At 44.1% G+C, this 144,179-nt stretch overlaps 2 protein-coding genes across 6 annotated transcripts; one reads left to right on the top strand and one right to left on the bottom strand.

The window, feature by feature from the left end:
• The first annotated feature begins 29,529 nt into the window (after positions 1-29,529).
• PHLDB3 (pleckstrin homology like domain family B member 3) lies at positions 29,530-96,581 on the top strand. 4 transcript variants are annotated; one of them, XM_073655813.1, is made up of 16 exons: positions 29,530-29,569; positions 61,670-61,920; positions 69,777-69,908; positions 73,629-73,766; positions 74,008-74,136; positions 75,224-75,379; positions 75,495-75,605; positions 82,800-82,883; positions 83,211-83,252; positions 84,089-84,179; positions 85,511-85,700; positions 85,778-85,856; positions 92,252-92,380; positions 92,490-92,673; positions 92,776-92,861; positions 94,627-96,581. In XM_073655813.1, the coding sequence occupies exons 1-16, from the start codon at positions 29,545-29,547 to the stop codon at positions 94,759-94,761; spliced, it is 1,962 nt and encodes a 653-aa protein (XP_073511914.1). In that variant the 5' UTR covers positions 29,530-29,544; the 3' UTR covers positions 94,762-96,581. The 4 variants fall into 4 exon arrangements, with proteins under 4 accessions (XP_073511914.1, XP_073511917.1, XP_073511913.1 ...); XM_073655816.1 differs by lacking the exon at positions 29,530-29,569 and adding an exon at positions 41,493-41,704 and having other exon boundaries at positions 94,627-96,580; XM_073655812.1 differs by lacking the exon at positions 29,530-29,569 and adding an exon at positions 53,763-53,881.
• A 13,534-nt stretch (positions 96,582-110,115) lies between these two features.
• On the bottom strand, positions 110,116-128,904 carry LYPD3 (LY6/PLAUR domain containing 3). Of its 2 annotated transcripts, none has more exons than XM_073655810.1 (5): positions 128,700-128,904; positions 125,236-125,373; positions 113,828-113,998; positions 111,041-111,187; positions 110,116-110,686 (listed from the first exon to the last, which is right to left on the bottom strand). In XM_073655810.1, the coding sequence occupies exons 1-5, from the start codon at positions 128,776-128,778 to the stop codon at positions 110,268-110,270; spliced, it is 954 nt and encodes a 317-aa protein (XP_073511911.1). In that variant the 5' UTR covers positions 128,779-128,904; the 3' UTR covers positions 110,116-110,267. The 2 variants fall into 2 exon arrangements, with proteins under 2 accessions (XP_073511911.1, XP_073511912.1); XM_073655811.1 differs by lacking the exon at positions 128,700-128,904 and adding an exon at positions 127,544-127,696.
• Between the last annotated feature and the right edge of the window lie 15,275 nt (positions 128,905-144,179).

Here is a 144,179-nt window from a genome sequence, read left to right as displayed (position 1 = left end):
GACCAGGCAGGTCCTATGGCAGTCAGGACCCCATCGGAGTACTTCACCGGACCGCCAGTTCAATACGGGTTCATGTGTCTGGAGCCAAGGTAGACCTAGCAACAGGGAGTGAGAAAGTCCGGACAGCACATGGAATGAGATCTCCTCAGAGTGCAGCATTCCCACCTGCAGGGTTATGGGTTCGGTGACGAGCAGGATGGTCTCCGAGAGAAGTCTTCCATCCACGGAGGCGACTGACAATGGTTCAGCCAGGGACTTGGTGGGAATATGGTATCTCTCTACCAGAGACTGGGAGATGAGGTTTCCAGCAGCTCCAGAATCCAGATGGGCGAGTTCAAAGAGACGGTTTTCTCCCCAAGCAATAGAGACCGGTAAGGTCAGAGACGGAGAGGGCTTACTTTTGTCTAGGACGACCTCTCCGAGTGGTCCTAGACACTGGCGTTTCCCGGCTTTTCCGGGCAGGAACGGATGAAGTGCTTCATACTGCCACAATAGAAACAGCTTCCCTCGGCTCGGCGAGATTCTTGGCGAGAACCGACCATCTTGGTCTGGTCGACCTGCATAGGCTCAGGAGAGTGTAGCTGAGGAGAGACGGAGGGAGTGACGGGTTTCTGAAAAGTAGGAGCTAGACGTGGAAACCTCCTCTCACGGGTGACCTCTTTGGCACGCTCCTGGAACCGCAGGTCAATCCGGGTGGCAAGAGTTATTAGGTCATCGAGAGTGGTAGGAATATCCCGACCGGCAAGTTCATCTTTTATACGGCCGGACAGACCCTCCCAGAAGACGGAAACCAGAGCGTCATTATCCCAGGCCAGCCCCGAGGCAAGGGTACGGAACCGTATGGCATATTGGCCCACGGTGAGACTTCCCTGACGGAGGCGTAGCAGAGATGATGCGGATGAGGTCTTCCGTCCGGGTTCGTCGAAGACTTTCCGGAAAGCCGTGAGAAAGGCAGGCAAGTCGGACACCAGGGGGTCTCCTCTCTCCCATAGAGGATTTAGCCAGGCCAGGGCCTCTCCGGTGAGATGGGACATGATGAAGGCAATTTTGGCCCTGTCGGAGTTAAACTGGTGAGACAGGAGTTCAAAGTGCAGGGTGCACTGATTTATGAAGCCCCGAGCCTGGGCGGAGTCGCCTCCGAAACGAGGAGGTGCAGAAAGCCGGGGTCCGGGGTAGGATACCATGTTATTAGTGGGCAGTGGAGCTGCCGGATTGCGAGTCATGGCACTGGCGGTGGTTGCAGGCAGAGCAGTCAGAGTGTCCAGGCGAGAATTGACATTCCGCAGGTGACCCAGGATGGACTGCTGTTGGGACCTCTGATGGGACAGTTCATGACACAGGTTCGAGAGCGAGGGAGCTTGGGTGCCACCGGGTTCCATGGCCCGAGCAAACAGTAACGGGTCTGGGAGGCGGAACCTCTGAGCTACTATACAAGGGGGCGGTCCTTGTAAGGGAGCGGGTGGCGACCAGGGTAGACGGGCAGGCAGTCACAGCAGGTGACTGGGACAGTCTCTGAATGAACGGACAGGAGGTCACGGCAAGTGACCGGGGCAGTCTCTGGATGAACGGGCAGGAGGTCACGGCAAGTGACCGGGGCAGTCTCTGGGTAAAGGATTGGTACGACCTGTGGCGGCAGATGATAGACGTGAGCTCCCAGGTGAGCGGGCAGGAGTCTCTGGACAAGCGGGTGGTCACAGCACGTGACGGCAGAGGCTCCTGGTAGGCTAGCAGACAGGTAGCAGATGAGCGCTCCCAGGTGAGCGGGCAAGCTGGTCCTTAGACAGACTGACAGGAGTTGGAAGGCAGACCGTCGGACCTCAGGCAAGCAGGCAGGTAGAAGATGTGCGCTCCCAGGTGAGCGGGCAAGCTGGTCCTTAGACAGACTGACAGAAGTTGGAAGGCAGACCGTCGGACCTCAGGCTAGCAGGCAGGTAGCAGGATATCAGGCAGGAATTAGACAGCAGACTGGCAGGAATCTGGCAGGTATCTGGCAGGTAACTGGCAACGGGACCTGAGGGCTGAAGCAGAGTAGTGAACAGTGCTACAACATTGCTCGGGCACCTCCATTTTGGAGGAGGTGCCTTATATATGGGAGGTCCTCCGGCAATTGGCCGGGGACTCCTTAGGACGGCGCGCGCGGTCCCTTTAAGAGAGGGGGAGCGCGCGCGCGCGCCCTAAGCACACTGCCGGGGAAGGAGCGCGTGCCGGAAGCAGCGGGGAGAGCAGCGCTGGAGGACGCCGCGCCAGGAGCGGGGAGGTGAGAGGGACGGCGTCTCTGCCTAGAACGGGGCAGAGACGCCGATGCTACACATACTATAGTTAGTTTTGTGAAAAATTCTCTGAAGCGCTCAGTGTCTAGTTTCATTATTGCCATTAGTTATGCGCTCTTGTGATGACCTAGGTCGTTTCCCCCAGCCTGTATAACTAAGATGACCAGACCTCTTGCCTCTCTCCCTACATTGATTACCTCCATTAGTACCTGTGGCCATTGTAGGCCTCTAATACCTCTCCAGTTGAAATATGTGTTATGAAACTCTAATTTCCTCCCGCCTGGGCGGACTTTCGCCCTTTTTTCTGCCCAATATATATACGAGTGGCCTATCACCCACACTGTTGACTTAGCGTGACCTGTAAAACAAACAAACCACGTTAGGATAACAAGTCCGGTCTTATGTATCTCACCAAACATGTGGATCGCCATCTCCTTATCCTCTGAACTTCCGTTTCTGACATTCCTGCTCTTGCTGCTTCTGTGGCTGCGCCTATGTAGAATGAGTGTGTCCCATAATCTTTGGGGTGGTTCCCTGCCGATGTTAGGCATTTATTAAATATAGCTTGGAACTGGTATCTTGATAATGGCGTTCCATCAATGTGTGATAGGAAGAAATTACTTTGTGATCTGATGGTTATATATGTTTTTACTATTGTTACCCGACTCAGTGTACCGTTTGTGGGTTGTAGAAGTACCCAAGTGCCCCTGCCCTCTGGAACCATTTTCGATTTGCGTATGCGTAGACGTATTGCATTATTGGCTATGACTATGTCCTGGTGTAATAAGCCTCCACTGGTGGTAATTTTGGATTGAGGGACTAATTCGCTTATGCATAGCGCCCCGAAGAAGGCGATCGCAAATGCAGTAGACAGTAGTGTTGCTTCAAATTGTGTGTCATGTTAATGGAATGGTGTTAGGGATATGATGTGAGAAATCAGTTTTAGTGACACGGGACGGGACGTCTACACTCCTGACTTGGCTGACCCCTTTTCCACCCTTTTATGGATTGTCTGATGATGAATCTCTTTGTCACATCTTCCCAATTCAGTAGTTGGAAGTGAAATGCTACTCCGGTCAGACACCGCTGCGCTGACGCCCCTGATATGCCCCTCATCATTAACTGGTGGAGAAATTCTATGGTGACTTGTAATCTGGCTTGTTCACATTGGTCAACCCATCTGCCTGCTACTAGTCGTGTCCACTCTTCCCATGCCTTACCGTATGCTTACCACGTCGATAGGGCAACTGACGCTCTGATTAATGGCATCAACTATTCGCCACTAGATCCCATAGGGAGGATGGGCAACTGTTGCCCGATGGGTGGGCGTTGGGGAGGAGCTCTGTGAAAATCTGCCAATTGAATTGTGATAAAGCGTTAGCAGCAGCGTTAGACCCCTCAGCATCGTGGCTAGCGCGGACCCATACATTGTGTTTTAGGCACAGGAATGCTAGCCGGCGTAGTAGGCCTAGCACTGGGAGAGACGATGATGCCATCTTATTAATGAAGTGCGCTAGGCTGGTGTTTTTTGTTATGAAGCGCATATTTTTGTTAGCCAGGCGCGCGCCCCATATTTCTATTGCTACCACTATTAGGAAGAGTTCCAGGAGTGTCTGTTTTTTTGTCAGCACTTGTTCTGCCCAATACGGAGGCCATAAGCCTGTGCACCACTGGTTATTTAGTATCGCTGCATATCCGTACAGATGGGCTACTCCAATGAGTAACAGACACTGCTACAGGCCCAAAAGGTTTTACTTGGCTAGATGCAGTAAAAAATTGTTATTAAATACAAAGGTGGTGTAGATTGGTACAGATGGGCTACTCCAATGAGTAACAGACACTGCTACAGGCCCAAACGTATTTACTGGGCTAGATGCAGTAAAAAATTGTTATTAAATACAAAGGTGGTGTAGCTTGGTACAGATTGGCTACTACAATGAGTAACAGACACTGCTACAGGCCCAAAAGGTTTTACTTGGCTAGATGCAGTAAAAAATTGTTATTAAATACAAAGGTGGTGTAGCTTGGTACAGATGGGCTACTCCACTGACTACCAGACACTGCTACTATGCCCAAAAGTATTTAGTGGGCTAGATGCAGTAAAAAAATGTTAGTAAATACAAAGGTGGTGTAGCTTGGTACAGATGGGCTACTACAATGAGTAACAGACACTGCTACAGGCCCAAAAGGTTTTACTTGGCTAGATGCAGTAAAAAATTGTTATTAAATACAAAGGTGGTGTAGCTTGGTACAGATGGGCTACTCCACTGACTACCAGACACTGCTGCTATGCCCAAAAGTATTTACTGGGCTAGATGCAGTAAAATTTTTTTATTAGATACACAGGTGGTGTAGCTTGGTACAGATGGGCTACTCCAATGTGTAACAGACACTGCTACAGGCCCAAAAGGTTTTACTTGGCTAGGTGCAGTAAAAAATTGGTATTAGATACACAGGTGGTGTAGCTTGCAACACAGATAGGCTACTCCACTGACTAACACACACTGCTAGAGGCCCAAAATGATTGGCTTAGCTGGATTTAGCCAAATGCTGTGAAAAACAGTTGCACAGTACTGGCACAGACCTGCCTGGCAAAAAGTGCTAGGAACTGCTGTAACCTAGCCCTCAAAAGGGCTGCAATTACAACTAGTCCCTACTCCCTAAACCTATCTGTCTATTTAAGAGCAAATTCGCTTGCAATTCACACAGTTACAAAGTATAGTGCCCACAGTAGCAGCGGTGCCGTTTAACACTCAGCTGCAGCAGTGAGAAAATGGTGGCGACGGGGAAAATGGCTGGGTCTTATAGGGCAAGGACATGTGACATACACAGCCAATGACACATGCCCTTGCTTGTGAAAAAAAAAGCACTTCGCTCCGTGTGTGCGCTGCTGATAGGCTGACAGACTGCACCGCCCCACTGTAAATGCGGGAAAGAGAAAAAAAAAATGGAGATCGGCATTATTTCTGCAGAGATCCATCCCCTGCCCCTCCCCACACCCCGCTGTACACTCAAACTGTGTATTAACATTGATTAACAGTATTACTGTGAAAAAATCCAGTTACGATTTTGGTCCACGAACAGTTATCGAACATAACCTCGAACAGCCGTATTTTTTGCAAATCGTTCGGGTTCGTCTAACGGCTCGAACACCGCCCAAAACAGCTCGAATTTGAGATTGGCGAACAGTTCGAGTCGAACACCGCTCATCTCTAGTCATCACATTCCACTTTAATAAAGGCCCGGACGTGTTATGACGACACCACTTCCCGAAATGTGCAAGTCTGCTCTCGTGACCCAAATGTCTCCATTCTTGACTTCCTAGAAGGGACCCAGGTATATCTAAACTGTGCTCTGACCCAACAAGCAAAAAGAGGTCCTGTTCCAGGCCATCTTGAAGCCTCAGACCAATATGGACTCAATCTGGTCTCGATAAACAAGAATTTTCTCCTAGCTGACATGGTCTCCTGACATTCTTAAGGTTTCCATACATTAGACTAATGTTGGCTGAACCCAGGTTTGACTGACTATATAATGTGTATGGAGCGCCGGCCAACTGATCGCCGGGAAAGATGTCAAGTCGTAAATGTCCGATTTTGGACTGCCAATCGCATGGAGATCGGCCAACGCGTCAGTCGGCAGCTTTCTTATTGAAAACAAAGGCGCTTGACCGAGCAAGTGCTACTATGTATGGGCGAGTCGGTCGAGAGGGCTGTCAGTCTAAAAATCAGTGGAAACTTCGTTTGGCCGACAGCCATCTTATGCTTATGACTGGCTTTATTGTGGAAGTGAACAAAACAAGTCATGTGGGTATTATCAGTTTTACGCCATCTGCTCTACAGACTCCACTTCCCCAGCGCTGCACGTTGCTATGACTAGCCCAGGGGATGGGGGATGACTCGGTTACCCGGGCCTTTAGTCTTAAGGAGGTTGCGGTGGTCGGCTCCCGGGCCCGTACTCTGGGGTCTCTCTTTAAAAAGGCGTTGATAGATGTTAAGTTTATAAAAGTTCGTGACGCCACCTATGGTTTCTGATGATATTCACCAGCGCTGCGCAGTCCACTGAGGCCAGTGATAAGGCAGCTAGATGGTATGGCTCCCCACAGGTGGAGCTAGGCCTCAGGGCAGGGTACGGACGGGGTATGCAGGACGAAGAGACCCCGCCGGGTCAGAGCAAGAACAGGGACGGACACAATAGTCACTTCAGTACCTTTTACTGATGGAAATTCAGGCACTCCCCGGAGCACTCCCCGGTTTTGGGCCTCCTGCTTCTTGACTCTGCGTAGTAAGTTTTTGACCTGCCTGGAGCTAGGCCTAACTTTGTCTCTGTCCTGCGCTGGCTGACCTTGTGGTAGGGCCTTCTGTTGGATTACACGCTCCCGACTTACGGGGCCTATGTGTCTCCTGGCTCTGTTACGTATCAGCACTTTAGCGATCTTGGGACTTGTAGTTCTCCAGGGATTCCGGTTTATCTTACTGGGTCGTGGAGATCCCGGCAAGCTTTGGACCCGGTGCCCGGTAACTACTTCTTCGGGGTGAGCTAGTTAAGCTCCTCAGCCCCCTATGAACTAACTCTCTCTACTCTTTCGCCTTTGGCCTACTCGGACCCTCAATAGGCTACTCACACTAACGGCAGCGTGCCGCTCTTCACCGATCTTATGGCGCCGGCACACCTAAAGCTCACCTCACTGAGCTACACCGAGTCTTGATCTGGATAAGCTCCACTGCAGGATAGCAATTGCAGGAGCTAGAACAGGCTTTTGTCCTCTGAGGTAACTCTTCTCAGACTGCACTGGACTCACTGCTAAACCAGACTGAACTCTGACTTAGACTAACTGCTGCCTGGCTCCACCTTTCCTTTTATATCTCCCTAACGGGCTCCCTCTGGTGGTCTGAGGTGGAAGGTGGAGATGTGTGAATGGTTATGGGGGCCTCTTGTGGAGGAATCCTTCAATACACCCTTCTAGGGTTTGTGATACCAAGCACAGCTGGGCTTCACAGCTAGACCACACAACTTTTAGCTCGGAGAAGAAAGCAGGAAGGCGTTCCAGATCCAATCACATGAGGCTTTCAAGAACTGGAGGTGTTCTGCAGGGGCACAAGTCATTCCTACTGGTTTGGATGACTGGAATGGTGGAAGTAGAAGACTGTCTACCCATGTCCACCAGCTTGCGTGTCCACCTCAACACCTACAGTTCTTAAAACCAGAGGTTCCTTGGCTCATAATTCACTCTCTGAACTGCCCAAAAAACATAAGTGCGCAAGAATCCAAATAATTGGTTATGTGTACCTTAAAAGAAAAACAACAAAACTTACATATCAATTCAACACCTCCGAATGAACGTGCCAGGCGGAGCACCAGGAACCTATGTGCTCATGTGGCAGCCTCTATTCCTAAAGGAGGATCAACCTATGAAACCTCCAGACATCAATGAAGTAAGGACTAAAATTGGTATTGGGTAACGGGGAGCCCATCCTCTTGACTCAAAAGTGACTGGTCCTGATTACATAAACTTAGTAACTGGGGCAAAATGTTTTAGTGTGGAACAGGAGAATCGAAATACCTCGGCCTGGTTGATCATTCTTTGGCCTTGAGAAAAGAAGACTTCATGAGGACGATGTCGCTAATAAACAAACCCCCAGGTGTCTTAAAGGTCGGACCAGCTTGCCTATGCACAGAGCACCGGAAAACCAAAGGCTAAATGCCACTGAAATAAGGGCCGATTTATAAAGCAATGAACAAATAGCATGGAAGGACTTCAAACCTGGTCTTCTGAAGACTGGAGCAACCTGCCGCCCTGGTGCCAATGGCACAAACAAGTACCATTACTTGGCATAAAGTTTCCAATCATTCCAAGTCTTACAATACATCTGCCATGTTCTTGGAGTAACTTAGGACCTTATTATGGTGATAAACTAGTCTCCACTAGGTCCCACGTGAGGCGGCCCTGCAAACTGGTGTTGGGCATCAACTTCTGGGACTCTTGAAAATGACAATGTGAGAGAGCTAATCCATAACTAACTCCAAGAACATGCCAGGCCCTAAACTATAAAGTATTCTCAAGGTAACCCAAACTAAGGGACTAGAACTGAAGGGAAGAAGAAGACAATCTGTGAATGCACCAAACAACACTTGTTGTCCATCCGGAAACATATTGGGCCCCTCTAGATCTCAATGGCCACTGGAATGGAAAAAAATACAGATGAGTTTTGGCAAAAACACCAAACCTTCTACATATGAGGCTATTCCCCATGACACAACTGAGATCCTAGGGTCACACCAAGACAGAAGTGTTGATAAATAGTGAAATCTCCTGAATAGTCTCTTCTTGCCAAGTTGTCACGTACGTCCATTATTGCAGGGCTATACGGCAGCTTTGGCTGCGACAAATCACTGCTGCATCATAGTGAAATACAAGTGAATGAGGTCTCATTGCAATTCCCCGAGGGACCCGAGGCCGAGTCAAGCAAGTCACGAAAATCAGACGACGTTGGACTTCATGTGACTCCCTGGTTGCGGTCTCATTACCATCGTGGTCGCAATGAGACCCCATTCACTTGAATTAGCAAATTCTCCAATTTTTGTTATGTAAATAGAGGAAAATACCTACTATTAACCCCTTCTAAACTGTGTATTCTAGAATTAAATGATGAAATTCTTTCTGCTGCCACTAGATGGCGGCATAAGGCTTATTGAGTTCAATGGTAACTATGAATTCCTATGCAGTGAGTGCCCTCTAGTGGTGACTGCTGAGTACTTTATCGTGTAGCTCTAGGACTATACAATACTAAAGTGATGATTATTCATCGTAGAGCTCCAGGGATGTCCGTTTTTAGCTCACAACCAGATGTAAAAAAAATGCAATGTTCTCAACATTGTCCCATATGAAACTTTGTGACAAAGCCCTACAATCAGTCACAGCCGTATGTAATGGTTTCTATCAGCGCAGGGTGCAGGGCATCACCGAAATAAAAAGAAGTTCCGAAAATACTTTTAAAAAAAGTGGCAGCTGGAGGACTGATCAAACGCTCCATACATCTGCTGCTCATTAGTGGTAACTGCTAAGGAATGGACGGGCGACCTGCGGAGGACTTCGCTTATGTTCTGCACAGGCGGCAGGGATATTTTTAACTTGAAACATATTTCAGACCAATTACCTGCAAAACACATGTTAATCATTTAGGGCTGATATAACTGCGCATCTGGTGTCCCCGAGATGAGTATTTATACAGAATAAATGTAAGTAATATACATAGAAAAAAACTGAGCCACTATGAATATGCATTGCACTACTGATCCTGAGTAACATCCAGCATTATACTCCAGAGCTGCACTCACTATTCCGCTGGTGCAGTCACTGTGTACATACATTACATTACTGATCCTGAGTTACATCCTGTATTATACTCCAGAGCTGCACTCACTATTCTGCTGGTGCAGTCACTGTGTACATACATTACATTACTGATCCGGAGTTACATCCTGTATTATACTCCAGAGCTGCACTCACTATTCTGCTGGTGCAGTCACTGTGTACATACATTACATTACTGATCCTGAGTTACATCCTGTATTATACCCCAGAGCTGCACTCACTATTCTGCTGGTGCAGTCACTGTGTACATACATTACATTACTGATCCTGTACTGATCCTGAGTTACATCCTGTATTATACTCCAGAGCTGCACTCACTATTCTGCTGCTGCAGTCACTGTGTACATACATTACATTACTGATCCTGAGTTACATTCTGTATTATACTCCAGAGCTGCACTCTCTATTCTGCTGGTGCAGTCACTGTGTACATACATTACATTACTGATCCGGAGTTACATCCTGTATTATACTCCAGAGCTGCACTCACTATTCTGCTGGTGCAGTCACTGTGTACATACATTACATTACTGATCCTGAGTTACATCCTGTATTATACCCCAGAGCTGCACTCACTATTCTGCTGGTGCAGTCACTGTGTACATACATTACATTACTGATCCTGTACTGATCCTGAGTTACATCCTGTATTATACTCCAGAGCTGCACTCACTATTCTGCTGCTGCAGTCACTGTGTACATACATTACATTACTGATCCTGAGTTACATCCTGTATTATACCCCAGAGCTGCACTCACTATTCCGCTGGTGCAGTCACTGTGTACATACATTACATTACTGATCCTGTACTGATCCTGAGTTACATCCTGTATTATACTCCAGAGCTGCACTCACTATTCTGCTGGAGCAGTCACTGTGTACATACATTACATTACTGGTCCTGTACTGATCCTGAGTTACATCCTGTATTATACTCCAGAGCTGCACTCACTATTCTGCTGGTGGAGGCTCTGTGTACATACATTACATTACTGGTCCTGTACTGATCCTGAGTTACATCCTGTATTATACTCCAGAGCTGCACTCACTATTCTGCTGGTGCAGTCACTGTGTAGATACATTACATTACTGATCCTGAGTTACATCCTGTATAATACTGCAGAGCTGCACTCACTATTCTGCTGGTGGAGGCTCTGTGTACATACATTACATTACTGGTCCTGTACTGATCCTGAGTTACATCCTGTATTATACTCCAGAGCTGCACTCACTATTCTGCTGGTGCAGTCACTGTGTAGATACATTACATTACTGATCCTGAGTTACATCCTGTATAATACTGCAGAGCTGCACTCACTATTCTGCTGGTGGAGGCTCTGTGTACATACATTACATTACTGATCCTGAGTTACATCCTGTATTATACCCCAGAGCTGCACTCACTATTCCGCTGGTGCAGTCACTGTGTACATACATTACATTACTGATCCTGAGTTACATCCTGTATTATACTCCAGAGCTGCACTCACTATTCTGCTGGTGCAGTCACTGTGTAGATACATTACATTACTGATCCTGTACTGATCCTGAGTTACATCCTGTATTATACCCCAGAGCTGCACTCACTATTCCGCTGGTGCAGTCACTGTGTACATACATTACATTACTGATCCTGTACTGATCCTGAGTTACATCCTGTATTATACTCCAGAGCTGCACTCACTATTCTGCTGGTGCAGTCACTGTGTACATACATTACATTACTGATCCTGAGTTACATCCTGTATAATACTGCAGAGCTGCACTCACTATTCTGCTGGTGCAGTCACTGTGTACATACATTACATTACTGATCCTGTACTGATCCTGAGTTACATCCTGTATTATACCCCAGAGCTGCACTCACTATTCTGCTGGTGCAAGCACTGTGTACATACATTACATTACTGATCCTGTACTGATCCTGAGTTACATCCTGTATTATACTCCAGAGCTGCACTCACTATTCTGCTTGTGCAGTCAATGTGTACATACATTACATTACTGATCCTGAGTTACATCCTGTATTATACCCCAGAGCTGCACTCACTATTCTGCTGGTGCAGTCACTGTGTACATACATTACATTACTGATCCTGTACTGATTCTGAGTTACATTCTGTATTATACTCCAGAGCTGCACTCACTATTCTGCTTGTGCAGTCACTGTGTACATACATTACATTACTGATCCTGTACTGATCCTGAGTTACATCCTGTATTATACCCCAGAGCTGCACTCACTATTCTGCTGGAGCAGTCACTGTGTACATACATTACATTACTGATCCTGTACTGATTCTGAGTTACATCCTGTATTATACCCCAGAGCTGCACTCACTATTCTGCTTGTGCAGTCACTGTGTACATTCATTACATTACTGATCCTGTACTGATCCTGAGTTACATCCTGTATTATACCCCAGAGCTGCACTCACTATTCTGCTGGAGCAGTCACTGTGTACATACATTACATTACTGATCCTGTACTGATTTTGAGTTACATCCTGTATTATACTCCAGAGCTGCACTTACTATTCTGCTTGTGCAGTCACTGTGTGCATACATTACATTACTGATCCTGAGTTACATACTGTATTATACTCCAGAGCTGCACTCACTATTCTGCTGGTGCAGTCACTGTGTACATACATTACATTACTGATCCTGTACTGATCCTGAGTTACATCCTGTATTATACTCCAGAGCTGCACTCACTTTTCTGCTGGTGCAGTCACTGTGTACATACATTACATTACTGATCCTGAGTTACATCCTGTATTATACTCCAGAGCTGCACTCACTATTCTCCTGGTGCAGTCACTGTGTACATACATTACATTACTGATCCTGAGTTACATCCTGTATTATACCCCAGAGCTGCACTCACTATTCTGCTGGTGCAGTCACTGTGTACATACATTACATTACTGATCCTGTACTGATCCTGAGTCACCTCCTGTATTATACTCCAGAGCTGCACTCACTATTCTGCTGGAGGAGTCACTGTGTACATATATTACATTACTGATCCTGTACTGATCCTGAGTTACAACCTGTATTATACTCCAGAGCTGCACTCACTATTCTGCTGGTGCAGTCACTGTGTACATACATTACATTACTGATCCTGTACTGATCCTGAGTTACATCCTGTATTATACTCCAGAGCTGCACTCACTATTCTCCTGGTGCAGTCACTGTGTACATACATTACATTACTGATCCTGAGTTACATCCTGTATCATACTCCAGAGCTGCACTCACTATTCTGCTGGTGCAGTCACTGTGTACATACATTACATTACTGATCCTGAGTTACATCCTGTATTATACTCCAGAGCTGCACTCACTTTTCTGCTGGTGCAGTCACTGTGTACATACATTACATTACTGATCCTGAGTTACATCCTGTATCATACTCCAGAGCTGCACTCACTATTCTGCTGGTGCAGTCACTGTGTACATACATTACATTACTGATCCTGTACTGATCTTGAGTTACATCCTGTATTATACTCCAGAGCTGCACTCACTATTCTGCTGGTGCAGTCACTGTGTACATACATTATATTACTGATCCTGAGTTACCTCCTGTATTATACTCCAGAGCTGCACTCACTATTCTGCTGGTGCAGTCACTGTGTACATACATTACATTAATGATCCTGAGTTACATCCTGTATTATACTCCAGAGCTGCACTCACTATTCTGCTGGTGCAGTCACTTTGTACATACATTACATTACTGATCCTGTATTGATCCTGAGTTACATCCTGTATTATACTCCAGAGCTGCACTCACTATTCTGCTGGTGCAGTCACTGTGTACATACATTACATTACTGATCCTGAGTTACATCCTGTATTATACTCCAGAGCTGCACTCACTATTCTGCTGGTGCAGTCACTGTGTACATACATTACATTACTGATCCTGTGTTACATCCTGTATTATACTCCAGAGCTGCACTCACTATTCTGCTGATGCAGTCACTGTGTACATACATTACATTACTGATCCTGAGTTACATCCTGTATTATACTCCAGAGCTGCAATCACTATTCTGCTGGTGCAGTCACTGTGTACATACATTACATTACTGATCCTGAGTTACATCCTGTATTATACTCCAGAGCTGCACTCACTATTCTGCTGGTGCAGTCACTGTGTACATACATTACATTACTGATCCTGTACTGATCCTGAGTTACATCCTGTATTATACTCCAGAGCTGCACTCACTATTCTGCTGGTGCAGTCACTGTGTACATACATTACATTACTGATCCTGAGTTACATCCTGTATTATACTCCAGAGCTGCACTCACTATTCTGCTGGTGCAGTCACTGTGTACATACATTACATTACTAATCCTGTACTGATCCTGAGTTACATCCTGTATTATACTTCAGAGCTGCACTCACTATTCTGCTGGTGGAGTCACTGTGTACATACATTACATTACTGATCCTGTACTGATTCTGAGTTACATTCTGTATTATACTCCAGAGCTGCACTCACTATTCTGCTTGTGCAGTCACTGTGTACATACATTACATTACTGATCCTGTACTGATCCTGAGTTACATCCTGTATTATACCCCAGAGCTGCACTCACTATTCTGCTGGAGCAGTCATTGTGTACATACATTACATTACTGATCCTGTACTGATTCTGAGTTACATCCTGTATTATACCCCAGAGCTGCACTCACTATTCTGCTTGTGCAGTCACTGTGTACATACATTACATTACTGATCCTGTACTGATCCTGAGTTACATCCTGTATTATACCCCAGAGCTGCACTCACTATTCTGCTTGTGCAGTCACTGTGTGCATACATTACATTACTGATCCTGAGTTACATCCTGTATTATACTCCAGAGCTGCACTCACTATTCTGCTGGTGCAGTCACTGTGTACATACATTACATTACTGATCCTGTACTGATCCTGAGTCACCTCCTGTATTATACTCCAGAGCTGCACTCACTATTCTGCTGGAGGAGTCACTGTGTACATATATTACATTACTGATCCTGTACTGATCCTGAGTTACATCCTGTATTATACTCCAGAGCTGCACTCACTATTCTGCTGGTGCAGTCACTGTGTACATACATTACATTACTGATCCTGAGTTACAACCTGTATTATACTCCAGAGCTGCACTCACTATTCTGCTGGTGCAGTCACTGTGTACATACATTACATTACTGATCCTGTACTGATCTTGAGTTACATCCTGTATTATACTCCAGAGCTGCACTCACTATTCTGCTGGTGCAGTCACTGTGTACATACATTATATTACTGATCCTGAGTTACCTCCTGTATTATACTCCAGAGCTGCACTCACTATTCTGCTGGTGCAGTCACTGTGTACATACATTACATTACTGATCCTGAGTTACATCCTGTATTATACTCCAGAGCTGCACTCACTATTCTGCTGGTGCAGTCACTGTGTACATACATTACATTACTGATCCTGTATTGATCCTGAGTTACATCCTGCATTATACTCCAGAGCTGCACTCACTATTCTGCTGGTGCAGTCACTGTGTACATACATTACATTACTGATCCTGAGTTACATCCTGTATTATACTCCAGAGCTGCACTCAGTATTCTGCTGGTGGAGTCACTGTGTACATACATTACATTACTAATCCTGTACTGATCCTGAGTTACATCCTGTATTATACTCCAGAGCTGCACTCACTATTCTGCTGGTGGAGTCACTGTGTACATACATTACATTACTAATCCTGTACTGATCCTGAGTTACATCCTGTATTATACTCCAGAGCTGCACTCACTATTCTGCTGGTGGAGTCACTGTGTACATACATTACATTACTGATCCTGAGTTACATCCTGTATTATACTCCAGAGCTGCACTCACTATTCTGCTGGTGCAGTCACTTTGTACATACATTACATTACTGATCCTGTACTGATCCTGAGTTACATCCTGTATTACACTCCAGAGCTGTACTCCCTATTCTGCTGGTGGAGTCACTGTGTACATACATTACATTACTGATCCTGTACTGATCCTGAGTTACATCCTGTATTACACTCCAGAGCTGTACTCCCTATTCTGCTGGTGGAGTCACTTTGTACATACATTACATTACTGATCCTGAGTTACATCCTGTATTACACTCCAGAGCTGTACTCCCTATTCTGCTGGTGGAGTCACTGTGTACATACATTACATTACTGATCCTGAGTTACCTCCTACGTCCAAGTTGTAGTAATCTTAATCCTCCATCTTCTTCATAGTTGGAGGCAGCAGGAAGTTCTGGTGTTTATACATTACTGGTAATAAGCCGGAGACCTCCAGATGGGAGCGATTATCCGCTGCCTGCAGACATCTGCTTCCAGTTACCTGCCATGTCCCGGAGCTGCTGTTCTGGGTCAGAAACACTTCTCCGGCCTTTTAAGTTCTGGGTTGCGCTCTCTGAGGGGCTGCACATGGGAGATGTGTGTACGTCTCCTGTATACCGCTCTGCATCTGTTGTGTGCTGACCTAACTGCGCTTTGTGTATGTACATGAGGTGCCATGTGCTCCTCGCATACAATTGGCGCCACGGGTCAACAATGGAGGAACCGCCATGTCTAAGGTTAACTCACTTCTTCCGTAAGGTAAAGGCCTGGATTTCAGATCAGTATGCCCCATCCCCCACTAGGACATAACAGATTTGGCTCCACTTTCAGCCCTTTTATCCTTTTCCAAAATGCTGCACATCATTCTTAAATTAAAAGACCCTAAATTGTGCCATCTACGAGATTGGGTTCATAATATATGGGGTAGAACTGGCAATCTGATTGAGGGTGTCTTCTCATAGAGGTGGTCTTTTGGAGAGGTATGACATCAGAAGTTCCAAGCTTAAATATTAAACTTTGAGTGGACCCCCTGCTTGTTTTTTTAAGACCTTTCTTTATTAATAATTTTAGGAAACTGTTACGATACTGGCTTAGTACTGCTGGAAACCAGTGGCCGAAGGAGCATGAGAAGAACAGCAAACGGTAGTAAAAGTTCTTGTAGTTAGCAAAAGGAGTTGTAGAAAACAATCCGTAGATAGGTGAGAACAATCTAGGTAAGAATGTTCAGGAGCTGGAGACTGGAAACTAGGCTAACAGCTAGACACAATACTCAAGCAATGAGTGAGAGATCCATGCGGCTTTAAGTAGGCCCAGCAAATGGTAGTAGAAGTTCTTGTAATTAGCAAAATGTGTTATAGGGAACAATCCATAGACAGCTGAGAACAATCTAGGTAAGAATGTTCAGGAGCTTGGAGACTGGAAACTAGGCTAAGAGCTAGACACTATACTCAAGCAATGAGTGAGTGATCCATGCAGCTTTAAGTAGGCCCAAACAAGAAACAAGATGTATCCCACAGGTTCAGAATCTGCCATCTTATTAAAGGGCAATAGCAGAACACAACAGCAGCCTCTAGTGGTAAGGACTGGGATTGCAGCACAATAATTAAGGTGAACAATAGAAACCACTAGTGGTCAAACTGTAGAAGGACAACTGGAATTTTGACAGAAACATAATGCCGCCATATAGTGCCCAAGTAATACTACCGTTATACTGCAATTTAATCCTAATTTATCAATAACTGGTAAGTAATACTCGGTGGGTTTAGCATCTTCCTGGGGTAAGGGGGAGGAGAGGAGGCATTGCTTTTGCCCAGTTTGGCATCTCCTAAAAGCCACCCTGTACAATTCAAAATGAAGTAAAATGATTCATCCGCTATAAAGAAAAAGACATGGGATCGTTATTACCGCTCCAATATATCATTACACTGATAGTGGGTTATGCTTCTCACCTCCCATACCGTACTGGTCAGCTATTCACTGGGAAGAATACCGCCTAACCAGTAATACAAGGTCACATGATGATCCCGTCAGCCGCCATTACTGAGTCATGTATCGGCGTCTTATGTAATGCTGCCCATACCATGAATCAGGGCTGACAAAGCAGATGTTACGCCATAGTGTGCATTCAAGAGCGGTGGTCTACCCCACAGTGTAATACCACAGTTGTCCTGCGGTGGCCCCATTTGTCTAAAAGGAAAATCATTCCCATCATTGGGAATATTCTGCATCATTTCCTGACCCCAAAATTTTAACCCAGTATCATTTTACCTGATTCTACTACTAACAAATTATCGTTAAAGGGGTTGTCCACTTTTGGGGATATTTTTTTTCTTCTTACTTAAAAGTATGTATTTGTGGCTAAAAATTATTTTTGCAATTGAGGTTCATTAAAAAGTTTGCCTTTTGTAGCCTCTGAGCTGCAGAATGAGTAAACTGAGACTCTGTCAGTGAACTCTTGTTTTTTTTTTTTAAGCCCCTCTCAGTTGATTTATGACCACCGCGCACATCAAGGTTGAATGTCTATGAAAACAAAGAGCCTGAAAAAACCCCCGAAATGGTGCAAAATTTTTAATGAAATTGAATTGCAAAAACGTAAAGACAAAATTGTCCCCAGAGATGAGTAACCCTTAAAATGATTATTATCCAAATAACTGATCTTACCTAGTGGACTAAACTGTCCAGGATCCCCTGCTGGGGGCTCATTACCAGTCACCATCAGGAGGCCATGAAAGTGATATCTATCACAGTAGTGTGTGGACAGGACTAATCACAACCTGCACAGCCCCCCTTTATAATCAGCACATCCTCCAGTTTCAGTGATTTACAACAGGTCTGAGAATTTGGATAATTAGCACATTGGAGACACAATGGCCTCTCTGAGGAAAGGTTCACAAATTAAATCAGGAACACAAAGCTGCAAAAAAACAAGATCCTGCTCATCCTGAGCTACCAGTACAATAGGTACTGGGCTGGTAAATGCTTTACCATCCCAGCACCTATTGTACCGGTAGCTAAAGGTGGCCATACACATGCTAAGTGGATAAAAGTTATCTGAATCCACCGATTCCTCTGAGACTGGAAAATGATGGGATGTGTATGGGGGGCTTTCCGAGTCTCCCTCCAGCCTGTTGAATTTTGTTCTACGGGAAGTAAGAGGAGTCTGGCCGGGCCTTTCTCATAAAGAACACAGGGGCACTCAGCCTCGGTGTGCGGGAGATAGATGTTGGCCACTTCTGCCTATTTCGTGAGGATTGGCACCCCATCCCGAGGTATATTAGGCGTTTTGCTAACATTCATTTGACAGATGTTCTAAAAAAAAAGGGTTGGGCATGTTGAATTTCAATATGCCTAATCTTTTTGTTTTCAGGGAGGAGATAAGCAACAGCTAGGGGTGTCTGGTGTCTTCTTACTTGCCTCTCCCCGTTGAGATAATATGCGTGATTGGCTGGGAGGAATAGCTGTTAAGTCGACATATAAGGTGCATGGCCACCTTAAGAGACGGGCAAATTGGGGGAACGCCCCCGAGACGCGAACCTGTGAAAGATCTTTACTGACCCAGTCTAATATGAGCCTCCTCCCTTGTAGGTCATGGACAACTTTTATCAAAATGACGTATTATTTTGGCACTGTTATATGAGCACTGTGAGGCACTATTATATAGGCATTATTATGTAGGCACTATGCAGGCACTGTATGGCAGTATTATCTGGGTATATTCCATTTGGTGTAATTTCAGCACTCAAAAGTCACATTACCAAGACAGCAGAAGTCATCTTCTTCTCAAAAATAGTTCACCCCCCCCCATTCCTGTTTTGCTTTGAGACCCTCAACAACCTTCATCTAACATTATGGGATGTATAGGATGTAAGAGGTGTGAACCCACTATGCTACTTGACCACTTGATCAGAAAGCATGTTCGCTTTATTTAAAGGGAAGCTATCATCAAAAGATGACATATTGTTTAAATAAGATTTTTGTATTTTATATATATATATATATATATATATATATATATATATATATATATATATATATATATATAATTAAATAAAAAAAATAAATTTGAAAAAGAATATATAAACATAATAAATAACATAAATACATATAAAAATATACATATATAAAAAATAAAATAGATACATATAAAAAATAATATATACACATAAAAAATAACATATATACATAAAAAAAAAAAATAAATCTAGAAAATAATATATATATATATACATAAAAAAATCTAAAAAGTAATATATGCACACATAAAAAATAAATCTAAAAAATAATATACATACATAAAAAATAAAAATAAAGCTAAACAATAATACATATACATAAAAAAATAAAATAAATAAATCTAAAAAATAATATATGCATAAAAAATAAAATATAATAATATATATATGTATACATAAATATATATATAATACCGCCAAACCAGTAATTACAAGGTCACATGATGATCCCATCAGCTGCCATTACTGAGTCATGTATCGGCGTCTTATGTAATGCTGCCCATACCATGAATCAGGGCTGACAAGGCAGATGTTACGCCATAGTGTACATGCAAGAGCGATGGTCTACCCCACCGCGTAATACCACAGTTGTCCTGCGGTGGCCGCAATTGTCTAAAAGGAAAATCATTCCCATCATTGGGAATATTCTGCATCATTTCCTGACCCAAAGTTTTGACCCAGCATCATTTTACCTGATCCTACTACTAACAAATGATCGTTAAAGGGGTTGTCCACTTTTGGGGATATTTTTTTCTTCTTACTTGAATGTATGCATTTGGTGCTAACAATCATTTTTTCAATTGAGCTTCATTTAAAAAATTGCCTTTTGCAGCCTCTGCACTGCAGAATGAATAAACTGAGAAACTATCAGTGAGCTCCAGTTTTTTTAAGCCCCTCTCAGTTGATTTATGACCACCGCGCACAAGGTTGAATTTCTCCGAAAAAAAAGAGCCTGAAAAAAACAAAATGGTGCAAAATTTTTAATGAAACCGAATTGCCTAAAATGTAAAAACAAAATTGTTTCCAGAGGTGACTAACCCTTAAAATGATTATTATCCATATAACTGATCTTACCTAGTGGACTAAACTGTTCAGGATCCCCTGCTGGGGGCTCATTACCAGTCACCATCAGGAGGCCATGAAAGTGATATCTATCACAGTAGTGTGTGGACAGGACTAATCACAACCTGCACAGCCCCCCTTTATAATCAGCACATCCTCCAGTTTCAGTGATTTATGACCGGTCTGAGAATTTGGATAATTAGCACATTGGAGACACAATGGCCTCTCTGGGGAAAGGATCACAAATTAAATCATGAACACAAAGCTGCAAAAAACAAGATCCTGCTCATCCTGAGCTACCAGTACAATAGGTACTGGGCTGGTATATGCTTTACCATCCCAGTACTTATTGTACCGGTAGCTAAAGGTGGTCATACACATGCAAAGTAGATAAAAGTTATCTGAACCCACCGATTCCTCGGAGACTGGCCACCAGGGCTATTTTAGACAAATTTTTCCCATTGTTTCGGGAAGAGTTTTCAGCAGACTCTTTGTCGTCACAGGAAGGATAACCATAACAGGTATACACAATTGATAACACAGGATCCACTAATCACAATGTCACAGCTCCCCCTCCCTTCACAATGATTTTTTGCACATGCTCATTAGATGCTTTGATGCTAATGCATGTGTGCATTTTCTGAAACAAAAGGACATGTCTAACCCCCCCCCAGTGGCCAGTGTGAGAATTGCAAGATTTCATATTTTTTTTTTTTAATACAGATTTATTTCAAATTAAAAACAAATATTCTATAAAAACTTCGGAAACCACATTTTTTCCTCCATTTGTAACGGATCCAATTTTTTTTAAAATTCTGGTTCCACTACAAACAGATGACAACTGGACGTGTGAACAGAGCCCTGGAGTGGTGCAGAATGGCACAGATGTCTCATGTGGCCTCCTGCTGTACTGGATCTAAACATGTTTACGAGGTGTTGATCTCTAGATGAGCCCTATAATGGGCAGGAAGATTTTTGGTAATTAGTATTTGATGTGTGACCAGTCGGTAAACATCCTGTCCGCCCCCATCATCTTATGATCACAGAGCAGACGGTGACAGAGGAGGCCGCCTGGAGGCTGAGACAAGCTGTCAAAGGTCTCAACTCAACAAATTGCCGGTCTGAATAACACAGCCTAAGGAGGCGACAAGCGACGGCAAGCAAGATCTGAGCTAGGGCAACATGGGGCGCCAATGCTGGCCGGACGGGACAACCCCCCATTATTTCATTGTGTTCCACCCAAAAATACTGAAAAACTCCCAGTTCCCAATACTGACGCATTTCAATCCCTTTTGAGATTGTGAATGTGGCGCCGTTTTATTATTATTGTTCTGGTGGCACTGTTGATGGCCACTTGTTATAGGGGCTCTGACACAGGCTAGCCCTGTTCATGTGGCACTGATGATGGCCACTTCTGTTGTAGGGGCTCTGACATAGGCTGGCTTTGTTCTGGTGGCACTGTTACTGGCCACCACTATTATAAGGGCTCTGACACAAGCTGCCTCTGTTCCGGTGGCACTGTTGATGGCCTCCTTTGTTGATAGGGCTCTGACAGAGGCTGACTCTGTTCTGGCGGCACAGTTGTTGGCCTCTTCTCTTGTAGGGGCTCTGACACAGGCTGGCTCTGTTCCGGTGGCACTGTTGTTGGTCTCCTCTGTTGTAGGAGCTCTGACACAGGCTGGTTCTGTTCTTATGGCACTGTTGCTGGCCAGCTCTGTTGTTGGGGCTCTGACACAGGCTGACTCTGTTCTGGTGGCACTGTTGATGGCCACTTGTTATAGGGGCTCTGACACAGGCTGGCTCTGTTCATGTGGCACTGATGATGGCCACTTCTGTTGTAGTGGCTCTGACACAGGCTGACTTTGTTCTGGTGGCACTGTTACTGGCCACCACTATTATAGGGGCTCTGACACAAGCGGCCTCTGTTCCGGTGGCATTGTTGTTGGCGTCCTCTGTTGTAGGGGCTCTGAGACAGGCTGTCTCTGTTCTGGTGGAACTGTTATTGGCCTCCTCTGTTGTAGGGGCTCTGACACAGGCTGGCTCTGTTCTGGTGGCACTGTTGTTGGCCTCCTCTGTTGTAGGAGCTCTGACACAGGCTGGCTCTGTTCCGGTGGCACTGTTGTTGGCCAGCTCTGTTGTAGGGGCTCTGACACAGGCTGGCTCTGATCTGGTGGCACTGTTGTTGGCTAGCTCTGTTGTAGGGGCTCTGACACAGGCTGGCTCTGTTCTGGTGGCACTGTTGTTGGCTAGCTCTGTTGTAGGGGCTCTGATACAGGCTGGCTCTGTTCCGGTGGCACTGTTGTTGGCCAGCTCTGTTGTAGGGGCTCTGACACAGGCTTCCTCCATTCTTGTGGCACTGTTAATGGCCTCCTATGTTGATGGGGCTATGACACAGGCTGGCTCTGTTCTGGTGGCACTGTTGTTGGCTAGCTCTGTTGTAGGGGCTCTGATACAGGCTGGCTCTGTTCCGGTGGCACTGTTGTTGGCCAGCTCTGTTGTAGAGGCTCTGACACAGGCTTCCTCCATTCTTGTGGCACTGTTAATGGCCTCCTATGTTGATGGGGCTATGACACAGGCTGTCTCTGTTCTGGTGGCACTGTTGTTGGCCTCCTCTGTTGTAGGAGCTCTGACACAGGCTGGCTGTGTTCCGGTGGCACTGTTGCTGGCCTCCTCTATTACAGTGGCGCTGACATCGGCTGACTCTGTTCCTGTGGCACTGTTGTTGGCCTCCTCTGTTATAGGGGCTCTGACACAGGCTGGTTCTGTTCCGGTGGCACTGTTGTTGGCCAGCTCTGTTGAAGGGGCTTTGACACAGGCTGGCTCTGTTCCAGTGGCACTGTTGTTGGCTAGCTCTGTTGTAGGGGCTCTGACACAGGCTGGCTCTGTTCTTGTGGCACTGATGTTGGCCAGCTCTGTTGTAGGGGCTCTGACACATGCTTCCTCTGTTCTGTTGACACTGTTGTTGGCCAGCTCTGTTGTAGGGGCTCTGACACAGGCTGCCTCTGTTCTTGTGGCACTGTTAATGGCCTCCTATGTTGATGGGGCTATGACACAGGCTGTCTCTGTTCTGGTGACACTGCTGATGGCCTCCTCTGTTATAGTGGCTCTGACACAGGCAGGCTCTGGCCATGTGGAACTGTTTTTAGCCAGCTCTGTTGTAGGTGCAGTGAAACAAGCTGGCTGTGTTCCGGTGGCACTGTTGCTGGCCTATTCTATTACAGTGGCGCTGACATCGGCTGACTCTGTTCCTGTGGCACTGTTGTTGGCCTCCTCTGTTAGAGGGGCTCTGGCACATGCTGACTCTTTTCCTGTGGCACTGTTGTTGGCCTCCTCTGTTATAGGGGCTCTGACACAGGCTGGCTCTGTTCCGAAGGCACTGTTGTTGGCCAGCTCTGTTGTAGGGGCTCTGACACAGGCTGGCTCTGGCCATGTGACACTTTTATTGGCCTCCTCTGTTATAGGGGCTCTGACACAGGCTGGCTCTGTTCCTGTGGCACTGTTGTTGGCCTCCTCTGTTATAGGGGCTCTGACACAGGCTGGCTCTGTTCCGATGGCACTGTTGTTGGCCAGGTCTGTTGTAGGAGCTGTGACACAGGCTGGCTCTGTTCCTGTGACACTGTTGATGGCCAGCTCTCTTGCAGCAGCACTGTTGTTAGCTGACTCAGTTATAAGTGACTTTTTCACAGGCTCCCTCTTCTGTGGGTACTGCCCTGCTACTAGTGTTGCTCTTACAGCTGTGTAAACAATTTATAGGTTAGGGTTTTCAATCAATTGACTGACAGTAAGCAGAGATCTTGAGAGCAGTCATTTCAGAGGGATGTTACACTAACACAACACAGAGGTCAACTTTCAATGGAGACTTTCTATTCAGATGTAGTCAAAAGGGTTTAGGCGAAAACATAATTGTTGTGGCAAGACACCCTATAAATAGTAAACCAGACCTTACAGTATATAAAATTAATTACATATGATTTTATTTCCATCTTCTCACTGTCACATGTCTGTGGCATGCAGTCAGTCCCATCAGTGAGGTCAGCGCTTATTAGCCTGGGTGAGTGCTGGCACTGCCCACTTACACAACACATCCTACAGCATGTGCCCGGCCACTGCCCAGCAGAGGAGATAATCCATGAGCCTGTGCCCAAATCAAGGAGGAAGTTATCAACTAGTGCAAAATAAAAAGGTCCTGTATTTTATTATACCCTTATATTATACAATGGGGGATAACATTATAGTAGTTATATTCTTGTACATAGGGGGCAGTATTATAGTAGTTATATTCTTGTATATAGGAGCAGTATTATAGTAGTTATATTCTTGCACATAGGGGCAGTATTATAGTAGTTATATTCTTGTACATAGGGGCAGTATTATAGTAGTTATATTCTTGTACATAGGGAGCAGTATTATAGTAGTTATATTCTTGTACATAGGAGCAGTATTATAGTAGTTATATTCTTGTACATAGGGGGCAGTATTATAGTAGTTATATTCTTGTACATAGGGGCAGTATTATAGTAGTTATATTCTTGTACATAGGAGCAGTATTATAGTAGTTATATTCTTGTACATAGGAGCAGTATTATAGTAGTTATATTCTTGTACATAGGGGCAGTATTATAGTAGTTATATTCTTGTACATAGGGGGCAGTATTATAGTAGTTATATTCTTGTACATAGGGGGCAGTATTATAGTAGTTATATTCTTGTACATAGGGGCAGTATTATAGTAGTTATATTCTTGTACATAGGGGGCAGTATTATAGTAGTTATATTCTTGTACATAGAGGCAGTATTATAGTAGTTATATTCCTGCATATATGGGGCAGTATTATAGTAGTCATATTCTTGTACATAGGGGCAGTATTATAGTAGTTATATTCTTGTACATAGCAGCAGTATTATAGTAGTTATATTCTTGTACATAGGGGGCAGTATTATAGTAGTTATATTCTTGTACATAGGGGCAGTATTATAGTAGTTATATTCTTGTACATAGGAGCAGTATTATAGTAGTTATATTCTTGTACATAGGGGGCAGTATTATAGTAGTTATATTCTTGTACATAGGGGCAGTATTATAGTAGTTATATTCTTGTACATAGGAGCAGTATTATAGTAGTTATATTCTTGTACATAGGAGCAGTATTATAGTAGTTATATTCTTGTACATAGGGGCAGTATTATAGTAGTTATATTCTTGTACATAGGGGCAGTATTATAGTAGTTATATTCTTGTACATAGGAGCAGTATTATAGCAGTTATATTCTTGTACATAGGGGCAGTATTATAGTAGTTATATTCTTGTACATAGAGGCAGTATTATAGTAGTTATATTCCTGCATATATGGGGCAGTATTATAGTAGTCATATTCTTGTACATAGGGGCAGTATTATAGTAGTTATATTCTTGTACATAGCAGCAGTATTATAGTAGTTATATTCTTGTACATAGGGGGCAGTATTATAGTAGTTATATTCTTGTACATAGGGGCAGTATTATAGTAGTTATATTCTTGTACATAGGAGCAGTATTATAGTAGTTATATTCTTGTACATAGGGGGCAGTATTATAGTAGTTATATTCTTGTACATAGGGGCAGTATTATAGTAGTTATATTCTTGTACATAGGAGCAGTATTATAGTAGTTATATTCTTGCACATAGGAGCAGTATTATAGTAGTTATATTCTTGTACATAGGAGCAGTATTATAGTAGTTATATTCTTGTACATAGAGGCAGTATTATAGTAGTTATATTCCTGCATATATGGGGCAGTATTATAGTAGTCATATTCTTGTACATAGGGGCAGTATTATAGTAGTTATATTCTTGTACATAGCAGCAGTATTATAGTAGTTATATTCTTGTACATAGGGGGCAGTATTATAGTAGTTATATTCTTGTACATAGGGGCAGTATTATAGTAGTTATATTCTTGTACATAGGAGCAGTATTATAGTAGTTATATTCTTGTACATAGGGGGCAGTATTATAGTAGTTATATTCTTGTACATAGGGGCAGTATTATAGTAGTTATATTCTTGTACATAGGGGGCAGTATTATTGTAGATATATTCTTGCACATAGGGGGCAGTATTATAGTAGTTATATTCCTGCACATATGGGGCAGTATTATAGTAGTTATATTCTTGTACATAGGGGCAGTATTATAGTAGTTATATTCTTGTACATAGGAGCAGTATTATAGTAGTTATATTCTTGTACATAGGGGGCAGTATTATAGTAGTTATATTCTTGTACATAGGGGCAGTATTATAGTAGTTATATTCTTGTACATAGGGGGCAGTATTATAGTAGTTATATTCTTGTACATAGGGGCAGTATTATAGTAGTTATATTCTTGTACATAGGGGGCAGTATTATAGTAGTTATATTCTTGTACATAGGGGCAGTATTATAGTAGTTATATTCTTGTACATAGGAGCAGTATTATAGTAGTTATATTCTTGCACATAGGGGCAGTATTATAGTAGTTATATTCCTGCACATATGGGGCAGTATTATAGTAGTTATATTCTTGTACATAGAGGCAGTATTATAGTAGTTATATTCCTGCATATATGGGGCAGTATTATAGTAGTCATATTCTTGTACATAGGGGCAGTATTATAGTAGTTATATTCTTGTACATAGCAGCAGTATTATAGTAGTTATATTCTTGTACATAGGGGGCAGTATTATAGTAGTTATATTCTTGTACATAGGGGCAGTATTATAGTAGTTATATTCTTGTACATAGGAGCAGTATTATAGTAGTTATATTCTTGTACATAGGGGGCAGTATTATAGTAGTTATATTCTTGTACATAGGGGCAGTATTATAGTGGTTATATTCTTGTACATAGGAGCAGTATTATAGTAGTTATATTCTTGTACATAGGAGCAGTATTATAGTAGTTATATTCTTGTACATAGGAGCAGTATTATAGTAGTTATATTCTTGTACATAGAGGCAGCATTATAGTAGTTATATTCCTGCATATATGGGGCAGTATTATAGTAGTCATATTCTTGTACATAGGGGCAGTATTATAGTAGTTATATTCTTGTACATAGCAGCAGTATTATAGTAGTTATATTCTTGTACATAGGGGGCAGTATTATAGTAGTTATATTCTTGTACATAGGGGCAGTATTATAGTAGTTATATTCTTGTACATAGGAGCAGTATTATAGTAGTTATATTCTTGTACATAGGGGGCAGTATTATAGTAGTTATATTCTTGTACATAGGGGGCAGTATTATAGTAGTTATATTCTTGTACATAGGGGCAGTATTATAGTAGTTATATTCTTGTACATAGGAGCAGTATTATAGTAGTTATATTCTTGTACATAGGGGGCAGTATTATAGTAGTTATATTCTTGTACATAGGGGCAGTATTATAGTAGTTATATTCTTGTACATAGGAGCAGTATTATAGTAGTTATATTCTTGTACATAGGAGCAGTATTATAGTAGTTATATTCTTGTACATAGGAGCAGTATTATAGTAGTTATATTCTTGTACATAGAGGCAGCATTATAGTAGTTATATTCCTGCATATATGGGGCAGTATTATAGTAGTCATATTCTTGTACATAGGGGCAGTATTATAGTAGTTATATTCTTGTACATAGCAGCAGTATTATAGTAGTTATATTCTTGTACATAGGGGGCAGTATTATAGTAGTTATATTCTTGTACATAGGGGCAGTATTATAGTAGTTATATTCTTGTACATAGGAGCAGTATTATAGTAGTTATATTCTTGTACATAGGGGGCAGTATTATAGTAGTTATATTCTTGTACATAGGGGCAGTATTATAGTAGTTATATTCTTGTACATAGGAGCAGTATTATAGTAGTTATATTCTTGTACATAGGAGCAGTATTATAGTAGTTATATTCTTGTACATAGGGGGCAGTATTATAGTAGTTATATTCTTGTACATAGGGGCAGTATTATAGTAGTTATATTCTTGTACATAGGAGCAGTATTATAGTAGTTATATTCTTGTACATAGGGGCAGTATTATAGTAGTTATATTCTTGTACATAGGGGCAGTATTATAGTAGTTATATTCTTGTACATAGGAGCAGTATTATAGTAGTTATATTCTTGTACATAGGGGCAGTATTATAGTAGTTATATTCCTGCACATATGGGGCAGTATTATAGTAGTTATATTCTTGTACATAGGGGCAGTATTATAGTAGTTATATTCTTGTACATAGGGGGCAGTATTATTGTAGATATATTCTTGCACATAGGGGGCAGTATTATAGTAGTTATATTCCTGCACATATGGGGCAGTATTATAGTAGTTATATTCTTGTACATAGGGGCAGTATTATAGTAGTTATATTCTTGTACATAGGAGCAGTATTATAGTAGTTATATTCTTGTACATAGGAGCAGTATTATAGTAGTTATATTCTTGTACATAGGGGGCAGTATTATAGTAGTTATAGTCTTGTACATAGGGACAGTATTATAGTAGTTGTATTCTTGTGCATAGGGGGCAGTATTATAGTAGTTATAGTCTTGTACATAGGGACAGTATTATAGTAGTTATATACTTGTACATAGGAGCAGAATTATAGTAGTTATATTCTTATACATAGGGGCAGTATTATAGTAGTTATATTCTTCCTAAATGCATCTGATCAGTCTGGACAATTTCCATATATATTTTGAATGTCTCTTTTATAGATACACACCCTCAGACCATGACAAGAACAGTTGACTCTGCTGTTATCTGCTATCAGCTGGTGTTCAGCACCTGAACAGGTAAATAAATAGACTTTTGTTATGAAGAGACATAATAAGAATATCTTGAGTCAGGTGGAAGATGTAACTAGGATGTAGTGTATTCCCACAATAATCTGGATATCTAAAGTGGTCCATAGATGACAGATCGTTCAGGATGGCTCAGTGAGTAGCATTGTTGCTTTGCAGCACTGAGGTCCTGAGTGTGAGTCCAACCAAGTGCTGCATCAATTTGCATGGGTTTTCCATGCTGATAGGGAATTTAGATTGTGAGCCCCAATGGGGATGGAGTTGACCAAAAAATAATAATAATGTTTGCTGAACCATCTAATGAGTATGAGGGTGTTTTGACATTCCCCCAATGTCAGATTTCAGGGGAGGGGTGTTGTAGATGAAGTCCGACTGTCCAGCATTCGCATTCCCAGGGCAGCTGCTGGGTCATATGGCCAAAGAGTAGGTCATTAAGGACTTTGCACTGGTCACTGCACTGATGGGAGGCATACAGCTGCTCATAAGTGGCTGACCCTTACTTTGATCATGGTCCCGGCTCATTGGACAACATAGGAAATACTGACTGTAATGGCGCAGCTGACATATGCAGCACCAACATAATACCGCTCGTGCAGTGCTAAAGTAAAGGCATTATGGTTATATATGTTACATAGAAGAAAAGGGTTGAGGATCCCTTTAAATAACAAGGAATAATAAGGAATCCTGGCCTGGATATTGACATCAATACTTAGACATGAGCAGCAGGGGGCGCCTCGTTTATTCCGTGTGCTTCCATTATGGGTGTACGTGCAGATTCCGCTTGTCTGTGCTGCTATTTTTATGTTTGCTGGGGAAGATAAGAGCGGAGCAGTACATGTACATGGGCGATAACACGGACGCGGGGCGTGTTGGCGGAGATTAGTAGCCCTGGTGCTGGCAGATGCGTCTGCACAGATTTGCTGTATGAGCTGATTTATCTAGGGCTTATTATGAGGCTTTTGACATTTCTATACATATATAGAGCTGGTAGGTGCAAGCCCTATCTCTGGAGTCTACAGCAGGGGTCTGATGTCCCTTGTTTTTGTTCTGTGGTTCATGGTGGTCCGTGCACTTTCCGTAACCACAGGACGTATATTTGTCTCTCCTCACGTCACCCCCAAATTAATATCAATCTCATCGCATGACCCTCTTTCAGAAGGCCCATTTAAACAGTTGATCGGCAGGCGTGTAAAGAGTCGACTCTCTGCACCCCTGCCGATCAGCAGTTTAAAGTGACTGCTACGCATTCATGAGTTCCATGTTTAACCGTGGCTCGACCTTGTGATGGTCCCATTTGCTTGAATGCTGCCACACCATGTATCGTTGCTACGAAAAGCACGGAGCAAGCATGTAGTTTACAGCATGAAACCTTTAGGTGGCAGCGTTTGTGTGGTGTCCCATTCCAAAGGCTGATCGGCAGTGTTGGTCCATACCGATATGATGGTGATGGCCTATCCTAAAGCCCTTTTATACTCAGTCGAATGAGTGTTCCTAAAACCATTCATTCCTGATGAGTGACCCATGAAGACATGGTGGTGATTAACCAATTGTTGTTTTTTTCTGGGCTAAAAATAATTGTTGCAGGCAGCACATCTCTTGTAAGCAGGGGATGTGCTGCCGATAATAAGCAGATTGTACGGGGATCAAATGGTCTTCGATGATGTTACTGATCATTCACCCTCATACATTTTTGCGTTGTTGTAATTGCTATTATTTAAGGGCCTTCAGCTCCATCTCTAGCCATGGAGACTTGATGGATGAACGCTCTGTAGGAAGATCGATCTTGTGCAAGCCCAGATAGGTCCACCAGGGTCTTCTCCACCGTTATCTTGATAGGATCAAGCCATCGGGTTGCTAGTCTTCTTCTTCGTCTTGTTCCTTCTATTCTTCTGACCATGTCCTTCTCCAGTGATTGTTCTCTTCACATGATGTGTCCAAAGTAGACAAGTCGTAGCTTGGTGATCTTTACTTCGAGTAACATTTCTGGCTTGATTTGTTCCAAGATTGATTAGTTTGCTCTTCTTGCCATCCATGGTATTGATATCATCCTTCTCCAGCACCACATTTCGAAGGCGTAGATTCTTCTTCTGGTTTGTTTCTTTAACGTCCAGGTTTCGCATCCATATGTTACTACAGAAAAGACCAAACTATTTCCGAGCCATGTTTGTCTCGTTCAACCATTGATCGGTGCCGGATGGGGCAGGAAGCTGCTGCTGATCAAAATGCTGCCCAAAGGGTTTCAATTAGCAAGTTATTATCTATCCAACGGATTGGTGATAATTAGCTTATTACTGGGGGTCCCAATAATCCTGAGAACAGGCTCCAAAATCCTCGGCCTTGGGACTGGCAAGTACAACTATGAGTAGTCCTGAGGACAATGTTGGTTGACCATTGCTTTGTTCAGATAGGGCACCCATTCACGAGATTGGAGGGGGGTCCTAATAGTGCTACCTGTGGATAGGTGATATTTGGTAAGATGAGACAAAAATTACCAAACAGATCAATGATATTTTGAGGTTTGCTGAGGCTTTGACCCCTGGGAACCCAGGTGTTCATGAGATTGGGTCTCTGCACTCGATCTCGACTCCATTCATTGTCTATGGGGCTGTATGCAAAAAAAATAAGCTCTGAATTAAGTAAAGCTGAGCATGAGCTCCTCCGCCCTCCACTGTCGGGATCACTGGGGGTCCCAGCGGTCAGACCACCAGTGATCAGAAAGTTATCCTCTATCCCATGGCATGGATAGGGAATATATTTATATATTTTTAAAGGCTGGATAGCCCCTTTAACTCTATGCCCATGCAGCAAATGCGAGGCTCTGTTTAAAAAAAAACCAAAATAAATAAATACATGAAATAAATAAATGAAATAGATAAACGATTTAGGATAAATAAATGAAATAAATAAATGAAATAAATTAAATATTTAGGATAAATAAATGAAATAAATAAATGAAATAGATAAAAGATTTAGGATAAATAAATGAAATAAATAAATGAAATAGATAAAATATTTAGGATAAATAAATGAAATAAATAAATGAAATAAATTAAATACTTAGGATAAATAAATGAAATAAATAAATTAAATAGATAAACGATTTAGGATAAATAAATGAAATAAATAAATTAAATATTTAGCATAAATAAATGAAATACATAAATAAATAAATGAAATAAAAGATTTAGGATAAATCAATTAAATACATTAATAAATAAAATAAATAAATAAAATATTTGGGATAAATAAAATAAATAAGCAAATAAATGAAATAAAAAAATATTTAGGATAAATAAAATAAATAAATGAAAAATAAAATAAAATATTTAGGATAAATATAATAAATAAGCAAATAAATGAGATAAAAAAATATTTAGGATAAATAAAATAAACAAATAAATGAAAAATAAAATGTTTAGGATAAATAAAATAAATAGATAAATGAAAAATAAACAAAGAAGAGATTTAGGATAAAAAATTTATTAAATAAATAAATGATTTAGTATAAATAAATTAAATACATAAACAAATACACACAAAAAAAATAATAAAAAAAGATTTAGTATATAGGATGTGACCAATGTCTGGACAAATACTATATGGGATGGATTCTATAGGTCGGATCCTGTTGCTTTAATTCGGATTGTGGTTGATCGGTGCTGCATCTATAACAAGTCCCCATAAAATCCCATATACATCCTTGTGATGAAAGCCGGCCGGTGGGTGCAGCTCTCTGGCGCCCCCTTACCTCTCAGGTCAGTCAAGGTACTGCACCTAGAGAAAGTAGTGCCAGGAAGCTGCAACCAGCGCAGGGAACACGGTAGTGTGTTATCCCTTCAACGTCACTAAACCGTAACGTCACTACACAGCACAACTCGCTAGCGCCCTCTTAGCCTCAGGTCAGTCAAGGAACTGCACCTAGGATAAGCGGTCGCCAGGGAGACTGTCCTGTAACCTACTGGGTATCGGGGCCCTCTGTAGTGAGGGCGGTATATATATATCTTCCTTGGCCGCGCCAGGACTATATATATCTGAACCTCCGACCGTCACTACCAGCCTTCCCCAATCCCCAGTTGGTATGCTGCCACCAGTCCCTATTTTAGATATACGCCCAGCCCGTGAATGGGCCTATATCGGGTCAGGAACCAACCCTGGGTAGCGTTTTTGGCTTGAGCCGAGCTCACACGGACGTGCGTTCGTTATGCAGAATAAAAGGCAGGCCCACAATTACTTGAGGTAATTGATTATAATAATACACTAGATACACGATATACAACTAAATATACACAGGTATAAGGTCAGGCTAAACTATACAACAATGGAATACAACACACAGAATCACCACAGCATATCAGTTACCGGTTTCTTGATTTTCTTGTGACGCAGGGAGAGGATTCTGCGGTCGCAGGCACGGTTCTTTGTTACAGGCTGAGGCCTACCACCGCATGGTCAAACTGCTCCTCCCCTTGGTGGCCTCAGCTGGTGCTCAGATGTTCAGCACACCACTCTTGGGTCAAGACTGACTTGTCTCTTGTCTGTCCTGCTATCTTACCTGCCCCGTCCCGCCCACTGCTGGTGAGGTCAGCTGGCTCAGTCTCCACCCTCAGGTCTAACTTCGATCAGAAGCCCAAATTCTATGGAACCCAATAACTTCTTCTGGGATGGTCTCATGATACCCCCAGGGGTTCCCATGGATTCGGGCCGCCGTAACCGACCTTTTGATATCAATTATGATACCATACGGTCCTCAGGAATGGCTCCGCGCTATATCTTGGCTTCCAGAGCACGTACAAACGTCTACCGCGGAGGCTTGTGTGCGCAATGGCTCCGGGACGCCGTGATATTTTTTTATTGGCCCATCCCACGCAACATGCGTGTACTATTCATGTTTCTATATCTTATGCCTCCATGCTTGTGACAGACAAAGAAACTAGTCCTATGGGACAAATGGTCAGGTACAGATAGACGAAGCACCCCCCCCTGCTGGCTGTGTTTCCTCTCGAAGTCTTTGAAGCTCCTAGCATTCAAGTGTTAAGTAGGCTTCTTATCTTACAGGAGCCTGGATGGGGGGAAACTATCTAGTTGACGTTTTAACAGAAGGTCCCAAGGGTGGGGGCTGCTGAAGTGTGGCCATCCCTGGATATGATTTATCATTACCAAGATGGCGGCTACAGGTTCATCACACCTCCCCCTATACGAGGGCGCGAGGGGGTAGCACATTCCTGTGTTCCCCCGTGCGTCCTTCTGCACCCTCCCCTTGCCGGGATAACCCGTCAGCGTTACCGTGGTCACGGCCTCTTCTGTGGCGAATGGAGAAGTGGTACTGCTGGAGAGCGAGGCTCCAGCGTAGCAACCTGCCATTCGACCCAGAGACCGTGTGTAACCAGCTGAGGGGGTTGTGGTCCGTCTCCACGGTGAAATGGCTCCCGTACAAGTAGGGCTGCAGACGCTGCAGGGCCCATACAATTGCCAGGCATTCTTTTTCCACCGTGGAGTAAGCCACCTCCCGGGGCAGTAGCTTCCTGCTCAGGTACAAGACAGGATGTTCCTGGCCTGTCGTGTTGACCTGACTTAGCACAGCACCGAGGCCAAAGTCACTGGCGTCGGTCTGTACCACAAACGGCCGGTCGAAGTCGGCAGCTTGCAGTACAGGGGAGCTACTTAGGGCGGCTTTGAGTGCCCCGAAAGCTGTCTCGCAGGCGACTGTCCAGTCGACTGCGACGGGCAGCTTCTTCTTGGTGAGGTCCGTCAGGGGCTTGGCCAGGGTGCTATAGTGTGGGACGAACCTCCTATAGTACCCGGCGGTCCCCAAGAAGGACATCACCTGCTTTTTGGTCCTAGGAGTGGGCCAGGATGCGATGGCATCCACTTTCCCAGGTTCTGGCTTCAGAACCCCCCCGCCTACCCGGTGACCCAGGTAGAGGACCTCACTCATGCCCAGCTGGCACTTTTCCGGCTTGATGGTCAAGCCTGCCCGGTGGATCCGACCGAGCACCTGCCGCAGGTGCTCTAGGTGATCCTCCCAAGTGGGACTGAAGACTGCAATATCGTCCAAGTACGCAGCCGCGTACCCTTCAAGTCCCTCAAGCAGCGTATTGACCATCCGCTGAAAAGTGGCAGGGGCATTCTTCATGCCGAATGGCATCACTGTGGACTCGTACAGTCCAAAAGGGGTGATAAAGGCAGAGCGTTCCCTTGCCGCGGGGGTCAGAGGAATCTGCCAGTACCCCCGGCTCAGATCCATGATGGTCAGGTACTTAGCCCCGGCCATCCGATCGAGCAGGTCATCGATGCGTGGTATGGGGAACGCATCGGTGGCCGTTACAGCGTTGAGCCCCCGGTAGTCCACGCAGAACCGTGTAGTTCGGTCCTTCTTTGGTACGAGGACTACAGGCGAGGCCCACGCGCTGCTGGATGCCTGGATCACCCCCAGCTTCAGCATCTCGTCTATCTCTTGGCGCATGTTTCCCTGCACCTCGAAAGAGACCCGATATGCTGAACGCCGGATCGGCGGGTGATCGCCAGTGTCCACGTCGTGGACAGCCATCTCAGTCCTTCCGGGCAGGCTGCTGAACAGCCCCCGGAAGGGGTGCAGGGTGGTCCCCAGCTGGGACCGTTGGTCCTCCGTGAGCTGGTGGCCAACCCCCACATCCTCGATGGACCCACCCGCCTTGGCTTGGGTGAGCAGATCCAGGAGGGTTTCTACCTCTCCTTCCTCGGGAAGGTTGCACACTGGGTGGGCAGTCGCTTCCCGCTCATGATGAGCCTTCATCATGTTCACGTGGAAGGCCTTCCTCCTTCCACGGGCGTGATCCAGGGTGACCAGATAGGTGACGGCATTGAGTTTCTGGTGCACGAAGTAGGGACCTTCCCAGGCTGCCTGAAGCTTGTTCTGTGGTACGGGGACCAGTACCCACACCTTTTGACCCACCTGGTAGGTCCTCTCACAAGCATTCTGGTCGTACCACCGCTTCTGGTCGGCCTGGGCCTGGGCCATATTGTCCTGCACCAGCTTTGCCAAGGCCATCATCCTGTCCCGGTGGCGCACGACATACTCGATGACCGACACCTCGGGGGTGGCCAAATCCCCTTCCCATGCTTCCTTCACCAGAGCCAGGGGGCCCCGTACCCGTCGCCCGTACAGGAGCTCAAAGGGGGAGAACCCCGTTGAGGCCTGCGGAACCTCCCGGTAAGCAAATAGGAGGTGTGGGAGGTAACGCTCCCAGTCTCTCCCGTGGGAGTCGACCAACATCTTAAGCATCTGCTTTAAGGTGCCATTGAACCGCTCACACAGGCCATTAGTCTGTGGGTGATACGGGCTGGCCACCAGATGTTGCACCTGCATTTGCTTACAGAGGGACTCCATCAGCCGCGACATGAACTGGGTCCCTCGGTCGGTGAGCATTTCTTGGGGGAAACCCACTCTGGAGAAGATCTCCAGTAAGGCGGTAGCCACCTTGTCGGCCCGAATGGACGACAAAGCTACCGCTTCCGGGTACCGGGTGGCATAGTCCACTACCGTGAGTATGAAGCATTTCCCGGAGTGGCTGGGAGTGGACAGAGGTCCAATAAGATCCACAGCAACCCTCGAGAAAGGCTCTTCGATGATTGGCAGAGTTACCAGTGGGGCTTTGGGGCGCGGCCCCGCCTTCCCCACCCTCTGACAGGTGTCACACGAACGGCAGTAGGCACCCACCGCGGCTCCCATCCCAGGCCAGTAGAAATGCTGAGCTATCCTGGCCTTGGTTTTAGCGATCCCTAGGTGTCCGGCCATCGGAATCTCGTGTGCGATCCGCAACAATTCCGCCCTGAACGGATAGGGTACCACTAACTGTCGGTCCCTGGGCCACGCCTCCGGTGAACCCTGCTGGACCGTTACCCGGTACAGCCGTCCCTGGTCCCAGACCACCCGCTCGCAGTCTGACTCCATGGGAGGCTGTGCCGCCTGTTCCTTGAGAGCTTTCAGGCTGTCGTCTGCTTCCAACGCAGCCTGAAATTCCTGACTTGATGTGGCCAGAATCGACGAAACTGCCACATCCTCTGTCAGCCCCTCCGGGCATGTCACCTGGCCGCTGTCTGACCCGGCAGACACTTGGTCAGAAGTGGGGAAGCCGTCGGACCTCTGCAAGGCTCCTTGGGCTCCGGCGCTCCCACTCCTGGTGACAGCGGCTATGACCGCTGTGACCGTGGGTAGTGCCTGCTTCCCCTCTGTTTCTGACCAAGCCGCCCGATCAGGCAGGCTTCCTAGGCCTTTGGACATCTCGGATGTGGGGAACTCCTGCCCTGGGGTCTTACCTGGCGGCTCCTCTCTTGGGACACCCCCACCTCCCATGGCCTGTTCCTCCCCCTGCAGTGGGCCTATACTCAGCAGCCTGGATACCCCTGGGAGCCCTACACTGCCGGTAGCTGCCCCCCTCTCCATCCCTGAGCTTCCCTCTACAGAATCCTGCCCGCCCCCTCCCTCACCGGAGGACAAGAGGTCACGGCACGCCGGCTGAGCACCTCTGCGGGCATCCCCACACTCCCCACCTGCTTTCACTAACCCTGTTTGTGTTGTGTCTGTGCAGGTGTTACCCTCAGGTTTCACTCCCTCCTCCTCAGCAGGACACACACTACATACAACATGGTTGGCATTAGCAGCAGACAAATCAATACACTCTTGGGGGGCCGAACTTGGGGGTTCAGAGGGTACATACTGCGATACTAGACGCCCCAAGTCGGTCCCTAATAAAACATTTGCGGGAATATTTGGCGTTACTCCCACCTCCCGCATCCCCCTTCCGGCACCCCAGTCCAAATACACCATGGCAACGGGAAGTGCCGGCTCCACGCCTCCAACCCCGGAGACGGAAAGAGTCTTTCCTGGTACCAAGTCCTGGGGGGACACCACCTCAGGCCGTACCAGTGTTCGTTCAGCGCCCGTGTCCCGCAGTCCCATGACCGCAGAACGGCCTATGGTGACGGGTTGGATGTTGTCCAGGGACCTACCACCACCCCCTCCCACACACAAAACATTGGGCGCTCTCTGGGACTGGGATGGGGTCTTTTGGCGCTGGGGACACTCAGCCCTAAAGTGTCCTGGTTTGTTGCATAGATGACAACGTCTTACGTCTGGTCCTTGCCTGGAGAGGGCAACAGGGGGATACACCCCTTGTGTTCTAGGGGCCGGGGAAACAGGGGCATGACTGGGCTTACCCCCTCTCCAGGTGCTGCTGGCAGACTTCTTCAGCTCAGGCGCCCTGTTATTGGCATACTCGTCTGCCAGGGCGGCTGTAGCAGAAGCCCCTGTTGGTTTTCGGTCACGGAGGAACTGTCGGAGGTCCTCTGGGCAGTTCCACAAGAACTGCTCCGTGACGAACAGTTCCTGGACCTCCTGGCGGGTAGTAAGCGCTAGACCCGAGGTCCAGTGCTCTGCGGCTCTCAACAGCGCCCGCATATGATCGGTCCAGGTGTCCTTGGGGCCACGCAGCAGGCTCCGGAACTTCTGGCGGTACGACTCGGGAGTGAGGTTGTACTGCCGGATCAGGGCCCGCTTGATGCAGTCGTAGTTCTGTACCTCCCCGGCAGGTAAGTCCCCCAAGGCATCCAGGGACTTACCCCTCAAACGGGGGGTCAGGTATCTGGCCCACTGATCCCGGGCCAGATGGTGCTGAAGACAGGTCCGTTCAAATGCCACCAGAAAGGAGTCCAGGTCCCCATCCTTCTCCAGTAGAGGGAAGTCCTCAGCTCGGACTTTGGACGACTTGGTCTCCTGATGGGTTGGTTGCTCTAGCGGAAGCCCCCGCTGGGCCAGGTCCAGTTGGTGCTGGCGCTCCGCAGCTCGCTCTGCACGCTCCGCAGCCTCCCGGCGCTCTGCAGCTTCACGCTCCGCAGCCTCCCGGCGCTCCGCAGCTTCGCGCTCCTCCTCCGCTGCCTTCTCTGATGCTGCCAGGAGGGTTTTGTAGACGGCATCGCCATGAGACTGGAGACTTGCCATAGCCGCTTGTAAAAGGGCTTGTGATCTGGACAGGCTGGGCTGGGTAGGTGGTGGGCAGCCCACTGCGGGACCGTATACTGGGGACTGGCTCCCTGAGGTGCCCGGGCTGGACTCCTCCTCGCCATGAGTAACAATGTCCTCCCCTCCTGCCACACGGACCGTAGCATTAGCCTCCTGCAGGGTCTTGCTCCTGGTGCCGTCTGCCATCTTGGTAACCGACACCGCTGCAACCCTGAGTTTGCACACACCTTGTTATACTTTTAGCCTGACCGTCTAACGTTGGGCTGACCTTAAGACTCCAGCAGTGGAAGTTACCACTGGCAGTCTTTAGTGCCTGGGAGTAGGGGTCCCACAACACTATTATTCTGCAATCCCACCGCTCTGCCACCAATGTGATGAAAGCCGGCCGGTGGGTGCAGCTCTCTGGCGCCCCCTTACCTCTCAGGTCAGTCAAGGTACTGCACCTAGAGAAAGTAGTGCCAGGAAGCTGCAACCAGCGCAGGGAACACGGTAGTGTGTTATCCCTTCAACGTCACTAAACCGTAACGTCACTACACAGCACAACTCGCTAGCGCCCTCTTAGCCTCAGGTCAGTCAAGGAACTGCACCTAGGATAAGCGGTCGCCAGGGAGACTGTCCTGTAACCTACTGGGTATCGGGGCCCTCTGTAGTGAGGGCGGTATATATATATCTTCCTTGGCCGCGCCAGGACTATATATATCTGAACCTCCGACCGTCACTACCAGCCTTCCCCAATCCCCAGTTGGTATGCTGCCACCAGTCCCTATTTTAGATATACGCCCAGCCCGTGAATGGGCCTATATCGGGTCAGGAACCAACCCTGGGTAGCGTTTTTGGCTTGAGCCGAGCTCACACGGACGTGCGTTCGTTATGCAGAATAAAAGGCAGGCCCACAATTACTTGAGGTAATTGATTATAATAATACACTAGATACACGATATACAACTAAATATACACAGGTATAAGGTCAGGCTAAACTATACAACAATGGAATACAACACACAGAATCACCACAGCATATCAGTTACCGGTTTCTTGATTTTCTTGTGACGCAGGGAGAGGATTCTGCGGTCGCAGGCACGGTTCTTTGTTACAGGCTGAGGCCTACCACCGCATGGTCAAACTGCTCCTCCCCTTGGTGGCCTCAGCTGGTGCTCAGATGTTCAGCACACCACTCTTGGGTCAAGACTGACTTGTCTCTTGTCTGTCCTGCTATCTTACCTGCCCCGTCCCGCCCACTGCTGGTGAGGTCAGCTGGCTCAGTCTCCACCCTCAGGTCTAACTTCGATCAGAAGCCCAAATTCTATGGAACCCAATAACTTCTTCTGGGATGGTCTCATGATACCCCCAGGGGTTCCCATGGATTCGGGCCGCCGTAACCGACCTTTTGATATCAATTATGATACCATACGGTCCTCAGGAATGGCTCCGCGCTATATCTTGGCTTCCAGAGCACGTACAAACGTCTACCGCGGAGGCTTGTGTGCGCAATGGCTCCGGGACGCCGTGATATTTTTTTATTGGCCCATCCCACGCAACATGCGTGTACTATTCATGTTTCTATATCTTATGCCTCCATGCTTGTGACAGACAAAGAAACTAGTCCTATGGGACAAATGGTCAGGTACAGATAGACGAAGCACCCCCCCCTGCTGGCTGTGTTTCCTCTCGAAGTCTTTGAAGCTCCTAGCATTCAAGTGTTAAGTAGGCTTCTTATCTTACAGGAGCCTGGATGGGGGGAAACTATCTAGTTGACGTTTTAACAGAAGGTCCCAAGGGTGGGGGCTGCTGAAGTGTGGCCATCCCTGGATATGATTTATCATTACCAAGATGGCGGCTACAGGTTCATCACAATCCTCATCGTTCCTGGCAGAAACTAGTAACAAAAAAAAAGAAGAGGTGATACTGTAAAATCCACTGGAGTCCTCTCCTATACAAAAAGCTTTGTTTTGCAAGAGATAAGGGGATTGTGAGAGAAGTGAGAGAAGGAGGAGGTGAGAGCAGAGGAGGAGGAGGAGGAGGAGTGAAGGATTAGGCCAATGAGAGGTGTGTCACAGAGAGCTGGGAGCCCAGTGGTGTGAATCATTAGCTGTGTCACAGTGTGCCAGTGCTGCACACTAGCACTGCTGGGGAGCTGTGCTGCTGCTGCTGCTGCTGCTGCTGTTGCTGTTGCTGTTGCTGCTGCTGTTGCTGTTGCACTGTGCTAACCTCTGCGTCTGCCTGTTTTTCCGTTGACCCTTAGACACTTTGCCCTTGGATCTCGCAGGAGTAAGGTAAGTTGTGTCAGGCGCACATGAAATTTATGAAATTCGCAGGATCTGGAGTTTCAAAAAGTTTATCCTGAGACCACAGGAGGGGGATTAACCTGCGGCTCTCCAGCTGTTGTGAAACTACAAACTTGGAGACCATTGGGGGACATTATATGGACATTGGACGTGTTTCCTCCTACAATCGCCACCATACGGCCAGCATACGATCGCCACTATACGATCGTCCTTATATTCGATTAGTTATGTTGATGGCTGTGAGAACTTTCATCTTTAGTCCCGTAGTGCGGAGGTGAAGGAATAGGGACAGAAATGGTTGTTTCCGACCAATGGAAATGTGTCCCTCGGATAAAATCATTCCTGTTTCTCGGATTTGGCGGTTTTTATGATGCTGTATCCTTGGAGTTGTGTATAATTTACCTATGCGTAGCATTATAATGTACATTATGGATGACAACCAAGCCCCCACCTCCAGAGTCACTCAGCTTTCCCAGACCCCTGAATGTCTAACTGGTCAAGTTATTTAGTAATAATGGTGGGTGGGGACTTGGTACATGGGGTGTAGGGCAAATGGGGGAATAGGGTGCAGTGCAACATGGAAAATGGGGCAGGAAGCAATGTAGAGAGCCTCATTTTTTCATAATGCCGCCATATAGTGCCAAAATAATACTTCTATTACAAACTCACATACTATCCAACATAGTGCCAATATAACACTGCCATTAAAAGCCCATATAATACCACTATTTAGTGCCAAGATAATACTGCTATTAGTAAACCACATAATACCGTCACACAGTGCCATGATAATACTACTATGAACAACCCACATAAAACTGTCATCCAACATAATACCACCATATGCAACCAGGATAATACTGCTATTATAAACTAACATAATACCACCATATAGTGCCTAGATAATAAGGCTATGAATAATGCACATAATACCACCATATTGTGCCAAGATAATACTACTTATTATTAACCCAAATGATACCACTATTTAGTGCCAAAATAATACTGGTATGAGCAACCCACATAAATAATACCATCACACAGTGTCAAGATAATACTACTATGAACAACCCAATAAAAGTAATATCACTCATAATACTGCCAGGATAATACTGATATTATCAACGCACATAATACCACCATATAGTGCTTAGATGATAAGACTATTAACAACACATATAGTACCACCACATAGTGCCAAGATAATACTACTTATTAACAGCCCACATAATACTGCCAGGACAATACAGCTATTATCAACTCAAATAATACCACCATATAGTGCAAGATATTACTACGTATCACCACCCCTCATAATGCCATTATTAAGTGCCAATATAATACTGCTATAAGCAACACACATAATACCGTCACTGAGTGCCAAGTTAATACTATGAACAACCCACATAATACCACCATATACCGCCAATATAATACAGCTATTATCAACTCACATAATACCACTATATAGTGCCAAGATAGTACTACTATTTTTCACCCACATAATACCATTATTAAGTGCCAAGATAATACTGCTATAAGCAACCCACATAATACCGCCACTGAGTGCCAAGTTAATACTGTGAACATCCCACATAATACCACCATATACTACCTCGATAATATAGCTATTAACAACCGAAATAATACCACAACTGAGTGACAACTTAATAGTATGAACAACCCATGCATCCCACATAATAGCTTTATTATTATGGCAGTATGTGGTGGTATTAATGTAGGATGTTAATATGATGTGAGTTGTTCATAGTATTAAGTTGGCACTCAGTGACGGTACTATGTAGGTTGTTAATAGCTTTATTATTAACAACGCACATAATACCGTCACTGAGTGCCAAGTTAATACTATGAACAACCCCTGCATCCCACATAATAGCTTTATTATCATGGCAGTATGTGGTGGTATTATGTGAGATGTTAATAGCTTTATTATTATGGCAGTATATGGTAGTATTAACAACTCACATAATACCGTCACTGAGTGCCAAGTTAATACTATGAACAACCCACGTCATATTAACATCCCACATAATACCGCCATATACTGCCGTGATAATAAAGCTATTAACAATGAACATAATACTGCCACATAGTGGCAAGATAATACTACTACTATTAACAACCCAAATAATACCGCCAAAATAACTCTGCTGTTAAGAACCCACATAATACCCCCACATAGTGCCCAAATAGTATTTATTTTCCATTACTTCTAGACTGTAATCAGTACTTCCTCCGCCATTGTTCTCAGTGATGTGTTTAGATGCATCCTCCATATGTTTACTGGTAAGTTTGCGCCCCAGTACAGGGGTGGGGGGTCGGCCATGTTGACTTTAATCAAGACGCAGCCTGAATAAGGGCATTCATCAGGACACACAAGGCACAGTGAACACACGGCGACCGCTGCGTAATGGGCCCCGACTGAAATTTACCTTTGATCCGATGTTCCTGCGAGTCTGGCATTCATTAGCCCGGGGACTGGGTTTCACTCTAGGAAAGGAAATGAGACAATATGGCGGTGACTGGTAGAAATATAAAGCAGAACTCCGACCCCCTATCTCCCCCTTATTGAGGCCCGCGGCCCCTCTGCATATCTTTATTGCTCCCTTCCCATTCTTACAAGTTTACAACTGTAGTTGTGTGATTCTATAATAAAAAGAAATCACCTTTTGCAATGCAAAGAAATAAAGAAGCGGTGATGCAGTGTAAAGCATGGTGGACCGAAAAGCACCAATCAGATCAAGGGTTGGATTTTAGCTTTGTAAAATGTCACCTGGGTCTGATTGCGTTGGGGGTTTTGTTATCCCGTTGTATAACGTTACCTCTAATGGTCGCCGTCCTGAAATATGTGGAGGACAAGGACATATGGCGTCTCTTGTGAGACCGCGACACCTATAGAGACATCAGGTCACAGGTGAAGTGTCTGAAGGCGTCGCTAGTGTAAACCCGAGCTCTTCTGCCCTATCTCATTACCGCTACGGCCTCACATATCCTCTCGTGTGTGAATATTTTTTAAAACCATTTTTATTGCCCCCAAATCAGCTTGAAATAACAAAAAAACATTAAATAACCCCAAATCTTTATTAAAAATCTTCTCCCGTTTCGGTATACAGCTCTTATGCACACCTATGTAACTCCATGGTTGCAGACTCCATAGCAAATTAAGAAATGGAAGCTGAGCTCTGATTGGTCGCTAGCGGCAGCTAAAACAAACTTGACACCAGAATTCAAACGTGTCTTATGGAAACACTGTCCAATCAGAGCTCAGCTTTCATTTTTCCTGAGCGGTTTATGTAATGAAAACAGAGCTCTGATTGGTTGCTAGAAGCAGCTAAAATAAACATGATACCAGACTTCAGACTGTTCAATCAGACCTCAGCTTTCATTTTTCCTGAGCTGTTTAAGTAATGGAAACTGAGCTCTGATTGGTTGCTAGAGGCAGCTAAGACAAACTTGATACCAGACTTTAAATGTTTCTGATTGAAAAACTGTCCAATCAGAACTCAGCTTTCTTTTTTCCATAGCAGATTAAGAAATGAAAGCTGAGCTCTAATTGGTTGCTAGGGGCAGCTAAAACAGTCTTGATACCAGACTTCAAACTGCCCAATCAGAGCTCAACTTTCATTTCTTAAACCACTCTGTAGCAATGAAAGCTGATCTCTGATTGGTTGCTATGGACAACAAAGACCGTTTTGAAAGTTGAGGCCTAGTTTGATTTACTGTTTACATGAAGATACATTAAGCCAATAAATGTAACTATGCCGCCATCTTGAAAGTCACCATATTGAATAAGTCACTTGTGACATTGAGGCAGTCAGGCGTTTTTCCCGGTTTCTTCCGCCAGTTACTGGCTGGCAGCTCCGGCGTCCTTTGTTATGGTCTTGCTGGGCTATTTCCCCTCTTTTTATCAATGCGCCGTTCCTCGCAGTAAATCACAATGGAAGCTTTCAGCTCAGGCCACATGAATGGCCAAGTGTGAAATTGTGTGAAAAATTTAAATAAAGGCAAAGTAACGGGGTCTCAGCACCCCCCCTGTTACCAAGACATAAAACATTCCCATAAAAGTCACTTTTTTTGTGCACTTGATGTTTTTTTTGCTAATCTTTTTATGTTGAACCATCTGGAATATTGTGCGAGGGGGAGACGGTTGGGAACGCCGTACCGGCCCGACGCTAAGCCCCCCGACTCACAATCTGCTTCGTCTTCAGTCACAAGCTTGTAAAGTTTGTCAGGAATCCACTTGCTTTTGTTTGGGGTGCTGACATATGGCACAATGGCGGCCATTACACCCGGGGGGGCCGATACTTTTTTACAGTTATCACGTATAAGGACGACTTGGTCACACAAAGTCTACTGAGACTTGTAGGAACCTTTCGTCCTCGCTAATAGAGGGGTCAGTTGTGTTGGACCCCTCCTCCCCATCACTATATGCACTAGTAGAAAATATATGGACGGGGCACTCCTTGCCTAGGTAACCGACCACCTCTCAGTCTGCAGCGATGGGTGGTATCCTAGGCAACGAGTTGTACACCATAGAGTTAAAAATCCACTCCGTTTTTGAGAGGATTTTTAATAAGAGTTCATGTTGCTTGTTTCTATTTGTTTTGTTTTTTTACGAGCACTTGGTAATTTAAACCATATAAGTAGGGATGAACGGACCGGTGAAAGTTCTGTTCGGGTACCAGAACGTTACCAGAACTGGAACCAGAACCTGAACCACATTGAAAACAATGAGGACCTGAACTTTGGAGCTGGAAAATCTCTCTCTCACGCTATCTCTCTTGCTTTCTCACGCTCTCTCTCACCTTTTCTCTCGATCTCTCTTGCTCTCTCTCTCACTCTATCTCTCGCTCTCTTGCTTTTTCTCTTGATCTCTCTCTCGCTCTCTCTCGCTTGCTCTTTCTCTCTTGCTCTTTCTTGCTTGCTCTTTCTCTCGCTCTCTTTCTCTGTCTTGCTTGCTCTCTCTCTTGCTTTCTCTCTGTCTCGCTCTTTCGCTTGCTCTCTCTCTCGTGCTCTCTATCTTGCTTTCTCTCTCTGTCTCGCTCTTTCTCCTACTCTCTCGTGCTCTCTGTCTTGCTCTCTCTCTTTCTCTCGCTTTCTCGCTTTTTCTCTTGATCTCTCTCGTGCTCTCTCTCGCTCTGTCTCTTGCTTTCTCACTTACTCTCTCTCGCTCTCTCTCTTTCTCTCTCTCTCACTCTTGCTCTTTGTCTTGCTCTCTCGCTCTCTATCTTGCTTTCTCTCTGTCTCGCTCTTTCTCTCACTCTGTCTCGCTTTATCTCTTTCTCTCGCTCTCGCTTGCTCTCTCTCTTGTACTCTCTATCTTTCTCTCTCTGTCTCGCTCTTTCTCTCACTCTGTCTCGCTTTATCTCTCTTTCTCTCGCTCTCTCTTGCTCTCGCTTGCTCTCTCTCTTGTGCTCTCTATCTTGCTTTCTCTCTCTGTCTCGCTCTTTCTCCTACTCTCTCGTGCTCTCTGTCTTGCTCTCTCTCTTTCTCTCGCTTTCTCGCTTTTTCTCTTGATCTCTCTCGTGCTCTCTCTCGCTCTGTCTCTTGCTTTCTCACTTACTCTCTCTCGCTCTCTCTCTTTCTCTCTCTCTCGCTCTTTGTCTTGCTCTCTCGCTCTTTGTCTTGCTCTCTCGCTTGCTCTCTCTCTCTATCTTGCTTTCTCTCTCTGTCTCGCTCTTTCTCTCACTCTGTCTCGCTTTATCTTTCTCTCGCTCTCGCTTGCTCTCTCTCTTGTACTCTCTATCTTGCTTTCTCTCTCTGTCTCGCTCTTTCTCTCACTCTGTCTCGCTTTATCTCTCTTTCTCTCGCTCTCGCTTGCTCTCTCTCTTGTGCTCGCTATCTTGCTTTCTCTCTCTGTCTCGCTCTTTCTCTCACTCTGTCTCACTTTATCTCTCTTTCTCTCGCTCTCTCTTGCTCTCTCTCTCGTGCTATCTTGCTCTCTCTCGCTCTCTCTCCTCCCAGACTTCCCCGAAACTCCGAACATTGCAACGGACTTCCAGTACGAACTGTCCGGTACGAACCCCGATCTTTCAAGTTCGGGTCCGCTCATCTCTACATATAAGAACTTGAGACTACCCCTTTAAGGAAGTCACTTGCCATAGATTTGTAGGCTCGATTCGTTGACACCGGTCTTAATGAAGTGATTGCTGGAGTAAGATGCATCAAATTCATTTAGAAGTATACCGACGCAAGGAGAGTGCGCCACCAAGGGACCGGAGTCTAGTTTCATCTTAATTTATGGCACTTTTTGGCATAAATTATGATGAATTGGTCAGCCATGCCCTTTCCCAGCTAAGCTCTTCTTCCCACTATTAAAAAAGCTAACTCAGCTGGCCAGGGCTGATGTAAAATGCCTAAAGTTGCAATTACGAGTTAAAAATTTTTTATGCCAGAAAAATCTTGAAAACTGTTTGATGAATTGAGGCCATATTTGTTTACCTGGTGTAAATGTCGCTGTTCTCCTGAATCTGGAGATGTTTTTCTTTTGTTCCTGCTCCTCTCCGTTCCTGAGATATGGCCCTTTCTTCCCTGCATATAAATCTAGCCTTTTTATCCAACTTGGTGTGGCTGTCAAGAACACACCCGCTTGACTAAAAGGGCTAGATTTATATATAGGGAATAAAGGGCCATATCTCAGGAACAGTGGCATTTACACTTATGATAAGTGACATTTTCTCCTTAATGCTCTATTTACAATTTAAAGGAATTCTCTAAGGCCAGACTGCTGGGTCTGATGTGTGAAGCAACGCCCCTTTATAAATAAACTCTCCTCTCGTAGTCCTTCTATGAGCCTACAGTGTCCCCTGCCAGTCTCCGTACACTACTGGGACCAGCACCTGTCTCGAGAGCGCCTCTGCCAGGACAAACATGGTTGTGCATACCCTTCCCTTTCCCTTCCTTTCTATGGGGAGCTTTGTAAATTGTTGAGCTTTCTCATAAAAATGAACGCAGAGAGTCATGCATGTGCGGACACCTTTCTTCTGACAGCGGCAGGACGAGGTTATGTTCTCGAAATTAATATTGTCCTCCATGTTCCAACACAACATATCCTTAAAGGTGATGGGTATAAACTTCAGGTTCAATTATTTTTTTTACATTTGCTTTCTATTTTTGCGTGGTTTTCAGCTGTTTTTTTGATTTGCGCCAATTTCTTCTTACAATTTATGCCTTTTTTTTTTAGTCTATTTTATGTGTTCACCTATTTTTTTTATATTTGCCATTATAGATGGAGTTTTTTTTCCAGTCGTGTGTAGCCTATTCATCAGTTGCGACTTTTTAAAAAGTCGCAACATTTTTTTACCCAAATGTCTTACCATACCCCCTACCCCCCGTTAGGAATTTAATGTACATGCAAATTTTGCAACATTTTAGCAGAACATGCAACTTTGTGCTCTAACAAGGCCCCCAAAAGGAAAAAGACAAAAAAATATTGATTTATTATTTTATTTTATTTTTTTCTTTTATCGTTATATTTTTTTATTATTTATTATATTATCATTATATTATTATTTATTATACTATTTATTATATTATTTTACTATTTTTATATTATTTATTATTTGATTGTATTATTTTTATATTATTTATAATATTATTATTTATTATATTATTTATTTTATTTTATCATTATATTTATTTTATTATTTATTATATTACTTATTATAATTTATTACTTTTATTTTATTTATAATATTATTTATTATATTATTATGATATTGTTCTATTTTATTATTTTATTATATTATTTACTATATTATTTTACTATGTTTATATTATTATTATTTTTATATTTATTATAATATTTTATTATGTTAATTTTATTTACAATATTATCATTTGTTATATTTTTTATGTTTTATTTTATTATTATTTATTACATTATTTTATTATTTTTATTTTGTTGATAATATTATTATTGCTTTTATTATTTTATTATTATTTATTAGTATTATTTATTATATTTTATTATTTTTATTTTATTAATAATGTTATTATTTATTATATATTGTTATTTATTATTTTATTATTATTTATTAGTATTATTTTTTATGTTTTTATATTTTTATTTTATTTAGAATATTATCATTTATTATATATTTTTATTTATTATTTATTATATTTTATTATTTTTATATTATTTAATATATCTTTTTATTTATTATTTTATTTATTATTATTAATTATTACTATTATTTTATTATTTTTATTTTATTTAGTATTGTTTATTATATTTTATTATTTTTATTTTATTTAGAATATTAGCATTTATTATATATTTTCATGTATTATTTATTATATTTTATTATTTTTATATTCTATTTATTTATATTATATTATTTTTATTTATTATTTTATTATTAATTATTACTATTATTTTATTATTTTTATTTTATTTAGAATATTAGCATTTATTATATTATTATTATATTATTTATTACATTATTTTATTATTATTATTTTTTTTTTTTATAAAAATATTTTTCATTTTGCCCAAACTTTATAAAGCCAGTGCGCCATTTTGAAAAATTGGAGAAAAAAAACTACAGCAAATACCACAAGACAGAGAAAAAAAAGAAAAGTGACTTAAAAATCAAAAAACCCAAAACGCAAATGATGAATGGAGCCCTTCATGTTGTCTATGCAAAGATAAAGTAAGGCAGGGAAATCAGGTGCGGCTCTCTCATTCCCTCCTATTCAAATCATTGTCAGGAATCGTCTCCCTCCTCGCTTTTGTCACACAGATACGTGCTGAACCTGTTCCAAAACGCGTCGTCTCATGATTTAAAAATGTCTCCTCCTTTTCTTGGCACATGAACAGTTATCACGGAAGTGCAGACTGGTGGTTAAACCGTCACTTAAGAGGAGATGAGCCCCCGCAGGCCTGCGCCGACACCACCCTGTGGATGAAAACATCTGTCATGTGCTGAAAATGTTCTTCTCTTTTATATTTTTTGGGTTGGGTGGGCAATGGCTGCACTTTTCCTTCACCCCTAGACTCAAATCTATGTAAGAGAACAGCAGTATTTTGCATAACGCCAGCAGAATTATAGGGAAGGCAAAACAGGCAGTTGCCTATTGGCCTCCACCACTTTGGGGCTCCGACGCTTATCACTCCAGATTTTTCGGTAGTCTCTGCAGGAAGAAATAGGATTTTCTGATGCCCTCTCATACATTAGAATCTGGAGCTGTATAAACAGACGCCATGGCACTGTGTTGGATGATTAAATACCCCTTTAAGCCAGCTTTAATTGGGAATATCCCCTCTAGTATAGTCTTGTATATGTATACACCAGGCTACTTGGTTTTCCAGCGGCTTGGATGGTGGAGAAGAGACCTTTTTTTTAAGGAAGTAGAGCTCCCCTTTAATTTTTAAAAATTAAAGGAGAACTCACCTCTATAAAAACCTTTCACTTTTTTTCTTTTCATCGTAAATAAGAGGGAAATGTCATCTCTTAAACATGCAAAAACACACCCAAGGGCGACTCCTATCACCTACCCCGCCAGGCTCCATAGCAGGGACGATCATCCGGCTGTCAATCATGTCAGCGACAGGTCGTAAACGGAACATTCAGTGCAGGATTATCTGCATATTTTTACATCTGAGTACTACTACACCCAATATTTTTATTAATCACGGCAGAAAAAAAAAAATTGCCTGCGTGTCAGTATGTACTGTGGTTCTGGAATTCTGTTCATGAGCCAGGAGTCTCAGGATGAACACTGATATATCTCCCTTTTACTGTACACTTGGGATTGTGAGAGGACAAGAGAGATATCTACATCTCTGGAAGCTTGGAAGGCAACAAGAGTTGTTCTTGTAAATTGGACAACGAGATTAGGAACTAAAAATGAGATAAGCTGCGGAATCAGGAAGTCCAAGATAAACGGGTCGGGAGGAGGGTGAAAACAGGTATAATATAGATCTCCACGTTATAACGAACAGTTCTACGACTTTCTAAGATGCTTTCTCAAAATTTTCAAGATCTCCGCTTCCTGTCAGTGAATGGAACCAATCTTATTTACATTTTGAGGCTACACAGGGGGTGCTGAAACAAATTTATCCAGTCTAGACAATCCTAAGTGGTATACTAGACTCCAGACTGATACATTGTAGCAAAAACAGGATTTAAAGGGGGTTTTCCCATCTTCATAAAATGGGTATTGTCGGATAGAGCTTGTAAGTACAAGCAATTTTGCAATTTACTGCTTATTAAAATTTTAAACCGTTCTTGAGATATTAAAACTTTTCTTACGATTACAGCTCGTTGCCGTTAGAGACCGACCACCGCTTCTAGGCAGAAAAGTGTGCACGGTGCTTACAAGCTCTTTTCTATTGAGCCTGTAAGGGCTGTTTTGAAGCTTGAGTGAGTGGCTACCTCTTAATCCCAATCAGCTTCAGCGCTGTGTTTACAAACTAGATATCAGCGGTGGTCGGTCTCCTAGGCAACGAGCTGTAAACAAAAAAGAAAAGTGTTAATATCTCAAGAACGACTGAAAATTTTAAAATTGCAAATTTGCTTGTATTTACGAGCTCTATCCGACAATACCCATATCTGAATATGGGAATAATCCCTTTAAGCAGCTGGTGCCTTTAGCTCTGAGTGTCCAGACTTGTATGCTGAAGATTTGCAGCTGATGACATGTTGGTGGGGGGCAGGAAGCTGCTGGTGGTACATGAGTGAACAGTTCTGGATGTAAACACTCTGCTTGCTGTGTGTTTGGCATCACAATGCCTCACTGACTGCGTCCTGGGGTATGTGGCTCATGGTGACTCTGTGCTCTGTTTGTGATCCATGGCGATTACGGTAGCTATTTCCATGTGAATGAGGAATATTGCATGATTTCACCCTGTAACATCATCAGCCCAGTACTGGTCGGGTCACCGGAGCTACTAGAAATAGCTTGAACTATAACCTGAAATACTCTGTGCTGCTGTGAACCCTTCTCTTTCCTCTATATACAAGTCATCTATGATATCTCACTTGGCTTCCAATCTGTCTACACCTTTCCCATGCAATCTTTTCCTTATCATTACATAGGTGGACAAATTATCACAAACTCCCGCAAGATCAGTGCACTGAAATACTCTGTGCTGCTGTAGAGTCTTCTTTTTCCACTACATAACTCTCCTATGGTATCTCAGTTGACTCCCTTCTATCATGGTTCTACACTTGTCACATGCAATCTTTTCCTTATTACATAGGTGGGCAAATTATCACAAACTCCCGCAAGATCAGTGCACTGAAATACTCTGTGCTGCTGTGGGCTCTTTTTTTTCCCATTACATAACTCTCCTATGGTATCTCAGTTGACTCCCTCCCATCATGGCTCTACTTCTGTCACATGCAGTCTTATTATCCCATGGGTGGGCACATCACAACCTCCCACAAGATCAGCACTCTGAAATACTCTGTGCTGCTGTGGATCCTTCTCTGTTCCTTATAACCCCCAGTTTACGTCTACCACTAGTCACCATTCACCTCCTTTGATCATAATGCTTGTCTTTGTCACAAGATTAGCCCCCTTCTTCCTTAAATACTCTGCGCTCCTAGAGAACATGCTCCATTCACTATATAACTTCTCCATTTACCAGAACTTCCTCCCCTGTCCTCATTATAACATCATCATAGATGAATGGACAGATCACTTCTGTCAATGAGATCACCACTGAAATACTCTGTGCTGCAGGTGCTTCCGCTTCTGCCTTCCAGCTCATGGGTCTCGCTTGTCTCCATATGGACTCTTCTTCACTAATCAGAAAAAGTGTAGCGAAAGTAAAATGTCAGCCCTTCAAGATCAATATGCACCTCTCCTAAAATACTCTGTGCTGCTGGAACCGATGCATAGACTGTAAAAGTGAATGTAGGTGCAGTGTGTCAGTATGTATGTCCCTAGGGAAGGTAGGTTCCGAGTGTGGTGGCATTTATCACCTGTGTACTGTATACACTGCTGAATGCCAGGCTGTCATATCACCTTGTTGCTACCCTTTCTTGGACGACGTCCATGCATAATATTTACACAAACCTGCGGTATTTGGGCAGCAGGAGGAGGGGAATGTAGTATCAGTGTCCTTTCTCATACAGAGAACCGAGATGGACCGGGCGTGTAGAGCAGGAGACGGGTGTCACCATGAGCTGCCAGGTCAGTGGTGCCCATCCGCTTTCTATGATATTGGGGAGAGGAGGTCTAGATTGCTGGGTAGTGCCCATGAATACTGCAGCCAGATACTAGAGGGCTGGACTGACCATTAGGGCATCTGGGTAGTGCCCATGAATACTGCAACCAGATATTAGAGGGCTGGACTGACCATTGGGGCATCTTGGTAGTGCCCATGAATACTGCAACCTGATATTAGAGGGCTGAACTGACCATTGGGGCATTTGGGTAGTGCCCATGAATACTGACACCTGATACTAAAAGGCTGGACTGACCATTGGGTGATCTGGGTAGTGCTCATGAATACTGCAGCCAGATACTAGAGGGCAGGACTGACCATTGGGGCATCTGGGTAGTGCCCATGAATACTGCCACCAGATACTAGAGGGCTGGACTGACCATTGGGGCATCTGGGTAGTGTCCATGAATACTGCAACCAGATACTATAGGGCTGGTTTGACCATTGGGGCATCTGGGTAGTGCCCATGAATACTGACACCTGATACTAAAGGGCTGGACTGACCATTGGGTGATCTGGGTAGTGCTCATGAATACTGCAACCAGATATTAGAGGGCTGGTCAGACCATTGGGGCATCTGGGTAGTGCCCATGAATACTGACACCTGATACTAAAGGGCTGGACTGACCATTGGGTGATCTGGGTAGTGCTCATGAATACTGCAACCAGATATTAGAGGGCTGGTCAGACCATTGGGGCATCTGGGTAGTGCCCATGAATACTGCAACCAGATATTAGAGGACTGGACTGACCATTAGGGCATCTGGGTAGTGCCCATGAATACTGCAACCAGATATTAGAGGGCTGGACTGACCATTGGGGCATCTTGGTAGTGCCCATGAATACTGCAACCAGATATTAGAGGGCTGAACTGACCTTTGGGGCATTTGGGTAGTGCCCATGAATACTGACACCTGATACTAAAAGGCTGGATTGACCATTGGGTGATCTGGGTAGTGCTCATGAATACTGCAACCAGATATTAGAGGGCTGGTCTGACCATTCGGGCATCTGGCTAGTGCCCATGAATACTGCAACCAGATATTAGAGGGCTGGACTGACCATTGGGTCATCTGGGTAGTGCCCATGAATACTGCAACCAGATATTAGAGGGCTGGACTGACCATTGGGGCATCTGGGTAATGCCCATGAATACTAACACCTGATACTAAAGGGCTGGACTGACCATTGGGTGATCTGGGCAGTGCTCATGAATACTGCAACCAGATACTAGTGTTAGAACCCTCCTGTTAGTTTTTTTCTATTTTGTGGTCACGTGACCTGCTGCCTATTTATTCCAGCTCCGCCCTTCTGGCTTTGCTGGACTTCAGTGTTATTTGACTCTATCTAGCCAGGTGCTTTTGTTCCTATCTCTCTAGTTCGTTTGGTCCTTTGGACCTCTTAGTACTTTTTGTCTGTTTGTCTTTTTGCTCCGCTACAACATCTGCTAGGAGGTGTCCAATTTTGTCCCAGTCCTTAGTTCTTTTAGGGACCCCTCCCTTTACTCTATAGGTCTGCGTTCAGACTAGCTTAGGACGTAGGCGGGTCTGTTCATAAGGAACAGGTCGCCCGCTGCAACGTAGGGAATCAGCTTAGTCTTATTGTAGGGACAGATTCCCTTTCTTTCCTTAGTTCTTGTAGCAGATCATAACAACTAGAGGGCAGGACTGACCATTGGGGCATCTGGGTAGTGCCCATGAATATTGCAACCAGATACTAGAGGGCTGGTCTGACCATTGGGGCATCTGGGTAGTGGCCATGAATACTGACACCTGATACTAAAAGGCTGGACTGACCATTGGGTGATCTGGGTAGTGCTCATGAATACTGCAACCAGATACTAGAGGGCAGGACTGACCCTTGGGGCATCTGGGTAGTGCCCATGAATACTGCAACCAGATACTATAGGGCTGAACTGACCATTGGGTGATCTGGGTAGTGCCCATGAATACTGAAACCAGATATTAGAGGGCTGGACTGACCATTAGGTGATCTGGGTAGTGCCCATGAATACTGCAACCAGATACTAGAGGGCTGAACTGACCTTTGAGTGATCTGGGTATAGCCCATGAATACTGAAACCAGATATTAGAGGGCTGGACTGACCATTGGGTGATATGGGTAGTGCCCATGAATACTGCAACCATATACTATAGGGCTGGACTGACCATTGGGGCATCTGGATAGTGCCCATGAATACTGAAACCAGATACTATAGGGCTGGACTGACCTTTGGGGCATCTGGGTAGTGCCCATGAATACTGAAACCAGATACTAGAGGGCTGATCTGACCATTGGGGAATCTGGATAGTGCCCATGAATACTGAAACCAGATATGTAGGGGTTGGTCTGACCATTGCAGGATCTGGACAGTGGCCAAGAATACTGCAACCAGATACTAGAGGGCTGGACTGACCAATGGGAGATCTGGGTAGTCTCCCAAAAACAGCACCACCACTGTCCACAGGTCTAGTATTGTAGCTTATATCTATTGAACTGAAACAGGCTGGCTCCAATTCCGCTTGCAACCTGTGGATAGGGGTGGCGCTATTTTTTGGAAGAAACCCTTTACTTTTTTGCACAGTATTTCTGCCATTCTAGAGTCCAAGATTATGTGTCCGCTCAAGGACTAGGATAACTAAAAACCGGAGAAGGGCGCAGCCCACGATGACGCATGGCACTGATGGGTTTGGCATGTAGTAATATATTTAATATGATGTTAGGTTCTGTTCCCATACATTCCAAACCTGTAATATGTTGAGAGGACAATATTTGTGTCACCCGAGGGTGCCATGGCTGACGCCCCACCTAATGTACATGTAATAATAAGGCTTGGTACCAGCAGTATAAATAATATGTGGCCATACCAACTAGTCAGTAGCCATTATTTTCATTCCTTGCTGGGTTACCACATGTTTGTGGTGCCCATACCATGTTATTAATATATCTGGAATATATATGGCTCACTTCTAATGTAAGCCTTATGTAATTGGTGCATCCAGTAATGCGAGTGTGCAGTCCCTATTGGCATTTTTAAAGTTAATACCCGTGGCGTGATGCGGTAGCTAAGAGCACACAGTACAAACAGGTAAAGCAAATATGCAGCATCAATGTCAAGGACACCAACAGGGATGTGCACTCTACTGTCAGCTGCACAGGATACATTGTGACTGAACCATATATCCACATGAGTGGGAATGAAAATTACAGGGGGTTCTGGGGCGTACTCTGCAATTAGCAGATAAATGGATCTAAAAAGAGACAAATTATAGGAAGAGAAATTTAATTACAAGATACTGTGCTTTATGTAAGGGAGAATCAAAGAGGACATGCAGGATAAATGATGAATATTGTAAAATATCTATCAATCTCATTATTTATTTATTTTGTACTGGAAATATTTATTGCATCATGTTATCATTATGGGTGTAAGGAAAAATTTTCATGGGCTGTCATGAAACCCCATGGCGGTTCCCTCTTAATTATCTCATATCTATCTATCAAGCTATCTATCTATATCTATCTCAGTATATTTTTGATGCATTACTCTTTAATGAAGATAGCCAAAGTCATCTGCTTGGAATTCTCTCCTGTAATCAATGTGTGGGAATCCTGTGTCATTTACATGTAATTAAACGATATCTATCAGGAAAAGGAGGCGGAAAATAATTCCTGTTTTTACGAAACTCATGTTATCATATAAACATACTGCTCGGATGTATTCTACGAGAAGCCGATGTATTTTATAAATGTAGCCAAAGCGCTGTGTATACAGATGTTGCAGAGCTAGATTTGGTGTAAGTTAGATTATAGCCTCTTGTTTACATAGGACTGCAGGAAACCCAAGTTCTTTATATTAGGCCATGTTCACACGTTCAGTATTCATTCACTGCTGAATTGTTACTTTCTTTGTTCGACAAAACAATCATTCGTGACTAGTTGTACTCTAGTGCTGAACAGCTCCATATATCTCAGTTTCTAGGATCCCTGTGACAGTGACTTTGAGGGAAGGATTATATTAGGGTTAACTGAGGTATTGAGTGAAGTCAGGCTTGAAACATCAAGATTCACTAACAATGCAGTCCTAAAGCATTAAATGATAAATTCAGCTCTGCTACATCTGTATGTAAGCACAAATACATGCATGTCTCGGCTTGTATAATATTAAATAATAGCATTGTTTGACCTGGAAAATTAATACCTGTTACACCCAACAAGGGAACTAATCACAGCTCCCACTCCCAAACTGGAGCACAAGAGAAGTTTATTACAATTCATCTCGTGACAGTTTGTAGGACTCGTAGTTCAAGTTCTGCCAAGCTTGTCTAGTAGTGCAGACATCAACACCAACCTAGTGACTGTCACTATCTCACCTGTTGCTGAAGTAGCTGATCTAAATTTTGGATACTCAACAATGCAATAGAGGCTAGACATCAACAAAGATTTTTGGCAGCCATATTAGTAGTCCACTGACTTTCTGAAGGAAGAAATTAACTGAAAAGTGACTGAATATGTGAAACCTAATGACAAACTCGGAACTGCTACATTGTTATTGCGTGCAAGTGATGAATAGAGGAAGTGCACAGGTTAATAGAAGTAAGCTGCACTTCCTATAAGCGCAGGGTTGAACATAGCCCCCATCACCATTCCTTTCTTAGATTAATACAATAATACTAAGGCACTAAATCCCCTTCTCAGTGAAGGTGATGCTTCATTAAGCTCTTGTTAACTGCTAACAAAGAGAGGTGTTTCCGGAGAGATCCGCGGATCAGACATAATGTTTTCTTAATGCATCATTAGAAGCCTATTCAAGGACTTACCGATTCAGTGCTCTGGATAAATTAGGTGGAGAGCAGTAAATAGTAGGAAGACTCTGCGCTGTATAATATAGAAAACTTCTTCTGGTTAAAATTGCAAGCTAGTAATATTTATTTCTCATATTGTGTTATCATTATGGGGTTTAAGAAAACCTTACACTAGAGTGACACAAAACCCCATGGCCATCACCCTGGTACAGTAAACTATATATGTGCATCTATCTATCTATCTGTCTATCTATCTATCTATAAAGATTTAAAGAAAAACATTGATTGAGGTGCCACAAGACCCCATGGCGGTCCCCTCAGACTTCCTTTAAATATTAAAGTCTACTAACGCTGGTTGAATTAGGGTCAGATTGTCCCATATATCTTTTATAGCTGAGTAAGGTGGCACTAATGTTAGCCCCTTGCTTTTTTGTAGTTTTGCTGTGATAGTTGGATCACTATATAGCTTGCAGTAAACAAGGACAAGATGATATTGCAAGGATTTGACAGGGTTGATTTTCGCTTGTTGGACTGTTACTTTTGAGAAGTGGCTCCAGTGGTGTCTTGCTGCTGCTGATCTTCTTGTGTTCCATTGAAATATCATGCCTGGCTGACAATGGACATGCGACCCGAGCTTCATTATGACAGAGGCAATATGTTTTTACAGTATTCTAAATACTTTTTCCAGCCTCTAGGGCTCTTCACTCTCCGATCCTTTTGTCACTTCTAGAAGGGGATGTAGCAGAGAATTGTGTTTTCCATATAGCTCCTGTTCTGCAACTGTTGTCCCCCTGTGAGCACAATGAGGTGCCAAGGGCGATATATTGGGACTAAATATTTTATGTACAGGCCTCAGGACTGTGCCCCCTACTGGTTAAATATGACACCATTTTGTTTTAAGAAGAGGTATTATTGGAGATCTGTATATAGTACATTTTTTTCAATCTTTCTTTCTCTTATTCTTTGTTTTTTCTTTCTCTTTGTTTTTCCTTCTTTTGTTCTCTATCTTTTTTTCCTTTCACTTTGTTTTTCTTTCTTTTGTTCTTCTTTTTTTTCTCTCTTTGTTTTTCTTTCTTTCTTTGTTTATTCCTTTCTTTCTTTGGTTCTCTCTCTGTCTTTCTTTCTTTCTCTTTGTTTTTCTTTCTTTCGCTTTGTTTTTTTTTCTTTCGTTCTCTGTCTTTTTATTTCGTTCTTTCTCTTTGTTTTTCTTTCTAGGTTTATTTCTTTCTATCTTTCTCTTTGTTTTTCTTTCTTTCCTTCTTTCTCTCATTTTCTTTCTTTCTCTTTGTTTTTCTTTCTTTCTTTCTATCTCTGTTTTTTTCTTTCTTTCCTTCTTTCCCTCTTTCATTTTTTTTCTTTCTCTCTGTCTTTCTTCTTATATATATGTCTGCTTACATATTATACATTTTACACTTTACACTTATATAGACTTTTTACTGGAAAGTCCTGACTTTCCCAGCAGCATTTCCAGATATTTATGGTCACTGATAGCATTTAGGGAGTTTCCATTCAGATCCTCGTCATCGTCAGCCCAGCATTTACACCCACGGTTGAAGGTAGCGAAAGTCTGCAGATATTACATTTGCTGTCAAAGCACAAATGATGCCAAAAATGGACATATTCTGAAAGTAATGGCTTTTCTCGGCTCTATTGCACAACATGATCCCTGTGACTTGGTGGCCTCGGGTTTGCTGTAAAATCTGTATTTTGAGAATGAAATGTCCAAGGAGTCTCTCGGAGATGGCGCTGAGCCCTTGTGGTGAGAAGCTTCAGTTTTACTAAGAAGTCAATAGACAAACAGTGCGGTATATCATGAGAAAAGTACACTGAGCAAGAACATGGGAACTCACCCATAAATGGGGGGAAGGGTGCGAAAGTACTTATGCCCTCACTTATCAACTTAAAGGGATCATTTCCCATTTCCAGGGAAACTGTTGAAACTGCATTGTCATTGATCGGCAGTGAAAGTAGACCTTCAATCGTGACCCTCGTCTCAAACTTTACAGAATATTCTCTAGTAAATACTTGTTTTTGGAAGTGTGGACTCTGATACTTGGCTTGCAGGGCACTGGCGCATGGATGCTTCCCTGTTCCTCTGAGGCATAGCTTGAACTTTTTGGCCCCAATCAAAATCTATAAAGGTTCCCCAACTCTCATAAATCATTTATAGACCTTTCATATGGGGTGAAGGACCAATAAGGTTCCTATCAGGCCCTCGAGTCTTGGGGTGACTTCAAACTCTATTCCGATTTAACAGAAAAAAAGGTGGTGCTGCTAAATTGGGTGTTTAGGATCTGGGATGTCTTGAGATTGAGGATTAGGTCTTCCAACTTCTAGACTTGACGAGTTAACCTTCTGGACTAGGAGATCTCTTTTAGAGTGCTTTGATTTAAAGGTGTTCTGCACTTTGGGAACCCCTTTTTGTTATGGGAGGTCCCTTCAGATGGGCTTGGTCCTCCAAAGGTCAACTGGATTGCCAAGCCTTCCAGCAAGTCTGTAGGAAAAGTGAAGTATAACTTGGTGCCATACTTGGTCATTGACCTTCTGATTTGGCTAAAAACAAGGCCTCTTGTGTCTCCTCTATTTCCTCCATATACATTAAATTAGTGTCCAATGGTTGCCAGAACCTTCTTCAGGCCTATTATCTAAGGGTGGTGGGGTTCTGCAATGAATTTTGCTGTCCCAGCTTGATTTTATGGCCCAAGGAAAGACAATGGATGTCATCTATATATCGGGGCTTCCACTCCGATTTGAAAATGTGCAAAATTACTAATTTCTTGCAGCTTGAAACCTATGATGGTAGTGAATGAGATACTGTTATATAGTCAATTGTGGTCATGAATTTGAAGTGGTCTGAAGGTGTGATCTGTTGCTTCCTTAGTTATATAGTCTGGATGTTCTAAGGTCCACAACTTGAGTTTTCATCTGACACTTGTCTGCTCTTCACAGGGTTCACGTCTTGGTTCCTCATGGTTGTCGGATGTCCTGGAACACTGTTGGGGCAGCCAGAGCTACAAATCTGCTTGAAGCCAGGGAGTCGGAAAACCAAGTCCATGTCTCCCGAAAGGAAGGAGGAATGTGTATGGGAGCCCCCTGTTGAGGAACTGGAAGGAGACTCCGTGTCCTCGGAGGGAGGAAGGGTGACAGACAGCACCACGGATGATGAGGAGACCAGCAGTACGGAAAGTGCACACACTCAGGTGAGGACTGGGATTGGGTAGTCTTTTTCAGGACAGTTTTGGCTATTGCCACCTATGCCACCTGGACTAATAGTCACTTATGGTGCAAAAAAATGTCCTTCTAAGGACACTTTCAAGAATTAAGATGTGATGTCCCTTTAACAAAGTTTGATGAAGGCATAGCACGATACTGTAGGTTCTTCCTAAGGTCTTGAGACAGGATGTTGTCCATAAGTGTCTGAATGACGTCCCATAATACAGCAGTATCATATGTACAGCCGATGAAGAAGGCAGCGATTTTAGATTTCCTCCAGGACAAGGGTAAGTTGGTCTAATGCTATAAATCTACATATATTTTGTATACCATAGACGAGTAATTGAATGTAATTATCATTGTGGTAGTACAGGAAGCTGAGATAAGAGGTGCTGTTTGTAGGGGCCATGTGAAAGATCCATCCTACAGACTTTTATAGCATCTGGAAGTGCACAAGTGTGAACGGGAACGAAGAAAAAAAACCCACCAGTGATCAGTGTCCAGGAAAACATCAAACAGCGCCCAATATCTCAGCTCCCCGGACTTCATAAAGAGGGCAGAATCCTTGTGTAACGCTAGCACTTGGCAAGAAGGGAAGGCAATAAAACCGCTCCCAGTGCTACAAACTGGGAACCTAATTACAGGTGTTACTGAAACCATCAATCAAATCAGCGTCACCCCCAAGACATCATAGTGGTCACCCAGCTTTCTCAGCATCCTGAATGGCAACTGCCCAGATTAGGAGCGAGTCTTAAAGGGACAACAACTAATTAATGCAGGTCTAGGCTGGAATAGTAGTAGGTCCGTCGATGAGACGTTGCCCCTTTCCGTGGATGTGGGCATCCCTTTTTACCCTTTGGTTATTACTGATGCCCTAGAACGCATGACCATAAAAATGGGTATTTTCAAAAAAGAGTTGTTATACCGAAAATGCCTGTAACATAAAAATAAATGAACAACTGGAAATGACAAACAACTATATTCCTGAGGAATACCTAGAGTTTCAAAATTCTAACTAAAGTAATCTTGCAAAAAATATAAAACAATTAACAGGGCGGGCCTGCGAGGCCCCAGGTATGCGTTCTAGGGTGGCTCCGATCCCTGTTGTTAGAGGCAGGTGCTGGCTGTATAACACAGCATGAACATGTTCAAAACTAGGTATAGTAGCCCCATCAAGTGGTGAGCGCCGCAGTACTTGCCCGAATTTCCTTTGGTACTGACTTGTAGGGCGCCCCTACAGCTTAGATAAACGTCAGCCAGATTCATTTTTTTGCCTGACAGTTCTCTACCGCCATCCCCCATATGCATGCACACCCAGTTAATTTGAGCGTACATAGGTTCTGCATGGGGAGAGCGGAGTAAACTGCTGCCAGACTGTAAAATTTAATATTGGGGAAAAGTCAGGGGCCCCACTTACACAATCTCCCTTTACCGTACAGCAGGGATGTCAAACTCTAACACAGAGGGCCAAAATGAAAAACTTGGATAAAGTTGCGGGCCAACCAGTATACAGTGTAATGAGCCCCACATAGTCCTACATACAGAATAATGGCCCCCCATAGTCCCCCATACAGTATAATGGGCCCACATAGTCCTCCATACAGTATAATGGGCCCCACATAGTCCTCCATACAGTATAATGGGCCCCACATAGTCCCCCATACAGTATAATGAGCCCCACATAGTCCTCCATACAGTATAATGGGCCCCACATAGTCCTCCATACAGAATAATGGCCCCACATAGTCCTCTGTACAGAATAATGGCCCCACATAGTCCTCCGTACAGTATAATGGGCCCCACATAGTCCTCCATACAGTATAATGGCCCCACATAGTCCTCCATACAGTATAATGGGCCTCACATAGTCCTCCCATCCAGTATAATGCACCCCTCATAGTCCTCCATACAGTATAATGCACCCCTCATAGTCCTCCATACACTATAATGGGCCCCACATAGTCCTCCATACAGTATAATGTACCCCACATAGTCCTCCATACAGTATAATGGCCCCACATAGTCCTCCATACAGTATAATGGCCCCACATAGTCCTCCATACAGAATAATGGCCCCGCATAGTGCTCCATACAGTATAATGGTGCCACATAGTCCTCCATACAGTATAATGGCACCACATAGTCCTCCATACAGAATAATGGCCCCACATAGTCCTCCATACAGTATAATGGCCCCACATAGTCCTCCATACAGTATAATGGCCCCACATAGTCCTCCATACAGTATAATGGCCCCACATAGTCCTCCATACAGTATAATGGCTCCCACATAGTCCTCCATACAGAATAATGGCCCCACATAGTCCTCCATACAGAATAATGGCACCACATAGTCCTCCATACAGTATAATGGGCCCCACATAGTCCTCCATACAGTATAATGGCCCCCACATAGTCCTCCATACAGAATAATGGCCCCACATAGTCCTCCATACAGTATAATGGGCCCCACATAGTACTCCATACAGTATAATGGCCCCACATAGTCCTCCATACAGTATAATGGCCCCGCATAGTCCTCTGTATAGCTTTTTTTGGCAAATATAACCATCCTGCAGGCCAGATTTGGCCCACGGGCTGGAGTTTGGCACGTGTGCCATAGAGAATCCTGCAAGGTAGTGGGTTGCATCTACCATAACCGTAGAGAATATTTATTAGAGAACTTCTATATACTTTTAAAGCCGCCATCTTTTGGTTTCCTGTAATGGAGATGGTGAGAAAAGTGCACTTGGTTTTCTGCCCAGATCCCCATTTCTGTCTCGAACACTGGGGGGAGGAGGTGACGAGGACGACTTGCCATATCTTACATTATATGTCACGTTGTGTGAGTCACCGGCCGAGGTGACAGCGGGCAGAACGCCAGGCACGGGCCGACCGCAATACACGCGGTGTACCAAAGCCCTGCACGCTATACCACACGTGATTATAACGCCATTAACCACATCACAACCCCAATATTTAGTTCATTTTTGTATATATGTTATGATAGTGTTTTTTTTCCTATCCATTTTTCTTACAGATGGCGCTTTATATCTAATTATTTTTTTTACACCAGTGGTTTTGTTTTAGGAACCAGCAGGATTTGTTGTAATTTTTATTGTATAATAGTTTTTTCAAAGCTTAATAGGCCACCATCAAAAATATGGAGAAAAGTAGAGCTTGTCTTTGTTGTCTACGGCAACCAATCAGAGCTCAGCTTATACTTTTTAAATAGCTCTGGGAAAATGAAAGCTGCACTGTGATTGGTTGCTACGGACAACAATGACAGGCTGTTCTTTTAGCCTTTTTTTTTTTTTTTTTTAATAAATATGGCCCATTATTTATAGTCTAAGTCTGGTCAGGAGACATATTTTAGGGACAAATGCTACATTGTGCCAGTACTGTGTATATATATGTATGTATGTGTATGTGTGTGTGTATACGGTATATAAATAAATACTGTAGGAGAAACTCTCATATATACTGTAGGAGACACTCATATATCTACAGTATATATCCATATATATATTCAGTAGGAGAAACTCGTGTGTGTGTGTATATATATAATGTGTATATATACAGTACAGATCAAAAGTTTGGACACACCTTCTCATTTAAAGATTTTTCTGTATTTTCATGACTTTGAACATTGTACATTCACACTGAAGGCATCAAAACTATGAATTAACACATGTGGAATTATATACTTAGCAAAAAAGTGTGAAACAACTGAAAATATGTCTTATATTCTAGGTTCTTCAAACTAGCCACCTTTTGCTTTGCTGACTGCTTTGCACACTCTTGGCATTCTCTTGATGATCTTCAAGAGGTAGTCACCGGAAATGGTCTTCCAACAATCTTGAAGGAGTTCCCAGAGATGCTTAGCACTTGTTGGCCCTTTTGCCTTCACTCTGCGGTCCAGCTCACCCCAAACCATCTCGATTGGGTTCAGGTCTGGTGACTGTGGAGGCCAGGTCATCTGGCGTAGCACCCCATCACTCTCCCTCTTGGTCAAATAGCCCTTACACAGCCTGGAGGTGTGTTTGGGGTCATTGTCCTGTTGAAAAATAAATGATGGTCCAACTAAACGCAAACCGGATGGAATAGCATGCCACTGCAAGATGCTGTGGTAGCCATGCTGGTTCAGTATGCCTTCAATTTTGAATAAATCCCCAACAGTGTCACCAGCAAAGCACCCCCACACCATCACACCTCCTCCTCCATTCTTCACGGTGGGAACCAGGCATGTAGAGTCCATCCGTTCACCTTTTCTGCGTCGCACAAAGACACGGTGGTTGGAACCAAAGATGTCAAATTTGGACTCCTCAGACCAAAGCACAGATTTCCACTGGTCTAATGTCCATTCCTTGTGTTCTTTAGCCCAAACAAGTCTCTTCTGCTTGTTGTCTGTCCTTAGCAGTGGTTTCCTAGCAGCTATTTTACCATGAAGGCCTGCTGCACAAAGTCTCCTCTTAACAGTTGTTGAAGAGATGTGTCTGCTGCTAGAACTCTGTGTGGCATTGACCTGGTCTCTAATCTGAGCTGCTGTTAACCTGGGATTTCTGAGGCTGGTGACTGGGATAAACTTATCCTCAGAAGCAGGGGTGACTCTTGGTCTTCCTTTCCTGGGGCGGTCCTCATGTGAGCCAGTTTCTTTGTAGCGCTTGATGGTTTTTGCAACTGCACTTGGGGACACTTTCAAAGTTTGCCCAATTTTTCGGACTGACTGACCTTAATTTCTTAAAGTAATGATGGCCACTCATTTTTCTTTACTTAGCTGCTTTTTTCTTACCATAATACAAATTCTAACAGTCTATTCAGTAGGACTATCAGCTGTGTATCCACCAGACTTCTGCACAACACAACTGATGGTCCCAACCCCATTTATAAGGCAAGAAATCCCACTTATTAAACCTGACAGGGCACACCTGTGAAGTGAAAACCATTTCCGGTGACTACCTCTTGAAGCTCACCAAGAGAATGCCAAGAGTGTGCAAAGCAGTCATCAAAGCAAAAGGTGGCTACTTTGAAGAACCTAGAATATAAGACATATTTTCAGTTGTTTCACACTTTTTTGTTAAGTATATAATTCCACATGTGTTAATTCATAGTTTTGATGCCTTCAGTGTGAATGTACAATTTTCATAGTCATGAAAATACAGAAAAATCTTTAAATGAGAAGGTGTGCCCAAACTTTTGGTCTGTACTGTATATATATATAAAATATACACACACCGTGGGAGTGGGCTTAGTAGTGGTGGAAATTAAATGTCCGCTAGTTTGTTGACCTCCACTCCTACCCATTGGTCTCCTGATATCACTTGGTATTCATGAATAAAACACATCCTTAAATGTCTTACTAATGGCCACCATGTTTTATGGCAGCCATTTTGTACAATTTACCATTAATGGAGCAGCTGTTGCCAAAAATTCTAGTCACTGTGTAATTGCCATTAGCAAATAACTCTGCTGTCTGACCCGGGGGACACATCAGGTTTACATGCACTATATATATAATGTTTTTTTTTTTACTAAGAGAGTAAATATTCATACAAGGGATTTACTATAACCTGGGGTCAAGACCTAGAAAAAGTCCCACACCGGTCACCTATATATCTTCCGGAGGTTCATTCCTGCCATAGATACTATACTAAAGGGTCAATCAGGAGCCCTCAGGCTTAGGCTGTATCTCACATACGCACTACCTCCACATTCAATGTTGATGAGATTGACAGTGGTCGCCAAGTACGGCGCCATTATAAAAATGGTACTGTTAGTCAGGGGCATACCCAAAGCCTTCCAAATCTTTCCCATCCAACAAGACAGTCCTTGATTTGGGGAGCTGTCCTGTTGTCCTGGGAGGTCGGTGGGACGTCCTGCGTTTAACAGCGTCTGCGTCCACAGACGAATATAATGGTGGAGCAGGGAGCAGTCAGCTCTCAGCACCACCATTCACCTTTGCCGTCTAGGACCAGACACAGCATAGACCGGAGAACTGCTCATCATGAGAACGCGGCTAGGTCATTGTTTTTTTGTTTTTTTTCGTAGAAAGGCACCATAGTGGGGAAAAATGTACACGGTGCACGTTATGGGGCTTCATAGTTTGTGGGGGGCTTTATGGTGGGGATCAAAATGTGTGTATGGAAGCAACAAACTGTGTGGGGGGCACTGTGTAAGATGATTCCTTTGAGCATCATACTGTATGGAGGGATATCGTCAGGGCATCATACTGTGTGGGGGCATCATACTGTGTGGGGGCATCATACTGTGTATGGGCTATTGTGGGGCCATCATTGTGTGTGTGAGGCTTCTACTGTGTGTAGTGAAATTGTGAGGGCGTCCTATTGTGTGGGTGCACTGTGAGGCATCGTGTGTGGGCACGATGGTGGCATCATTATGTATGGGGTCACTGGGAAGGAATTACACTATCTGGCGGTCATTTTGGGGGCATCATTCTGTGTGGGCGGCATCTTTGGGGCATCCTAATGTGTGTATTCTCATTGTGGGGCATCTTATTGTATGGGTGCACTGTGAGGCATCGTGTGTGGGAATTATGGTGGCATCATTATATATGGGGTCATTGTGAAGGAATTACACTATATGGCGGTCATTGTGGGGGCGTTATTCTGTGTGGGTGGCATCTTTGGGGCATCCTACTGTGTGTAGTGGAATTGTGTGGGCGTCCTATTGTGTGGGTGCACTGTGAGGCATCGTGTGGGCACAATGGTGGCATCATTATGTGTGGGGGTCACTGTGAAGGTGGCAGTCATTGTGGGGGCATCATTCTGTGTGGGTGTTATCTTTGGGGCATCCTACTGTGTGTAGTGGAATTGTGTGGGCGTCCTATTGTGTGGGTGCACTGTGAGGTATCGTGTGGGGGCACGATGGTGGCATCATTATGTATGGGGGTCACTGTGAATGCAGTGGTCATTGTGGGGGCATCATTCTGTGTGGGTGGCATCTTTGGGGCATCCTACTGTGTGTAATGGAATTTTGGGGGCATTCTATTGTGTGGGTGCACTGTGTGGCATCGTGTGGGGGCACGATGGTGGCATCATTATGTATGGGGGTCACTGTGAATGTGGCGGTCATTGTGGGGTCATCATTCTGTGTGGGTGGCATCTTTGGGGCATCCTACTGTGTGCAGGGTCATCACAATACATTGAGGTCATAAAACAGGTATCGAACTTTGTGTGTATTACGGGGCTTCACTAGCGGCACTATTTCTGTACGGACTGGACGCAGGTGAAAAAACGTTGCCCACCTTCCTGTCCTTTAGACATATGTCATATACTGAAATTACCATCTGTGCCTGGTGGGCTCAAGACCCCTTCCCCGTACAATGTGCATTAAGAACTTATCATACCCACATAACTGCAGCATGACCTCCATGGGGTAAAACGGTGACATCATGACGCGTTACATAGGACTGCGGTTATATCTACTGTACGGCCACAAAGAATTAAATGACAAACTCAACACTGCTACATCTGGATATTATAATATACTTCATATCATAGATTATTTTTATTTTGGGGTTGTTTTTATTGCATTTAGTCACAGTGTGGGCCGTATTTGTTCCCCCGGGGGGATGTGTATGAGGTTTACACAGTGCACTCCGACTGTAAACACCGCAGTGAGAGTCATCTTTAGTGCTGCACTGTTTACAATGAATGACGAGACCCAGACTCCTCATTGATGGAGGTTTCCGGGAAAGAAGAATAAGATGTTGCGTTATGTAGACGTCCTACATTAACCCACCCAGCTTTCCCAAGAACCATTTTGTCCACCAGCTCATTTGGTTAATCATTTTTTATTTTTTTGGTCCCCCCCCCCCCGGCAGAATGAAGAATTAGCGGGAAATCCAGTTCAGAGGCGACTGGAGGCCGAACAGATGAAAGTGATGAACCGGATTTCACAGCTGGAGCAGGAGATCCGGGAGCTGCAGCTACAGAGGCGAGAACTGAAAATCGAGGTAACCTATAGAAATAGTGCACGTACGTCAGGGGGGTGTAAAATCCATAAGACAGACACCCAGCTTTTCAAGATTCCTGAAAGGCAAATTTGAAATATTTGCCATTCTGGTGTATGTCATGTAGGGCAAATAGGATATAATGACCACCCAGCTTTCCCAGGATCAGATATGAGAATGACATGCCATTATATTGTATATAGTGTCAGTATTTTTCCTATACATTTGATGTTATTCCTGATCCGTCAGCCATGTCCAATGATCCTTCTTTCCGCCATCCGCTCTGCGTCACCCCGGCATCTTGACAAACCTGTATTTCCAGACACATTTACCCTAGGGGGGAAGAACCGAAACTAGAGGAGGAGAGGGATGGCACTGCCGTCTGTGAACATCCCAGTCATCATGCTGGGGGACATATCATGTCTCATGAATGCTTTTAAACCCGAGTCCCGACAGGATTTTCTCACAATTTGAGGATAGAAAGGACACTGGTCAACCCCTAAATGCTCCACTCGTACCCTTAGAGTCAATTTCAAACTTCTAAAACTTTCTGATCTACTTTTGTCATCCTTCTCAGCAGGATGTAAATAAGACTGTTTTCATTCAGTGACAGCAAGCAGAGGTTTTAAAAAATGCAAAATAAATAAATTGCAATGTATATTAGCATTTCACTTGACAGAGCGGAAGATTATGCCCATAGAAGTGAATGGAGAGCGCTGGCCGTTGAAATGAATAGAGAGCGCTGCCCATAGAAGTGAATGGAGAGCGCTGCCCATAGAAGTGAATGGAGAGCGCTGCCCATAGAAGTGAATGGAGAGCGCTGCCCATAGAAGTGAATGGAGAACGCTGCCCATAGAAGTGAATGGAGAGTGTTGCCCATAGAAGTGAATGGAGAGCGCTGCCCACAGAAGCGAATACAGCGCTGGCCATAGAAGTGAATGGAGAGCGCTGGCCATAGAAGTGAATGGAGAGTGCTGCCCATAGAAGTGAATGGAGAGCGCTGCCTATAAAACTGAATGGAGAGCGCTGCCCATAGAAACGAATACAGCGCTGGCCATAGAAGTGAATGGAGAGCGCTGGCCATAGAAGTGAATAGAGAGCGCTGGTCATAGAAGTGAATGGAGAACACTGCCCATAGAAGTGAGTGGAGAGTGATGGCCATAGAAGTGAATGGAGAGCGCTGGCCATAGAAGTGAATGGAGAGCGCTGGCCATAGAAGTGAATGGAGAGCGCTGGCCATAGAAGTGAATGGAGAGCGCTGGCCATAGAAGTGAATGGAGAGCGCTGGCCATAGAAGTGAATGGAGAGCGCTTCCTGTAGAAGTGAATGGAGAGCGCTGGCCATAGAAGTGAATGGAAAGCGCTGCCCGTAGAAGTGAATGGAGAGCGCTTCCCTTAGAAGTCAATGGAGAGCGCTGCCCATAGAAATGAATGGCGAGCGCTGCCATAGAAGTGAATGGAGAGCGCTGCCCATAGAGGTGAATGGAGAGCGCTGGAGATAGAAGTGAATGGAAAGGGCTGTGCATGTGCAGCCACCTCTATATTTATCTGGAAGGAAGGAGTAAACGTCTAGGGTACTTAAAGGGGGTATTCCTATGTCACGATATTTATGGCATATTCACGGGGTATCCACATGGTGGTCCTCTCTCTCCGTCCAGTTTAATTGGAGCTCAGTAAATAGTCAAGCAAATCCCATAGAAGTGAATGTTAATCGCTGCCCATGAAAGTGAATGGAGAAAGGATCTGATAGAAGTAAATGGACAGAGCTGTACATAGAAGTAAATAGAGAGAACTGCCCCTGGAAGTGAATGGAGAGAGGTGCCATGCAAGTAAATGGAGAGAGCTGCACATAGAAGTGAATGAAAAGAGTTGCCCATAGAAGTGAATGGAGAAAACTGCCCATAGAAGTGAATGGAGAAAACTGCCCATAGAAGTGAATGGAGAGAGCTGCCAATAGAAGTGAATGGAGAAAGATGCCCATGGAAGTGAATGGAGAATTTTTCACTTCCTGACATAACTGATAAGGGCAAGTCGAGTAGGGAGACCCCATACCTATCGGTGAATTTGGTGGGCCTATGTAACAACCTCTGTGGCCCTATTACTGCTCCCACATTGGGGTCACCCAACGTTTCTGGAAGCTGATTGGTAAATTGAACTAGTTATGCCATAAAATATATCACTGCCAGCCTCCGTGGGCTAATGGATGTTTACCAACCCCAAGCCGGTCCGTCTTGCTCGTCCTGTGTGTATATAGTGGCGGTATATTTATACAGCAGGTGCACAATGAGTGGGTGTTGTGTGTCAGGGTAACAATAGCGCTGCTCATCACATCCATACACTGGCCCCTTTGTGTCATGGGACACGTCGATGTGATCAGCCCAGCGCCCTGATGCATTGTACATTTCGGGATTACTTCATGGGGAAAGAGGGTGTTTGGGATGGAACAGATACTGTATATCCAAGGAGGGATGTTACAGTCCATAGAGGGCATAATATTAATATTGTCATATCATCTAGAATTATTATTGGATATATCCTGGTAACAATGCTATACAATGCTCACATAATATGGCAATATAGTGCTCAAATAATACTCCCATATAGTTCACAAATATTGGTGGTAATGAGCAAAAGGATGTTCGTTGTCTGATGTGAGCCTAAAAAAATAATAATTTGCAGCATATAAAGTTTCCGTACAGTGTTCAAGCAAAAAAATGCTCAAATGACAAAACAAAAACCACCATATTGTGCCAATATAATTGTGTCGCACAGTGTTCAAGCAATACAGCCCATAAAGTGACAAAATAAATATCACCATACTGTGCCAATATAACAGTGCCTCACAGCAATATAGCCCATAAAATAATAATATGAATACTGCAATACTGTGTCAAGATAGCTGTGCCACACAGTTTTCAAGTAATAAAGCCCATAAAAGAATAATATGAATACTGCAAAACTGTGCCAATATAACTGTGCCGCACAATGTTCAAGCAATACATCCCATAAAAGAACAATATGAATACTGCAATAGTGTGCCAATATAACTGTGCCACACAGTGTTCAAGAAGTACAGCCCATAAAAGCAGAATGTGAATACTGCAATACTGTGCCAATATAACAATGCCACTCAGTGTTCATAATTAAGCCCTTAAAGTGACAAAATGTATACCACCATTCTGTGCCAAGTACCTCATAGTGGTCAAGTAATACAACTGATAATGTTAGAAAATAAATACTGCCACACTGTACCAATATAATGGTGCCACACAGTGTTCATATTAAAGCCCATAAAGGCAGAAAATAAATACTGCCATACTATGCCAATATAAGAGTGCTGCACAGCAGTAATGAAACAGCCCATGAAGGTAAAAATATACTGAAGCGCAGTGTCAATATATATTAGTGCTGCAAGGTGTTCAACCGATAAAGACCATAAAGGTACAAAATTAAATATCACCGTACACTGCATAAATTTACAATGCTGTATTGTGGGTAATAAGAGGAAGATACGCCGACCAACTGTTTGGTGAGTAAATAATACCACTAAATAGTAACCCAATAACATGGCTACACAGTAACAAAACAATACCACCATCGAGTGCCAAAATAATAACACTGTACCATGCTGAAATAATACAACCGTCATTGGCTGATATTTCCGACCAGCCCTGATAACCACGACACTTTCTCCATTACATTACCTGCATGGTTGTGCCTGCAGGTGGAGATGGAGCTGGCTTTGCTGGAGGGCGAACTGAGAACAGAAAGAAAGCAGATGGAGAAAGACGAGGAGGTCATCCAGCTCCTGCAAGAACAGCTCAGAGAGACGGAGTGGCGGTGGCAGGAGGAGAGAGACAAGGTACATCCGCCTCGTCAGAGTGCTATTAACACACCAAAGAGACCATAAGACACCAAAATCAAAATCCTCATTTTATCCCTTTTTCCCCAAAAATTCACTGACTCTCAACGACAAGAAGCAACTCAAACATTCATGTGTTGTGTGGACCACTAATCTCAGCTCCATATGGCAGAACAGGTTGTTTTTGGTGATGACAAAAGGACTAAATGTCAAAGTTTCATTTTCTGTCTTCTACCCACAGGATAAGCTGCAATTACAGAATGAGAAAAAGAAAGTGAGAGAAATGGAGCGGAAGATATCGGAGTGCCAAGCACAGCTGGAAAACCAGCCTGAAAGTCTACACGAGCAGCTCCGGAAGCAGATTCAGGAGGTGAGCAGAAGCATCAGACATGGTGGAAGCCAGGGCTCGAACCAGTATTGCATTTTTGCCTTTTTTTGGTATTTTTCGCCTGTTTTGATGTGCGCCAAATTCTTCTTTCGATGAGATTCTCATTTTTATTTTCACATTCGCCAATTTTTGTTTTTCCAGACATTTTCAGCTGATTCCTCAATTGCGACTTTTTAAGTGGCAAGATTTTTTACTCCAGTCTCCCCCTCCCCCCCACCTTAGAGTTATTTTTATGCACATCTGAAAGTTATGAAACCCATCATTTTCAAATACCCTATTAGCTAATTTTACTGTCTCTGGAGGTCCCAAGATGTCTGTGCTTTATTCAGACATTTTATTAATTTCATAGTGTAATACTTTATTTCACCTGTGGAAGTGCTGCAGGAAAATGGAACACTTAATATTAGCAGATAAAAAGTCACAATTGATGAATCGGCCTAAAAAATATTTGGAAACCTCAAAAAAAAAAAAAAAAAAAAGCACAACGAAGAGCATAAAAAATAAATAAATAAAAACCCAGGAGAATACATAAAAAATAATCTTTAAAAGGCGCAAATGAAAAGAAGAAAAAAAAACGCTAATAAAAAACAGGCAAAAACTAGACAAAAAAAAGTGCTATTATGAATCGGGCTCTATATGTGTCCAAGAGGTGTCTGGTTTACAAAACCCATTTTCCATTACCCCGTTAATTACTTTTACTTACCTCTGGATGTCCCAACACGTATGTGCATCATTCAGACATTTTATTAATTTCATAGTGTAATACCTTATTTCACCTGCGGAGGAGCTGCAGGAAAATAAAACACCTATTATTATCAAATTACGGTTTATCACAGGAGGTCTCTGTAGCAGGGACTTTTCTAGGAGATGGAAAATTATTAGGAGATGTTTCTATTTTCAGCTTTATGGTTCCATCACCATATATAAGGCTTCGTATAGGAGCTTCACCCATCGACATTGTTTTTTTTATGGGTGAAGGATCTGTGTGGGATGGGGTTGTCAACGTTTGGTTTTCCTGCTGAGGGTGTTATTGCGTGGGCGGGTTTATAGGTGCACCTTTGTATCCTAGATGACAGAGGTGATGGAGAGCGCAGTCAAGTCCTTTGAAGACTTGGAGTTCCAGCAGTTGGAGAAGGAGAGCAGCCGAGAAGAGGAGAGAGAGGCGGCGTACCGGCAGATCTCACAGAACCTGTCCCAGAAGCAGAATGAGCTGAACAAGCGGAAAGTAAGAACGAGCCACCAATGATCTCAACGGAAGGTCTAGATTGGCCTCCACCATTGGGTTATTTGTCATTTGGGCCTGGAGATTACGAGATTAACCAGAACTTCTTGTCTTATAGGATAAAGTGATACGCTTGGAGGAGCAAGTGCGAAACGCGGAGGAGCAAGCGCAGGCGGAGAGGCTGAGAATTAGCGAGGAGAACACACGAGTCTTCCAGTCTCTAAATAAGGTATCTAGACGACATCTAAGACGTGGACTGATCATAGACAATGGGGGCATAAGGGTTGAGTTCATTGGGATGTGACACTTGCACTCAGTTGAGACTTGGGTTGCCAGTTTTTCACCTAAAAATACTCAAAATGCGTTGTGGAGTTTTTAAATTGAAGAACAAAAAAATAACGTGGGTACAATTTGGGTATGATCAAGGGAGACATTGACATTCTGTAGCCCAGTTAATATCCTTCCGGCCTCCGCTTCTCTCAGTGCCCGGGGTGAATGTCTGGTTGCTGAATGTGTCTTGGCTGCTGTAGTCTCCCACTGGCGCCAATTATACTTGGCCTTATACAGAACCTGGTGGGACCAAAAAGGAGGAGAAATTCTAGTTTAGACCCAAAGCCTAAAGGCTACACATTGGACCAAAGTCGGCCAAACCCACTGATATTGATGGGATCAACCGACAGTCTGATGTTGGGAAGAGAAGGAGAGAAGGTCTGTTGAATTTTAGCAGCGGATCTCTGGATGATAAGAAGTCATCAGAGGAATCTGGAGTAGAACGGAGGAGGGTGGAGGAGTCTGGAGGAGGACGAAGGAGACTGGAGGAGGACAGGGGGGTCTTGAGGAAGACAGAGGGTTTTGGAGAGGACAGAGAAGGCTGTAGGGGACCGAGGAATCTGAAGGAGGACAGAGGAATTTAGAGGTGACAGGGTTCTGGAGGGGACAGGGTTCTGGAGGATGACACAGGGTTCTTGAGGGACAGAAGAGTCTGGAGGAGTCAGAGGATTCAGAAGGAGGACAGAGGGGCCTGAAGGGGATAGAGGAGACTGGAGGCAACAGCAGTCTGGAGGAGGACAGAGAAGTCTGGAGGAGAATAGGTGAGTCTGGAGGTGAAAGAGGATCCTGGAGGGGACAGAAGAATCTGAAGGAGGACAGAGGAGTCTGGAGGTGACGGGGTCCTGGAGGATGACAGAGGAGTCTGGAGGATGACAGAGGAGTCTGGAGGGAACAGAGGGATCTGGAGGGGACAGGAAGTCTGGAGGATTACAGGAGTCTGAAGGAGAACAAAGGAGTCTTGAGATGACAGAATCTGGAGAGGACAGAGGAGTATGAAAGAGGACAGAGGATTCTAGAGGGGGCGGAGGAGTCTGGAGTATGACAGGGGTCTGGAGGAGGCAGAGGATTCTGGACAGGTCAGAGGGGTCTGGAGGATGACAGAGGGGTCTGAAGGAGGCAGAGGAGTCTGAAGAGGACAGAGGGGTCTGGAGGGGACAGAGGAGTTTAGTGGATGACAGAGGGCTCTGGAGGGGACAAATGAGTCTGAATCTGAAGGAGGACAGAGGGGTCTGAAGGAGGACAGAGGGGTCTGAAGGAGGACAGAGGGGTCTGAAGGAGGACAGAGGGGTCTGAAGGAGGACAGAGGGGTCCGGAGTGGACAGAGGAGTCTGGAGGTGACAGAGTCCTGGAGGATGACAGAGGAGTCTGGAGGGAACAGAGGGATCTGGAGGGGACAGGAAGTCTGGAGGATTACAGGAGTCTGAAGGAGAACAAAGGAGTCTGGAGATGACAGGGTTCTGGAGAGGACAGAGGAGTATGGAAGAGGACAGAGGATTCTGGAGGGGGCAGAGGAGTCTGGAGGATGACAGGGGTCTGGAGGAGGCAGAGGATTCTGGACAGGTCAGAGGGGTCTGGAGGAGGCAGAGGAGTCTGAAGGGGACAGGGGTCTGGAGGGGACAGAGGAGTTTAGTGGATGACAGAGGGCTCTGGAGGGGACAAATGAGTCTGAATCTGAAGGAGGACAGAGGGGTCTGAAGGAGGACAGAGGGGTCTGAAGGAGGACAGAGGGGTCTGGAGTGGACAGAGGAGTCTGGAGGTGACAGAGTCCTGGAGGATGACAGAGGAGTCTGGAGGGAACAGAGGGATCTGGAGGGGACAGGGAGTCTGGAACATAACAGGAGTCTGAAGGAGAACAAAGGAGTCTGGAGGTGACAGGGCTCTGGAGAGGACAGAGGAGTATGGAAGAGGACAGAGGATTCTGGAGGGGGCAGAGGAGTCTGGAGGATGACATAGGTCTGGAGGAGGCAGAGGAGTCTGGAGGAGGCAGAGGAGTTTGGTGGATGACAGAGGGCCCTGGAGGGGACAAAAGAGTCTGAATCTGAAGGAGGACAGAGGGGTCTGGAGGAGGACAGAGGGGTCTGGAGTGGACAGCGGAGTCTGGAGGAGGACAGAGGAGTCTGGAGGAGGACAGAGGAGTCTGGCAGGGGCTTTCTCAGCACAGGAGCACTCAGCCGACCATTTTTGCGTGTGGGAGAGTAGGGAGAGAACTGTCTGAAGAATGATCGTTTGGCCAACATGTACCTAATGTGTAGAGGGTTCTTAATCGTTCAATAACTAATTGGGTGGCCCAGTGTGCAGGTGGGCATATGAGAGCTGCTCGTCAATATAACAGCTTGATTGATGCTCACTGGTATCTGAGGGGGCCCACAGGCCCCTCTCCCGTATAAGATTATTCAGTATGTGAGGGTTGGGACTGCTGTCCCTTTTTGTAGAGGGGTCTTTGGGAGAGTGACTGCTACCTTTGCGTCCGTTATGCCCCTGGGTTAGCTGTAGGGGCTGGTAGACAGGGATTCATACACCAGAGCCATAGAGACGCACCTATAAACATCCTATAAAATACCGGGTGCCCAGAAATCCTGAATATACTGTTCCTGAGTACCCACAATCCAGCAAAACGTATAATTATCGAGGAAAAGTAAGAATACAAGAATTAGGCCCTCCTGATACTCCCCGTCTGGCTGGAGCCTCTTGCTAGGTGGGCTGCCATGGTCTCCTGACTGTAGGAATGGACGCGTACACAGACTTAGAACGCTTCATTAAAAGTGTCAGGATTCAGTGATCCCATTTCACCTTAATCCGACAAACAATGAATGAATGGGAACATGGCTTAGATCCAAGGCAGCGAGCGAGGGCGTCACACCCGAGAGCTGTCAGCCTCACACCCGTCACCTCCAACATGCCGAGATCTCAGGATGACGTCTTAGCAAATTGCAGGAACTGATGGCGGATTGTTCCGCCATGTCACAGGATTAGGTGATACATTTTTGATCGCTGAGGGACCGACCGCTTGGACTCACACAATCCTGACAATGGAGGTCCCATAGTCCAATATATGAATGGAGCTGTCGTAGTGGCATGGGACTGATTCCGAAAACGCCCTATTCACAGAAGAGACTTTGGCACCCCAGTTCTTCCCATTGATAGGTGATAAATATATTTTAGTGGGACAAGCCTTTTAAGGGGGGCCTGTTGCCAGGTCACAGTGGCCCTTATTTTATTCTCTCTTCTCCCCTGAGTATTTTGTTTTTTGTTTTTCTTAAATCCGCCATACGGTTCCGGAGATATGCTCCTTTTTATTTAGAGTTCATTTTTATGCTTTGTTCCTCAGGGGCGTGGCTCACTGGATTATTTGGGGGCGTGTATTTAGTCAGCTCTGCATAATTGAGCCACACCCCCAAGGAAAGACCACAAAAATAAGAAGGCCCATATCTCTGGACCCGTATGGCGGATTTAGAAGAAACAAAAAGCGGAATACTCAGGAGAGCAAGGGGGGGAGAAATAAGAACAAAAATTTGACACTTTTGAAAGGGGGGCCAATCCTCTCTTAAAGGGCTATTCTTATCTTGAAAAGTTATTATTTATCCACAGGATAGGAGATAAATTGCTGATCACTGGGAACGACTGCTAACATCCAAATTGATGCTGAAAAAGGGGTTGGAAAATAAAGAGGCTGCCAAAGATAGATATATCCGGTAGTCCCATAGCCCTTTAGGGTCTTATCACTAGATCCACAGCTTACAGGCTGCTGTCATTGGGATCCTATAATAGTATTTTTAGTTTTTGGAACAAGGAAGTCGCTGACGCCTTATTACAGTATGGACATAATTATATATATGTAAAAATAAAGGATCGTTCACTACCTCCTCTATATATAGATGTGCAGGCGTGCCCAGTGAATATGACAATAGCGGGTGTGAGTGATAATGGCTAATCATTCCGCCTGACTGAAGAAGGATCTGAATGTATCTTGAAGTGTCAAAGGCGGCCAGTGTTTCCTCTTGTTTTATCCCCGCCTCTCCCTTTAGTATACCAATTTTATTTTTTTTTTAATTCACCATATGGTTCCAGAGATATGGGCCTTTTTATTTAGTACTAATTGTCATTGTCTTTACAAGGGGGTGTGGCTCCCTGGATCCTCAGGGGCGTGTCTTTAGGATGCTTTGCATAATTATCCTTTTGACTGCTACAAGGATCCCAAGAAAATCTGCTAATTACAATGTGTCCTATTGGCAGGAGTTACAGTGATCACCTATATTTGCTAAGTGTTCATGTTCTCTGCAGCGCCTCCACAGGAGATATGAAGTATTACATCATAAATCCATGGTCTGCATGGATGTATTAGGTCCTCCAGAGTAAGAGATGCTCTTTGTAGCCCCTCAATGCTCTAGGATCAAATTCAGAATGCCCTAACGGGGACGTTTTCTTAATTAGATGCCTTAAATGCGTGGTTCATCTCTGGGGATATTTTTTTTAATTATTTGCAATTGGGTTTTACTAAAAATGTTGCACCATTTTGGCTTTTACAGGCTTTTTGTTTTCTTTTTTTTTTTTTTTTTTCCACATTCAACTTTGATATGGTCTGTGGTCATAAATCAGCTAAGAGGAGCTCAGAAAAAGACCAGATAGAAGAGTTACAATCTCTCCAGCCAGACCTTCAGAAGGTCTCACTGATGGACCCACAGTTAACTCATTCTGTGGTCATAACTCAGCTAAGAGGAGCTCATAAAAGACCAGATAGAAGAGTTACAAACTCTCCAGCCAGACCTTCAGAAGGTCTCACTGATGGACCCTCAGTTAACTCATTCTGTGATCATAAATCAACTAAGAGGAGTCAGAAAAAGACCAGATAGAAGAGTTACAAACTCTCCAGCCAGACCTTTAGAAGGTCTCACTGATGGACCCTCAGTTAACTCATTCTGTGGTCATAAATCAGCTAAGAGGAGCTCATAAAAAGACCAGATAGAAGAGTTACAAACTCTCCAGCCAGACCTTCAGAAGGTCTCACTGATGGACCCTCAGTTAACTCATTCTGTGGTCATAAATCAGCTAAGAGGAGCTCATAAAAAGACCAGATAGAAGAGTTACAAACTCTCCAGCCAGACCTTCAGAAGGTCTCACTGATGGACCCTCAGTTAACTCATTCTGTGGTCATAAATCAGCTAAGAGGAGCTCAGAAAAAGACCAGATAGAAGAGTTACAATCTCTCCAGCCAGACCTTCAGAAGGTCTCACTGATGGACCCACAGTTAACTCATTCTGTGGTCATAACTCAGCTAAGAGGAGCTCATAAAAGACCAGATAGAAGAGTTACAAACTCTCCAGCCAGACCTTCAGAAGGTCTCACTGATGGACCCTCAGTTAACTCATTCTGTGGTCATAAATCAGCTAAGAGGAGCTCATAAAAAGACCAGATAGAAGAGTTACAAACTCTCCAGACAGACCTTCAGAAGGTCTCACTGATGGACCCTCAGTTAACTCATTCTGTGGTCATAAATCAGCTAAGAGGAGCTCAGAAAAAGACCAGATAGAAGAGTTACAATCTCTCCAGCCAGACCTTCAGAAGGTCTCACTGATGGACCCACAGTTAACTCATTCTGTGGTCATAACTCAGCTAAGAGGAGCTCATAAAAGACCAGATAGAAGAGTTACAAACTCTCCAGCCAGACCTTCAGAAGGTCTCACTGATGGACCCTCAGTTAACTCATTCTGTGATCATAAATCAACTAAGAGGAGTCAGAAAAAGACCAGATAGAAGAGTTACAAACTCTCCAGCCAGACCTTTAGAAGGTCTCACTGATGGACCCTCAGTTAACTCATTCTGTGGTCATAAATCAGCTAAGAGGAGCTCATAAAAAGACCAGATAGAAGAGTTACAAACTCTCCAGCCAGACCTTCAGAAGGTCTCACTGATGGACCCTCAGTTAACTCATTCTGTGGTCATAAATCAGCTAAGAGGAGCTCAGAAAAAGACCAGATAGAAGAGTTACAATCTCTCCAGCCAGACCTTCAGAAGGTCTCACTGATGGACCCACAGTTAACTCATTCTGTGGTCATAACTCAGCTAAGAGGAGCTCATAAAAGACCAGATAGAAGAGTTACAAACTCTCCAGCCAGACCTTCAGAAGGTCTCACTGATGGACCCTCAGTTAACTCATTCTGTGGTCATAAATCAGCTAAGAGGAGCTCATAAAAAGACCAGATAGAAGAGTTACAAACTCTCCAGACAGACCTTCAGAAGGTCTCACTGATGGACCCTCAGTTAACTCATTCTGTGGTCATAAATCAGCTAAGAGGAGCTCATAAAAAGACCAGATAGAAGAGTTACAAACTCTCCAGCCAGACCTTCAGAAGGTCTCACTGATGGACCCTCAGTTAACTCATTCTGTGATCATAAATCAACTAAGAGGAGTCAGAAAAAGACCAGATAGAAGAGTTACAAACTCTCCAGCCAGACCTTTAGAAGGTCTCACTGATGGACCCTCAGTTAACTCATTCTGTGGTCATAAATCAGCTAAGAGGAGCTCATAAAAAGACCAGATAGAAGAGTTACAAACTCTCCAGCCAGACCTTCAGAAGGTCTCACTGATGGACCCTCAGTTAACTCATTCTGTGGTCATAAATCAGCTAAGAGGAGCTCATAAAAAGACCAGATAGAAGAGTTACAAACTGTCCAGCCAGACCTTTCTCACTGATGCACTCTCAGTTAACTCATTCTGTGGTCATAAATCAGCTAAGGGCTCAGAAAAAGAAGAGATAGAAGAGTTACAAACTCTCCAGTCAGATCTTCAGAAGGAACTCACTGATGTAATCCCAGTTAACTCATTCTGTGGTCTGTAGTCAGAAATCAGCTAACAGGAGCTCAGAAAAAGAAGAGATAGAAGAGTTACTAATTCTACAGCCAGACCTTCAGAAGAACTCACTGATGGATGCTCAGTTAACTCATTCTGCACAGAGGCTACAAAAGGCAAACGGTGCAAAATTTTTAACGAAGCCGAATGGCAAAAATGATATTTAGCAAAAAATGCATGCATTTACATAAGAAAAATATAAAGAATCTGTGACCTCTTTGAGTTAATTATTATTATTTTTTTTAGGAGAAGGATCGATTGCTCGCTCTTAGCGCATTGAGTGGAAAGAACTCCGACCAACAGGACGGGAAGGAGGGTTCTTCCAAAAAGGTGAGTAATAAACCTTCCATCAGTGTCATGTCACATGTCATCCTTTATCCTATTTCTACCTTTTTTTGCCATTTTTTCCCCTTTTATCACCCGGCATCTATTATCATTGGAAGCAGATGTGCTCTCCCAGATCTTCAAAAACCCAAATCTCATCTATCTGATGTGTCTAATTAGCTTTACCCTTCCCCCTCTAAATCCCCCCCATCACTCCCAATCCCTTTATTGCACCCACTCCGCCTCCTTCCATCTCTCATTGAACTTTTGGACTTTATATTTTTTTCCCACTTTTCTCCGCTCTCTTGAGACACATTCTCTTGTTTTGAGTAGGACTCCAATACCTTGGAGCTCACTTCAAAGCGCAAAATAAAAGTGAGTACACCCCAAGCGATAGCTGTGTTGTGAGTAACCCTTCCCTGATCACAAATAATCAACCTGAATATTCCGATCTGTCGCGGAATTGTGCACAATCACAATCAGTGCGCCACTGCTCCCTGCTGGCAGATTGGAGAATTACAGCTTAAACTTTTTTTTTATTTTTTTTTATTTTCTCTCTTTCCTTCTGATGATTTCTGTAAATTTCTTTTAATTCATCTATTTCTAATTAAAGATTTTAGATTTGCCAGACCTCCGTGTATCACAGTGCAAGTACGGATCGCGATGCATGGATATACCGAGGCTCTTATGACAGCTTCCTAGGCATATATAGGAGATCTGCGGCCGCTCCATGCATCGCAGGCCGTACTCGGAAAACTCATGTTGCCCAAATCTTAATTTTAGATTTGACAAATCAGCTCATTGAATGGCAAATCACAAACTAATATATGGATCCGGAAAAATCAAATTAGATGAAAACATTTGCTCATCAGCATTAATTTTCAATAGAGAAGGAACAAAGAAAAAAAAAATAATAATGATTATATATATATATATATATATATATATATATATATATATATATATATATATATATATTTTCCTATTTTTTTGTTCTATTCTTAAATAATACATATAAATAATAATAATAATGATATAAACGAAAAATAAATAAATAATAAATAATATATATAAATAAGTAAAATATATAAATATTTATATATATTATTCACTATTATTTATAATATAAATAATGATAAATAATATATATATATATATATATATATATATATAAAATATATGTTTAAATATTTACCTATACTGTCCACTAGGGGCTCCAGAGAACCTCCAGCCTGCCTAGGAGAAGAGGAAATGCGCCGTTCGTCCGCCAATCTGACCGCCCAGTTTCCCTTCACGGCAACAGTGAGTGGTGACATTTTTATGTTTTGTACATTATTTATTATTCTTTATTATTATTAATTAATATTTATATTTAGTTTTTTATACATTATTATGTTTTATAATTATTACTTGTCATTATAATTTATGAATTATTATTATCACTATGATTATTTATATTTAGTGTGTGTGTGTGTGTGTGTGTATATATATATATATATATATATATATATATATATACACACATATTATTTATCTTATTTATCATTATTTATATTATAAATAATAGTGAATAATATATATAAATATTTATATATTTTACTTATTTATATATTATTTATTATTTATTTATTTTTAGTTTATATCATTATTATTTATATGTATTATTTATATTATAAATAATAGTGAATAATATATATACATTTTTATTCATTCATTTATTTATATATTTTACTTATTTATATATATTATTTATTATTTATTTATTATTAGTTTCTATTATTATTTATATGTATTATTTATATTATAAATAATAGTGAATAATATATATAAATATTTATTCATTCATTTATTTTACTTATTTATATATATTATTTATTATTAGTTTCTATTATTATTTATATGTATTATTGTTTATATTTATTATTTATATTATAAATAATAGTGAATAGTATATATAATATTTATTTATTCATTTATTTTACTTATTTATATATATTATTTATTATTAGTTTCTATTATTATTTATATGTATTATTGTTTATATTTATTATTTATATTATAAATAATAGTGAATAGTATATATAATATTTATTTATTCATTTATTTTACTTATGTATATATATTATTTATTATTAGTTTCTATTATTATTTATATGTATTATTGTTTATATTTATTATTTATATTATAAATAATAGTGAATAGTATATATAATATTTATTTATTCATTTATTTTACTTATTTATATATATTATTATTCGTTTCTATTATTATTATTTATATTGATTATTTATATTATAAATATTAGTGAATAATGTATAAATATTAATTTATTTATGTATTTATATATTATACTTATTATTTATATATAATACATTCACTGTATAATAAAAAAAAAAAGTTCAGCAACTTTTTAACATACTTTCTATTTCATTTCTTCGCTGTTTTTAAGACCTCCGCTTGCTGCGAGTGAATGTGAACCTATTCTTTTCCTTTTTCTGGAAGCTGTCCTTCTCGCAGCTGACTGTTTGTTACACTTGTAGACATCCCTGATATTTCTAGATTGGATATAGTGGTAGAGAGTGTCAGCTGTGAGGTTCTGTGCTGGATTTAGCTTTCCCCTCCGGTCTTGCAGCGTGCCTGGAGAGCGCCGGCCTGGCCCTGCACCTCGCCGTCTCCTCCAGCAGCTCCGGAGGTCAGATCGCCTTAGCCATCAGCCCCAATCTTCAGATTGCCAGGAGCCGCAACCTGCAGGGCGAAGACAGGAGGTCTTGTGGGGGAAGGCTTCAGAGCTGCGCTCCTCCCAGGCTGCCCGTGATGTACAGGTAATCCTCCTTACTGTCATCAGTGTTGTTGTAGAGAGCGCTGCTCTGCAGTGACTTAATTTGTCCCTCCTCCATAGACCCCTACCTAAAATAGCGGAGATGGAACGTCAACTACTTGAGGCCATGGCGGAAAAAGAGCGCCTCCTGAAGGCCAGGGTGAGTAATGATCTACAGTATAGAAGAAGGGTCTGTATTCATGATTATCTGCTAGATATCGGGGTCCGGGAGCAACTGCTGCAGGGTCCTACACATCCTATCTGTTTTAGGCGCCAGAACGTCCTGCAGATTGGGGGACGTCTGGGTCCCGAGATCCCCATCTGATCGTACTGAGCTCCTGCAGGAGCGTGCACACAGCAGTGTCTGCGGTCTATGCGCCGCTCTGTGCGCTCCTGCGGCAGCTCTGCACTTATGAAGTTTTTTGAGTATCAGGACTTCCCCCAATTTGCAAAATCTGTTCACAGCACTTGACCTAGGGCTTCTTACCTTGGTTTTGATAAATCCTATGTTATCTACTGTACAGCAGGAGGAGGAGGTGAGCTGTGACATCACCTATTGTGAATGGTGGATCCTGTGTTATCTACTGTATATAGAGGTGTTATCAGTCATTGTACAGGAGGAGGAGGTGAGCTGTGACAATCACCTATTGTGAATGGTGGATCCTGTGTTATCTACTGTATATAGAGGTGATAGAAGTCATTGTACAGGAGGAGGAGGAGGTGAGCTGTGATATCACCTATTGTCAATGGTGGATCCTGTGTAATCTACTATATATAGAGGTGTTATCAGTCATTGTACAGGAGGAGGAGGTGGTGAGCTGTGAAATCACCTATTGTGAATGGAGGATCCTATGTTATCTACTGTATATAGAGGTATTATCAGTCATTGTACAGGAGGAAGAAGAGGTAAGCTGTGATATCACCTATTGTGAATGGTGGATCCTGTGTTATCTACTGTATATAGAGGTGTTATCAGTCATTGTACAGGAGGAAGAAGAGGTGAGCTGTGATATCACGTATTGTGAATGGAGGATCCTATGTTATCTACTGTATATAGAGGTGTTATCAGTCATTGTACAGGAGGAGGAAGAGGTGAGCTGTGATATCACCTATTGTGAATGGTGGATCCTGTGTGATCTACTGTATATAGAGGTGTTAGCAGTCATTGTCCAGGAGGGGGAGGAGGTGAGCTGTGATATCACCTATTGTGAATGGTGGATCCTGTGTGATCTACTGTATATAGAGGTGTTATCAGTTGTACAGGAGGAGGAGGTGAGCTGTGACATCACCACCTATTGTGAATGGTGGATCCTGTGTTATCTACTGTATATAGAGGCGTTATCAGTCATTGTACAGGAGGAGGAGGAGGTGAGCTGTGACATCACCTATTGTGAATGGTGGATCCTATGTTATCTACTGTATATAGAGGTGTTATCAGTCATTGTACAGGAGGAGGAGGTGAGCTGTGATATCACCTATTGTGAATGGTGGATCCTGTGTTATCTACTGTATATAGAGGTGTTATCAGCCATTGTCCAGGAGGGGGAGGAGGTGAGCTGTGATATCACCTATTGTGAATGGTGGATCCTATGTTATCTACTGTATATAGAGGTGTTATCAGTCGTACAGGAGGAGGAGGTGAGCTGTGACATCACCACCTATTGTGAATGGTGGATCCTGTGTTATCTACTGTATATAGAGGTGTTATCAGTCATTGTACAGGAGGAGGAGGAGGTGAGCTGTGACATCACCTATTGTGAATGGTGTATCCTGTGTTATCTACTGTATATAGAGGTGTTATCAGTTATTGTACAGGAGGAGGAGGTGGTGAGCTGTGACATCACCTATTGTGAATGGTGGATCCTATGTGATCCACTGTATATAGAGGTGTTATCAGTCATTGTACAGGAGGAGGAGGTGGTGAGCTGTGAAATCTCCTATTGTGAATGGTGGATCCTGTGTTATATAGAGGTGTTATCAGTCATTGTACAGGAGGAGGAGGTGAGCTGTGACATCACCTATTGTGAATGGTGGATCCTGTGTGATGTACTGTATATAGAGGTGTTATCAGTCACTGTAATCCTGTCTGTGATGATAAGACTGCTGTAATGTTATCTGTACAGAACAGGAAATGTGATTCTAGTCTTGTTGTCAGTGTGAAGATTTTAATTTGTAAAAAACGAAATGAAAAAGATGACATTTCACTCATCATCATTTCCTGATGACACGATCCATGTGAGCCGATATCAGTCAGAAGTAAGGCGTCCCTTTCCTCCCTGCTGCACTTCCCTCCATCCATTGAGCGCAGCGCGGGGCTGAGCTTCTGCGCTGCTGCCGTCTGACCTCGCCTCACATGACCGTCACACAGGAGCTTCTGCTTTTTGGATCGGAGCCTGGGGCACAAGCTCTGTCCTCAGTGAGTCAGACGGCAGACGCGGCACAGGACTCGGGTATGGACTCTGCAGCCGCCGGCTGGTGTGTATGTGCGTGTATCTGTGCATTATATGAGCCCTTATAGGTTAATCTATAGGCGATATAGAACGTATTCTGCAGACTCTCCCATTGTATCAGCCTCCCTGCTGCTCCCTGAGTTGACAAACAAGTTTTTCGTGTTTGCTCTGATCCTTTTACAAGGCAGATAAGCAGCCAGGATATAAAGGGTTTCCCGTAAAATATAGAAAAAAATTCCCGTAAATCGGCGTCCTCCTAAGACCGTGCACCCATCGCTTTCTTAGTTATACCCATACTTGAAAAAAAAACAAAATCTACCTAGGATCTTGTGTGTATAGGGGATTTTTAGTTATAGGGGATGTCTATATGATGAGCCATACATACTGTAGGCAGGAACCTGCAGAGTACAGATTTACCAATCGATTTCACAATATGGCGGCGGGGACCAGTCGTCCTCAGTGGTAAGAGGTTACATGACCTTAGTGTCTGATGGACACTTCTTTACATCTCTCCGGAAACAAGTAAGAAGAGGTTTACTGCTCCTGGCCCTTTAAGAATTGGCTAACAATAATGATACAGGGGTGGGACAAACACTGATTTAACAATTCTCCCCTATACAGTAGGCGGGTGATCATTTAAAGGGGATCTGTCACCAGGTCATGAGTGTCCAATTTTTTGCTCTTACATTGTTCCCACTGTCCCCCTCAGTATTCCATTTTTTTTTTTTTTTTTAAATCCGCCATAAGGTTACAGAGATATTGATCATTTTGTTTAGTGCTAATTTTATGGTTTTAACTAAGGAGGAGCTCACATACTAAAGACACGCCCCTGAGGATCAATTGAGATACGCCCCTGAGGATCCCGTGAGCCACGTCCATGAGGATCCAGTGAGCCACACATCCTTATAAAGACCATAAAAATTAGCACTAAATAATAAGGGACTGTATGGAAACAAAAACAAAAAAAAACCTGGAAAACTCAGAGGAGCAGCTGGAAAAAAACAAGAGCAAAAATGGACTCACCAAAGACATTTATTACGTATTGATGAAGGATGTGTCGTAAATATCTGAAGGATGCAGACCCCACCTTTGTGACCTGCTCCTATCTCCAGTACAGGGGTCACTTTTTCAGCCATTAAGAGTATTCCAGTCTACAACAAAATTATCTGGATAGGGCATAATTTTTAGACTGGTGTGGGTTCCATCACTTGGATCCTTACTGAAGAATGGAGAGATTCAGCGCATACGCCACCACTTCTCCACTCACGAACATTGACCAGATCGGGAGGGGTTCCCCTTTGTGCAGATAGGTGTAGGTCCCAGCGTATCAAACATTTATGGAATATCCCATGAGTATGTCTTAAATGTCAACCCCTTTAAAGACTATTCCAATCTACAACAAGATAATCTGGATAGGGGATAATTTTTAGACTGGTGTGAGTTCTATCACTCGGATCCTTACTGATTGCCAGAATTGGGGATTTGCTTGCACATGCACCCTGTCATTCCATTCTCTGATGCTGAGTCACTTCTTGTGGACACGCCGAGAGTCACGGGTATTCAAGGAGTCCGAGGTCAAAAGCAAGGAGGGTACGTCATAAACAGAGGGAAGAGACAAAGGCATAGTCAGGTAATGGTCCGAGGTCAGAATACCAGGAGAAAAGCGGATCAGAACAAAGGGAGCAGGCAAAACGAATGGTCAAGCAGCTAAAAGATCCACAAGAAGAACAAAAGGCACGGAGAGACAAACCACACAGAGGTGAATGTACATCTGACAGAGAACAGGGATTGATAGCCAAGTTAAGTAGCTGGGCAGTGACCTGGGACACAGAACACCTGAAGGCAGCCCAGCACCCCCCAGTCTCAAATTTGACGACTCAGCCGTCAATCAAAACACCAACAGCTCAGCACGCTCCTGCACCAGACTGAATGACTGAGCTGTCAATCAAAGTACTGACAGCTTCAGCACTTCCCTGCACCAGACTGGACAACTGAGCTGTCAATTAAATTACTGACAGTTTCAGCACGCTCCTGCACCAGATTGGATGACTGAGCTGTCGTTCAAAGTACTGACAGCTTCAGCACGCCCCTGCACCAGACTGGACGACTGAGCTGTCAATCAAAGTACTGACAGTTTCAGCACGCTCCTGCACCAGATTGGATGACTGAGCTGTCAATCAAAGTACTGAAAGCTTCAGCACGCTCCTGCACCAGATTGGATGGCTGAGCTATCAGTAACTGCATCCCAGACACAGTGAGGGGTGGAATCGTGACACATTCATTGACAATAGGAGTGATGGTGTTTGTTGTCCACCGTACACTCCATTGATCGTACGGCCAAAGGAGAACAGGGGACATGAATCCTCTGTTCTGCTGATGGAACCTACACCAGTGTAAAAATGGTCGCCCATCCAGTGCATAAGTGACAATTATTCTGCCCTTTTAAGTTGCCCAAATATCTCAAACTACTGTACCTCCAAAATCAGCAGATTCAGGCACATTTTCTTTTATGTATACGTCGGTCCTTAGTTTTGTAATAACCGTGTGCCGGTTGATGAAGCCTCAGAAGGTCACAGGCTCTTACTTTAGAGGAGTATTTCCATCTCCAAGATCCTATTCCGATATGTAGTAGGTGTAATAATAATATTAGCAAATACCTTTATTTAGAAATGTAGTATAGTTTTTCTGATTTGCTGTGTCTCTTTCCTCATGTGCAGGACCTTAGGTATCCATGATTATGACCATTAGCAACTAGCTAACTGTCACTATATCAGTAGTCATAACCATGGATACCTAAGGTCCTGCAATGCCTGCACATGATGAAATAGACATAGCGAATCAGTAAAACTATACTACATTTCTAATTGGAGGGATTTGCTATTATTATTATTACATCAACTACATATTGGGATAGGTTCTTGATAGGGTGAATGAAAATGTAGGCTGAGTCTGCAGGCTGCGCTCTGGATTGGGATCCTGTGGATCCTAAGTGCTGTATTTATATTACTTATATACAGATGTAGCAGAGCTGATTTTGTAATTTTTTTTTTATTTGCGTGTGTGCACACTGCCATGTCTCACATTTTCTCCTGCATAAACTCATCATCAAAGGCCTTATTTGGACGTCAGATTTCATGGATATAACATGTGCACATTATATGGGCGTATTCCCAAGTCCTTTTATTGTTTCCCTTTGCAAAGCGATTGCAAAAAAAAATGTTCAAAAATGGAGACGTGTCCATTTTTGATCCGATCTGCAGATCGAGTGATCAGGTCCTTTAAAGAAATAGATGTCGTCTATGTATCGCCCGCGCACGGTCTGTTTTTTTACTGATTACAGGGTTGAAGAGACTTGGAAGGTTTTTTTTTTTCTGAATATAAGAAAAATAGATCAAACACTGATGATAAAAAAAGGATCAAAAATAGTTGAAAATTGGATCTGCAGATGGAAGAAAAGCAGACGGATGTCATCTATGTATCGCCCGTGCGTGGTCCATTTTTTTTACTGATTAAAGGGCAGGAGAGACTTGGAAGGGTTTTGGTGTTTTTTTGCATATAAGAAAAATAGATCAAACACTGATGGCAAAAACGGAGGAAAAAATTTTGAAAATTGGATCTGAAGGTGGAAGAAAAGCAGTCTAAATAAGGACTTAGGCCGGTTTCACACTTCCGTCATTCATCTGACTATGGATGGTGATGACCGGACTGGTTGCGGGACTCCTGCCCCGTGCACAATGGCCTCATATGATGTGCAAAGTCTCAGTCTCCGCTCTGCTACATCTGCACGTGGTGACTGCGACTACACACTAGATCGGAGAATCCAGAATTTATAAGAATGATGCCGTGTGTTATCCGGCTTGGTTCCGCTATTGTTTTTATAGGGTGGAGCTGAGAATAGGGCCATTGTTTCAGTAAGGTGACGGAGGCCAAGTGTGACTTCATGCGCTTAGGTGGTTTACAATGCATGGACTGTCCCGGGAGTAGACACCTGTGCTCTCGAATGATTCACACCTTGGATCTTGCCCTTGCATTACTTTATTGCACCACTAGAAGGCACTGCAAACTATTCCCAGATCTCGCCAATAATCCATTCTCTTTATCCCAGGAGGAGAAGAGAGTGGCTAAAGAAATGACAAAGCGTCTGGAAGTGGAGCAAAACCATGTGAAGGAAGAAGCCGCCATCTCCAATCACCCCTTAGTACAGACAGTCGTACCCGAGACCCCCGCGGAGCCGGTAAGTCCACGCAGCCTCGGGGAATCTCATCTTTTCTCTAGAATGTTACTCCAAAGCTGCATTCAGAATTCTGCTGAACTCTTTGTTCCCGTCTCCTTCTCTTCCGTAGCCGCCTCTCGACCTCAGGTCCTATCTGGAAGCATCGGGTCACAGTGTGGAGACCTGCCCGCACGTGCGGGTCAGTGCCATGTGCTGCAAGGGGTACCTGGTGAAGATGGGCGGCCGGATAAAGACATGGAAGAAGCGCTGGTTCGTGTTTGATAGGCAGAAGAGACGGCTGGCATACTACGCAGGTACCTGGGGTGTTATCGTCTTCTAGAGAGATGGTGGCACAATGCATTATGGCGGCTGTAGGTGACGTGTACGGTATAATGACTGGTGTGATTGTTCTGTAGACAAAGAAGAGCAGAAGCTGAAGGGGGTGATTTATTTCCAGGCTATTGAGGAGGTGTATTATGACCACTTACGCAGCGCCTCTAAGGTAAGTAATGTGTCCCCTCCATATAGTGTCAGCCCCGGTGTCCCCTCCATATAGTGTCAGCCCCGGTGTCCCCTCCATATAGTGTCAGCCACGGTGTCCCCTCCATATAGTGTCAGCCACGGTGTCCCCTCCATATAGTGTCAGCCACGGTGTCCCCTCCATATTGTGTCAGCCACGGTGTCCCCTCCATATTGTGTCAACCACGGTGTCCCCTCCATATAGTGTCAGCCACGGTATCCCCTCCATATATTGTCAGCCATGGTGTCCCCTCCATATAGTGCCAGCCATGGTGTCCCCTCTGTATAGTGTCAGCCATGGTGCCCCCTCTGTATAGTGTCAGCCACGGTGTCACCTCCATATAGTGCCAGCCCCTTTGCCCCCTCCATACAGTACCAGTCAGAATATTCCCTCAATAGAGTGCCAGAGTGGCTCCTCCATAGAATTCTAGTTAGTGTCCTCTCCATAGAGTTCCAGTATCAGTGTCCCCTCTGTAGAGGTGTGCTAGTCATAGTATTCCCTCCATAGAGTCCCCTTATAGTGTCCCCTCCATGGAGTACCAGTAACAGTGTACCATTCATAGAGTACCAGTCATAGTGTCCCTTTCATAGTCACAATTATAGTGTCTCCTCCATAGAGTGACAGTCAGTGTTCCCTCTTGAGTACCAGTATCTGTGTCCCCTCCGTAGAGTGCCAATCACAGTGTCCTCTCCATACAGTGTCAGTCATAGTGTCCCCTTCATAGAGTGTCAATTATAGTGTCCCCTCCATAGAGTGCCAATCAAAGTGTCCCCTCTATAGAGTACAAGTATCAGTGTCCGCTCCGTAGAGTGCGAGTCATAATGTCCCTTTCATAGAGTGCCAGTCAATATCCCTTTCATAGAGTGCCAGTCATGGTGTCCAATCCATAGCGTGCCAGTCCATGTCTCTTTCATTGAGTGCCAATCATGGTGTCCTCTCCATTGAGTGCCAATCATGGTGTCCTCTCCACTGAGTGCCAATCATGGTGTCCTCTCCACTGAGTGCCAATCATGGTGTCCTCTCCACTGAGTGCCAATCATGGTGTCCTCTCCATTGAGTGCCAATCATGGTGTCCCCTCCATTGAGTGCCAATCATGGTGTCCCCTCCATTGAGTGCCAATCATGGTGTCCCCTCCATTGAGTGCCAATCATGGTGTCCTCTCCATTGAGTGCCAATCATGGTGTCCTCCCCATAGAGTGCCTGACATAGTGTCCCTTCATAGAGTGCCAGTTAGTGTCCCTTCCATAGAGTGCCAATCATAGTGTCCACTCCATAGAGTGCCAGTCAAAGTGTCCTCTCCATAGAGTGCCAGTCATAGTGTCCCTTCATAGAGTGCCAGTTAGTGTCCCTTTCATAGAGTGCCAGTCATAATGTCCTCTCCATAGAGTGCCAGTTATTGTCCTCTCCATAGAGTGCCAATCATGGAGTCCTCTCCATAAAGTGCCAATCATGGTGTCCCCTTCATAGAGTGCCAATGATGTGTCCCTATAATAGTACCAAAATTCCCAAATACAGTTGCAGCCAAAATGTACTCCTCTTCCTGCTTTTTGCCAGGCACAATGCCCCATAACCGTGCCCACTTAGATTACCTCATGTCGCTTAATACGAGCCACCACCACAATCACCAACCAGTCTCCAAACGTCGGTTGTTGACCTATATCCTCCCCCCAATGGTCAGACCTTCTCCCGTGTGTCGATCTTAATGAGCACTTTATTGATCAAGTACTATTTTTTTAAATTTACCAGAGCCCACACCCCAAGTTGACATTTTGTTTGAAGACCTTTGAACGCCTGTTTTGTATGGTGGCCCCGACCCCAGAGGCCATGAGGATATGGATGGACGTGATGGTCACGGCAGCTGAGGAGAACTCACGGTACTGATAACTTTTTGGGACTTGAGCCAAAGGAGAATAGGAAGACAAGGACATGAAGCACAGACTTTTAATAAGAAGAAGGACCTAGTGAGAGAAATATGACTGAAGCAACAGATGGAAACTGACTCCGGCATATGGCCCGGGTGTGAGAGGTTTTACCGGCTGTTCCCGGGCCGTTTATGTATATGCGTCTGCTCGTTTGTTCCTGTGAACTTGTTTGACTCATTCTGGATGTATTGTATATGTTGGCGGCCATTTTGAGAACAGAACAAACAATGCAAATCCCTAAGAACCTGAGGTTCAAAATGGCTGCCCTTAATCTTTAGTGATTTTCTTGAAGATGGCCAAGAACTGATGGAAAAATTCCAAAGATTTGGCAATTTGGAGATGTTTTCAACCTGGTGTGGTGATACTAATTCCTGATTTCCAAGCCATGAAGGACCACATGTACTTTTCCTCCAAATTTTGGAAATTTAAGGCCCCAAAACAGTCTCTAATGGGTGGGATTTTGCTTAAGTGAATCTCCCAATTTCGATTTGGACAGATTTACTTGAATACAGCTGGCGGATTCATCTCAGCCCAAATTAATTTGGCCCGCAAGTGGAAGATAGGGGTGAAAAAAATACCCCGATCATCTTGGTCCAACTCCTTTCTGGTTCTTGGGCCAATCTGAGGGGTCATGAAACGCGTTATTCCTCAATGCGACTGTATGGGGCCTCGGATTGACTTCAGCATGGGACTGGAAGAACGTAAGATCGGCCTGGAGGACCGTTGTGCTATTGAGGATACATACATTTTTAATTTTAACCCCTTCCCGGCCTTGATACGAATTTTGCTGGATGCCTCACGAATCGATTCGCTCCTCCTTACTAAAAAACTTTATCGATGGTTTTAGATTGTGAATGGACAGAACTGAAGCGGGTTCATGAACGTGTTTGGAGGAGGCCTATCTTATAATGTAGCACTCTGGGGTCCCCCAGATGACGGAACCCCATAACAAAAATGTTCCACATTGCATTTTTAATTCAATTTTGCTGCTAAAAACATTTACAAATAAAGTTGGACAGTTGTCAGCAGGCACTCGAGTTGCCTTGTTGCCCATGGCAACCCTTAAGAATTCCTTCAGGAAAATGAAACATGGTTTCTGATTGGCTGTTAAAGCCGATCATGTCTGCCTGTCATTGGCTGGAGGCTGGTTGCCCTTTGATTTGCCCGTAGCAACCAATCGCAGCTCAACTTTCATTTCTTAAACTGATCCCTTAAAATAATAGCTGCGTTGTGATTGGTTGCTATGGGCGACAAAGGCATTTCTTTTAGACCGTTTTAGACAGTCAGGAAACATGATGACAATATGTCTGCCCAATATCCCTCAGTCACTAAAAAGCAGCCATTTTGTGCACTGTATCAAAGACACAAAATGGCTGCCTTGCAAGCCACTTTAAATTGGCAATATTACTCATATTGTCTCAGAAATGTCTCTTGGCTACAAAATGGCCGCCTTTCTAGTAAGCCTCAGGACTTTTTTTTGTGACCGATGTAAATTAATCAGATCACTGTATATATTTACTTGTTTTTGAGACACATACCTAGAGGATTTGCCCCCCTCATGTCAGAGGGCCCAGATAGTGAAGAATGGGCATCCATGGCCTCCATATTGTGACCCGTCGGATGCCCACTTTCACTTCTTTCTCTGATTTTATTGTTTTTTTTTGCACACCATCTTTTCGATATGTGCGCCATTGTGTAGGATTGTAGGCTTGTATAATATTCTGTATATTTAGGGGAACATCTGGTGAAAGGGTTGTTACTACTATTGTTCCAAACATTACATTTATTATATTTATTTTATTCTTTAATAAAAAAAAATGTTAAATTGTCTGAAGAAACGCGGAAATTTCTTGTGTAAATAATACCAGGGCGGACTCTAAGTCACCAGTATGGTGGCCATGCTCTGTGCCCACGTAGGGGCATGCTGCTGGTCAGACTCTTTTTGGAGTGGGTGGACGTCTGACAACATCGATCCTGAATTCTTCCTCCTAAAAACAGAAGTTGTCATGTAGCCTAGGACAGAGAACATTTAGCCACTTAATAGCTTGCTAAATTTTTGCATTTTGGCAGCCATAACATTTATTTTCATTGATGTGGCTGGATGGGGAGAAATTGTATTGTGCACATGGATGTGTAATGTGTGTATATGTGCTAAATGTGTATGTGTGTATGTTATGTGTGTATATGTAATATGTTTATGAGTGTAATGTCTATACATAGCTGTGTAATATGTATATTTGTTCTTTATATATTCAAGTGTGTGATGTTTACAATGTATGTATAATATATGAGTAATGTGTACATGCACGTATAATGTGTGTGTGATGAACCTGTAGCCGCCATCTTGGTAATGATAAATCATATCCAGGGATGGCCACACTTCAGCAGCCCCCACCCTTGGGACCTTCTGTTAAAACGTCAACTAGATAGTTTCCCCCCATCCAGGCTCCTGTAAGATAAGAAGCCTACTTAACACTTGAATGCTAGGAGCTTCAAAGACTTCGAGAGGAAACACAGCCAGCAGGGGGGGGTGCTTCGTCTATCTGTACCTGACCATTTGTCCCATAGGACTAGTTTCTTTGTCTGTCACAAGCATGGAGGCATAAGATATAGAAACATGAATAGTACACGCATGTTGCGTGGGATGGGCCAATAAAAAAATATCACGGCGTCCCGGAGCCATTGCGCACACAAGCCTCCGCGGTAGACGTTTGTACGTGCTCTGGAAGCCAAGATATAGCGCGGAGCCATTCCTGAGGACCGTATGGTATCATAATTGATATCAAAAGGTCGGTTACGGCGGCCCGAATCCATGGGAACCCCTGGGGGTATCATGAGACCATCCCAGAAGAAGTTATTGGGTTCCATAGAATTTGGGCTTCTGATCGAAGTTAGACCTGAGGGTGGAGACTGAGCCAGCTGACCTCACCAGCAGTGGGCGGGACGGGGCAGGTAAGATAGCAGGACAGACAAGAGATAAGTCAGTCTTGACCCAAGAGTGGTGTGCTGAACATCTGAGCACCAGCTGAGGCCACCAAGGGGAGGAGCAGTTTGACCATGCGGTGGTAGGCCTCAGCCTGTAACAAAGAACCGGGCCTGCGATCGCAGAATCCTCTCCCTGCGTCACAAGAAAATCAAGAAACCGGTAACTGATATGCTGTGGTGATTCTGTGTGTTGTATTCCATTGTTGTATAGTTTAGCCTGACCTTATACCTGTGTATATTTAGTTGTATATCGTGTATCTAGTGTATTATTATAATCAATTACCTCAAGTAATTGTGGGCCTGCCTTTTATTCTGCATAACGAACGCACGTCCGTGTGAGCTCGGCTCAAGCCAAAAACGCTACCCAGGGTTGGTTCCTGACCCGATATAGGCCCATTCACGGACTGGGCGTATATCTAAAATAGGGACTGGTGGCAGCATACCAACTGGGGATTGGGGAAGGCTGGTAGTGACGGTCGGAGGTTCAGATATATATATTCCTGGCGCGGCCAAGGAAGATATATATACCGCCCTCACTACAGAGGGCCCCGATACCCAGTAGGTTACAGGACAGTCTCCCTGGCGACCGCTTATCCTAGGTGCAGTTCCTTGACTGACCTGAGGCTAAGAGGGCGCTAGCGAGTTGTGCTGTGTAGTGACGTTACGGTTTAGTGACGTTGAAGGGATAACACACTACCGTGTTCCCTGCGCTGGTTGCAGCTTCCTGGCACTACTTTCTCTAGGTGCAGTACCTTGACTGACCTGAGAGGTAAGGGGGCGCCAGAGAGCTGCACCCACCGGCCGGCTTTCATCACATTGGTGGCAGAGCGGTGGGATTGCAGAATAATAGTGTTGTGGGACCCCTACTCCCAGGCACTAAAGACTGCCAGTGGTAACTTCCACTGCTGGAGTCTTAAGGTCAGCCCAACGTTAGACGGTCAGGCTAAAAGTATAACAAGGTGTGTGCAAACTCAGGGTTGCAGCGGTGTCGGTTACCAAGATGGCAGACGGCACCAGGAGCAAGACCCTGCAGGAGGCTAATGCTACGGTCCGTGTGGCAGGAGGGGAGGACATTGTTACTCATGGCGAGGAGGAGTCCAGCCCGGGCACCTCAGGGAGCCAGTCCCCAGTATACGGTCCCGCAGTGGGCTGCCCACCACCTACCCAGCCCAGCCTGTCCAGATCACAAGCCCTTTTACAAGCGGCTATGGCAAGTCTCCAGTCTCATGGCGATGCCGTCTACAAAACCCTCCTGGCAGCATCAGAGAAGGCAGCGGAGGAGGAGCGTGAAGCTGCAGAGCGCCGGGAGGCTGCGGAGCGTGCAGAGCGAGCTGCGGAGCGCCAGCACCAACTGGACCTGGCCCAGCGGGGGCTTCCGCTAGAGCAACCAACCCATCAGGAGACCCAGTCGTCCAAAGTCCGAGCTGAGGACTTCCCTCTACTGGAGAAGGATGGGGACCTGGACTCCTTTCTGGTGGCATTTGAACGGACCTGTCTTCAGCACCATCTGGCCCGGGATCAGTGGGCCAGATACCTGACCCCCCGTTTGAGGGGTAAGTCCCTGGATGCCTTGGGGGACTTACCTGCCGGGGAGGTACAGAACTACGACTGCATCAAGCGGGCCCTGATCCGGCAGTACAACCTCACTCCCGAGTCGTACCGCCAGAAGTTCCGGAGCCTGCTGCGTGGCCCCAAGGACACCTGGACCGATCATATGCGGGCGCTGTTGAGAGCCGCAGAGCACTGGACCTCGGGTCTAGCGCTTACTACCCGCCAGGAGGTCCAGGAACTGTTCGTCACGGAGCAGTTCTTGTGGAACTGCCCAGAGGACCTCCGACAGTTCCTCCGTGACCGAAAACCAACAGGGGCTTCTGCTACAGCCGCCCTGGCAGACGAGTATGCCAATAACAGGGCGCCTGAGCTGAAGAAGTCTGCCAGCAGCACCTGGAGAGGGGGTAAGCCCAGTCATGCCCCTGTTTCCCCGGCCCCTAGAACACAAGGGGTGTATCCCCCTGTTGCCCTCTCCAGGCAAGGACCAGACGTAAGACGTTGTCATCTATGCAACAAACCAGGACACTTTAGGGCTGAGTGTCCCCAGCGCCAAAAGACCCCATCCCAGTCCCAGAGAGCGCCCAATGTTTTGTGTGTGGGAGGGGGTGGTGGTAGGTCCCTGGACAACATCCAACCCGTCACCATAGGCCGTTCTGCGGTCATGGGACTGCGGGACACGGGCGCTGAACGAACACTGGTACGGCCTGAGGTGGTGTCCCCCCAGGACTTGGTACCAGGAAAGACTCTTTCCGTCTCCGGGGTTGGAGGCGTGGAGCCGGCACTTCCCGTTGCCATGGTGTATTTGGACTGGGGTGCCGGAAGGGGGATGCGGGAGGTGGGAGTAACGCCAAATATTCCCGCAAATGTTTTATTAGGGACCGACTTGGGGCGTCTAGTATCGCAGTATGTACCCTCTGAACCCCCAAGTTCGGCCCCCCAAGAGTGTATTGATTTGTCTGCTGCTAATGCCAACCATGTTGTATGTAGTGTGTGTCCTGCTGAGGAGGAGGGAGTGAAACCTGAGGGTAACACCTGCACAGACACAACACAAACAGGGTTAGTGAAAGCAGGTGGGGAGTGTGGGGATGCCCGCAGAGGTGCTCAGCCGGCGTGCCGTGACCTCTTGTCCTCCGGTGAGGGAGGGGGCGGGCAGGATTCTGTAGAGGGAAGCTCAGGGATGGAGAGGGGGGCAGCTACCGGCAGTGTAGGGCTCCCAGGGGTATCCAGGCTGCTGAGTATAGGCCCACTGCAGGGGGAGGAACAGGCCATGGGAGGTGGGGGTGTCCCAAGAGAGGAGCCGCCAGGTAAGACCCCAGGGCAGGAGTTCCCCACATCCGAGATGTCCAAAGGCCTAGGAAGCCTGCCTGATCGGGCGGCTTGGTCAGAAACAGAGGGGAAGCAGGCACTACCCACGGTCACAGCGGTCATAGCCGCTGTCACCAGGAGTGGGAGCGCCGGAGCCCAAGGAGCCTTGCAGAGGTCCGACGGCTTCCCCACTTCTGACCAAGTGTCTGCCAGGTCAGACAGCGGCCAGGTGACATGCCCGGAGGGGCTGACGGAGGATGTGGCAGTTTCGTCGATTCTGGCCACATCAAGTCAGGAATTTCAGGCTGCGTTGGAAGCAGACGACAGCCTGAAAGCTCTCAAGGAACAGGCGGCACAGCCTCCCATGGAGTCAGACTGCGAGCGTGTGGTCTGGGACCAGGGACGGCTGTACCGGGTAACGGTCCAGCAGGGTTCACCGGAGGCGTGGCCCAGGGACCGACAGTTAGTGGTACCCTATCCGTTCAGGGCGGAATTGTTGCGGATCGCACACGAGATTCCGATGGCCGGACACCTAGGGATCGCTAAAACCAAGGCCAGGATAGCTCAGCATTTCTACTGGCCTGGGATGGGAGCCGCGGTGGGTGCCTACTGCCGTTCGTGTGACACCTGTCAGAGGGTGGGGAAGGCGGGGCCGCGCCCCAAAGCCCCACTGGTAACTCTGCCAATCATCGAAGAGCCTTTCTCGAGGGTCGCTGTGGATCTTATTGGACCTCTGTCCACTCCCAGCCACTCCGGGAAATGCTTCATACTCACGGTAGTGGACTATGCCACCCGGTACCCGGAAGCCGTAGCTTTGTCGTCCATTCGGGCCGACAAGGTGGCTACCGCCTTACTGGAGATCTTCTCCAGAGTGGGTTTCCCCCAAGAAATGCTCACCGACCGAGGGACCCAGTTCATGTCGCGGCTGATGGAGTCCCTCTGTAAGCAAATGCAGGTGCAACATCTGGTGGCCAGCCCGTATCACCCACAGACTAATGGCCTGTGTGAGCGGTTCAATGGCACCTTAAAGCAGATGCTTAAGATGTTGGTCGACTCCCACGGGAGAGACTGGGAGCGTTACCTCCCACACCTCCTATTTGCTTGCCGGGAGGTTCCGCAGGCCTCAACGGGGTTCTCCCCCTTTGAGCTCCTGTACGGGCGACGGGTACGGGGCCCCCTGGCTCTGGTGAAGGAAGCATGGGAAGGGGATTTGGCCACCCCCGAGGTGTCGGTCATCGAGTATGTCGTGCGCCACCGGGACAGGATGATGGCCTTGGCAAAGCTGGTGCAGGACAATATGGCCCAGGCCCAGGCCGACCAGAAGCGGTGGTACGACCAGAATGCTTGTGAGAGGACCTACCAGGTGGGTCAAAAGGTGTGGGTACTGGTCCCCGTACCACAGAACAAGCTTCAGGCAGCCTGGGAAGGTCCCTACTTCGTGCACCAGAAACTCAATGCCGTCACCTATCTGGTCACCCTGGATCACGCCCGTGGAAGGAGGAAGGCCTTCCACGTGAACATGATGAAGGCTCATCATGAGCAGGAAGCGACTGCCCACCCAGTGTGCAACCTTCCCGAGGAAGGAGAGGTAGAAACCCTCCTGGATCTGCTCACCCAAGCCAAGGCGGGTGGGTCCATCGAGGATGTGGGGGTTGGCCACCAGCTCACGGAGGACCAACGGTCCCAGCTGGGGACCACCCTGCACCCCTTCCGGGGGCTGTTCAGCAGCCTGCCCGGAAGGACTGAGATGGCTGTCCACGACGTGGACACTGGCGATCACCCGCCGATCCGGCGTTCAGCATATCGGGTCTCTTTCGAGGTGCAGGGAAACATGCGCCAAGAGATAGACGAGATGCTGAAGCTGGGGGTGATCCAGGCATCCAGCAGCGCGTGGGCCTCGCCTGTAGTCCTCGTACCAAAGAAGGACCGAACTACACGGTTCTGCGTGGACTACCGGGGGCTCAACGCTGTAACGGTCACCGATGCGTTCCCCATACCACGCATCGATGACCTGCTCGATCGGATGGCCGGGGCTAAGTACCTGACCATCATGGATCTGAGCCGGGGGTACTGGCAGATTCCTCTGACCCCCGCGGCAAGGGAACGCTCTGCCTTTATCACCCCTTTTGGACTGTACGAGTCCACAGTGATGCCATTCGGCATGAAGAATGCCCCTGCCACTTTTCAGCGGATGGTCAATACGCTGCTTGAGGGACTTGAAGGGTACGCGGCTGCGTACTTGGACGATATTGCAGTCTTCAGTCCCACTTGGGAGGATCACCTAGAGCACCTGCGGCAGGTGCTCGGTCGGATCCACCGGGCAGGCTTGACCATCAAGCCGGAAAAGTGCCAGCTGGGCATGAGTGAGGTCCTCTACCTGGGTCACCGGGTAGGCGGGGGGGTTCTGAAGCCAGAACCGGGGAAAGTGGATGCCATCGCATCCTGGCCCACTCCTAGGACCAAAAAGCAGGTGATGTCCTTCTTGGGGACCGCCGGGTACTATAGGAGGTTCGTCCCACACTATAGCACCCTGGCCAAGCCCCTGACGGACCTCACCAAGAAGAAGCTGCCCGTCGCAGTCGACTGGACAGTCGCCTGCGAGACAGCTTTCGGGGCACTCAAGGCCGCCCTAAGTAGCTCCCCTGTACTGCAAGCTGCCGACTTCGACCGGCCGTTTGTGGTACAGACCGACGCCAGTGACTTTGGCCTCGGTGCTGTGCTAAGTCAGGTCAACACGACAGGCCAGGAACATCCTGTCTTGTACCTGAGCAGGAAGCTACTGCCCCGGGAGGTGGCTTACTCCACGGTGGAAAAAGAATGCCTGGCAATTGTATGGGCCCTGCAGCGTCTGCAGCCCTACTTGTACGGGAGCCATTTCACCGTGGAGACGGACCACAACCCCCTCAGCTGGTTACACACGGTCTCTGGGTCGAATGGCAGGTTGCTACGCTGGAGCCTCGCTCTCCAGCAGTACCACTTCTCCATTCGCCACAGAAGAGGCCGTGACCACGGTAACGCTGACGGGTTATCCCGGCAAGGGGAGGGTGCAGAAGGACGCACGGGGGAACACAGGAATGTGCTACCCCCTCGCGCCCTCGTATAGGGGGAGGTGTGATGAACCTGTAGCCGCCATCTTGGTAATGATAAATCATATCCAGGGATGGCCACACTTCAGCAGCCCCCACCCTTGGGACCTTCTGTTAAAACGTCAACTAGATAGTTTCCCCCCATCCAGGCTCCTGTAAGATAAGAAGCCTACTTAACACTTGAATGCTAGGAGCTTCAAAGACTTCGAGAGGAAACACAGCCAGCAGGGGGGGGTGCTTCGTCTATCTGTACCTGACCATTTGTCCCATAGGACTAGTTTCTTTGTCTGTCACAAGCATGGAGGCATAAGATATAGAAACATGAATAGTACACGCATGTTGCGTGGGATGGGCCAATAAAAAAATATCACGGCGTCCCGGAGCCATTGCGCACACAAGCCTCCGCGGTAGACGTTTGTACGTGCTCTGGAAGCCAAGATATAGCGCGGAGCCATTCCTGAGGACCGTATGGTATCATAATTGATATCAAAAGGTCGGTTACGGCGGCCCGAATCCATGGGAACCCCTGGGGGTATCATGAGACCATCCCAGAAGAAGTTATTGGGTTCCATAGAATTTGGGCTTCTGATCGAAGTTAGACCTGAGGGTGGAGACTGAGCCAGCTGACCTCACCAGCAGTGGGCGGGACGGGGCAGGTAAGATAGCAGGACAGACAAGAGATAAGTCAGTCTTGACCCAAGAGTGGTGTGCTGAACATCTGAGCACCAGCTGAGGCCACCAAGGGGAGGAGCAGTTTGACCATGCGGTGGTAGGCCTCAGCCTGTAACAAAGAACCGGGCCTGCGATCGCAGAATCCTCTCCCTGCGTCACAAGAAAATCAAGAAACCGGTAACTGATATGCTGTGGTGATTCTGTGTGTTGTATTCCATTGTTGTATAGTTTAGCCTGACCTTATACCTGTGTATATTTAGTTGTATATCGTGTATCTAGTGTATTATTATAATCAATTACCTCAAGTAATTGTGGGCCTGCCTTTTATTCTGCATAACGAACGCACGTCCGTGTGAGCTCGGCTCAAGCCAAAAACGCTACCCAGGGTTGGTTCCTGACCCGATATAGGCCCATTCACGGACTGGGCGTATATCTAAAATAGGGACTGGTGGCAGCATACCAACTGGGGATTGGGGAAGGCTGGTAGTGACGGTCGGAGGTTCAGATATATATATTCCTGGCGCGGCCAAGGAAGATATATATACCGCCCTCACTACAGAGGGCCCCGATACCCAGTAGGTTACAGGACAGTCTCCCTGGCGACCGCTTATCCTAGGTGCAGTTCCTTGACTGACCTGAGGCTAAGAGGGCGCTAGCGAGTTGTGCTGTGTAGTGACGTTACGGTTTAGTGACGTTGAAGGGATAACACACTACCGTGTTCCCTGCGCTGGTTGCAGCTTCCTGGCACTACTTTCTCTAGGTGCAGTACCTTGACTGACCTGAGAGGTAAGGGGGCGCCAGAGAGCTGCACCCACCGGCCGGCTTTCGTCACAGTGTGCATATGTGTATTTTATGTATGTATACTTATTGTGTTCATGTGTGTGTAATGTGTATATATAACTGTGTAATGTGTATATTTGTTCTTTATATATTCCAGTGTGGGATGTTTATAATGTGTGTATGTATATATGTGTGAGCCATGTGTAATGTGTGCATATGTGTATTTTATGTATGTATACGTAATGTGTTCATGTGTGTGTAATGTGTATATATAGCTGTGTATTGTGTATATTTGTTCTTTCTATATTCCAGTGTGTGATGTTTATAATGTGTATATATACAGTACATATATATATGAGTAATGTGTACATGCACATATAATGTGTGCATATGTGTATTTTATGTATGTATACGTAATGTGTTCAGGTGTGTGTGTAATGTGTATATATAGCTGTGTAATGTGTATATTTGTTCTTTATATATTCCAGTGTGTGATGTTTATAATGTGTGTATGTACAGTACAGACCAAAAGTTTGGACACACCTTCTCATTTAAAGATTTTTCTGTATTTTCACGACTATGAAAATTGTACATTCACACTGAAAGCATCAAAACTATGAATTAACACGTGTGGAATTATATACTTAACAAAAAAAGTGTGAAACAACTGAAAATATGTCTTATATTCTAGGTTCTTCAAAGTAGCCACCTTTTGCTTTGATGACTGCTTTGCACACTCTTGGCATTCTCTTGATGAGCTTCAAGAGGTAGTCACCTGAAATGGTCTTCCAACAATCTTGAAAGAGTTCCCAGAGATGCTTAGCACTTGTTGGCCCTTTTGCCTTCACTCTGCCGTCCAGCTCACCCCAAACCATCTCGATTGGGTTCAGGTCTGGTGACTGTGGAGGCCAGGTCATCTGGCGTAGCACCCCATCACTCTCCTTCTTGGTCAAATAGCCCCTACACAGCCTGGAAGTGTGTTTGGGGTCATTGTCCTGTTGAAAAATAAATGATGGTCCAACTAAACGCAAACCGGATGGAATAGCATGCCGCTGCAAGATGCTGTGGTAGCCATGCTGGTTCAGTATGCCTTCAATTTTGAATAAATCCCCAACAGTGTCACCAGCAAAGCACCCCCACACCATCACACCTCCTCCTCCATGCTTCACGATGGGAACCAGGCATGTAGAGTCCATCCGTTCACCTTTTCTGCGTCGCACAAAGACATGGTGGTTGGAACCAAAGATCTCAAATTTGGACTCATCAGACCAAAGCACAGATTTCCACTGGTCTAATGTCCATTCCTTGTGTTCTTTAGCCCAAACAAGTCTCTTCTGCTTGTTGTCTGTCCTTAGCAGTGGTTTCCTAGCAGCTATTTCACCATGAAGGCCTGCTGCACAAAGTCTCCTCTTAACAGTTGTTAAACAAAAGAGAGAACGACCGATCATAGAGTCCCAAATATCAAGGTACAATGAATAAATATGTTTTTATTAATAAACAGGTGATGACAACAAGAAAAAATAAAAAATTAAAATATTAGAAACAGGGGCGAATGTCTGGATATAGAGTAATGACAAATTATTCATGCGGGAGACAACAAAAAAATAAAAAAATGGGGGAGGGGGAGGATATTATTATGAGTACTAGAATGGAGGAAAAAATATTGTTTAAAATTTATAAACTAGTGAATAATACATTGAATAGATAGTAGAAAGTGCAAGTAAAGTGTATAGAAAAATTATTATCAACAGACATATAATATGTAATATAAAGGGAGGACAACAAAATACAAACAATATTATTTCATACGTATATTAATCCAGACCCATGACGAGGATATGATAATGATATACAATGAAAATTTAAGAAGAGAGTAAAAGAAGGCAAAAAGCAGTGAAAGTGATCAAGAATATAAAACAAGTGTGATAAGGGATCCTCCAATATAAATAGATTTGTGTAATGAAGTCATGGAGAGAGAGAGTCACTTACAATAGAATGTAAAACTAGTGTGATAAGGGATCCTCCAATAGAAATAGATTAGTATAATGAAGTCATGGAGAGAGAGAGTCACTTACAATAGAATGGATGCCTCCCGCACATCAGACAAACGTCCACCCCGACACGCGTTTTCTATACACTTTACTTGCACTTTCTACTATCTATTCAATGTATTATTCACTAGTTTATAAATTTTAAACAATATTTTTTCCTCCATTCTAGTACTCATAATAATATCCTCCCCCTCCCCCATTTTTTTATTTTTTTGTTGTCTCCCGCATGAATAATTTGTCATTACTCTATATCCAGACATTCGCCCCTGTTTCTAATATTTTTATTTTTTATTTTTTCTTGTTGTCATCACCTGTTTATTAATAAAAACATATTTATTCATTGTACCTTGATATTTGGGACTCTATGATCGGTCGTTCTCTCTTTTGTTTGCTATATGGTTTTTCCGATTGTCCCGTTAGCCCATATTTGTCCTCCACTCCGGATGGTGTAATATTATTCATTACATATTATTGTAAATATATATAATTACATTATTTACCACCGGAGGTATATCTTTGGTTCTCTTGTATTATATCTTAACAGTTGTTGTAGAGATGTGTCTGCTGCTAGAACTCTGTGTGGCATTGACCTGGTCTCTAATCTGAGCTGCTGTTAACCTGCGATTTCTGAGGCTGGTGACTCAGATAAACTTATCCTCAGAAGTAGAGGTGACTCTTGGTCTTCCTTTCCTGGGGCGGTCCTCATGTGAGCCAGTTTCTCTGTAGCGCTTGATGGTTTTTGCAACTGCACTTGGGGACACTTTCAAAGTTTGCCCAATTTTTCGGACTGACTGACCTTCATTTCTTAAAGTAATGATGGCCACTCATTTTTCTTTACTTAGCTGCTTTTTTCTTGCCATAATACAAATTCTAACAGTCTATTCAGTAGGACTATCAGCTGTGTATCCACCAGACTTCTGCACAACACAACTGATGGTCCCAACCCCATTTATAAGGCAAGAAATCCCACTTATTAAACCTGACAGGGCACACCTGTGAAGTGAAAACCATTTCCGGTGACTACCTCTTGAAGCTCATCAAGAAGGTGTGTCCAAACTTTTGGTCTGTACTATATGTGTGAGTAATGTGTATATGCATGTGTAATCTGTGCATATGTGTATTGTATGTATACAGAATGTGTTTGTGTGTTTGTTTTTGTATGCTTATGCATAGCTCTGTAAAGTACATATTTGTGTTTTATATATATATACGACCATTTCTCCAAAATTGTCCCAAGGGCTATTTTTTATCAGCCCAATACAGCTACATCATATTATTAACCTAATAAACCCATATATGCTATACAACTCTCCACTCTGCAATCCTTCTATATATTTCAAGAGTTCCTGTCAATGCTAACGTGCTCTTTACTGTTTTCTTCCAGTTTCCAACTTGGCTTATAATCTGACCTTAATTCTTGTCTGCTGCCTTCCCTGACCTTTCAGTAGTCTTGATTGATAGAATGCTGGCTGCCTTGACTTCAGCTTGTCTGACATATGCTGCACATATCTTGTCTTGGCCTTACATCTCAGATTCTACTGTCAGCTTGTTTTCAAATTTCCAACCCTGGTTATAACCCGACCTTGATTCTTATCTGCCACCTTTCACTAGTATTGATTGATAAAACGCTACCTGCCTTGACCTCAGCTTGTCTGACCATGCTCCACACATCATGTCTTGGCCTTATGTTTCAGATTCTACTGTCAGTTTGTCTTTAAGTTTCTGACCCGGTTTATAACCTGACCTTGATTTTAGTCTGGTGCCTATCCTGATCAATCACTAGACTTCATTGATAGAAATCTGTCTACTTTGACTTCAGCTTGTCTAACTATGCTCCACAAATCTTGTCTTGGCCTTACGTCTTAGATTCTACTGTCACCTAGTTTTAACGTTTCTGACCCGGCTTATAACCTGACCCTGATTTTTGTCTGGTGCCTATCCTGACCTTTCACTATTCTTCATTGACAGAAATTTGCCTACTTTGACTTCAGCTTGTCTGACTATGCTCCACAAATATAATTTTGGCCTTACGAGTCAGATTCTACTGTCTGCTTGTCTTTAAGTTTCTGACCCAGCTTCTAACCTGACCTTCATTTTTGTCTGCCGCCTATCCTGCCCTTTTGCTAGACTTCATTGATAGAAATCTGCCTGCCTTGATCTCAGCTTATCTGACTATGCTCCTCTAATCTTGTCTTGGTCTTTTCTTCAAGTTATCGACCAGGCTTATAACCTAATCTTGATTCTTCTCTATTGCCTGCACTAACCTTTTGCTAGTCTTCATTGACAAAACACTGCCTGCACTAACCTAGGTTTGACTGAATATACTCCACAAATCTTGTCTTGATCTTACATCTCAGATTCTAATACCTGTCAGCTTTTCTTCAAGTTTCCGATCCAGTTTATAACCTAACCTTGATTCTTGTCTGCCGTCTATCCTTATCTTTCGCTACTCTTCATTGATAGAAATCTGCCTGCCCTGACCTCAGCTTGTCTGACTATGCTCCGCAGATCTTGTCTTGTCCTTACGTCTCAGATTCTACTATATAACAGCTATTGATAACAGTGCTTATGTTGAAATTGTGTCCTTGGAAAGTCTTCAGTGAAGTCCAGATCACTGTATAGGGATTATTGGGTGAAAACCAAGAGGTCGTAGGATTGACAACTCCTCCGTTTAGGTCAAAGTCCATCGTAACTGGAAGGGTCCACAACTCCCATGCTGGCCTTGAGTTATTATACCTGGACAACCCCTTTAAGAACCATTTTCTCATGCATAAGCTTTAGAATATTAGACATATTATGCTATAGATATGAACATAATCAGAGGGTGATAGAACAAAGGAAAGTCCAGCCAAGTATGAAGAGATATTAGAAGACAATGAGACCTAAGTTTTGTTTTTTAATACTTGTCAGTAAGTTTCCAACACTCTGCCTTAAGAGTTTGATGCCTCAATGCAACTCCATCCTTTATCTAAAAATTCACAAAAAATGAAAAATAAAAAATAAAGTCCAAAGTAGAAGAACATGGAAGAAAATAATCAAGAAAGGCAGACTAAAATGAAAATAAGCCAAGAAGAGTAGAACAATCCATAGGCCCTGTTATTGGTTTGGTTATCTTGAGGACCAAAACTAAAACGTGAAGCTACAGTGATATTCCGATCAGTTTGTGCTTCTTCTTTTGTCGAGGTGGTGCCTTTTGTGGTTGGCACCATATGTGTAGGGTTTAACCATGGAGGTGGTAGAGCTGTGGTTGTCATTTCTTCTTTATTTTCATTAAGGAGGACTAGAAAGGGCATGTCTCCATGTTGAGTCCTGTTGGAGAGGTCTTGGTTGCAGAGTTTTCCCGAGCAGCAGGCTCCTTTTATCTCAAAAGACACACTATCGTAGGTCTGTGTTTGTTTGGCACAATAGTATCTCAAGGAGCAGCTCTTGACAGGTACGATGGTTACGTCATTTTCTAGGTTGGAATAGATAGTTTTAGGGCATGTATTTGAAGGCAACCCAACCTCCCTTGTAAAATTGACAAAGCTTATACTGGTTATCCCTACCCTCCCTTCAACTGGCTCTTTAGGACTTGGGGCTAAATATTGTGAGATACAGTGCTACAAATATCCAGAATATATACAAAATCCTGGATCATATTGTAGCCACCGCTAGCTTTGGTTAATTTGTTATTTATTTTAAGTGTAATTGCACTTTTAGGAAACTTTTTACATGTCATGGAGACAAGTCAAAAGTTTTGATCCGTAGTGGTCATTGTACACAAAAAGGCATTTTCTGCTCCCTTCTACCATGGCGCCTAGATATTTACCAATAGATATGGTCACACTTCCGTCAAAGCAATGACCATAGGTGTCGTAGCAGTCCATGACGGGGGCATTTGATGGCAAGCATTCGCCCTCGGTCTTTCCAATACAGCTGTAACATTGTTCATCATTGGGAATACGAGTTATGTTATCTGTAGAACACACAAATATATCAGTATCATTTATCAGCCAAAATATCTTTAGTAGCTTATAGACGGTCTTACGTAGGCACCCTACGTAAACCACCTTGGCGATGATAATAACCTAACCTTCGTTTTTGGCTGGCGCCTATCCTGACCTTTCTCTAGTCTTTATTGATAGAAATCTCCCTACCTTGCCTTCAGATTATGCTCCACAAATCTTGTTGGCCTTACGAGTCAGTTTCTACTGTCAGCTTGTCTTTAAGTTTCTGACCCACCTTATAAACTGACCTTCATTTTTGTCTGCTGCCTATCCTGACCAATGCTATCCCGTGTGATGGTGTAGAGCAGTTGTAATCCTTTTAAGACACCTAAAATAATAGTAATGACTGGGCAAAATAAAGTAGAGTGGTGCTGGTGAGAAGTTTGCTGGGACGCATGGACAGCCCCTATGGAGGCTGAAGAGTGGTTGGAGCACCCGAACGAAGAGGACAAGCAGTCATATGGCTAGTGCATCGCCCAAGTGTGGAGGAACTGGCATAAAAACGTTGGGACCAGCGTCATTGAGAAATTCCTCATCTAGAGTTGTTTGTCAGATCAAAAAAATATCCACTTCCTTCGTAAAAGTAAAAAAGCACACAAGAAAGACAACCGAATCTTCCAAAAACATTGATATACAGCTGCATCCCCTTTTATGTAGAATATATAGCTGTAAACATTGTTCAATTCTATAGGGTAATTTAGAGATTTAAGAAAATATGTCCTAAACATTTGGGATTGATGCCTTTGAGGAAGTTTAAATCTAGATTTGCTTATGTCAGAAAAAAATATGTCTGATTCTATTGTACAACAAAAAGAAAAGAACTAATCAAATGATTAGTGGCAGGACGTTCCCCTGTGTGCAATGTAAGTGTTACATGTCTGTCAGTATGTACACTTTACCTTTTCTGACAGGCCACAGAGGCTGCAACACCATTAACATGAGGCACCACTAACCAAACAACACCATGAAGACCAAGGAGATCTCCAGACAACACCATGAAGACCAAGGAGATCTCCAAACAACACCATGAAGACCAATGAGATCTCCAAACAAGTCAAGGACAAAGTTGTTGAGAAGTAAGACAGGGTTGGGTTATAAAAAAATATACCAATCTTTGATAATCCCCCGGAGCACCATCAAATCTATGATCATCAAATGGAAAGAACATGGTACCACAACAAACCGTCCAAGAGAGGGTCAACCACCAAAACTCTCATTCTGGGCAGGAGGGCATTAATCAGAGAGGCAGCACAGACACCAAGGGTAACCCTGAAGGAGATGCAGTGTTCTGAAGCAGAGATTGGAGTATCTGTCCGTACGATCACAATAAGCCGTACACTGCATAGAGGTGGCCTTTATGCAAGAGTGGGCAGAAAAAAGCCTTTACTTACACACAAAAATTGTAAGTCTTGTTTTGAGTTTGCCAAAAGACATGTGGGAGACTCCCCAAATGTATGGAGGAAGATGCTGTGGTCAGATGGGACCAAAATGTAACTTTTTGGCCACCAAGGTAAACGCTATGACTGGCACCAACACAGCTCATCACCTCAAGAACACCAAACCCACAGTGAAACGTGGTGGCAGCATCATGCTGTCGGGATGTTTTTCAGCAGCAGGGACAGGGAAAATGGTCCGAGTTGAGGGGAAAATAGATGGTCAAAATACAGGGATATTCTTGAGCAAAATCTGTTTCAGTCTGATTTGAGACTGGGACAGAGGTTCACCTTCCAACAAGACAATGACCCCAAGCATACTGCTAAAGCAAATCTTGAGTGGTTTAAGGGGAAATGTGTAAATATTTTGGAGTGGCCTAGTCACAGTCCAGACCTTAATCCAATTGAGAATCTGTGGTCAGACTTGAAGATTGCTGTTCACCAGAGGAAACAATTTAACTTGATGGAGCTAGAGCAGTTTTGCCTTGAGGAATGGGCAAAAATCCCAGTGGCAAGATGTGGAAAGCTCATAGAGACTTATCCAAAGGGACTTGTAGCTCTAATTGCCACAAAAAGAGGCTCTGCAAAGTACTGACTGTAGGGGGGGATAGTTATGCACACTGAAGTTTTCAATTATTTATATACATTCTCAAACATGGGTAGACTCAGGTGGACCAGCACATGCCCCTCTACCCTCGGACCTATCTCACCCCTGCATGGTGCTGTCTTCATTTTTTATATTGGTTGTCATCAGTGCTGGATAATATCATCAGAATGGCCATGTAAATGGTATCTCTACCAGTTAGTTAACCTATGTGACTTTGGTTCTCCCTTATCTAACATCCTCTTTTCTGACTTCGGCTATGTATTTCTATGACTTTTCTTACTGTGCCCATTGCTGTACCCCATGCCAATGACTGCAACTTAGATCCTCCATACAACAAAATCCATATCCCTATAGAAGGGTTAAAGGTTGAAAGCTAAAGCACCCTCCTTTAGATTCTGCACCCTGGTGTAGCCGGATTGTGGCTTGGAGAGTCCACCATTGCATGACCCATTAGGTGGCAAGTAACAATGGAGACATGATTCAGAAGGCAATTTCCTAATACACCAAGACAAGACTTTCCATATTAATTAATGCACGTAACAGATATACCTGTGTATCAAAGTATTTACCGTCAGGTGCAAGTTGATAGTTTCTCAGATCCATGTTACTATTACACAAACTACTGTTACATTGGTTCAGCTGAATAAACACGGAGATCCCATAGAAAGACATGGTTTTGTCCAGTTTGGTCTCGTCACCAGTCCCACACCCTCTCTTCAGAACAATGTGATTATTGTGACCTGTGGAACGAGACAAAAATATTAGGACACTAAGGAAAATGATGAACATGGTGGATGTTGTGGGCTCTACACTTTGAAAAGACAAAGAAAAGCTTGAGGTTGTCAACTGAACTAAATATGTTGGGGCCAAGGGGCTGAAAAATGGGCTAGTTTAGCCCTTTGTATTCAGAGTAAAGATAGGTATGAGGGAGATGTCAAGCAGCTCCTGAAAGAGGCCTCATTTTTATCCTCCCAATGGTCCCAGATTCAGCCGGACTGTCCCGATCGGTGGGCAGTATGTTCCACTTTTAATTGTGTCTGCATCTTTAGGTGGTGTATGAGGATACCATCCTGTGTGCGGGGCTCAATTGGGCATCACACCTGTCAGGGGCATCATGGTGTGGTAGTGAATCTTGCTGTATGTAAGGGGGTAATGTGGAGACATCAATGTGTATGGAGAGCATCTTTGGGGCATCATTGTGCATGGAGACCATAAAAGTGGCACTAAATTGTGTGGAAACTCTGAGAAGCTTCATTAAGGGCATACTAAAAGGCATGGGCAAGGTTAGACAAAGTGTCCTGGCGGTCAAACAAATTTACTGCGGTACACACCGAAAAAGGTGTCACTCTTCCTGACCTTCATGTTAGAACCTTGCTCTTAGGTTTTTTCCTTTGCTGGTCACATGACCTTGTTGGCCTATTTAATCCTGCTCCGCCCTTCTGGCTTTGCTGGACTTCATTGTATAACTACTTTCTAGCTAGCCTGTGCTCTGTATCTAACTCTGTTAGTTTGCTTGGTCTACGGACCTCTATGTTCTATATATTTTGTTTGTTCGTCTGTCTGCTACTATTTCTGTTAGGAGGTGTCCCATTTTCCTCCCAGTCCTTAGTACTTGTAGGGATTCCTTCCCCACATCTATAGGTCTCCGTGCAGACTAGCTTAGGACTTTAGCAGGTCTGATCACAGGATCAGGTTCCCTGTTACATCGTAGGGATTCAGCTGAGTTCTATCGTAGGGACAGATCTCCTCTCTTTCCTTAGCTCTGGTAGCAGAACATAACAGTAAGTCCAGCCTGCAAATTCTCTAAGGAAAGATTTTTTCTGCTCCATCATGGTGTCGGTTCAGGATTTGGCTCATCGCCTGCAGGGACTCTCTCTGGAGGTGGCCGAGCTCCGTCAGCACGTGAGTAACTGTCCTGGAGCACATTTCTTGGAGCCTAAGGTATGTTTGCCGGATTTATTTTTTGGTGAACACCGAGAATTTTTTTCATTTAAAAATGCTTGCTTATTGTATTTTCGTTTGAGACCCAAGTCCTCTGGGGATGAATCCCAGCGCATAGGGTTCATAATGTCACTTTTGCGCAAAGAGCCTCAGGAGTGGGCCTTTTCTTTGCAACCTAGTGATACATGCTTCAGATCAGTGGATAGTTTTTTTTCTGCTTTGGGGCTATTATATGATGATCCTGACCGTGTCTCATCAGCTGAGACTGAGTTGAGACGTTTGAAACAGGGATCAGGTAATGTGGAAAAATATTGTACTCATTTCCGTCGTTGGTCTACTCAAACAGGGTGGAACGATTCTGCTCTGAAAAGTCTATTTCTTGCTGGGCTCAATGAAAGGGTTAAAGACCTGCTAATTGCTTATCCTACACCTGAAGATTTGCAACAGGCTATGCAATTAGCTATATGGGTGGATAGGAGACTGCGTGCAAGGGTTAATGAGAGCAAATCCTCTGCTATGTCAGTTTCTGGTTATGAGAATGTGTGTACTAACAGTGGTGAACCGATGGAGATTGGATCGGTGGCACCTCGCTCTCAAGAAAAAGACCGTAGATTTTCTGAAGGCTTGTGTTTCTATTGCGGAAAATCTGGTCATTTGATTAAAGGCTGTGAACTTCGTATGAAGAAAGAAAAAAAAATGGTCAGTCATGCCCGTATTGCCTGTTTAAATTCCAAGGGTGTATTTTTAGCTGCTTCCACGATTGCTCAGGAAAAATTAATGGAATTTCTGGTGTTTGTTGATTGTGGGTCTACTCTGAATGTAATTGATGGGGGATTCTTGGAAAGACTCAATTTAAAACCTGAACCTTTATCATCCCCCATTGCTGTGGTTTCTGTGGATGGTTCCCCTTTGAAGAATATTACTCTCAAGGTCTGTGAATTTCCTCTCACTATTAATGGTGTTCACCATGAGAAATTGGATTTGGTAGTTTTGAATAACTTGCCTTCTCCAGTAATATTGGGATTGCCCTGGTTAAAATTTCACAATCCTGTACTGGATTGGTCTACCAGTGAAATTAAATCCTGGAGCCATAAATGTTATGACAAGTGTTGTAACGGGCGTATTGCAGCTTTGGATAGGGGAGAATTGCCTGTTCCTATTCAGGATTTTTGGAGAGTTTTTTCTGAGAAGGAATCGCAGGTTTTGCCTCCCCATAGAGACTATGATTGTTCTATTGAATTTGTCCCTGGAGCGACTCTTCCTAAAAGTCGTTTATTTAACCTTACTATTCCTGAGAGGAAGGCTTTGGAGGAATACATACAGACAAGTTTGGCCGCCGGTCACATTAGGCCCTCTAAGTCTCCTGTGGCGGTTGGATTTTTTTTTGTAAAAAAAAAGGACGGCGGTTTACGTCCTTGTCTGGATTTTCGTGAGATTAACAAAATTACTGTACGCAATCCTTACCCACTGCCATTGATTCCTGATCTGTTTAACCAGTTAATGGGGGCCAAGTGGTTCTCTAAAATTGACCTTAAGGGGGCATACAATCTGTTGCGCATGAAGGAGGGTGACGAATGGAAGACTGCTTTTAACACTCCTGTGGGTCATTTTGAGAATCTGGTTATGCCCTTTGGTCTTACTAATGCTCCTGCATTTTTTCAGAATCTTATTAATGACATCCTTAGACCTTTGATCGGCAAAAATGTGGTTGTGTATTTGGATGACATTTTGATTTATTCGCCGGATCTGGAGTCTCATTGGCAGAGCGTACGTGAGGTATTACAGTTATTAATGGACAATTCGCTTTTTGCTAAGCTGGAGAAATGTGAGTTCGCTGTACAGAGAATTAGTTTTTTGGGCTACATTATCTCCAGCGAAGGTTTTGAGATGGACCCGGTTAAAGTTCAAGCTGTACAGGAATGGCCTAGGCCTATTGGTTTGAAATCGATACAGAGGTTTTTAGGTTTCGCCAATTATTACAGAAAATTCATAAAAAATGTTTCTAGTATTGTCAAACCTCTGACCGATCTCACCAGGAAAGGTGCTGATGCGGTTCAGTGGTCTTCTGAGGCCATTGAAGCTTTTGTGTATCTCAAGGAGAGGTTCACCTCTGCTCCCATCCTTATGCAGCCTGATGTGACTAAGCCGTTTTTGGTTGAGGTTGATGCTTCCTCTGTGGGGGTTGGCGCAGTATTGTGTCAGGATAACGGGGATGGATTACATCCCTGTGCCTTTTTTTCAAAAATTTTTTCGGAGACTGAACTGAATTACGATATTGGTAATCGGGAATTATTGGCTATTAACCCCTTAAGCCCCGCGGGTGGTTTGCACGTTAATGACCGGGCCAATTTTTACAATTCTGACCACTGTCACTTTATGAGGTAATTACTCTCGAACGCTTCAACGGATCCCCCTGATTCTGAGATTGTTTTTTCGTGACATATTGTACTTCATGATTGTGGAAAAATTTCTTCGATATCACTTGCGTTTATTTGTGAAAAAAACGGAAATTTGGCGAAAATTTTGAAAATTTTGCAATTTTCAAAATTTGAATTTTTAAGCCCTGAAATCAGAGCGATATGTCACACAAAAGAGTTAATAAATAACATTTCCCACATGTCTACTTTACATCAGCACAATTTTGGAACCAAAATTTTTTTTTGTTAGGGAGCTATAAGGGTTAAAAGTTGACCAGCGATTTCTCATTTTTCCAACAAAATTTACAAAACCATTTTTTTAGGGACCACATCACATTTGAAGTCACTTTGAGAGGTCTTTATGACAGAAAATACCCAAAAGTGACACCATTCTAAAAACTGCACCCCTCAAGGTGCTCAAAACCACATTCAAGAACTTTATTAACCCTTCAGGTGCTTCACAGGAATTTTTTGAATGTGGAAGAAAAAAATGAACATTTAACTTTTTTCACAAAAATGTTAATTTAGACCCAATTTTTTTTATTTTCACAGGGGTAACAAGAAAAAATGGACCCCAAAATTTGTTGTGCAATTTCCCCTGGGCACGCAGATACCCAATATTTGGGGAAAAAATACTGTTTGGGCGCACGGCAGGGCTCGGAAGGGAAGGAGCGCTATTTGACTTTTTGATTGTAAAATTTGCTTGAATAATTAGCGGACGCCATGTTGTGTTTGGAGAGCCCATGTGTGCCCAAACTTTGGAGCTCCCCCACAAGTGACCCCATTTTGGAAACTAGACCCCCCAAGGCACCTATCTAGATGCATAGTGAGCACTTGGAACCCCCAGGTGCTTCACAAATTGATTCGTAACAATGAAAAAGTGAAAAAAAAAACACTTTTTCATTTTTATGAATCAATTTGTGAAGCACCTGAGTGTTCCAAGTGCTCACAATGCATCTAGATAGGTGCCTTGGGGGGTCTAGTTTCCAAAATGGGGTCACTTGTGGGGGAGCTCCAATGTTTGGGCACACAGCGGCTCTCCAAACGCAACATGGTGTCGCTAACAATTTGAGCCGATTTTCCGTTAAATTTGTTAGAGGACACCATGTTGCATTTAGAGAGTCCCTGTGTGCCCAAACATTGGAGCTCCCCCACAAGTGACCCCATTTTGGAAACTAGACCCCCCAAGGCACCTATCTAGATGCATAGTGAGCACTTGGAACCCCCAGGTGCTTCACAAATTGATTCGTAACAATGAAAAAGTGAAAAAAAAAACACTTTTTCATTTGTATGAATCAATTTGTGAAGCACCTGAGGGTTCCAAGTGCTCACTATGCATCTAGATAGGTGCCTTGGGTGGTCTAGTTTCCAAAATGGGGTCACTTGTGGGGGAGCTCCAATATTTGGGCACACAGCGGCTCTCTAAATGCAACATGGTGTCCGCTAACAAATTTAACGCAAAATTGGCTCAAATTGTTAGCGACACCATGTTGCGTTTGGAGAGCTGCTGTGTGCCCAAACATTGGAGCTCCCCCACAAGTGACCCCATTTTGGAAACTAGACCCCCCAAGGCACCTATCTAGATGCATAGTGAGCACTTGGAACCCCCAGGTGCTTCACAAATTGATTCGTAACAATGAAAAAGTGAAAAAAAAAACACTTTTTCATTTTTATGAATCAATTTGTGAAGCACCTGGGGGTTCCAACTGCTCACTATGCATCTAGATAGGTGCCTTGGGGGGTCTAGTTTCCAAAATGGGGTCACTTGTGGGAGAGCTCCAATGTTTGGGCACACAGGGACTCTCTAAATGCAACATGGTATCCGCTAACAAATTGAATGGAAAATCGGCTCAAATTGTTAGCGGACACCACATTGCGTTTGGAGAGCTTCTCTGTGCCCAAACTTTGGAGCTCCCCCACAAGTGACCCCATTTTGGAAACTAGACCCCCCAAGGCACCTTTCTAGATGCATAGTGAGCACTTGGAACCCCCAGGTGCTTCACAAATTGATTCGTAATAATGAAAAAGTGAAAAAAAAAACACTTTTTCATTTTTACGAATCAATTTGTGAAGCACCTAGGGGTTCCAAGTGCTCACTATGCATCTAGATAGGTGCCTTGGGGGGTCTAGTTTCCAAAATGGGGTCACTTGTGGGGGAGCTCCAATGTTTGGGCACACAGGGACTCTCTAAATGCAACATGGTATCCGCTAACAAATTGAATGGAAAATCGGCTCAAATTGTTAGCGGACGCCACATTGCGTTTGGAGAGCCCCTCTGTGCCCAAACTTTGGAGCTCCCCCACAAGTGACCCCATTTTGGAAACTAGACCCCCCAAGGCACCTTTCTAGATGCATAGTGAGCACTTGGAACCCCCAGGTGCTTCACAAATTGATTCGTAATAATGAAAAAGTGAAAAAAAAAACACTTTTTCATTTTTACGAATTAATTTGTGAAGCACCTAGGGGTTCCAAGTGCTCACTATGCATCTAGATAGGTGCCTTGGGGGGTCTAGTTTCCAAAATGGGGTCACTTGTGGAGGAGCTCCAATGTTTGGGCACACAGGGACTCTCCAAATGCAACATGATATCCGCTAACAATTTGAGCCGACAATTTGTTAGCGGATATCATGTTGCATTTGGAGAGTCCCTGTGTGCCCAAACATTGGAGCTCCCCCACAAGTGACCCCATTTTGGAAACTAGACCCCCCAAGGCACCTATCTAGATTCATAGTGAGCACTTGGAACCCCAGGTGCTTCACAAATTGATTCATAAAAATGAAAAAGTGTTTTTTTTTTCACTTTTTCATTTTTACGAATCAATTTGTGAAGCACCTGGGGGTTCCAAGTGCTCACTATGCATCTAGATAGGTGCCTTGGGGGGTCTAGTTTCCAAAATGGGGTCACTTGTGGGGGAGCTCCAATGTTTGGACACACAGGGGCTCTCCAAACGCAACATGGCGTCCGCTAACAATTTGAGCCGATTTTCCATTCAATTTGTTAGCGGACACCATGTCGCGTTTGGAGAGCCCGTGATGTGCCTAAACAGTGGAGCTCCCCCACAAGTGTCCCCATTTTGGAAACTATACCCCTCAAAGATTTTATTAAGGTGTATAGTGAACATTTTGAACCCAGAGGTACGGCACATTATTTGTTTACATTAGGTCATCATATTGAATAAGTTTTCATTATTCTTGAGCGCAAGTGCTCGCTACTTGAGTTTGCATCGGGTACTCAGGTATGCACCATGTACAGCGTGTGCTCGAGTGACATGCTCGAGTCCCTGCTCCGCATGTTTCACGGTTATTAGACACCCAAAAAAAAACATGCGGGGATCGCTCGTGCATGGCAGGCAATCCCCGTAAAGTTTTTTGGCCGCGAAGCATATGGGGCAGAGACTCGAGCATGTCACTCAAATACCCACGATACTAAATGCATACCAGAGCACCCGATGCAAACTCAAGTAGCGAGCACTTGCTCTCAACACTAGTCGCCATATCGTCATCTTTTTTTCTTACTTTTGAAAAAAATCCCAACCCCAGCCCTAACCCTAGCACAACCCTAGCCCCAGCACAACCCTAGCCCCAGCACAACCCTAGCCCCAGCACAACCCTAGCCCCAGCACAACCCTAGCCCCAAACCCAGCCCTAACCCTAGCCCAATCCTAACTCAAGAGTTTATTTTTGACGCCGTTCCTTGTGCGGTATAAGTGATTAGACGACTTTATTCTTCGGGTCGGTGTGATTACAGCAATGCCAGAATCATATGGGGTTTTTATGACTGACAGCTGTCACACACTAAAAGACGCATTTTTTGTAAAATCTAGTTTTTGCATCGCCATATTTTGAGAGCTATAATTTTTCCAAATTTTGGCAGACAGTCATGTGACGGCTCGTTTTTTGCGGGATGACTTGACGTTGTTATTGGTGCCATTTTCAGGCACGTGACATTTTTTGATCGCTTTCTATTCCGATTTTTGGGAGGCAGAATAAACAAAAACCAACAATTCAGGAATTGTTTTTTTTTTTTTTTTTTTATTCTGTTCCGCGTGTGGTAAAATTGATGAGGCAGCTTTACTCTTCGGGTCAGTACGTTTACAGCGGTACCACATTTGTATAATTTTTCTATGTTTTGGCGCTTATACACAATAAAAGCTATTTTATAGAAAAAAATATTTTTTAGTATCGCTTTATTCTGAGAGCTATAACTTTTTTATTTTTCGGCTGATGGAGCTATATGGCGGCTTGTTTTTTGCGGGACGAGATGACGTTTTCAGCGGTATCATTTTTATTTATATGCGTCTTTTTGATCGCGTGTTATTCCACTTTTTGTTTGGCGGTATGGTGATAAAGCATTGTTTTTTGCTTGGTTTTTTTTTTTTTTTTTTTACCGTGTTCACTGAAGGGGTTAACTAGTGGGACAGTTTTATAGGTCAGGTTGTTCCGGACGCGGCGATACCAAATATGTGTACTTTTATTGTTTTTTTTTTATTTTTTTTATAATAATATTTATTGATGGGTACATTATATTTTTATTTTTGGTGTATTATTTTTTTTATTTTTTTATAATATTTTTGCACATTTTTTTTTTTTTTTTTTTCCACTTTCACACAGTTTATACACTTTATTACTTTGTCCCACTCTGGGACTTTCACTTTTTTTTTTCTGATCGCCTGCATGGCACAGGAATGGAGCACCATCCCTATGCCATGAAGGCTGTCAGAAGTGCACAGTGTGAAGATTGCTTGGAGATGCACTGCGCATGTCCAAGCAATCTTCCTGCTCTCTGGTGACCCGGATGTTGTCATGACGACATCGGGTCGTCATGGCAACACCCGGGAAGCCTTTGCAGACTGCGCTGGAAGCCGGAAGAGGAGGTGAGTATCGGCGATCACCTCCCCTTGCCCCCGCAATGCCGCGATCGACTTCGATCGACTTCGATCGCAGCATCGCGGGGGTTAATGTGCTGGGAGCGGTGCGTGACCGCTCCCTGCACATAGTACCGGGTGTCAGCTGTGACAATCAGCTGACACCCGGCGGCGATCGCGCCCGCACAGCCTGTGTGCGCGCGCGATCGCCATGACGTACTAATACGGGTCTGGCTCTTAAGTCCCAGGGCACAGACGCGTATTAGTACGTCAGATGTTATTAAGGGGTTAAACTCGCATTTGAACACTGGCGCCACTTCTTGGAAGGTGCGGAATTTCCCGTTCAGGTTCTTACGGATCATAAAAATCTGATATATCTTGATGCTGCCAAGCGCCTGAATGCCCGTCAGGCTAGGTGGGCACTGTTTTTCTCGCGGTTTAATTTCTCCGTTACTTACATCCCTGGTACTAAGAATGTTAAGGCGGATGCCTTGTCTCGCAGTTTTTCTCCCATAGTCGGTGTTGAGAAAGAGGAGAACATTTTACAAGAAGGTGTTGTGATAGCTGCTTTGGACTCCGTTTTGGAAGATGAGATTCTTAAAGCACAGGAGAATGCCCCATCTAACACTCCTCATGGGAGGTTGTTTGTGCCTGGGACCTTTAGGAGAGATTTGTTTGTTGAGTGTCACGAATCTCGGTTGGCAGGTCATCCCGGAATCTCTGAGACCAAGAGACTGGTGGGTCGCAGTTTTTGGTGGCCTGGATGGCAGAAGGAAGTCATTAAGTGGGTGCGTCAATGTACTATATGTGCTAGATCTAAGTCCTCACATACTCCTGCTGCGAGGTTGCTTTGTCCTTTGGAGGTTCCCAGTGCTCCTTGGACACATTTGGCTATGGACTTTATAACTGACCTTCCCCCCTCTGAGGGTTTTACTGTCATCTGGGTGGTCGTGGACCGTTTTAGCAAGATGTGTCACTTGGTTCCCTTCGTCAAACTGCCCTGCGCTAAAACTCTCGCTAAGGCCTTTGTCAAGGAAATTGTCAGACTTCATGGCGTTCCTACTGACATTGTTTCTGATAGGGGTCCTCAGTTCGTGGCTCGTTTTTGGCGTGCCTTTTGTGACAGGTTGGGAGTTCATTTGTCGTTCTCGTCCGGATATCATCCTGAATCTAATGGCCAGACAGAAAGGAAAAACCAGGATGTTGAGCAGTTCTTGCGTTGTTTTGTGGCAGACAATCAAGAGGGGTGGTCTGAGTTTCTGCCACTTGCTGAATTTGCTCTGAACAATCATACATCTTCTTCTGCTGGTTGTTCGCCTTTTTTTTGTTGTTCTGGGAGACATCCGTCGTTTGGGTCGTTCTCCAAGTTGGGATCTGCCGTGCCTGAGGAGGAGAATTTTTCCGGTGATTTGGAGAGAGTTTGGACGGATGTGCGTGGTAATCATCAGGAGGCCAACAGAAAATCTAAAGACTACTTTGATAGGAAACGACAGGAGGTTTTGTTCGCTGTTGGTGACATGGTTTGGTTGTCCTCTAGGAATCTGCGGTTGAGGATTCCTTCTAAGAAATTGGGTCCCAAGTTTGTAGGGCCCTTTAAGGTGCTTCAGGTTGTCAACCAATCTGCTGTTAGGTTGGAGGTTCCTACCTCCTGGAGAATTAATCCGGTATTTCATGTCTCTCTGTTAAAAAAAGCTGTTGTGTCGGATGGTGACGCCTCTGCCTCTGTTCCTCCGGTGGTGGAGGACGGGGAATATGAAATTTCTCGCATCCTTAACTCTAGACGGTATAGAGGTAGTTTGCAGTATCTTGTGGCCTGGAAAGGTTTCGGACCCGAGGATAACTCTTGGGTGAGGTCAGATGATGTTTCCGCGTCCAGACTTATCAGAGCGTTTCACAGGAGATTTCCTGATAAGCCTGGTCCTAGGGGATCCGGAGGATCCTCTTAGAAGGGGGGGTACTGTTAGAACCTTGCTCTTAGGTTTTTTCCTTTGCTGGTCACATGACCTTGTTGGCCTATTTAATCCTGCTCCACCCTTCTGGCTTTGCTGGACTTCATTGTATTACTATTTTCTAGCTAGCCTGTGCTCTGTATCTAACTCTGTTAGTTTGCTTGGTCTACGGACCTCTATGTTCTATATATTTTGTTTGTTCGTCTGTCTGCTACTATTTCTGTTAGGAGGTGTCCCATTTTCCTCCCAGTCCTTAGTACTTGTAGGGATTCCTTCCCCACATCTATAGGTCTCCGTACAGACTAGCTTAGGACTTTAGCAGGTCTGATCGCAGGATCAGGTTCCCTGTTACATCGTAGGGATTCAGCTGAGTTCTATCGTAGGGACAGATCTCCTCTCTTTCCTTAGCTCTGGTAGCAGAACATAACACTTCAGAGTTGGAATATATGGCCAAGGGGTTCTCCATTCTTCAAGTATGCAAAATACATTAGTACATATTTGCTATCTTTTCATTCTTATCATATGGGTGAGGAGTAATTTAGCAATTTTAGCCAAAACCACTCCCCATCTTGAAGATAGACCCCTCCACTCATATTCTCCGTCCCTCCATGTCCCATTCTACTACTCCAAAAATGAGGAAACCTTCTGGAATTTCAGGCTTCTTGGAGATTTCAACCATCAGAGCCCAGGAGATCTGCTGACTCTTCCAGGAGAACAAGAGGTCTCCACTTATTATAAGAGCCACATAGATGGTGCGGGACAGTTGGTTGAGGATGTCTTAATACAATATGTGGAATTATACATACTTGTTTTTATGGCGCTGATGGTCTCAAGACACACATTATGTTCGGAGGAGCAGGAAACATTCACAGCATTTTCAGGTAGGCAACCACCCTCACCATGGTCTGTGCAAGAGTAACATTCAATGGACTGGGACATCACACCTATACAAAGAATGATAAAGAAGAGGATGTGATTTAAGGTATACATCACCAATGCTATATAGATATTACAGTCTTATTTAATAAAGCTAAATGAGATTCTTAATGCCGTCTAAACATCACAAATTTATACCCATTATGACTAAGTGCCAATAACTTCACTATTGGACATAAAATGGGTTAAATATATATGGTATCCTCCAGACCCGTTAGAGAGGTTGTTTTTGAGTTCCTCTTGAAAAATGTAATGATCTACACTAGGCTTTACATCTTTACCAGGAGGCAAAAACACTTGATAGTTGCAAACATGGAGTGGCACAGTTGACTTGATGGTTGCTGAATACAGTAAGGGCAGAGGAATTGAACCTTACCCTCAAAGTTAATAAGAGCTGATGAAGATGACCCTATGTGTTAAATTTAGACTTGAGAAAATGTTAGACCTGAGGAAAATGAATAACAGCAGACAACACATTATATATAATATAGGAGACAGGTATTTTGTGCAAATTATCTGTCTACTCCGCAAAAATTTTCAAAAAATTCAGGGCAAAGAGCTTTTGGCAAACCCAGAACCTCCTCGGTTGCATGAAGTCCCGTGATGGTTATCATAGAATCCTAGAATGTTAGAGTTGAACGGAACCTCCAGGGTCATTGTGTCCAACTACCTGCTCAATGTAGGATTCACTAAACCATCTCAAACAGATGTCTGTCCAGCCTCTTTTGAAGACTTCCATTGAAGGAGAACTCACCACCTCTCGTGGCACCACCACTCATGATTTAGAGTCTGGAGGACAGTACACATACCAGGGACTGGCTCTGATGTCAAGAAAGCAGGACTGATAAATTGTTTGCTAGTTGAGCGTCACAACAAAAGATTATGTTGTACTAGGCCAGCTGATCAAAATAATAACTGGATGCCGGAAGGAAAGAGACGGTTCTCAGAGCTCCCATCCAGCAGCCACCAATTATTGACAGTTCACACCTTCTCTACCTACCTTGCTTAAGCTACCTTTTTTTACTATGCATAAGCCATATGTCATTGTGTCATTTTGTCCTCAACAAGTTAAAGGCACTTAGTTGCTGATGACATAGCAAAGTCAGAGGGCAGTGTGGGGTCAGCACTATAAGAGCTTTCTCAGCCCTTTTTGCATTGAAGGGATCATAAAAAGTCCATGTTCCCCACTAGTAGATGACACGCCCACTGAGAAAACGGTCAGAAGGTGGAGAGCTGTCCAGTTCAAAAGATGAGTTTGCGTCATAGCTAGCTACAAAGTGGGAGTGAGTCGCATTCACTACTAGATTTAAAGAGGCCAAAGAGGAACTTCTATCACTGCTAATGGAGGTAACCAGCCCACCTGCGTGAGAGTACCACAAATAGAATGAGACAGCGAAGACTGTCACAGCATATATGTATTCTGATGAAGATGATTTGTATTACTGTAATGTATTAATATTGTAGTATTCAGTATTGACACTAGGCATCACTGTTCAGTCATATGGTCTTCAACAAAGACAAAATTCTTACCGATGCTGCTATCCTTTCACCAGGCTTGTTTACCATCAGTGTATGCTTGATCTAATCAGGCCACTGGTGCCTCTCCAGTCATGATGCTCAGCAACAATAAGCTATATTATTTCATATGAGGTTACAATAAAGCTCTTACAGCACTCACAAAATATGTATTCAATGGGATTTATTCCTGTGTCATGCAGGTAATTGGAAAGAGCAGCACCAATGCCATTTTGCGTGCCGAGGAGGAAGTAACCATGCATGCAAAATAGGAGGAGTCCTTGAGGAAGCGTACATGCGAAACATCTATGAGACTGACCTCCTGTGTGTGGATGAAACATTCTAATTTCACATTCCCTTTAAGTCTGGAAGATCCTCTATATAACTAGTCTCCTGAAACTAGAAGTAAGGCCACAGCCCCAGTATTTGGTCAGTATTCGCTCAGTATGTTTTCTCGGAAGTGGGAGCCAAAACCTGGAGTGGGTGATAAATGGAGAATTGGTGACTTGTTTCTATTATACCTTTTCTCTGATTGTTCCTCACCTGGTTTTGGCTCCCACTCCTGAGAAAAAATACTGACTGAATACTGACCAAATACTGATAGTGGGGTCGTGGTCTTAGCCTGTATCTCCACTAGAAGTGCACTAGATATGCAGTACTTACAAGGTTCTTTCTATTGAGCTTGTAAGCATAACACTGAAGATGTCTGGATTGCTGGAGCTCACTGTTATCTCCTGATCCGGGCCAGCTTCATGCTACTGCGCTCTCCAATGCTGCGAAGGCAAACGGTTCAGGCCAGCTGAGAGACAATGGTACTGGTCCAAACTGTCAATCATGCAAGAGTGCATTATTTGCCCATGAACAGGAAGATGGGAGGTTGAGGAACGGTGTGATCCTGCTGAAGAAAATGATATATACCCTTTAAGGCTACTTTCACATTGCACTTTTTTTCCATAGAAAGTTATGGAAAAGGTGGTTGCCTATGAAGACTACCCCTTGCTATATGGGCATCTGGACATCATGGACGGTCACTTGTTCAGTGGCCAGTTTGCCACTCAACCTACTCGACTAAGCTTTCTTGAGATAGCCATGGAGATCATGACTTGCGAAACCAAGCTAATTAATTACACAGAGTATACAGTGATGTTTATTTTGGAACCAAAGATGATTCTTTCGCAACCCAAAGAATTATTACCTGCAAGAATCTTCTGTACAGAATTTGTAGAAACAGGGAAAAGGGAGTGTCAAAGGAACATTTCAATCCCATGAAATATACTTGTCAGGTGGAAGAACTTTGGTAACACATACACATGAAATACTTCTTAATTGGAAGAACTTTGCTAACTATTTAGTAGATAAAAGGGTGGCATAGAGTTCCTATATGAAAGACCACCAAGTGTGGACTCAAAATACCCCAATAAGGTAGCTGTAAAGGTGTTGTCTTACTAGCAACTTATTTAATTTCTGGTGGTTTTCTATGAGCCATCACTAGTGCTTTACGGCCTCTAAATGTTGTCTACAACACTATTCCCAATATATAATGCCTAGTACCAATCATTTCACTATCTAACCACTCACTCTATGGTCACTGCCACAGGAAGTCATCTTAACCATCTTTTTGAGGTATAAAGTCAGCAGGAGTTCTCAGAGGAACTCCATACAAATGCATATAAACCTCATGTAGATGTTAGGATTCCAACCTTGGTGGTCCAAGTTCACCAGTGTGCTCTACTCACATGTATCTGGGACATAGCAGATTACCATAATTATTTGGTTTCTCCTCTAAGGGCAAGCATTCCAATAATGTGAGGCTCCTTACCTTTCAGACAAAGTGTGTAGACCAAGCAGATGACCATCAGAGTAGACCCTTTCCATGAAAGACCAGATCTCATCTCCATCTTCAGAGGTTTCTTCTCCTCGTGGTTCTGGAAAAAGTTATTCTGGTTCCATCCAGCCAGCTAATAAAACAGTGTCGTCTTTCTTTTGTCTCTGTCTATGTTTATCAGTTGAGCTTGGATCCAATCCATAAGTCAAAGTTGGGATCCTCCCATCAAACACGATGATCAGCTCCATAACCTGAATATTACAAGCCAAACTTTCCCTGGAGCATCTATTACTATTACAGTCATTCAAATTACATGCTCAGTCACTGTCATTAATCCGGCCAAAAGGCAACGGCTGCTAATCCTGTTTTAGAATCCTGTTTTAATGTTTGCACCTTGTCGGTGGCTGCATAATTGTTGGATTGTGATAAACCTTCTTTTTCATTCAAATTATAGACTTCTAAAGCAGACAATATGTTCTGCTACCCTAAATGGGACTGGATCCTTGGCAAACAACCCTGGAGCCTGCTATGGATGACTTCATTCAAAGTTTGCATATTAATTTTCACTAATGATCGTTTGCCCTCACGGTCAGCCATCGGTCAACAGCCTTAGGAAAGCTGGCAGATGCACTTTCTCACCGGTTTGATGTCTGTTTTACAGTGGATTGAAAGTTGCCAGAAGAAATAGATTCACGCACAATGACAAATAGAATTAATACAGTTTACTTAAAATAATACTTTTAATTCACTCTGTCTTGCTGCTAATATATATAATCCATGTGTTTATATTTTCATTTCTATCTAAAAATTAATCTATTCCTTCCTCTTTAGTAGGGTCATGTGATCATACTTTGACCCCCCTTGACTAGTTAGTCACCGTCCCAGTTACCAAAAGTTCAAGTATGATGCAATTTCATGGACTGTACTACTAAAGTTCTCCAAAGGAAGGGGACAGAAACTCCTATCACAGATACTGATGATGATTAGACAGCTCCTGTTACACAATTATTATGTAGACGATAAGCGCTCAATCTTCCTGACTATATACTTATTGTTATGTTCTGCTACCAGAGCTAAGGAAAGAGAGGAGATCTGTCCCTACGATAGAACTCAGCTGAATCCCTACGATGTAACAGGGAACCTGATCCTGCGATCAGACCTGCTAAAGTCCTAAGCTAGTCTGTACGGAGACCTATAGATGTGGGGAAGGAATCCCTACAAGTACTAAGGACTGGGAGGAATATGGGACACCTCCTAACAGAAATAGTAGCAGACAGACGAACAAACAAAATATATAGAACATAGAGGTCCGTAGACCAAGCAAACTAACAGAGTTAGATACAGAGCACAGGCTAGCTAGAAAGTAGTTATACAATGAAGTCCAGCAAAGCCAGAAGGGCGGAGCAGGATTAAATAGGCCAACAAGGTCATGTGACCAGCAAAGGAAAAAAAACCTAAGAGCAAGGTTCTAACAGTACCCCCCCTTCTAAGAGGATCCTCCGGATCCCCTAGGACCAGGCTTATCAGGAAATCTCCTGTGAAACGCTCTGATAAGTCTGGACGCGGAAACATCATCCGACCTCACCCAAGAGTTATCCTCGGGTCCGAAACCTTTCCAGGCCACAAGATACTGCAAACTACCTCTATACCGTCTAGAGTTAAGGATGCGAGAAATTTCATATTCCCCGTCCTCCACCACCGGAGGAACAGAGGCAGAGGCGTCACAATCCGATACAACAGCTTTTTTCAACAGAGAGACATGAAATACCGGATTAATTCTCCAGGAGGTAGGAACCTCCAACCTAACAGCAGATTGGTTGACAACCTGAAGCACCTTAAAGGGCCCTACAAACTTGGGACCCAATTTCTTAGAAGGAATCCTCAACCGCAGATTCCTAGAGGACAACCAAACCATGTCACCAACAGCGAACAAAACCTCCTGTCGTTTCCTATCAAAGTAGTCTTTAGATTTTCTGTTGGCCTCCTGAAGATTACCACGCACATCCGTCCAAACTCTCTCCAAATCACCGGAAAAATTCTCCTCCTCAGGCACGGCAGATCCCAACTTGGAGAACGACCCAAACGACGGATGTCTCCCAGAACAACAAAAAAAAGGCGAACAACCAGCAGAAGAAGATGTATGATTGTTCAGAGCAAATTCAGCAAGTGGCAGAAACTCAGACCACCCCTCTTGATTGTCTGCCACAAAACAACGCAAGAACTGCTCAACATCCTGGTTTTTCCTTTCTGTCTGGCCATTAGATTCAGGATGATATCCGGACGAGAACGACAAATGAACTCCCAACCTGTCACAAAAGGCACGCCAAAAACGAGCCACGAACTGAGAACCCCTATCAGAAACAATGTCAGTAGGAACGCCATGAAGTCTGACAATTTCCTTGACAAAGGCCTTAGCGAGAGTTTTAGCGCAGGGCAGTTTGATGAAGGGAACCAAGTGACACATCTTGCTAAAACGGTCCACGACCACCCAGATGACAGTAAAACCCTCAGAGGGGGGAAGGTCAGTTATAAAGTCCATAGCCAAATGTGTCCAAGGAGCACTGGGAACCTCCAAAGGACAAAGCAACCCCGCAGCAGGAGTATGTGAGGACTTAGATCTAGCACATATAGTACATTGACGCACCCACTTAATGACTTCCTTCTGCCATCCAGGCCACCAAAAACTGCGACCCACCAGTCTCTTGGTCTCAGAGATTCCGGGATGACCTGCCAACCGAGATTCGTGACACTCAACAAACAAATCTCTCCTAAAGGTCCCAGGCACAAACAACCTCCCATGAGGAGTGTTAGATGGGGCATTCTCCTGTGCTTTAAGAATCTCATCTTCCAAAACGGAGTCCAAAGCAGCTATCACAACACCTTCTTGTAAAATGTTCTCCTCTTTCTCAGCACCGACTATGGGAGAAAAACTGCGAGACAAGGCATCCGCCTTAACATTCTTAGTACCAGGGATGTAAGTAACGGAGAAATTAAACCGCAAGAAAAACAGTGCCCACCTAGCCTGACGGGCATTCAGGCGCTTGGCAGCATCAAGATATATCAGATTTTTATGATCCGTAAGAACCTGAACGGGAAATTCCGCACCTTCCAAGAAGTGGCGCCAGTGTTCAAATGCGAGTTTAATAGCCAATAATTCCCGATTACCAATATCGTAATTCAGTTCAGTCTCCGAAAATTTTTTTGAAAAAAAGGCACAGGGATGTAATCCATCCCCGTTATCCTGAGACAATACTGCGCCAACCCCCACAGAGGAAGCATCAACCTCAACCAAAAACGGCTTAGTCACATCAGGCTGCATAAGGATGGGAGCAGAGGTGAACCTCTCCTTGAGATACACAAAAGCTTCAATGGCCTCAGAAGACCACTGAACCGCATCAGCACCTTTCCTGGTGAGATCGGTCAGAGGTTTGACAATACTAGAAATTTTTTTAATGAATTTTCTGTAATAATTGGCGAAACCTAAAAACCTCTGTATCGATTTCAAACCAATAGGCCTAGGCCATTCCTGTACAGCTTGAACTTTAACCGGGTCCATCTCAAAACCTTCGCTGGAGATAATGTAACCCAAAAAACTAATTCTCTGTACAGCGAACTCACATTTCTCCAGCTTAGCAAAAAGCGAATTGTCCATTAATAACTGTAATACCTCACGTACGCTCCGCCAATGAGACTCCAGATCCGGCGAATAAATCAAAATGTCATCCAAATACACAACCACATTTTTGCCGATCAAAGGTCTAAGGATGTCATTAATAAGATTCTGAAAAAATGCAGGAGCATTAGTAAGACCAAAAGGCATAACGAGATTCTCAAAATGACCCACAGGAGTGTTAAAAGCAGTCTTCCATTCGTCACCCTCCTTCATGCGCAACAGATTGTATGCCCCCTTAAGGTCAATTTTAGAGAACCACTTGGCCCCCATTAACTGGTTAAACAGATCAGGAATCAATGGCAGTGGGTAAGGATTGCGTACAGTAATTTTGTTAATCTCACGAAAATCCAGACAAGGACGTAAACCGCCGTCCTTTTTTTTTACAAAAAAAAATCCAACCGCCACAGGAGACTTAGAGGGCCTAATGTGACCGGCGGCCAAACTTGTCTGTATGTATTCCTCCAAAGCCTTCCTCTCAGGAATAGTAAGGTTAAATAAACGACTTTTAGGAAGAGTCGCTCCAGGGACAAATTCAATAGAACAATCATAGTCTCTATGGGGAGGCAAAACCTGCGATTCCTTCTCAGAAAAAACTCTCCAAAAATCCTGAATAGGAACAGGCAATTCTCCCCTATCCAAAGCTGCAATACGCCCGTTACAACACTTGTCATAACATTTATGGCTCCAGGATTTAATTTCACTGGTAGACCAATCCAGTACAGGATTGTGAAATTTTAACCAGGGCAATCCCAATATTACTGGAGAAGGCAAGTTATTCAAAACTACCAAATCCAATTTCTCATGGTGAACACCATTAATAGTGAGAGGAATTTCACAGACCTTGAGAGTAATATTCTTCAAAGGGGAACCATCCACAGAAACCACAGCAATGGGGGATGATAAAGGTTTGGGTTTTAAATTGAGTCTTTCCAAGAATCCCCCATCAATAACATTCAGAGTAGACCCACAATCAACAAACACCCGAAATTCCATTAATTTTTCCTGAGCAATCGTGGAAGCAGCTAAAAATACACCCTTGGAATTTAAACAGGCAATACGGGCATGACTGACCATTTTTTTTTCTTTCTTCATACGAAGCTCACAGCCTTTAATCAAATGACCAGATTTTCCGCAATAGAAACACAAGCCTTCAGAAAATCTACGATCTTTTTCTTGAGAGCGAGGTGCCACCGATCCAATCTCCATCGGTTCACCACTGTTAGTACACACATTCTCATAACCAGAAACTGACATAGCAGAGGATTTGCTCTCATTAACCCTTGCACGCAGTCTCCTATCCACCCGTATAGCTAATTGCATAGCCTGTTGCAAATCTTCAGGTGTAGGATAAGCAATTAGCAGGTCTTTAACCCTTTCATTGAGCCCAGCAAGAAATAGACTTTTCAGAGCAGAATCGTTCCACCCTGTTTGAGTAGACCAACGACGGAAATGAGTACAATATTTTTCCACATTACCTGATCCCTGTTTCAAACGTCTCAACTCAGTCTCAGCTGATGCGACACGGTCAGGATCATCATATAATAGTCCCAAAGCAGAAAAAAAACTATCCACTGATCAGAAGCATGTATCACTAGGTTGCAAAGAAAAGGCCCACTCCTGAGGCTCTTTGCGCAAAAGTGACATTATGAACCCTATGCGCTGGGATTCATCCCCAGAGGACTTGGGTCTCAAACGAAAATACAATAAGCAAGCATTTTTAAATGAAAAAAATTCTCGGTGTTCACCAAAAAATAAATCCGGCAAACATACCTTAGGCTCCAAGAAATGTGCTCCAGGACAGTTACTCACGTGCTGACGGAGCTCGGCCACTTCCAGAGAGAGTCCCTGCAGGTGTTTAGCCAAATCCTGAACCGACACCATGATGGAACAGAAAAATCTTTCCTTAGAGAATTTGCGGGCTGGACTTACTGTTATGTTCTGCTACCAGAGCTAAGGAAAGAGAGGAGATCTGTCCCTACGATAGAACTCAGCTGAATCCCTACGATGTAACAGGGAACCTGATCCTGCGATCAGACCTGCTAAAGTCCTAAGCTAGTCTGTACGGAGACCTATAGATGTGGGGAAGGAATCCCTACAAGTACTAAGGACTGGGAGGAATATGGGACACCTCCTAACAGAAATAGTAGCAGACAGACGAACAAACAAAATATATAGAACATAGAGGTCCGTAGACCAAGCAAACTAACAGAGTTAGATACAGAGCACAGGCTAGCTAGAAAGTAGTTATACAATGAAGTCCAGCAAAGCCAGAAGGGCGGAGCAGGATTAAATAGGCCAACAAGGTCATGTGACCAGCAAAGGAAAAAAAACCTAAGAGCAAGGTTCTAACACTTATAATCCATTTTCTTTGGAGAATATAGAGAGGAAGATAATCCCAGTGTTCTGCCAACAGATTGTTTCGGCTCTAGCTTCCAATGTGATGCTTGGCTGATACTTAATTTCATCATAGACCACTTATTACATAAAGCGATTTACAGATTGATGCTGTGTTGATATATCATGGGACTGATATTAGAGCATAGAGTGATAAAAAAAGTATGAAGTCTTGGAATCAAGATGGAGGTTGAAGAAAAGCCAAGAGGAGGCTGAAGGGCAGTGAAGTAAGTGCACCATGAAGTACAGTGTGTGATAAGGAGAAAAGTGGTGGAGGGAGCGGTGTTGGGATGAAAAATAGTTTTTTGACAAAACTGCTTCTATGAATGAAAAATACCAAAAGATGAACTGTGTAAAAACATACAAATATCAAAAGACTATATTAACAAAAGGTATAAAAAGATATATTCAAAATATACAAATAGTATACAACTACATCAAGGTGTTCAAAAATAAATATCCATTAGACTCAGCCTTTGGGATTTAATATGGCGGAGCCCAGATTTAATCTAACAAGAGTAAACTCAGCTTCTGCAGTTCTCCTGGGCTCCACTTTTCTTTGTCTAACACAATCTTTTACCCCGGGTGACACCAGGGGATACCATGTTCTCTTTGGTTAACCATATTTTGGATTGGATTAGTCTGCAGAGATCATGAGCCAAATACTTTGGTATACTCTTATCCTGGCTAATCTTGATACCTGAATTTGAAGCCAACAAACCTAACGTTTGCTATACAGTAAGATTAAAGAAAAATCCATTCATGGATGCTCAACGTGGTCAAGCTTTCAATGGCGAGAAGAGAATAAGTTGCTGCCAAACCTTTCATGCCAACAGCCAACCTGCCCAATTAAACTTTCCCCATTCAGCTGCCTTCAAGAACCCCAAATAAGCAAAAATTTTCAACACAAAGTCCAAGCCTTCTGACATCACCATATATGTAGGCACGGCAATGGGCAAAGATTTTGGGGTAGCCTATGGCACAAATCAGTTCTTTGTGGAAAACCTCCAACCCAACTCTTCATTGTCCACATATATGTAGGCATTGCAATGGGCAATGATATTGGGGTGAACAATGACTCAAATCAGTACCTTGTGGAAAACCTCCAACCCTACTATACATCATCCCCATATATATAGGCACGGCCATGGGCAAAGATATTGGGGTGATCTATACCACAAATCAGTTCTTTGTGGAAAACCTCCAACCCAACTCTAAATTGTCCCCATATATGTAGTCACGGCAATGGGCAAAGATATTGGGGGGACCTATGGCACAAAACGGTTGTTTGTGGAAAACCAAACCCTACTCTACATTGTCCCCATATGTGTAGGCACAGCAATGGACAATGATATTGGGAGGACCTATGGCACAAATCGGTTGTTTTTGGAAAACCAAACCCTACTCTTCACTGTCCCCATATATGTAGGCACGGCAACGGACAATGATATTGGGAGGACCTATGGCTAAAATCGGTTGTTTTTGGAAAACCAAACCCTACTCTATATTGTCCCCATATATGTAGGCATGGCAATGGGCAATGATATTGGGAGGACCTATAGCGCAAATCAGTTCTGTGTGGAAAGCCTCCAACCCTCCACTATACAAAGCCCCCAATACTGCAATCGTTATTGTGCCAACTAATTATTTTTCGGGGACATTTTTTCAACAAAACCCCAAGCCTTTTCTATACACTAAACTAGTGTCTTTCTTTATTAGCACATCCATAACCATAAGTACTTCAATAAGTCATGATATTAACGTGGGTCATAGTAAAATTAAACTTTCCCCATTTAGTTGCCTTCAAGAACCCCAAATACACAAAAATAGTTGATAAAATCCCATCAAAATTGGCAGATTGAAGATTAATGTGCATGGGCAACTTAAGGCAAATGAAAGCTGCAATACGACAGTGGACCACTAGACAGTCTCTTTAAGTTATATAATGTAATACGATATATAAGATTAAAAATGCTAATTATTATTGTGGACTATGCACTCGAAAAATCTGCTCAACCTTGTCAGAAAAAAACACGTGACTTTTTACTAAAAATTTCCAAATCCTTTTATAATACCCTTTGTATTTGGAGGCGGCAGCGGTACACATCGTCCTGTGCGATTCCTTTGTTGTGCTTGTTATTCTAGGCTGCTGTAATTTACAAAGAACCTGACAAGATGGGACATGCTGGGATCTCAGGAAGTAATTAAGCCATTCAGTGTGAAATTACTAACGCTCCTGCTACACACAGACTTTGTGCATCCAAATTTTCCCATTTTAAAGTGAATTTCACAGTTTTTGAAAAGTTTCCAGCCACCAACACAGATAAAATAAGTAAAACATGTATAATCATCCATTTAATCCCAAGTGTTCTACTGTGGCTTCCTTATTTCTCCTTGCTGATCTTCTGTTTACCTGGCTACATATCCTGTTGAACCTGCAAGACCGCTGCAGCCAATCACTACCATCAATAAGGCTTCAGATTTCTAATTTGATAATCATGTTGCATATCAATTTTTATGGTTTTCCTTTCCCAAAAAACTTTTCAACACAAAGTCCAAGCCTTCTGACATCATCCCCATATATGTAGGCACGGCAATGGGCAAAGATATTGTGGTAGTCTATGGCACAAATGAATTCTTTGTGGAAAACCTCCAACCCCACTCTTCATTGTCCCCATGTATGTAGACATGGCAATAGGCAATGATATTGGGGTGACCTATGGCTCACCTATTGGGTCACTGCCTGTTAAATCGCACTGTGTGAATACCACCGCACTACAATATGGTGGAGAATGCGGCCAGTTTGAACTGACGCATACCCTGAAAATTGCATGTCCGCGATTAAGCCGGCAAAGCTACAACTCAGGCCTGCAGACAAAATGGAGGGACTGCTAAGGCAATTGGTCCTCACTCAGTGGCAACAGCAGGAGCAGTTCCAGCAACAGTAGCGCACTAATGAATTGACTGTGCAGCAGATTGTGGCTCTGCGAGAGACACCACCATCACCGACCCCAAAACGTTGTGAGGCCCGGGACAAGGTCCGTTCAGCATTGAGGAAGCTGAGTCCGGAAGATGAAGTGGAAGCCTTCCTCATTGTCTACGAGCACACCGCGGAGCGGGAAAACCGGCCAACTTCCCAGTGGGCTGAAGTGGTGGCTCCGTTTCTGATGGGAGACGCACAGAAGCCCTGCTTTGACCTCAGTCAGGAGGATACCCAGGACTATGGGAAGCTGAAAGGTGAGATCCTTGCAAGACTGGGGATTAATACCTATGTGAGAGCGCAATGGGTGTTTTCATGGACCTTTGTGGAGGCCCGACCCGCCAGGTCTCAGGCATATGACTTACTAAAGCTAGTTAAAAGGTGGCTCCAGCCTGAGACCTTGACTCCAGTCCAGATGGCGGAGAGAGTGGTGGTCGAATGGCTAGTGAGAACTCTGCCAGCAGCTATACAGCGTTGAGTGGGGCAATGGGACCCGGGCACTCTAGACCAGGTAGTTAGCCTGATCGAGCGGTACACTGCCACTCAGAACTTCATACAGGACTCTGCCCCATTGCCACTATTATGCCGGACCCTGCAAGCCCAGGAGCCCGTGAAAGGGTCACGTCTCTCTGCTCTCTGCTGGGGACAGTCAGATCCGAACCCATACTGAGGGGGTACCCCAGAGTGAAGGTGGCAGGAGACCAGTTTCCCCTAAAACGGTCTCAAGGACTAATGGTGCCTCCACTATCAGGTGCTGGCAATGCCAAGGGCCAGGACATGTGGCTGCCTACTGCACCCTGACAGCTGAACCTATGGACTGTGGGTTTACACGCAGAGTCTCAATGTATGCCCAGACAGTCTGCACCGCGAGTGCAGACACTACGCGCAGTGAACCCCAATTGTGCCAGGTACACGTCAACGGGTGCCCGACAGAGGCCCTCTTGGACTCAGGGAGCGTAGTGACACTTGTTCATGCGCCATTGGTTGCCGAGGACAACCCCAATGGTTGGAAAGTTCCTGTCGCTACAAAATTTTAGTTTTTCGGTGGAACATTGAGCTGGGAAGCCGCAGGGAAATGTCCTGGGCACCCTGTTTTTTTTTACAATAAAACCTGTAAGGCAGCGCTAGTCATCATGCTGGGGGACACTCGCTTCACCGGGTCAATTAAAGCACACCAGCCACGTTTTCCAGTATTTCACAATCCAGCAGTTTATTACACTTCATAACTGCTTATAACCAAGTCCATCTCAGTGGCTCGCCGACATATTACACATATAAAGTCCAAGAGCCTTTCCAGTGACAGATATGTCCACTTGGCTCCAGATACAGCCTTCAGCAAGGTAACAATATAAATGTCCACATCAAGCAGTGTTTTTACCTTTGCCTGTTTTTAGCTGCTTCAGATTTGTTCTGCCACCGCTGTGGCTTTACGACTTCCCAGATGGGGGTCTCAAGCCCTCGTACCTAGGCTACTGGTATGTTTTCACACATAACATCCAGCCACTGCCTTCCAGGACTCTTGTCTTTCAAGCCTCTTGCCCTCCAAGGCTACTGGCATCTGTTACACATAAGGATCCAGCCTCTGCCTTTCAGACTTCACCAGGTTTCACTAGGCCTCACTAGGCCTCACACTCTAACGGTGTCCCACACACAGGGAACAGGCCTCACGCCTTTCACACCTGTTTCAAAACTACCAGGGTTTATATATCTTCCAGTGCACACAGGGCCTGTGCTGATGTCACAGTCATGTGATCAGACCTTCTGTGTGCACAGGACCTGTGCTGATGTCACAGTCATGTGATCAGTCACCTGAGGGGGAGGTACATGGTCAGCCTAAACACATCCTGGACCATTACAGTAAATCCCCCCCCCTCTGTTCAAACTTGTGGGATTGAACACATAATATACACAATCACATTATAACCCACAGTTCACACCGAGACCATGTACTTGACAATTGCGCTGCCCAGCCCCTGGAACATTAGTCATCGACATTAGCCCATTCCTTAGGGACCTACCATTTGTCATTGTTGTTAGAACCTTGCTCTTAGGTTTTTTCCTTTGCTGGTCACATGACCTTGTTGGCCTATTTAGTCTTGCTCCGCCCTTCTGGCTTTGCTGGACTTCATTGTATTACTACTTTCTAGCTAGCCTGTGCTCTGTATCTAACTCTGTTAGTTTGCTTGGTCTACGGACCTCTATGTTCTATATATTTTGTTTGTTCGTCTGTCTGCTACTATTTCTGTTAGGAGGTGTCCCATTTTCCTCCCAGTCCTTAGTACTTGTAGGGATTCCTTCCCCACATCTATAGGTCTCCGTACAGACTAGCTTAGGACTTTAGCAGGTCTGATCGCAGGATCAGGTTCCCTGTTACATCGTAGGGATTAAGCTGAGTTCTATGGTAGATACAGATCTCCTCTCTTTCCTTAGCTCTGGTAGCAGAACATAACAGTAAGTCCAGCCTGCAAATTCTCTAAGGAAAGATTTTTCTGTTCCATCATGGTGTCGGTTCAGGATTTGGCTCATCGCCTGCAGGGACTCTCTCTGGAGGTGGCCAAGCTCCGTCAGCATGTGAGTAACTGTCCTGGAGCACATTTCTTGGAGCCTAAGGTATGTTTGCCGGATTTATTTTTTGGTGAACACCGAGAATTTTTTTCATTTAAAAATGCTTGCTTATTGTATTTTCGTTTGAGACCCAAGTCCTCTGGGGATGAATCCCAGCGCATAGGGTTCATAATGTCACTTTTGCGCAAAGAGCCTCAGGAGTGGGCCTTTTCTTTGCAACCTAGTGATACATGCTTCAGATCAGTGGATAGTTTTTTTTCTGCTTTGGGACTGTTGTATGATGATCCTGACCGTGTCTCATCAGCTGAGACTGAGTTGAGGCGTTTGAGACAGGGATCAGGTAATGTGGAAAAATATTGTACTCATTTCCGTCGTTGGTCTACTCAAACAGGGTGGAACGATTCTGCTCTGAAAAGTCTATATCTTGCTGGGCTCAATGAAAGGGTTAAAGACCTGCTAATTGCTTATCCTACACCTGAAGATTTGCAACAGGCTATGCAATTAGCTATACGGGTGGATAGGAGACTGCGTGCAAGGGTTAATGAGAGCAAATCCTCTGCTATGTCAGTCTCTGGTTATGAGAATGTGTGTACTAACAGTGGTGAACCGATGGAGATTGGATCGGTGGCCCCTCGCTCTCAAGAAAAAGACCGTAGATTTTCTGAAGGCTTGTGTTTCTATTGCGGAAAATCTGGTCATTTGATTAAAGGCTGTGAACTTCGTATGAAGAAAGAAAAAAAAATGGTCAGTCATGCCCGTATTGCCTGTTTAAATTCCAAGGGTGTATTTTTAGCTGCTTCCACGATTGCTCAGGAAAAATTAATGGAATTTCGGGTGTTTGTTGATTGTGGGTCTACTCTGAATGTAATTGATGGGGGATTCTTGGAAAGACTCAATTTAAAACCTGAACCTTTATCATCCCCCATTGCTGTGGTTTCTGTGGATGGTTCCCCTTTGAAGAATATTACTCTCAAGGTCTGTGAATTTCCTCTCACTATTAATGGTGTTCACCATGAGAAATTGGATTTGGTAGTGTTGAATAACTTGCCTTCTCCAGTAATATTGGGATTGCCCTGGTTAAAATTTCACAATCCTGTACTGGATTGGTCTACCAGTGAAATTAAATCCTAGAGCCATAAATGTTATGACAAGTGTTGTAACGGGCGTATTGCAGCTTTGGATAGGGGAGAATTGCCTGTTCCTATTCAGGATTTTTGGAGAGTTTTTTCTGAGAAGGAATCGCAGGTTTTGCCTCCCCATAGAGACTATGATTGTTCTATTGAATTTGTCCCTGGAGCGACTCTTCCTAAAAGTCGTTTATTTAACCTTACTATTCCTGAGAGGAAGGCTTTGGAGGAATACATACAGACAAGTTTGGCCGCCGGTCACATTAGGCCCTCTAAGTCTCCTGTGGCGGTTGGATTTTTTTTTGTAAAAAAAAAGGACGGCGGTTTACGTCCTTGTCTGGATTTTCGTGAGATTAACAAAATTACTGTACGCAATCCTTACCCACTGCCATTGATTCCTGATCTGTTTAACCAGTTAATGGGGGCCAAGTGGTTCTCTAAAATTGACCTTAAGGGGGCATACAATCTGTTGCGCATGAAGGAGGGTGACGAATGGAAGACTGCTTTTAACACTCCTGTGGGTCATTTTGAGAATCTGGTTATGCCCTTTGGTCTTACTAATGCTCCTGCATTTTTTCAGAATCTTATTAATGACATCCTTAGACCTTTGATCGGCAAAAATGTGGTTGTGTATTTGGATGACATTTTGATTTATTCGCCGGATCTGGAGTCTCATTGGCAGAGCGTACGTGAGGTATTACAGTTATTAATGGACAATTCGCTTTTTGCTAAGCTGGAGAAATGTGAGTTCGCTGTACAGAGAATTAGTTTTTTGGGCTACATTATCTCCAGCGAAGGTTTTGAGATGGACCCGGTTAAAGTTCAAGCTGTACAGGAATGGCCTAGGCCTATTGGTTTGAAATCGATACAGAGGTTTTTAGGTTTCGCCAATTATTACAGAAAATTCATAAAAATTTTTTCTAGTATTGTCAAACCTCTGACCGATCTCACCAGGAAAGGTGCTGATGCGGTTCAGTGGTCTTCTGAGGCCATTGAAGCTTTTGTGTATCTCAAGGAGAGGTTCACCTCTGCTCCCATCCTTATGCAGCCTGATGTGACTAAGCCGTTTTTGGTTGAGGTTGATGCCTCCACTGTGGGGGTTGGCGCAGTATTGTCTCAGGATAACGGGGATGGATTACATCCCTGTGCCTTTTTTTCAAAAATTTTTTCGGAGACTGAACTGAATTACGATATTGGTAATCGGGAATTATTGGCTATTAAACTCGCATTTGAACACTGGCGCCACTTCTTGGAAGGTGCGGAATTTCCCGTTCAGGTTCTTACGGATCATAAAAATCTGATATATCTTGATGCTGCCAAGCGCCTGAATGCCCGTCAGGCTAGGTGGGCACTTTTTTTTTCGCGGTTTAATTTCTCCGTTACTTACATCCCTGGTACTAAGAATGTTAAGGCGGATGCCTTGTCTCGCAGTTTTTCTCCCATAGTCGGTGTTGAGAAAGAGGAGAACATTTTACAAGAAGGTGTTGTGATAGCTGCTTTGGACTCCATTTTGGAAGATGAGATTCTTAAAGCACAGGAGAATGCCCCATCTAACACTCCTCATGGGAGGTTGTTTGTGCCTGGGACCTTTAGGAGAGATTTGTTTGTTGAGTGTCACGAATCTCGGTTGGCAGGTCATCCCGGAATCTCTGAGACCAAGAGACTGGTGGGTCGCAGTTTTTGGTGGCCTGGATGGCAGAAGGAAGTCATTAAGTGGGTGCGTCAATGTACTATATGTGCTTGATCTAAGTCCTCACATACTCCTGCTGCGGGGTTGCTTTGTCCTTTGGAGGTTCCCAGTGCTCCTTGGACACATTTGGCTATGGACTTTATAACTGACCTTCCCCCCTCTGAGGGTTTTACTGTCATCTGGGTGGTCGTGGACCGTTTTAGCAAGATGTGTCACTTGGTTCGCTTCGTCAAACTGCCCTGCGCTAAAACTCTCGCTAAGGCCTTTGTCAAGGAAATTGTCAGACTTCATGGCATTCCTACTGACATTGTTTCTGATAGGGGACCTCAGTTCGTGGCTCGTTTTTGGCGTGCCTTTTGTGACAGGTTGGGAGTTCATTTGTCGTTCTCGTCCGGATATCATCCTGAATCTAATGGCCAGACAGAAAGGAAAAACCAGGATGTTGAGCAGTTCTTGCGTTGTTTTGTGGCAGACAATCAAGAGGGGTGGTCTGAGTTTCTGCCACTTGCTGAATTTGCTCTGAACAATCATACATCTTCTTCTGCTGGTTGTTCGACCTTTTTCTTGTTGTTCTGGGAGACATCCGTCGTTTGGGTCGTTCTCCAAGTTGGGATCTGCCGTGCCTGAGGAGGAGAATTTTTCCAGTGATTTGGAGAGAGTTTGGACGGATGTGCGTGGTAATCTTCAGGAGGCCAACAGAAAATCTAAAGACTACTTTGATAGGAAACGACAGGAGGTTTTGTTCGCTGTTGGAGACATGGTTTGGTTGTCCTCTAGGAATCTGCGGTTGAGGATTCCTTCTAAGAAATTGGGTCCCAAGTTTGTAGGGCCCTTTAAGGTGCTTCAGGTTGTCAACCAATCTGCTGTTAGGTTGGAGGTTCCTACCTCCTGGAGAATTAATCCGGTATTTCATGTCTCTCTGTTGAAAAAAGCTGTTGTATCGGATTGTGACGCCTCTGCCTCTGTTCCTCCGGTGGTGGAGGACGGGGAATATGAAATTTCTCGCATCCTTAACTCTAGACGGTATAGAGGTAGTTTGCAGTAT

Source organism: Phyllobates terribilis, unplaced genomic scaffold, assembly GCF_046119375.1.
Source record: "Phyllobates terribilis strain yellow unplaced genomic scaffold, ASM4611937v1 Scaffold_12__6_contigs__length_324123572, whole genome shotgun sequence".
Taxonomy (NCBI): domain Eukaryota; kingdom Metazoa; phylum Chordata; class Amphibia; order Anura; family Dendrobatidae; genus Phyllobates; species Phyllobates terribilis.
This window is presented reverse-complemented; position numbering and strand designations above follow the sequence as displayed.

Coding starts and splice junctions, on each gene's coding strand:
- PHLDB3 (XM_073655812.1), top strand. CDS start 53,833: ATGGACCGGGCGTGTAGAGCAGGAGACGGGTGTCACCATGAGCTGCCA. Junction 61,921..69,776: donor CGGAAAGTGCACACACTCAG/GTGAGGACTGGG, acceptor CCCCCCCGGCAG/AATGAAGAATTAGCGGGAAA. Junction 92,862..94,626: donor ACTTACGCAGCGCCTCTAAG/GTAAGTAATGTG, acceptor TAAATTTACCAG/AGCCCACACCCCAAGTTGAC.
- LYPD3 (XM_073655810.1), bottom strand. CDS start 128,778: ATGGAGATGAGATCTGGTCTTTCATGGAAAGGGTCTACTCTGATGGTC. Junction 113,999..125,235: donor CATCAGCGCCATAAAAACAA/GTATGTATAATT, acceptor CTCGTTCCACAG/GTCACAATAATCACATTGTT. Junction 110,687..111,040: donor AAGTGTGACCATATCTATTG/GTAAATATCTAG, acceptor ATTCCAACCTAG/AAAATGACGTAACCATCGTA.